Source organism: Crassostrea angulata, chromosome 2, assembly GCF_025612915.1.
Source record: "Crassostrea angulata isolate pt1a10 chromosome 2, ASM2561291v2, whole genome shotgun sequence".
Lineage (NCBI taxonomy): Eukaryota > Metazoa > Mollusca > Bivalvia > Ostreida > Ostreidae > Magallana > Magallana angulata.
In genome coordinates this window covers 20880737-21008447 of record NC_069112.1, presented here as the reverse complement: position 1 = coordinate 21008447, position 127711 = coordinate 20880737, and the positions used below count along the sequence as shown (strand labels likewise).

Here is a 127711-nt window from a genome sequence, read left to right as displayed (position 1 = left end):
TATTCTATTTTGATAGTATTCTACATGTTAATGTATAAACTTGATACACCGTGATAAACAATATTGATATAATTTTTAAAACAACTGGGACAATTGTATGTTCATTTCATTTTTTATCACAGAACTGGTTCTCTTAGAGGAACTTGATAGACCCTTACTTCAAATGAACGCGACAAATTTGGCAAGTTTAGCATATCGTAAATATAGCTTGGTATGCACCTGTTGTCATACATGCATGATGTTTGTTCACAACCTTAACGTACATGTTTCTGGTGGTTCAGTATGAACTACTAGAATATTCTGTGTCAAAAACAAATAAAAGGTAATTCACTCGACACTTTATTCTGTCAGAAACTTTGAAGGATCTCAGATGTGCATAGTCATTGCGGCGCATACTCTATAAAAGTTCAAGGGCTCTTTTGGTTCAGAACAAGTTACCTTTTAATGATTTAAAGTTCTGGTTATTGATAGCGATATTTTCAAAATAAAGGATGTAGATTTACAGATCGAAATAAAAAAAAATATATTAATAAGAAGGTTTTAATGCTGCTGGTTTTTTTTTTAATATTTCTTATCAAGTGAGTATATGTGAAATCTGATTTAAACCATTTAAGTCCATTTATTCGCTGTACTTACTTTTTAAAGACATTATTTTGATCCAACATAAACGTCTTTAGTAAACGAATCGATGAAAAGTAATTTGCATTTCCTTTCAAATGAAGTCACTTAGACGAAGCAAACACACTTATCAGATTATGTCTCAGTGACAACCTCAACTTTCACATAATTCCCTCTGTAATTGAAGTTACGTAATGGTTTCGCTGCAAACACAAACAAAGAAACTGATGTGTATTTTTTTTTTCCTGTCAAAGCCAGAAGGATTCTATATGGTATTAAAACACACACCAGCTGGTCAAAGTAATAAAACCACATGCATATCAACACCGACTGTCTGAGCGATTTATGTTAATAAATCACACTGCTATGCATTACTGGTGATATGCGTTCATTATCATTTCTGAATATTTTATATCGTCCGTTTGTTGAACGCCCTCTCTATTTTAGAACACTTAATTTTTTTTTGTGACTTCGAAAATATGCAGGAAAGAAATAACTCTGTATGCATCACCACTGATTATTAATGAGTTATATTTTTATACAACTTCTTTACAGTTTAATTATGGGCATTTAACTTAACTGATATATCGTTTCGGACAAACATAAGTTAAGGTCTGTTTGAAACGCCAACACACGAATTACTCATAGCGTTTAATTTCAGTGATCGATCTCTTATCTTGTTCGGTTTAATATTAAATATGTTTCAAGAGTGTAAAAAATAAAAAAAAATATTCAAAAGATTTTTTAAGGAAATATCAAACAGCCAACGCGCACTAATTGATCATTCAACTTTTTAAAGATTTTCATCCCGTAAATTAAGGGAAGAAGATTTGTCACTTTTGTAGATGCTTTCACAAAGGTTACTTCAGGTAAAGTTATACAGAGTAAGATTAAACAAGCGATAGCGATACATTCGAATGTTATTGCTTTTGATAATTTCATGCTTGGTCTTCTTCTGTTACTGGTTTCATCAATTTCTTTAATTATTAAAACTAAAACAAAAACAAAGGTGTTCAAGTATTACTATGATGAGAGAGTACCAATTACAACGTAACGGGTTTTAAAAAATGGTTCGTATTGTCTGTTTGCTACTAAAACTAATTTCTAAAAACCTATTTAGTTACTTATAAACTGTCACCTAAGAAAAATTAACAATGACAAAACAGGATACACAATACCGATATATCTTAAAAGATTATTGAACGAATATCAACTTTAAACTTCAATATTAAAAGCTTTGTAAAACATGTTTGTATCTTGGCTAGGTTAGAACAGAAAATATATGAATTATTTTAAATACTATTGTATCCCCATCATGGGAATGATGGGGATACAATTTTATCAGTAAGATTCAATGTGTGCTAAAATATCGCACTTTTAAGCAAAAGCAACTGATTATGAATTAATTCTTCATTGATTGTAGTGGTCAAGCTTAAAAAATGATAACGTTAATATGCATATAGTTGTTTTTTTTTCCTTTTTTTTTTACAGCTTTTATTCTCTTTGGTAATCTTATTATTGCATTCTCTCTTTCTATTCATTAAAATTCCATAAGTTATGACATTGACATTGACCTACTTTAAAATTTTGTTTATGTCTTAGTTTTTGATATTCCTCCCCCACTTGTCATTGATTGATTTGATCCGTGATCGATAATCTGTGTACTTGTACAAGGTAATGTGTATCGATAAAAACATATTTGAAACAATCCGCACCATGTGAATGAACGTTCTTCATTTCCTAAAATACATTTAAATCGTGTACCTTGTTGAGCTATGGGTTTTTTTTTTTTTTACAACGATTTTACTTATTTTTAAAGCAAAACGATGTTTTGATATTTATAAAAAAAAAAAAATAGACAGAAAAATTCAATTAAAATTGGAAAGTTTCAAAACTAATCACCATTATTTTTTTATTTCAGCGTTTAGTTTCCGATTAATAACAATTTTGTAGGTTTTTTCATCATATTTGATATTTATTATCAAAGATATATAAAGAGAATAACACGTGTGGTACATGTCACATTAAAGCTAAAGCAGTGTTAAAGGTTTCTAACATTAACGGCAATACAAAAACCTTCACGTGTCATATCGCAGAGACGTTAGATAATTACCATATATTGTCTTTGAAAAGAACGGCGTTCTTTTATATATACATTGTAAAACCAAGCGGCCATTTGCTACAATAAGTTATTCGTATCGGTAACACTTATAAGCAATGTGATTTAATCAAATTGAAACTACTTACATTATATCTTGGATCTTTAAACCATGGGGTCCTTTACGTTATCTGATTTCTGCATAAAATACCTTTCGACGCTCAGGTTCATATATGAGTAAGATCATTTATCATTTCTGAAAAAAAAGAAGTTTTTTTAATGTGTTTTTCTCAAATAGCCTGTTGTGACAGTTTAAAGGACGATTGTCCAACTTTTTTTGCGTTTCAAACATTCAAAAATTGTTTACCTCTACAAAGCTAAACTTACACAATTTTAATGTATGCACTTTTGAACACACAGTACTGTTATGGTAGCTTTTTTAGAGCGTATATCAAAAAAGATGTTACCAATATTCAGGGTTTTTAACACTTACGAATATGCCAGTTACTTTTCATATGAGGAGTCGATCAACAAACACGCTTAACAAAGCCAGTCTTGTCCCACAGATAATAATGTAAACCCTTAACATATTACTGGATCTGATTGTTTGTTAAACGTTAGTTTTTCTGATTTTCAAGACCGATGCAACATGATCATATATATATCAAACATGTCAAAAGGTACAAAAAAGCATAACATGTTATGAATATACTGTTTTAAAGTTCAAAAAGTTCAAAACACAGATCGTTCTATAAAAATTCCAGTTTTTCAATAAAACTTTAGAAAAAGGATAATTCTATTGAAACAGGATACGGTTATGCAGTTCACTACCACATCATCGCACCATCAAGATTTGCGTCTATAGCGCGATGATGCGATGACGATGAAGCAATGCTATGATGCTGCGGTGACGATGATGCGATGGCATGACGAAATGATAGCGCGATGAAGCGACTTTGCGTTAGCGATAAAGCGATGGCGCAATAGCGATAACGCGATGGTGCGATAGCAAAGACGCAATGCGCTATCGGGCCATCTTTAGGTCTATATCACACTATCGTCATCATTTCATCGAACCAGTGTGCTTTCAATTGTACTGCGCTTGTGGAAGGAAAATGGCAGGTGAGGCAGTGATTGAATGAACATATTACAAATCAGAAATTAGCTTGACTCTCTGATAATAATAAGGTATTGCAAATCAACCATGTCTTTCTTGCCAGACAAATAAATACTTACAAAAGCTGATTATAGTTTAGTATATAAAGGTAACAAAACAATTTTAAAAAATTGCATGATCAGAGCATGATTTTTTAACGGGGAAAATGATAAATAACATTGCCATATACTGACCGAAATAAAATCGTATTAACGTAAATTGGTGAGCTACATTAGATTTAATAAATAATGTGTCTGCAGTAGTTGCAATCCCCTTTTTTAAAGTGCAGAGAGAGAGAGAGAGAGAGAGAGAGAGAGAGAGAGAGAGAGAAGGGTTCACGTATAAGTATTCCAATCTCTCCGTTACAATAGGATTGTGATACAGTGTTTGATTTTTTGTGTAAACAAAAGAGGCCATGGAGATGATATGAGCATATTTACTTAATAAATAAACAATATTTAAAGCCAGTTTTCTTAATGAATTAATTCTATATAGTTAAATGTAAAACAAAGTTGGTTGAAAAACCCTATACATGTCTTAATGCATTCTTTATAAACTGGAAATATATTTTAGAGCATATTACTGAGAAAATTATATCGTTTTAAAATATTTATTTAATTGAACTTTCATATATCAGAATATGCATTACTTACAAGTATTTTATTACAGTTCATACATATACATAAACATATTCTTTTGATTTATTCAATACATTTATTTAGGTATACTATATATCTTACTTTTTACAAAGCATATGTTGCAGTTTTACCACCAAAAACAAAAAACAAAAACCAAAAAACAAGAAACAAAAACAAACAAAACTGGTGATTTACATGAAAGTGCTTTTTATACCTGATGGATAAAAAAACAGCAGATAAAGACAGGAAGAGACAATAAGGAGAAATAACAGATAGTGATTAATGCTCCAAACATTTAAGATACCTTTCTATGAAAAATCAGTGGGATAATAATTGCAAATTCTCAGAAATACATTTTTTCTTTAAACAATGGTTTGGTCCCGTAAATAGAACAAAAAATATATTTTTGCCGAGAAATTGCAATCAATATCCATATGATTTATCATGGTAAGCTACATTTTAATGTTTGAAACATTAATCACAATATGTTGTCACTCTTAATGTCCTTTTTTCATTGTATATATACAATTATTTTCTCAGGAGAACTGGCTTAACAATTGTTTTTGTTTTACCAGGCAGTTAAACATTTGATAATGTAAGTAAATAGTACGTGCTTACCCTCTCCATCGCCTTTTCTTTTATTACACAAACAAATATGTATTTTTACAGCCACATTGTAACAAATTAATTAGAATACTTATACATGTATGTAAGCTCTTACTTTGCTCAAATATGTAAAGACGAAAAATTATTGCTGTTTTTCCGCTTGAAACCCATAGCTTGATCATGCGATTTTTAGTTATTGCTTTGCTATCGTTATTAAACTATAAGTTATCTTTTATAAATATATATAATTTTATCAAAAAGGGCTTTTCAATTTGTAATACCTTTTTATAATTAGAGAGTCAAGTTTCTTAACCGATCAAATATGTGTCTGATATATGATCTCTTCATAAATAGTTGCACGATAAAGTCATAACGATTGCCCGAAAGAGATTTGAATCTGTGTCGTTGCACGATTGCCTCATCGCTATCGCACTATCGCTTTACCCTATTGTACAAAAGCGTCATCGCACTATCGCTTTATCCTGCCATCACACTATTGTCATCGTATTGTCGCGTCATCGCACCATCATCATCGCGCTATTGCATCATCGCTTCATAGTCATCACATTATCGTGCATCGCACTATCGACCCAAACGTCGATGGTGCGATGATGTGATAGTGAACTGCATTCCCGTATCCAGGTTCCATATATTTTCATTAAAGTCATTTTTTTATCTTTCAGTCCTACAATATGAATGTATAATTTTTTTACAAAAAAAGTCAACTATATATGTAAGCTAAATAAAGATTAACACAAACTATTGACATGTATATGTTAAGACAGGCCAAAAATAGATAAACATTGTAGTGGGCTTTCTTTAGTATTAGTCATTGACTTGTCAAATGTATTTTCATTATCGCATAATTTTGAATAAGTCTTGTGGATTTAATTTTATTTTTCTTTAGCTATTTACTCAAAAATATCATTAGTCCAGTATAATTAAAATTTGTGGACCTGAGACTATTGCATTTTTCTTATATGCTTGAGGTCAATGTTTGCCAATACCCGGTATTTGTAGATGTATGCATGCCAACATTGAGTCTATATTTGATTATAAATCATATCAAACTGTTCAAAATCCCTATGCAAATGATATATCTATATTTGTTGTGCGGTTAAAAAAAAGTTTAAGATAGAATTCAAAATAAACATGCAAGCAAACAACCAGAACGATTGCTTCACATATATTAGTATCTATCGAGAATGTTTAATCAGTGTTAGTTTCTACTCAATGTTTTCTAGAATTCAACGGGGCAATTCCACTAGGCAAATAATACAGGTAAACAAATGAGCATACCAATCAAGGGAACATACACCATTGAGGATGCTGGATAATACCTATCATTCATCAGAGCAAATTCCTACCAGAAATGTCATTTAATCTAAAAAAAGAAATTCATTTTGGAAGTCTCTGCATATATAATCGTTATCAAATGTAAATCAAAGTACTGAAGTACTCACGGGAGTTGATTTTATCGATTATCATTTATTCTAAAAATCATTTTATCTTGCGTGGCAATTAGTCTGTATTTAAATTACGCACTTTTTTATAATATCAATTTTAATTAGATTTTTCAGACAAGAATTTAGAGAAACCCCATATGAATCATGTTGTGTAATATTTAAAGATAGATTTTCAACTATGCATTAGTAATCGGAACAATTTAAAAATGTATGGATCCAAGCACTATTGATATTGTACTCCAGTCGCGTTCAACCAGACGCTCAGCTGTCTCCGTTTATCTCCGACAAGCAATAGAGCCTCTCTTTTTGTCGGAGATTTACGGAGACAGCCGAGCTTTTGGTTGGAAGAGACTATATCAAACTCTGGCGTAGGAATACATGAGACTACATAAATATCTTAATTGTTCGTATTATATAAAATCTTACTATTTTCAAAGTGTTTATAGATAAGTTTCCTTGAAAAACAATGCTTCAGCATACATTACGTCGAATTTTTCTATTATATTCAAGAACTAAGACTTGTCAGCGGTGATTATTTGTGCTTAGGTCCAAACACTGTTTCACTTTCGGTTTGCCAGAGTGACTGCATAGGAGAATTGATTAAAATCAACCCCCCCCCCCCAAAAAAAAAAACATACTGTTTGACACATTCTAAGTCCTTTAAATTATTGTATTGTATCTTAATTTTAATATGCATGTCATCATGAATTTTTGTGGTCGTTTTTGTAGAAAATGGTGTTTTGAACCATTCGAACATACACAAAAACTTTACAATGAACTAATCCTTTTCACAATCTGATTTTAGAATAAAACAATTATTTCCTAGTTATCTGATTGGCTGATACCCATCAATCTACAAAAGCTCAAACGTCATGTTCATCCACGGAGGTCAATAAATCATTTGAATTTTCCTACATTGGACAAAAAATAGATCGTCAAATGAAATATTGCATTTCTCAATTTGCTCGGTTATGGCTTCAAACTGGGATTTTCGCTTCGCTTGTTATAACCCAATTTGATATGCCTGTATCAATTATTCGGTGACTCATATAGAAATATTTTTTTTCAATCAGTACGATTTTTCCAGCTTTGAAATACAATATTTACTTCGCCTTCGGCTCGGTAAATATTGTACTTCCCGGGTACCTAATCATCATATTGACCTCACAAATAGCAATAATTGTATATATGTGAATGAGAATGCCACCAAACTCCACTATGATGATATACGACCTGGTAATTAGGCATGCAGAACCAGACAACTTTGTAAATTTTCACAGCGATAGAAGCTTAAGATGAATACTAAGCACCTCTGGGTTGTGAAACAACATTCTTTCTAACCATTGTTTACCATTTAAATTAAGTATTTGGGGGCTTGTTTCTGTAAAAAAAACCTTCGAGTTTACCATTTTGTAACTACAGACGTGCTTTATATAATAAATTGAGTTCATACATTGACATCGACTTAGAAACAAAGATAACTTACACGTAGAACTGCATTTGATTTCCTTTATTTAGTTGTAGTTGTCAGGAGGGTTGAAAATATATTTGTTTATATTTTCTGACATGGCATTTAAATGTTTTTCGCTGAAGGTATTAAATCAGAATATTTGAAATATTCGAATATAATAACTATATAAAGTGTTTGGAGCCAAAATATGGACAGTCAACTTTACAACGGTTAAATGTTTATTATGCTAATTTTGGTTTTGTTGCCATCGATATGTATGTATATGATTTGATCACTCGGATTTTAATAATTAAAAATGTTTGTTGCAGAAATAGAAAACATTCTAGTTAATAGCAGTTCCATGCTTAAGCTCATACTCAAGGAAGCATTATATTTCATTCACAAAAGAAGTAGCATTATAATATTACAAAGTTGTTAGCGTTTAAAAAATCTATGTGCGTTTCGTTTTGCCATCGATATTCTTCATTCAAATTGCCAATTGAAATTTTATAAAGATGTATAATAGTATTGACAAACAGAGGGTGACATGGTAGGACAATTGGAAGATTGGAGGCAAGGCAATCACTTTGAAAATTATAAAAAGTTCTGTATTAGTCAAGATGCAAACTTTCACCTTTTCTTTTTTAACCACAAACCTGAGGATAACCTACAAAAAAAGATAATTCATTAGACAGTTACACGGAACGCTGGTTGAATTTCTTCAGTTGATGCACTAGGTCTGTCAGCTATAGGTTAAAAGAATATTCATTCTACAAATGAGGATTCGATAAATAGATACTTAACAACATCTGTGACAAGATTGCACTTTATTGAACAGGAAATTTCCTTTTCGATTAGGATCAGTCACTATTCGTCCTGTAGGAGTAAAGAATGTGACCACATGCATCATTTTTTTCTACGTTTAGACAATTAGAAATATAACGCCCTAAATTTCTGTTTTTGGTGGTGATTATGATAGCAATATTTGTACACTGATGTATCACACTCTTAAAATCAGCAGGAATGTCACATATGAATAACTCAAATCTGTTTAGGCAGTTGTAAAGTTGCATACCATAAATCATTTAGTAATGCATGTACTTTGTAAAGGAAATGTAATATACAATTTGAATGTAAAAGTTGTCGCTGAGTCTAATTGATGTCGATAATTCATTAGTTTTGCTAAATGTTGTATCGTTTTAGATGAAAAGGCAGCATGTGTAATGGTGACAGTTTCAAGTCGACCTTTTGATTTTGATTTATATACACGTAGTTGTAATGTACACGCATTTAAACAGTTTTGATAATTTTAAACCTGAATATGTTCTTTAATTGCACTGGTTTATTGGCTATTGGTTTATGATCAGGGTTTAAAAGGTGATTGCATAAGCTTCACATTTAGAACAGTATACATTATAGATGTTTTTTCTGCAATATTTTGAATTCATGTCCTTATCTATTTTTTTTTTATGAAAAACGTTTTCAACTCGTTTTAAACGTTTTAAGACATATCTAATCATGAACTTTAAATTACGCAGTGTGCATAACACAAGACATAAAACTACCACACTACATTGTCCGCCTTACTTTAAACTTTAAACCTTGACTAAGAGAAAATAATACTTACATGTTTTAAAGTTTCCCAGGGTTATATAAGTTTCGTTCTAATTTTTTGCAAATTTAGTCATACCAACAACTTCTAAACGTCTATTTCAGATTTTTCACTTTATCAGGGGAAAGGTTTACGAAACAATCCCGTGATAACGTTCTTTCTATATCAGCCAAGTTTGTGGTTTACGATGGCTGGGCCGTGAGACACGTCTCTCCTGATTCATCGGAGCGTAGCGTTATGACAAGCTACGAGTTGAAAATATATAGCTTAATTCAAAATATAAAAGTTGATTTATTTTGTCATTCTAACAAAGAACAATTTCAAATCAGTGTTAAACCGTTCAAAACTAACAAAAAGTATCAATAATTTATCATGGTTTTTACCTAATCAAATTCAAGTTTCGACACTCAAATTATCATTTGTATTATGGCTTGTTTAAGTCAAAGCAAAAGACAAAGAGTTGAATTAAAATTTACCAATTCAAACAATGGACTTTAGTGTTTAATGATTGTGTAAATTATGATGAATATGTAAGCGAAATCTTAAAATAATTTTTGTGACTTAGCTAATATCTTTTAAGTCCATTCAGTGGTCTGTAATGTTTTGTATAGTTGAAGGTATTGGTAATAATATGTTTCATGTTTCTTTCCTGTTGCATGTTTCATGAAAATACTCTTTTTAAACTCAGTCTAGTTTTTGACTTTTAAGATGTTATACAAGGCCGACGGAAAAATGAAATAACCCCCCCCCCTCCAAAAAAAAAAAAAAAAGAATATCTAGTCAGCATTGAATAACAATATCTGTGTATTGTTTTATTTGACCATGGTTTTTCGGGGTTGTTTTTTACTACTTTTTGGAGGAAGGGGGTACGTGTTGTATTTTTTTGTTTTTGATTTTGTCTTTGGTTTTGTGTTTGTTTTTTTTGGCATGGTTTTTGGGAGTTGATCTTAATCAACTCTCCTATGCAGTTACTCTGGCAAACCGAAAGTGAAACCGTGTTTAGACCTAAGCACAAATCATCACCGCTGACAAGACTAAGTTCTTGAAAATAATGGAAAAAATTCGATGTAATGTATGCTGAAGCGTTTTTTTTTTCAAAGAAACTTATCTATAAAGACTTTGAAAATAGTTTAAATTTTACATACTACGAACAATTTAGATGTATTTGTAGTCTCATGTATTCCTACGCCAGAGTTAATATAGTCTCGATAACTAGACGCTCGGCTGTCTCCGTAAAATTTGCGACAAGCAGATAGGGGGCTCTTTTGTTTGTCAGATATTAAGGGAGACAGCCGAGCGTCTAGTTAAACGAGACTAGAGTTCAATATCAATAGTGTTTTGATCCATACAATTTTTAGAATTGTTTCGATAACTAATACATACTAGTAGTTGAAATTTATCTTTAAATATTACAAAACATGTTTCAGATGGGGTTTCTCGAAATTCTTGTCGAAAAAGTCTAAAAATTCATATTATAAAATTTAATTCAAATAAAAACTAGAAACTAATTGCCATCCAAGATAAATTGATTTTAAATTAAATGATAGTCGATAAAATCAACTCCCGTCAGTACTTCAGTACTTTGATTTAAACCTGGTGAAACATTCATTATCATTTCTGAATATTTTTAATCGTTCGTTTGTTGATCGCCATCTCTACTTTAGAACACTCTAATTTTTTGTTACTTCGAAAATTTGCAGGAAAGAAATAACAATGCATGCATCATCACTGAAAACTGAATGACAAGATTTTCCTACAAAAGTAATACTGTTTACAGTTTGATAACGGGATTTTTTGTACGTGATACATCGCTTCGGACTGAAAAAAAGATAAGGTCTAGTAGTTAGTGTGAACGCATACATATGTATTACTCATAGCAGCTGTTGTTAGTGATCTAATTTAAATATGTTCAAGGATAATCGAAATACACAGAAAGTATTTAAAGTAATTTTGAGAAACATGGACACACCAACGCGTACTCATTAATCATTCATAATTTTGAGTTTTCCATCCCACATTAAAATGAAAAACAAGATGTATCACTTTGGCGTTTCTTTTTCACAAATATTATGTCAGATATGATTGTATGGAAGATCATGTGGTGTATGATAGCAATTTATTCTAATGTAAAGTCTTTTTGTAACTTGGTGCTTTAACTTTTTTTTTCTGTTCATAATATTTATACTCAACTATTCAACGTCGCCAAGTCGGTAAAATAAAAATAAATTCTAGCAGGCATTACGGCAGAAAGCGGCAATTATTGATGCACCTCACATTATTGATGATATATTTTGTACAGTATGTATTATAGAAGTTAAAATTAAGAATTACAAAACGAAAGATATTTTCAAATTTAATTGTAAAAGCTCAAAATTTTAAGGATAACATTTTGACCAACACAGTTCGTCAGTATTCAATATCAGAAAAAAATATTGTCCACCCGTTAATTAACAATAAAATTGAGTACAATGCGAGCTATATAAAAAAATATATATATGTTTGAACTGTATTTGTATTATTTGGTATTGGATTTTGCACTCTACCATTCTATTTATAAAACATAAGTATTAATAATTGACGATCTGCCTTGTCATGTAAAACATTTTTATTCTTATAATTCCTCCCCCGCTTGTCATGATCAATTTGATCAGTGATCGATAACCTGTGTACTTGTATAACGGATTTTATTGTTATAACCTGCTCACAGAAGAACATGTGTTTACAAACTAAAATCAAGGTAATGGCGCCGTTCCTTAACATGAAGTGTAATTCATAACAAAATGAAGTGTTGTTTTGCATAGAGTAAAGGTATTACCATCGATTGCCTTTAATATGAAAAACAATTCTTTATGAAAAATGTGTTCATATGCCACCGAAAATATCCATATCTGTACCACATATGCAATGTGATTTAACGCAAATAAAACTACTCACGGTATATCTTGGATCTTCATAAAATTATGTCCCTTTCCATAAATTGTGTCTGTAGAGAGGCCCTCTCTACGCCTTTTTGTTCATATATGAGTATGATCATTCATCATTTCTAAAGGAAAGAAAGGTTTTATAAATGAGTCGGCCTGTTGCAATAGTTTCAATGACGTTGTTTTCAACTTCTTGTGTTTCAAATTTTTAAACTTAATTTATGCAATTCTAGTATATAAATTTGAACACACACTTATGGCGGCCTCCATACGAGCGTACATCACAACATCAGTCAGTGTTGTCTGCCTGATACCATTGTGGAAGCTCGGGGTAAACAAATTAACCATCTGATTCATTTCTTTTTCAATTGATCTGTTCGACTATAAGACAATATTTAGCAAATACATTTTTCATTTATTTTCATGATTTGTTTATCTTCATAAAACGCTTTTTTATCAGGAAATTTATATAGTCTATATAAAAATGTTCACGACCATCTGGTCCTATTATTAGGAGGAAATTATCAACAGACGTGTTTTACAAAGCAAGTCATGTCTTACAAAAATAGCACAAAACATTAAAGTAAATATGACCCCGTCGTCACCAAAACTGTCCAATCATTCAACTCATTCCAACTAGTCAACAAATACAATATGACAGGTTATGTCTCAATGCAATGTCCTACGGTGTTAAAAACCCTATTCTTATGACGCAAAACATTTTGTCGCAATACATCATCACAAAAAGGATAAATGAGAATACCTTCCGTTTAAATCATTCTTTAGAGTTCAGTTTTACAAGATATGTAAATATCACTTCTGCAAAAAAAACTTAGTATGAAAGGAAGATAAAGTGTGAAACAAATTATTTAAAAGTTAGTGTTTGCAGGATTTGCACCTGGTAATCAAACAATTTGACATTCGATTATTCTGATCTGGAAAACGAATAAGAATATAACACTGTATATAGATCAAAGTCCATGGCTGCCAGGGATTTCTTTGAAGATAAAAATAGAAATTAATATAGAAGTATCTTCATAAGATATTATTATTATGCAAGAAAATATTCTTACTGTTTGGCATGCCATTATGTTTTAATCTTCTCTAATTATGTTTTTTTTTTTATTTTAGTATGCACGTTATCATATATTCACTTGTCATTTATGTAGAAAACGATGCATTGAATTATCGAATTGCTTAAAGAACCATACAATGTATTTAACTAAAATTTTCCAAAATCGGATGATCGTGTATTTGAATGCCAAACGCCACGTTTACCATATACGACCCGGTTATCAGCTAAAAAAAATCCAAGTCTATTTACCACTAAAACTACGCATTTATGGTTGTGAAATACCATTCATTTTTCTTCATTCTCAACATTGTTTAAAATTTACCGAAATAAATTTTTTGAAAGAAGTAACAAGGTCACATATTTTAAAACCACAAATCTACTCAAAAGAATAAATTAGAATTAAGAAGAAAACAGCGACTCATAAACAAAGAAAGCTGACAAGAAGGACAGTATCTGATTTTATTTTTTTAGCTCACCTGAGCTGAAATCTCAAGTGAGTTATTCTGATCACATTTTGTCCGTCGTTCGTTTGTCCGTCTGTAAACTTTTTACATTTTGAACTTTTTCTCTAAAACCGCTTATCCAATTTCAACCAAATTTGGCACAAAGCATCCTTATGGTAAGGCCAATATTAATTGCAGAAATGAAAGACTTATCTTTATTCAAAGCTGAGAAAACCTCGAAACTGTAGAAAAAAGGGGTGCATTTTTAAAAATCTTCTTCTCAAGAACTACTGACTCAAATTCAACGTAGTTTAGCATAAATTATCCTTATTGGAGGGAAAATATAAATTGCAAAAATTGAGGCCTAATTTTGTTTCAAATCTGAGTTATTACGATAATAATAATAATAAAGGAAAGGCGTGTTTCAATCAGTTTAATAGCTTCAGGTTCGACATCCGGTAAAATGGGTAGGCAAGACTTGGCCTGGGCAAAACAAAAGATTGGCAGTTATTAATCTGCCAATCTCATTAAAATTTCAGGATATTTGATGGACCAGTATATTTGTATTCGCTGTAAATATTGCTGCATAATAATGCGTATTTGGAATTGCCGATTGCCGATCTGCCCCGACTTTTATTTTGCCACGGCCCGGGTAAGCATACCCATTTTACAAAAAAAAGTATTCCATACTTTTAAAACTAGGTTCTTTGTTTAAAGCAGCCATGACATTATACGAAAAAGGGCCGATCTGACTATGATGAATTTGCTTTTTGTGCAACAGTTTGCGTATGAAAGGAAATTTTTGAAACATGCAAAATATATTGGTGCCGATTTTGTGAAGTAAATTGAGGCTAAATATTTCAATGCGTTGACAGTTTTCACACATGACGTTGGTGTTAGCCTGTTCTGATTTTCGTTTCGTTTTCATTATTTATGCTTTGTAACCTGGGAACTATCGTCTGTATTTCTTGAGTTTTACGTATCAAATCAAACAGAGACTTCGGTAAATCAAACAGTTAACTGTTTACCTGCGCAAATTAAGCAAAATCTACTTTTAAACAGTACTGAAATACAATTCATTCTATCGGTAATTCGGCATTATCTTTAGCGTAATGGTAGATTAATGCAATATGTTTTGTTGAGATGCACGGCATTTTCTCGAGTTTATTTAGTTTAAATAGAGTTTGATATTGCTGACGGAAATATGTAGGTATATAAATGTATATATATGATACATTTCGAAAAAATAAATTGTGTTCTTTATTTGTTATAGTGCATGTTTCTTGTGTTTAATTGTTTACAATTTCTATTCACTTACTATATTTGAGTGTTAAGCTTCGAAATATAAGCAAGATACAGAGATTTGCTCACAATTCTATGTTTGTACACAGATCTTAAAAACTAGAGATTAAAAAAGTAAAAAAATTGTCATCATTTATTAAGAAAATTTTCAAAGTCTGTTCTTCCAGAAACCAACTTTAACAACTTATTGTATTGTAAACTTAACCTTTTATCGTCATTATTACTCCTACTGTACATGTGATCCTTGACTGTGTTTGTGTACATTTGTATAAACTGATTTTGCACCTCAAATACCAGTGAACTGGTCTCGAGTGAATAAAAGAATTGAAAATCTTAGGCCATTCTTTTTTTCCATTTTAAATGCTGAATAGGAAATACCAAGTTAAAAATCTTAAGCTGAATGTAATGAACTCACATGAACAAAATATGACTCAAACCTAGGCGAACTGTGAGCTCTGTATCTTGCAAATAATTCTACGATTGACGCTGAAATTCTATATGAATTAGAGTATGTTAAATACTGGTACAAACAAAATAAAAGAATAATATTCTGTATATACCTACTCTCTGGGACCCCCTCTTTATACAATAAATAATGTGAAATCAACATCAATTTTGATAGTTTTTCAGACACAAGTAAATAAAAACGACATCTTTAAAACACTTACCATAGTTCTGACACATTTCTGTTGCTGGGATAAAGTTATTATCGCTATTCCCAATAAAATATCACAGCGGAAATTTATCCTGGTTTGTACGCGAAGTAAATAACAGTCAGTTAATTATAATGGAGAAGACAAATAAAATTTTTGAATGTTTTTAATTTGAGAAATTGAGCACATTGAGGTACAATTTTCTTCTTCACATCTATACATGTAGGATTTTTTAAATAAAAACAATAACCATTTAATTTTTTTTTAAAAACAACAACCAGTAAGTAGCTGATAAAAAAATGTACCTTTATGCACTCATATATTTTGATCGCTTTACAAAGTGGAAGGGGGGGGGGGCAGAACGAAAATATAGGGAATTAAAAGTTAACAAATTATCAGTAAGCCCCTACCAAATGTTTAGTTTTATATCTTGCGTAGGATTTTCTAATTCTGGTAAAAAGTAGTATTTCATGGAGGTACAATTACGTGTATGCAAAAATAAGTGTAAAATTCGAAAACTTCTCAATATTTATTTTTTGTTATTCTACCTAGGGACCATATGGCACAATATCTTTTGAACGCCCATTGTTTCTCAGGTGAGCGATGTGGCCCTATGGGCTCTTGTGTACTTCTAGTTGTCAGCATATCTGAAAATTTAATTTTGGCGCGTCATTAATATGTTGCTTTTGTTAATTACGTAAATCAGAATTTGATATTCCTGTTATAATAACCACACAAAATTTTTGCACTATTTTTTACATGTACGTGTACAACATGCCTGTCTTGTTAATTCTGTTATTAGTCAATCAAAATTGATGCGATACATGTATATTCGCAGATTTATCACTTTAGGTGCCTCTGGATATAATGGGATTGAAAAAAAATTCATATTTGTTGTAGCAGAAAAAAATTCTACATTACAACAATCCCACACCAAAGCATACAGTATGTTTCATTTCAAAAAAAGAAATTTAAAAAAAAAAACATGTTTATTTGTTTGGCGTTTGTTTTATTATTAATATATACATTTCATTTTTCAGTTGAGTGCCAAGATGCAATTACCTCATGTTATTGTGAATTTTAGTTGAAATAACCGTTATTGCTCTTCTTTTAAACAAGTACAAATGTAAAACATATCACTTCAAATTTGGATTTTAACATTGTGCCATCATCGATTATCCAGAAAGGCAAAATAAAACCATTTTTGGGAAAATTAAATAAACATATGTAATTTAAACTTATTTTTTAACTTCAAACTACAAAAATAACCTGCAATAATGTTTTTTTGTAATGAAACTGTTACTTCGAATGCTGGTTGATTCGGTAACAGTCCTTCTCCGTTGATGAATTATTTTTGTCATTTAACTTATAGATTGTATGAAAGTTCATATGCAGATTCGATGAAAAGATACTTGACAACATCTGTGACAAGAACAGACTTAAATAAAACAGGGAATTTCCTTCTCAATTATGACCAGTCCCAGTTATTTTGTGAAAGGAACGAATGTTTGAACAATTGGAAAGGTAACGCCCTCACATGTATTCAGTGGTGGTGATACTTGTGATAATCATTGTATAATTATGAACATTCTCAAATAATCAGCAAGAACGTAGATGTATGAAGCATACTTCTATCTCCTACCTATTATAAATTTTCACACTATAAATACTTTTGTAATATATTGTGTATGAAGCAATAGTTCAGTTCATTATGCAATGTGTAACTATATATTAGGAAAGTATACTGGCGTGCGACCAGTTCTCGCCTTTTTTCGCCAGTACATTGTTACGTCATTTTATCAACACATAAAATTATAGACGAAAACTGATGAGGATGATCATGATGTCAAGGGTGATGATCATTGATGTCATTGTCGATAATGAATCATTATTGTAAAATGTTATTACTAATGGTTTATATATTCAGGGGGTATCTGTTGTACTGGTGGGAGTATCAAGTCTTTGGTTTTTTTTAAATTAATCATGTTAAATGTAAATGCATTTTAAACAATGTTAATCAATTTACTACATATTTTCTTTGTTTGTAGTGTCTAATTGCATATCAAGTTCCGCATTTAGAACAGTCAACCTCACTTTAGCGTATAAGATTTAAAACTTCCCAATTTAACCTAAAGTGCTTAATACTTACTTTATTTAAGGTTTGTTGACTTTATCTTTCTAACGTCCGGTGAAAAAAGTTTAAGATAGAATTCAAAATATACATGAAAGCAAACAACCAGAACGATTGCTTCACATATATTGGTATCCATCGAGAATGTTTAATCAGTGTTAGTTTCCACTCAATGTTTTCTAGAATTCAAATGGGCAATTCCATAAGGCAAATAAAAGCGAGTGCCGCTCGCCGGCCCGCAGCTCTCCGGCCCGCAGCGCCGGCGGGAAGCGAGCTCTACCGACAAGGCGTGTTTGAATAGAAAATTCGGACTAGTTTCAAATTCATTCAACAGATTAACAAGCCGATCACAAAAAAAAATCATACTGTTTGACATACTCAAATTCTTTAAAATTGTTAGTTTATATTTCAATTTTAATATACATGTCATCATGATTTTTTGTCTTAGAAAATGGTGTATTGAGTTATCGAACATGCACAAAAAGCCATACAATAAACTAATACTTTCCACAGTCTAATTTTATTAAAACAATTATTTCCTTGTTTCCGGATTGGCTGATATCCATCAATCTACAAAAGCTAAAACGTCATGTTCATCTGCACGTGACCACGGAGGTCAATAAAATACTTGAATTTTTCTACATTGAAAAAAAAGAGATCGTCAAATGAAATATCGCATTTCTCAATTTGCTCGGTTATGGCTTCAAACTAGGATTTTCGCTTGGTATAACTCAAATTAATTTGCCTGTATCAACTCGTCGCTGCCTCATATAAAAAACAATTATTGCTCTTTTATTCGATCAATACGATTTACCTAGTTTCAAAATACAATGTTTACCTCGTCTTCGGCTCGGTCAATGGTGTACTTCTCGGGTAGCAAAATCATCATATTGACCTCAAAAATAGCAATTATTGTATAATTTTGAATGGGAATGCCGCAAAACTCCATTATGATGAGAAAAAAACCTTTGAGGTCACAATTTTGTAACCACAGACGTGCTTTATAGAATAAATTGAGTTCATACATGGACAGCGACTTATAAACAAAGATAAATAACATGTACAACTGTATTTATTTGTGGTTGTCAGGATGGTTGAAATATATTTGTTTATCTTTTTTTGACATGGCATTTAAATGTTTTTCGCTGAAGTATTAAATCAGATTGCTTGAAATAATCAGATATAATAACCATAAAAAGTGTTTGGAGCCAAAACATGGACAGTCAACTTTACAACGGTTAAATGTTTATTATGCTAATACTGCTTTTGTTGAAAACAATATCCATGTATATGATGTGATTACTCGGATTTTGATAATCAAAAACGTTTGTTGCAGAAATAGAAAACCTTCTAAATAATAACAGTTCCATGCGTTGGCTGATCCTCAAGGAAACATTCAATTTCATAAACCAAAGAAGTAATATTATAATTTACAAAATTGTTAGCGTTTACAAAAATTGCGTTTCGTTTTGCCATCGATATTCTTCATTCAAATTGCCCATTGAAATTTGATAAACATTCAACATAGTATTGACAAACAAAGGGTGGCACGTAGAACATTTGACATATTGGAGGCAAGGCAATCACTTTGAAAACTATAATATTGTGTATTTAGTCAAGATGCAAACTTCCGTCTTCATTTATTTTTTAACCACACACCTGAAGATAACCTTCAAAAAATATAATCTATTAGACAGTTACACGGACCGCTAGTTGAATTCCTTCAGTTGATGCATTAGGTCTGTCAGCTATAGGTTATAGAGTATTTATTCTACATATAGGAATTCGATAAATAGATACTTGACAACATCTGTCACAAGGATGTACTTTATTGAACAGGAAATTTCCTTTTCATTGATGACCGGTCACAAATTGCCTTATGGGAGTGAGGAATGCCACCACATGCATTATTTGGTCTACGTTTGGACAATTGGAAATATAACGCCCTAAATTTCTGATTTTGATGGTGACTATGAAAACAATATGAATACACTGTACATACTGTTATAATCAGCAAGAATGTCAACCTATGAATAATTCAACTCTGTTCAGGTGGTTGTAAAGTTGCAGATCATAACTTATTTAGTCATATATATACTTTAAAAAGGAGGCAATAGAAGTACATTATCCATAATGTAACTATGCGAATTAAAAACGTTTTGTGACAAATGGGCTAATGTTATCCCTGTGTCTTTTAGATGTTGTTGTCCATAGTAATCCATTAGTGTTAAATGGCGTATATTTTATACGATGAGGCAGCATTTTTTCTGATGACAGTATCATGACAACCTTTTGATTTCGATTTATATTCATGTAGTTGTAAAAGCATTTTAAATAATTTTAAACCTGAATATGTTCTTTCATTGTACCGGTTTATTAGATATTGATTATGAACATAGTTTAATCGATGATTACATAGGATTCACTTCAAGAACTGTATACATTGTAAATGTGTTTATCATTTTTTTTCATTGTTTCGTACCCATGTCCTTATCTATTGCTGAAGGAAAACGTTAAAACGCCAAGATCTATCCAGTGATTAACTTTATATTACATAGTGTGCATAACACAAGGCATAAAACTACTGCAATACATTGTCAGCCTTACTTTAAACTTAAAAACTTGACTAAGAGAAAATAATACTTACATGTTTTGAAATCACCCACCGTTACATCAGTTTCGTCTTATTTGGGGATGTTTAGTCATACCGATTAATTTCTGAATGTGTATTTCAGATTTTTCACTTTACTGGGGGAAAGGTTTACAAACAAATCTTGGATAACGTTTATTCTATATCAGCCAAGTTTGTGGTTTACAATGGCTGGGCCCTGAGACACGTCTCTCTTGATTCATCGGAGCGTAGCGTTATGACAAGCTACGAATTGATAATATATAGCTTAATTAAAAATATCAATGTTGATTTACGTTGTCCTTCTAACAAAGAACAATTTTAAATCAGTGTTGAACCTTTAAAACCTAACAAAAGAATCTATAATTCATTCGAGTTTTACCTTATTAGATTTACGTTTCGACACCCAAATTATCATTATTTTTTATATGGCTTGTTTAAGTTTAAGTAAAAGACAAAAAGCTAAATCAAGTTTTACAAATTTAAATAATGGGACTTTATTGTTTAATGATTTTGTAAACTATATTTAATGTAAGCAAAACCTTAAAATAATTTTTGTGACTTATCTATATAATTTTTTGTATAGTTTAAGGTATTAATAATAATGTGTTTCATGTTTCTTTCCTGTAGGATGTTTCAGGAAAATAGTCTTTTTTAACTAAGTCTAGTTTTTGACGATTAAGATGTTTTACAAGGCCAACGGAAATATCTTTTATTTGACCATGGGCTATCGGGGTGTTTTCTACTACTTTTGGGGGGAAGGGGTAGGTGTTGTATTTCTTTGTTTTAAATATTGTCTTTGGTTCTGTGTTTGGTTTTATTTTGTTTGTGGTTTTTTTTTTTTAAATCTTTTAGACATTACTGGTGAAACATTCACTATCATTTCTGAATATTTTCAATCGTTCGTTTGTTGATCGCCATCTCAACTTTAGAAAACTTTCAAGTTTTGTAACTTCGAAAATATGCATGAAAGAAATAACAATGCATGCATCACCACTGAAAACTGAATGATAAGATTTTGCTACAAAAGTAATTCTGTTTACAGATTAAAAACGGGATTTTTCGTACGTGATACATCCCTTCGGACTGAAAAAAAAGATAAGGTCTAGCAGTTACTGTGAGCGCATACATATGTATTACTCATAGCAGCTGTTGTTAGTGATCGAATTTAAATATGTTGACGGATAATCGAAATACACAGAAAGTATTTAAAGTGATTTTGAGAAATATGGACACACCAACGCGTACTCATTAATCATTCATAATTTGGAGTTTTCCATCCCACATTAAAATGCAAAACAAGACTCATCACTTTGGCGTTTCTTTTTCACAAATGCTATGTCAGATATGATTATATGGAACATCATGTGGTGTATGATAGCGATATATTCTAATGTAAAGTCTTTTGGTAACTTGGTGCTTTAACTATTTATTTCTCTTCATAATATTTATACTCAACTTTTCAACGTCGCCAAGTCGGTAAAATAAAAATAAATACTAGCAGGCATTACGGAAGAAAGAGGCAATTATTGATACACCTCACATTATTAATTTATATATATTGTACCGTATGTATTAAACAAAGTTAAAATTAAGGATTACAAAACGAAAGATATTTTCAAATTTAATTGTAAAAGCTAAAAATTTTAAGCATAACATTTTGACCAAGACAGTGCATCGGTATTCAATATTAGAAAGGAAAAAAACATTGTCTACCCATTAATTTACAATAAAATTGAGTCTGCAATGCAATGCATATAAAAAATATATATATTTGAGCTGTATTTTGTATCATTTGGTATTGGATTTTGCACTCTACCATTCTATTTATAAAACTTAAGTATTAATATTTGACGACCTGCCTTGTCATGTAAAACTTTTTTATTTTCATAATTCCTCCCCCGCTTGTCATGATCACTTTGATCAGTGATCGATAGCCTGTGTACTTGTATAACGGATCTTTTTGTTATAACCTGCTCAGAGAAAAACATGTGTTTTCAAAGTAAACTCAAGGTAAGGCGCCGTTCGTTAAAATGTAGTGTAATACATAACAAAATGATGTGTTGTTTTACAGAGAGTACAGGTATTACCATCAATTGTCTTTAATATGAAAAACATTCTTTATGAAAAGTGTGTTCATATGCCACCGAAAATATCCATATCTGTATCACATATGCAATGTGATTTAACGCAAATAAAACTACTCACGGTATATCTCGGATCTTCATAAAATTGTGTCCTTTTCATAAATTGATTCTGTAGAGAGCCCCTCTCTACGCCTTTTTATTCATATATGAAGGTAATCATTTATCATTTCTGAAGAAAAGAAAGGTTTTTATAAATGAGTCGGCCTGTTGCAACAGTTTAAATGACTTTCTTTTCAAATTTTTTGCGTTTCAAAATTTTAAACCAAATTGATGCAATTCTCGTATATACATATTTGAACACACACTTGTGGCAGCCTCCATACGAGCGAGCACCACAACATGAGTCAGTGTTGTCTGCCTGATACCTTTCAGGAGGGTCAACAAATTGACCATTTGAATCACTTTTTTTCCAGTTGATTTGTTTGATTATAAAACAATATTTAGTTGTAAAAACATTTTTCATTTATTTTCATGCTTTGTTTATCTTCATATGGCGCTCTTTTTTATGAAGTGATTTATATAGTCTATATTAAAATGTTCACGACCATCTGGTCCCGTTAATAGGAGGAAATTATCGACACAAGTGTTTTACAAGGCTAGTCATATCTTACAAAAATAGCACAGAACATTAAAGTATCGTTTACTTAAGATGACCCTGTCATCACCCAAACTGTCCAATCATTCAACTCAATCCAACTAGTCAACAAATACAATATGACAGTTTATGTCTCAATGCAGTGTCCTACTGTGTTAAAAACCCTTCTTTTAAAGCAAAACATGTTGTCGCAATACATCATCACAAAAAGGATAAATGAAAATACCTACCGTTTAAATCATTCTTTAGAGTTCAGTTTTACAAGATATTTAAATAACACTTTGCGAAAAAAAACAAAAAAAACTTAGTATGAAAGGCAGATAAAGTGTGAAACAAATAATTTTGAAAGTTAGTGTTTGCAGGATTTGCACCGGGCAATCAACGCATTTGAAATTCGATCATACTAATCAGGAGAACAAATAAGAATGTTCACATTAAAGCAGGAATAACACTGTACATAGATCAAAGTCCATGGCTGCCAGGGACGTCTTTGAATTTAAAAATAGAAATTCAATATAGACGTATCTGCATAAGATATAATTATTATGCAAGAAAATATTCTTTCTGTTTGGCATGCCAATATGTTTTCAACTTCTCTAATTTTATTTTTTTTTTTATTTTAGTATGCATGTTGTCATATATTCACTTGTCATTAAGGTAGAAAACGGTGCATTGAATTATCGAATTGCTTAAAGAACCATACAATGTATTTAATAAATTTTCCAAAATTGGATGATGGTGTATTTTAATGCCAAACACCACTATTACTATATATGACCCGGTTATTAGCTATAAAACCTTGTAATATGTCGCATACTGCGGAATCATTAGATTTCGTGGTGGCTTAATTTTCGTGGAATTTGTGGGTACCTCTCATCCATGAAATAACACTATCCACGAATTAATAAATTGAGGTTATAGAGTCATATTTCCTTTTGAATGTATATATAACACACACAATCACTTGCCCACAAAACAGTTAAATTTAAGCAATCCACAAAAATTGGCTCCAACGAATTTTAATGATTCCATAATAATTAACAAAGATAAAACAAACAAACACGCAATCATATTCAAGTATGGTGTTCGCCAAAAATACGCACTTATGGTTGTCTCATACCATTCATGTTTCTTTCTTTTTAACATGGTTTAAGATTTACTGAAATACATTTTTTGAAAGAAGTAACAAGGTCACATATTTTTAAAACCACAAATCTACTCAAAAGAATAAATTAGAATTTAGAAAAGAACAGCGACTCATAAACAAAGAAAGCTGACAAGAAGAAGAGTATCTGAATTTTTTTTTTTTTTTTGTATTTGTGGTTATCAGCATATTTGAAAATACATTTTTGGCGTGTCATAGAGATGTTGCTTTTGTTAAATATATTAAATCAGAATTTTTGATATATTCCTGCTATATTAATCATACAAAATGTCTGCAGCAAAAACAGGGGCACGTTCAAATGCACATGTATAGCATGCTGGTGTTGTTACTGTTAATATTGATTAATCAGAATGTGCGATTTTATCCCGTCAGTTGCCTGTGGATACAGTTGGATTAAAAAAAAATCATAGTTATTGCAGCAAAAAAGAAGAATATTCTACATTACAGCGTTTCATACTTAAGGATGCCTTATGCTTAATTTGAAAAGAAAAAAACAAATTGAAAAAGAATGTTAAATTTGGTGCTTTGTTTTTAAATTACATTATATTTTCAGTTGAGGTCCAAATATGAAATACCCTGACTCAAAACGGAATTTTTGTTAAAATGAATGTTATTGCTCTTCCTTTAAACAAGTGAAAAGAAAAAAAAATCACTTTAAATTTGGATTTTAACATTTTGCGATCATCGATGATCCAGTAAGACAAGATGGAGTCGATTTGTTGTTGTTGTTTTTTTTTAAATTAAATAAACATATGCAATTTAAACCAATCTCTTTTTTTAACCTCAATCTACAATGATAACCTAAAAAGCGCTGATTTATCAAATTGTTACTTTGAATACTGGTTGATTCGGTAACAGTTGTTCTCCGGTGATGAATTATTTTTGTCAGTTATAGATTGTATGAAGGCTGATTATACAGCGTTAGCTATGCAGACTCAATAATAAGATACTTGACAACATATATGATAAGAATGTACTTAAGTAAACAGGGAATTTCCTTCTCATATGACTATTCCCAATTAATCTTGTGGGAGAAAAGAATGTTTGGACAATTGGAAAGGTAACACCCTCACATTCAGTCAGTGGTGGGCGGTATTTGCAACAATTATTGTATAATTATGAACACATTCAAATAATCAGCAAGAATGTCAAATTATGAAACAAACTTCTATGTTCAAGCTATTTAAAAATTGTATAGGCCTACCATAAATACTTTATATAGTAATATATTGTGTATGAAGCAATAATAGCGTGTTACTTTAGATCATAGGAACATTTTGTGTCAAGGGTGTTCATGTATTATTGATGTCATTGTCGATAGTAAAACATAATTGTTAAAAATATCTATTTAATATGGTTTTTTATATTCAGGCGACATATGTTTGTACTGGTGATAGTAACAAATCGACTTTTTTTTTTAAAATTTATAAAGTTCAATGTAAATGCATTTTAAACAATGTCAATCATTTACTTCATTATTTCTTAATTTAGTGGCTAATTAAATATCAAAAGGTAATGCTGTGGTCTATGTTTCAATAAGAGAATGCATATGTTCCGCATTTAGAACAGTCAACCTAACTTCAAAGTTTAAGATTTAAAACTTACCAATTTAACTTATAGTGCATAATACTTATATAATCTAAGGTTTGCTGACTTTATCCTATTAACATCCCACTCTTGGCATAGATAATCAATTTGTGAATGTTTTTTTTTCTTCAGAATTCTTACTTTTCCTTAAGGGAATGGATTGCAATCAATCCCAATATAATGTCCGTAATGTGTGTGGTTTACAATGACTTGGCTTGGAGACACGTATCTTTTTATTCGTTGAAGCGTAGCGTTATAACAGGCTGCTAATTGATAAGGTATAGCTTAAATAAAAACATATATGTTGATCTTTTTTATCCCTAAAAAAGAACATGTTTTAATCATTTTTCAACGTTTACAGATAACAAAAATTATTTATAATTTATCCGGGTTTTAACATATCAAAATACAAGTTTTGACACTAAAGTTAGTATTTTTTATACCTTGTTTAAATCATCGCAGAAGACGAATCATTGAAGCTTAATTCACAAATGCTTAAAGCAATTGAGCTTTGTTGTTTAAAGCTTTTATAAATTATGATGGAAATAAAAAAAACTAAGGACTTAAGCAATATCTTTTTTAGTCCTTTAATCTAAATTAATATATTTATAGTTTTGTTTATCATATTCAGAATAAATATTTTCTAGTTTCTTTCATGCAACATATTTAAGAGATAATACTCATTTTGTTTTGTTTAGTTTTGCTTTTTTGGTTTTTTGTTTTGTTATTGTATTGGTGTTTTTTTTTTTTTTTGGGGGGGGGGGGGGGTAGGGACTGTTACACTTGCCCCGCCTTCAAAACAGCGTTTTTAATATCTTTGAGAGAATTTCATCTTCAAAAATCTGTGAAGGATATTTATGCCTGTTAGAATTATCTCTCTTTAATTTCATCTGATATTTGATTTTTAATTGTTATCATCTGTTCTAAATTTACAGTTTGTTCTTTTTTGTTTTCTTATACACGTTGTACCCCCACCCATTTATTAAGAGTGTGATTGCCTATTTCCATTTAAAGGTTTGACCATATGAATATGTAAAATTGTTAACTGTTTTTTTTTTGTTAATTGTTTTTATGTAATATTGTTGATCTGGCTAGGATTGATAGAAAAATATAAAACATGGTTGTGTGCATATACTGCCATTTATTTTTGCTAATACGAAAAATTAGGCAATAAGGGAAGGTCTTCAAACAGTCATAATATCAATAACCAGACATTGAATGTAAGTTATAAAAGGTGAGCAAATGACCTCCCCAATATTAAACAAAGATCGATGTATACAATATCAACATGTAACAAATATACATACAACAAAAATATTGTTGAACAAAACAGCATTTCACACATCAACAGCAACATACATGTGTAAAAATTGCAAAATAAATCCCCAGCTAAAAGGTGGTGAAGGGGAAGGAGGGTGGGTTGATTGCGTATCTACAAACTTGTTGACAGCTGACAGTTAAAATGACGTAGTCAAAACATCGCGCGACTAAACGCCGCACTCTGATTGGCTAATGTAAACAAAAAAGAAGATCAGCTAAATACTCAAAAATACTCAAAAATTATGATTACAATTATATAATGACTAGACTATTATTTTTGGTACTGGCATGAAAATAACATATCACAATTTACATAAATGCTATTATTTACAATAATGCTGTATTATGTAATATTGTTGATCTGGCTAGGATTGATAGAAAAATATAAAACATGGTTGTGTGTATATACTGCCATTTATTTTTGCTAATAAGAAAAATTAGGCAATAAGGGGAGGTCTCAAACAGTCATAATATCAATAACCAGACATTGAATGTAAGTTATAAAAGGTGAGCAAATGACCTCCCCAATATTAAACAAAGATCGATGTATACAATATCAACATGTACCAAATATACATATAACAAAAATATTGTTGAACAAAACAGCCACCAAAAGCAAACAGCAGGTTTGCACAAAAAGACCCCACACAAGGTGGACTAGCCAGTAGTTAACAATATACAAGATGGCAGTATATACAACACATATGGCAATGATTAACCCCTGCCTTATATGGAGATATACATATTAACATAACATGAAGGCACAGATTATCTAAATAACCAAACCAGTTAAAAATTTGAATACCACTAGGAACATCTTATTTTTAACCTTGCAAGCATAAACACATCACTTGACTTCTGCCCTGTGTTAATATAACACTATAATATACATGTTAAAAGCTTTTATACTATCAAACATGTTTTAAAGACAGATATACATCTAATCAAACATTTTCAGATGAACCAGTAGGCACATGTTACTCAAATGATAAAATCAAACAGCAGAAACAATGGTTAAAAAACTATACAGCACATAAACACATCGGTTTACTTCTGACCTGTGTTATGTTATATGTGTAACCACATCATGCACATAGTATAGATAAATGTTATACATGAATCACACTTTGAATAATGTTCAATTTAAGACAAATGATAGGGAATTATGATGAAAATTGAATTTTGACATACAACTAATCCATACATTGAATTAAAAACACAAACAATGCATATCAGATACAATTATAATACACAGCAGTTAACTTCTGAACTGTGAAAACCTTCCAAGAAAAATATATATACATAGCATTTGCTATACGTACTTAAAATGTAAAGCTTGACAAACGTATGTATCTGTGAATAGCATCAGATTTCCATCTTCCCATTTTTAATGCAGTTTTCAGAATAACCCTTGTATAGAGCAGGGTTCAAACCAACAAAATCAATAATACTAGTAAGATTTTAACTACAAATGTTGGACATGGCAATACATTTACCTCTTAATTCTTCAATAGGTTTTTGCCAATCTACAGCCAAAGACTCCCTAAGCTTTCTGAAAGATTCGTCATATGTTCTCCAAGCAACATCCCCATGCAGTCTTTGCATTTCTCTAATAAAGCTCATGTATTTTAATAAATGGGGAGTTTCTGATGGGTGTTTCTGAATTCTGATTTAATAAAGATAAGAAAGGTATCAGTCCACTGACTGATGAACATGGGGGTTTTTGATTTTAAACTATGCTGCACATTAATGACCCCCGGTGTAATGCACAGCGTAAGAGGTTCTTGATCTTGGTGCGACAATGATACTCTTAAATCAAAAAATTCAATTGACCAAATTTTCGCCTTTATCTTTTGTGGTATTGTTGCACCAAGAGGAATACCTTCTGTCACAGAGATAAGATTATCAGAATTGAAGAAACCTTTGTTTGTGCCTACTGGCTCACCTGTGTTTTCTAAAGTTGAGATACTACTGACAATATAGGGTTATCTTGCGTGGAGGATGAAGCAATCGTTGGTGCAGGTTACTCATTGACGGTGTTTGCATATGTAGCAGATGCAGCATTTTCTAGGGGTACCACCGTACTACTTGATGCATCAGAGTTGGGTTTTTGCAATTTAACAATTTCTTGCGCAAGTCTTTGGTAATCGATTGGTTCAGCCTGAGGTTTATGTTTTTCTCTAGTACTTTCACTTGTCTCCACAGGATGTTTGCGTTTTGGCATGGTAACGCCTACAGGATATTTTAAAACTGTTCAAATAAAGTTTCTAAATGTACCCAATATACAATTAATGCAACTCTTGAGTGTACAAATTTACACTCAAATCATGCAGATGGGTGCACATGAGCTAATTATTATTTGATTAATTGCAATTTTGACACACTAATATTAAATAGAAAAATGCAATTATCAAGACTTGTGCCTAAACAGTGTATATCTTTAGATTCACATGTAAACTTACATACATGTAACAATACACATTAAGCATGTACGTGTGCATGAATCTGCATGAGCATATAAAAATGGAATCTCTGCATGTGCTTTAGTAATAGTCCACATGACCATGAGTGAGAAACAGAAAAAATAGTCCACTTGACTCTGCATGCTGACCAGAAAAATAGTGCACATGACTCTGCATGTGAACTAGAAAAAATATTGCAGACGACTGGGCACGTGAATCAAAATTAGTACACACAACTCTGCATGTGAATCAAAATTAGTACACATGACTCTGCATGTGAATCAAAATGAGTACACACGACTCTGCATGTGAATCAAAATGAGTACACACGCCTCTGCGTGTGAATCAAAATTAGTACACACGACTCTGCATGTGAACCAGATATATACTATAGTACGCATGACTCTGCATGTGAACCAGACAAATAGTACACACGACTCTGCATGTGAACCAGAAAAATAAACCACACGACTCTGTTGCGGTATTTACAAACTTGTTGACAGCTGACAGTTAAAATGACGTAGTCAAAACATCGCGCGACTAAACGCCGCGCTCTGATTGGCTAATGCAGACAAAAAAGAAGATCAGCTAAATACTCAAAAAATACTCAAAAATTATGATTATAATTATATTATGACTAGACAATTATTTTTGGTACTGGCATAAAAATAACATATCACAATTTACATACTATAAATGCTATTATTTACAATAATGCTGTATGTGGCTGTAATTCTTATAACATTCGATTGATATGTCAGTAAAACAAGGAATTGGCTGGTTTATCATACCTTATTTAAGCCATAAAAGCACTGAAAAAACCCAGCCAATGTATCGCAATTCACACTGAAATAGCAGTAAATTATCACACAACAGAAAACGCAGTGTAGATGATTGGTCAACCTCTACATTTATCGCGGGAAATTTAGCGCGAGTTCACGTTGTCGCCTTATATAAACTTTCCTTTGCTTTGTTTACGTATGTCTTCAAATAAACTATTACTAAAAACTCACTTAATCTTTTCACTGAATACTATTTCCTGTTTGACCTTCATTTGTGGTGATGCATTCTGGGTTCCAGTTCCTCTCTGTTTTTCCTCTGTCCACAATTGAATTTCAAACAGTTGTCCAAACGTCATCCAAACTTTTATTTCATTTTTCTACTGCTCACACTTCACGTGTTTGATGCCATCTTTCGGATCTCGTAGATCAGCTATTTCCAATTTGGTTTTTAAAAAGTCCTTATAAAGGAATTAAACCCCTTGATCATAGGTTAAACTTAAATACTTCATCCAAATGTTCATTTAATTAATCGTTTCTTTTCATTCATTGCAATCTTGTTTAATGTCAGTTATCTTCAATCTGAGTTTAAAATTTTCTCTTTATTAGAAATTAAATTTGAAACGAAATTAAAAATCAAAGATGTACAAAACTGAGTTGAATTGATTTATATTCATTTTGAAAATAAACAAAGGACAATTTTTACTTCTACTTTTTCTTGGTCTATCTTGAGTGTTTTTTCTTCTTTTTTATGTAAGGTTGTGTACTAAGACTTACCAGCTTACTAATTTGTTAATCTTCTCTTTAATTTAAGGATAATCTCTCCTTTACCTTCGGTGAATGCACTTTAAAAGCACTGCCACCATTTTGGTCGGAGATCCTTGCGTGGTATAGCGCAGCCTCAACATTTAGCATGGAATCTTAATCATTGGCAACGCTATTTCAGTTGTTAATGAGGCAGGATTGTAAAAGCCTACGAATGTGTAAGAAGTTATATACAGTTTGAGCGAATTAAAGAGGGGATTTGAGGGCAGCTCTATAGTTATGAAAGCCAAAAATAAATCTTAAAGTAAAGCGGCATTGAGCTGATCCTACCTCTATTTTTGTAAAGACCCATGCTTTTTATTTGATCCTGTCTAGTATTTTTTCTTTAGATTTTTGATTTTGAATACTTTTCGTTTTCAATACATTTTATCTTTATTCAATCGGGGGTTGGGACGGCAGCAGCCGATAACGTCATATTGGCCATGACTATATATAAATTTTGAAAGGGTTTTAGCATACCTTCAATTAAATAGTCAAATCTTATCGTTCATATAACGAGTCCGTAGACAATGGGATCGGTTGGTTTGGTGAAACTCCGTTGTAGAGGTTCATCTTTTACAAAGGGTATCATATTTTCAGTTATTGACATAAATTTCTTTATTACATCACAAGCGGATTCTATTGTATTTTTGCATGCATCAGTTTCTTTGTTTTGATATTGCTTTAATGATTTAATTGAAAAGAAGTGTAGATCTTTCAATTTTTTACGGTCAACAACAGTGTGGTCATTTTTTATGCGCAATTTTCTACATATATGTCGATTGAACGATCGTAGATACAACAGTAAGTTTTATAAACTGTCTCAAAAGTACATGTAGGCTCGCTGACATCCATGATCCTTTTCTAATTGACACTTTTTTCTTATATCTCTTGGTACATAGCCGCACTACACCGTCTTTACTTAATGATTAATCCTCTACTAATTGTAACAATCTCTCTGAACAATGATTACGTCAACAATCTTCCAAAAAAATGTTTGCAGCCAAGTAATAAGAAAGCGGATATTTTTAAATTCCTGAATTAAATATTTTTGATTTGATCAATAAATCAGTGGAAAGTGTTTTCTTTTCACAAAGTTTTTATTTATAGAGTATTTATATTTTTGATAGTCCTCTTTTTGAGACATGCGTATTTTTCAGAACATCAAATTTTTGATAACTTTATCTACCCATAGTTTTATGTCTTTTTTTTCAATATCCTTGAAACACCTCATACATTCGTATGTGGCTTTGACTTTTTTTCGTAACATTGTCATTTTATTCTTGCTGCTCATTTATATATTCATAATAAATTTGCTGAACTTCTTTCCTAGTTTGGGTTGTTCTCTCATACCACATCACATCCTGAACTGGGTTAGTGGGACGATTAAGGCTAGTGTACATGATAACCACTATACAAGGCCAAATCTTTACATCGTGCTATAGCTCGAGAAATCGTCCTTACTACCTTAGTTAATAATTATTAAAAACGTTAGTGAATCAACAAAAACCACATGGGGTTTAAAAACGGGTTGTTTTATGCATTTAAATCCGGTTTAGCGGAACCAACTATGAAAGCATAGGTATGAGGGTAGATTTGCTTTTTTTAAAAACAAGCCTATTAGATACAATTAGTGTAATTAATTAATTCGATATTATTTTTAATGAGACTAGACTTTGACCCGGCCGTGCGTGCACGGGTGACATTGCATATGATATCGGACATTTACGAAATAGATACATCGACACACATATTGTTGACATTTTCATAACCAAGCTTCAAGCCTACAATACTGCGATTAATTTTACCACAGTTTGAAAAATCTAACTGAAAAATCTTGGGACAGGCCTTCATCACAGTTAAATGCCTCCGATTTGTGTATCTGTAATGTAGCAAAATATTGAAGAATCGCTCCGAAACGATTTTGGGAAAAATTATGAAGCTGCATTGAAAATAACAGTCAAATTATTCACAACAAACAATTTTAAGGCGGTAAATACCTTTCATCCAAAAATTTATTTCATACATGTACTAATGAAGAATTCAAAAACTGTTCACCAACTTTTTTCCTTGCTTCGAATTTGCACACTATGTTGACAATCGAAACTCTTGGGATTTTTCATATTAAATGCACTTAGTTAGAGTTATTTCCCGTATTGTCTTTGATGAATTAATATGACAAATTTTCAACGAATAGTTTACACCTATTTTTGATATCGTTTCTGAGTATGAAATGTGATGTTTTGGAAACATAAACTAAAGAGCCTCCCATGATTAAGTGTGAATGTAATGCGCATGCGCAAGATTGTAAAATCCAAAAATTTCAGATGATTTCCGGGGTTTTTTAAAGGAATTTTTGTTGAATATTGATTAGTGAAGCTCTATTGAGAAAAAAATAAAAACAAATTGGTAATCTTCAAGTAGAAATGATGTTTAAAATACATAAAACAAAAGACAGAACTCATTTGATTTCTCGGTATTAAAGCCCCAAAAATCGAGTCTATTATTTTAATTAATAGTATATATGTCATAAATTGCAAGTATGTATTTATCTCCAAATAACTCCAAAATGAAAGAAAAATATAACTATTTATTAATTTTATAACTGTGATAAGAACGATATAGATTGAGACTTGTCAAAAACAGTGTAAATTCTGTATCAAAAACAAAATGTCGCATAATATAAAGCGTATTCATTACAAATATATAAAATTGTAATACATTCATAATAATGGGTTACATTTTTTTGGATTGTGGGATTTTTTAGCAGAGCACATATATAAATACTGGTCTCATCAATAATTTGTTGACACAGTTCTGCATTACATTTAAATGAAGGCAACAAATTTGTTCCCTCTTCAGATTATTTCCCTTTTCTGTAAGCTGTTTATTTCTTTTATTTTTAATGTAAGATTTGACAATTTTTATACTTATGCATTCTGGGTTCCAGTTCCTCTCTGTTTTTCCTCTGTCCACAATTGAATTTCAAACAGTTGTCCAAACGTCATCCAAACTTTTATTTCATTTTTCTACTGCTCACACTTCACGTGTTTGATGCCATCTTTCGGATCTCGTAGATCAGCTATTTCCAATTTGGTTTTTAAAAAGTCCTTATAAAGGAATTAAACCCCTTGATCATAGGTTAAACTTAAATACTTCATCCAAATGTTCATTTAATTAATCGTTTCTTTTCATTCATTGCAATCTTGTTTAATGTCAGTTATCTTCAATCTGAGTTTAAAATTTTCTCTTTATTAGAAATTAAATTTGAAACGAAATTAAAAATCAAAGATGTACAAAACTGAGTTGAATTGATTTATATTCATTTTGAAAATAAACAAAGGACAATTTTTACTTCTACTTTTTCTTGGTCTATCTTGAGTGTTTTTTCTTCTTTTTTATGTAAGGTTGTGTACTAAGACTTACCAGCTTACTAATTTGTTAATCTTCTCTTTAATTTAAGGATAATCTCTCCTTTACCTTCGGTGAATGCACTTTAAAAGCACTGCCACCATTTTGGTCGGAGATCCTTGCGTGGTATAGCGCAGCCTCAACATTTAGCATGGAATCTTAATCATTGGCAACGCTATTTCAGTTGTTAATGAGGCAGGATTGTAAAAGCCTACGAATGTGTAAGAAGTTATATACAGTTTGAGCGAATTAAAGAGGGGATTTGAGGGCAGCTCTATAGTTATGAAAGCCAAAAATAAATCTTAAAGTAAAGCGGCATTGAGCTGATCCTACCTCTATTTTTGTAAAGACCCATGCTTTTTATTTGATCCTGTCTAGTATTTTTTCTTTAGATTTTTAATTTTGAATACTTTTCGTTTTCAATACATTTTATCTTTATTCAATCGGGGGTTGGGACGGCAGCAGCCGATAACGTCATATTGGCCATGACTATATATAAATTTTGAAAGGGTTTTAGCATACCTTCAATTAAATAGTCAAATCTTATCGTTCATATAACGAGTCCGTAGACAATGGGATCGGTTGGTTTGGTGAAACTCCGTTGTAGAGGTTCATCTTTTACAAAGGGTATCATATTTTCAGTTATTGACATAAATTTCTTTATTACATCACAAGCGGATTCTATTGTATTTTTGCATGCATCAGTTTCTTTGTTTTGATATTGCTTTAATGATTTAATTGAAAAGAAGTGTAGATCTTTCAATTTTTTACGGTCAACAACAGTGTGGTCATTTTTTATGCGCAATTTTCTACATATATGTCGATTGAACGATCGTAGATACAACAGTAAGTTTTATAAACTGTCTCAAAAGTACATGTAGGCTCGCTGACATCCATGATCCTTTTCTAATTGACACTTTTTTCTTATATCTCTTGGTACATAGCCGCACTACACCGTCTTTACTTAATGATTAATCCTCTACTAATTGTAACAATCTCTCTGAACAATGATTACGTCAACAATCTTCCAAAAAAATGTTTGCAGCCAAGTAATAAGAAAGCGGATATTTTTAAATTCCTGAATTAAATATTTTTGATTTGATCAATAAATCAGTGGAAAGTGTTTTCTTTTCACAAAGTTTTTATTTATAGAGTATTTATATTTTTGATAGTCCTCTTTTTGAGACATGCGTATTTTTCAGAACATCAAATTTTTGATAACTTTATCTACCCATAGTTTTATGTCTTTTTTTTCAATATCCTTGAAACACCTCATACATTCGTATGTGGCTTTGACTTTTTTTCGTAACATTGTCATTTTATTCTTGCTGCTCATTTATATATTCATAATAAATTTGCTGAACTTCTTTCCTAGTTTGGGTTGTTCTCTCATACCACATCACATCCTGAACTGGGTTAGTGGGACGATTAAGGCTAGTGTACATGATAACCACTATACAAGGCCAAATCTTTACATCGTGCTATAGCTCGAGAAATCGTCCTTACTACCTTAGTTAATAATTATTAAAAACGTTAGTGAATCAACAAAAACCACATGGGGTTTAAAAACGGGTTGTTTTATGCATTTAAATCCGGTTTAGCGGAACCAACTATGAAAGCATAGGTATGAGGGTAGATTTGCTTTTTTTAAAAACAAGCCTATTAGATACAATTAGTGTAATTAATTAATTCGATATTATTTTTAATGAGACTAGACTTTGACCCGGCCGTGCGTGCACGGGTGACATTGCATATGATATCGGACATTTACGAAATAGATACATCGACACACATATTGTTGACATTTTCATAACCAAGCTTCAAGCCTACAATACTGCGATTAATTTTACCACAGTTTGAAAAATCTAACTGAAAAATCTTGGGACAGGCCTTCATCACAGTTAAATGCCTCCGATTTGTGTATCTGTAATGTAGCAAAATATTGAAGAATCGCTCCGAAACGATTTTGGGAAAAATTATGAAGCTGCATTGAAAATAACAGTCAAATTATTCACAACAAACAATTTTAAGGCGGTAAATACCTTTCATCCAAAAATTTATTTCATACATGTACTAATGAAGAATTCAAAAACTGTTCACCAACTTTTTTCCTTGCTTCGAATTTGCACACTATGTTGACAATCGAAACTCTTGGGATTTTTCATATTAAATGCACTTAGTTAGAGTTATTTCCCGTATTGTCTTTGATGAATTAATATGACAAATTTTCAACGAATAGTTTACACCTATTTTTGATATCGTTTCTGAGTATGAAATGTGATGTTTTGGAAACATAAACTAAAGAGCCTCCCATGATTAAGTGTGAATGTAATGCGCATGCGCAAGATTGTAAAATCCAAAAATTTCAGATGATTTCCGGGGTTTTTTAAAGGAATTTTTGTTGAATATTGATTAGTGAAGCTCTATTGAGAAAAAAATAAAAACAAATTGGTAATCTTCAAGTAGAAATGATGTTTAAAATACATAAAACAAAAGACAGAACTCATTTGATTTCTCGGTATTAAAGCCCCAAAAATCGAGTCTATTATTTTAATTAATAGTATATATGTCATAAATTGCAAGTATGTATTTATCTCCAAATAACTCCAAAATGAAAGAAAAATATAACTATTTATTAATTTTATAACTGTGATAAGAACGATATAGATTGAGACTTGTCAAAAACAGTGTAAATTCTGTATCAAAAACAAAATGTCGCATAATATAAAGCGTATTCATTACAAATATATAAAATTGTAATACATTCATAATAATGGGTTACATTTTTTTGGATTGTGGGATTTTTTAGCAGAGCACATATATAAATACTGGTCTCATCAATAATTTGTTGACACAGTTCTGCATTACATTTAAATGAAGGCAACAAATTTGTTCCCTCTTCAGATTATTTCCCTTTTCTGTAAGCTGTTTATTTCTTTTATTTTTAATGTAAGATTTGACAATTTTTATACTTTAGTTATTTTCTGCAGCAAAAATATCATTTTTTCCGTCTGAAAAAAAATCTTTTATCCTTGCAAAGAATACATGATAAATGCATTTGTTCTTATTATTTATATTTTTTGGCATAGCAACAAACAAAATAAAGCACTTTACGTAAATAAACCAAAGGTCTCAAATGTTGGCGCGGTTTGTGTAAAAACGATAGTACTTGTTTTTATGTACCATAGAAAAAAACAAAGAAAAATGAGACAAGGGAATATCAAGTAGGATTTATTTCGAATTCAGGTTAAGAATACGAGTTCAGGAATAAAGAAGCCATCCTGAGAAAGATGATCTCAACCTATGATTGCTCAAGAGATAACCTGATATACTTTCGTGCGTGCGGAGGAAAACAAGGTCTCCGGTATTCACGCGCGTAGCAACTAACCCACTTCCTGTTCCATAGTCGTTTATTCTAAGAGTGTCCGACGCTGCGCACCCAATGGGTGATCCATTTACAACTATCTCAATACTTTCCCAAGAATGCACTTCTGTTTGGATTGTCCAATGAAACACGTAGACTCCAGTTCGAGGAGCTATGAACACCCCGTCATGCTTACTGTAACCGTGACCGTCGTTGAGCTGAACTGTGTCGAATATAAGCGTGGTGTGGATTGGAAGACCTGGGGTATGGTATGAATCCATATAGGCGTAGAAAGCTACTGGTTGCTCTGTGACGTCAGGTGCTGGCGGAACTATAACAATAAAAATAATCCAAATAGATTCATCAAAAACAATTACAGCCGATGGACCGATTACTGCTTTACGTAACTATAAGTCGTAAAATAGGCAGATTATAAGGATTGACAATTTTATCAGAAGTGAGCTATTAATGGGTTTTTTTTGGTGTTTTTTTTTTTTGGTTAAAATTCTAAAGTACAACACAACGGGAACTTCACCATCTCAATTTTTCAAAAACATTGATCGTTTTAAATAACATCTATATGATATTAAAGTCGGCTTTTGGAAAATTGGTATAAGTTAGTGCGAAAACTCAAAAGAACAAGTAATTACAAATGTAGAAAATATTAATTAGTTATTTATTCACATTTTGCTTTCGTTGAGATCTTTGAAATTTGAAAACTGTTCTTTTAGAAAAAAAAAATAATGTCAAACAAAAATTTACCTATTCTTTGGACTGATCGAACACTATTTGCTTTCCGATTTTCTGCCACGTGTTGGTAACTTAGAGGCGTTCGATGTTCAGGCATTATTCCGCTTTGAATTTCAGGCTTTGACTTATTCAAATGGATATACACAGATATCAGTATATCATCTAACTCATTCCATTTCTTTTTCATCTCACAGTTCTCGCGTACGACATTATCCATCTGGTCCCGTAGTTCAGCCATTTCCAATTTGATTTTTATGTTCTCCTTTTGCAAATCGGAGTTCGACTCGTTCATCTTATTGTTACCTTGGCTATGTCGAGATTTCATCCAAACTTTCATCTCATTTACAATATCTTTCAGCTCACCTTTAATGTCAATCATTTCTAATTTCAGGTTTGAATTCTCTTTTTTCAAATCAAAATTTAACTTCTCAACCATTTCCAGGCGTTGCAAAATTTCATTGGCGATATTTCTGCTTGCAGTGCCTGAAAAAAAGGTAAGCAAGACTATGCAAATAAGACTTGCATGTAGGACAATTCCTAAACTCGCCATTTTGTAAAACTGTTCTCTGAAAGGTTCAAAGTGATATTTAGTGCACTGTCCTAAATTCATAAGCTAAATATGTACAGATAGGTGTTGTTTAAGTTTTGCAGTGTGTTTTTTTTTTGTCTACAAAACATTCATATTCTGTTGTTGCCGACTTAATTATATTTATTTTTTTCTTGCTTTGCGTCTATAATATGATTTATTATATATAATTTTACCGATATTTTGATCGAATGAACAAGGGACCTAGGTAAAATCGCTCGCCTGAGCAACAGTTATGGTATCAATTTGTTTTGATTTTTTTTAAAATGTTACATTCTAAAAATATTATAAAACTCTCATTAATTTTAAGGTCACGGTTAAGTAATCTACACTGTTTAAGGCTGCTTCCCTAGAAATATCACAGACAGTAGCGTTGATATTCTAGAAAAGAAAACTGTTAAACATTATTCCATTTAAATTTCAATGTTTAACAGTCCGGGGTTACATTTTTTAATAATTTAAAATCCTCTTTATACATACAGGCGTTAGAATTAGAAGTCATTTTGCAGTTTTTCTAAAGAAAGTTCTTTTAAAATGCATACCCTTTTTCACTGATTTATTCCCTCCACTCTTTTTCATCGGCTTCATTCTTTTTTCTTCAACAAATAAAAATCCTCCTTCCATAAGGGTGATATGTACTAAATTTGGTTACATTTGGTCGAGTGGTCATAGAGAAGTAAAAAATGTAAAAGGTTGTTGACAAACAAAAGGATCAGAAAAGCTTTCTTAAAACTCAGGGGAGCTAAAACATATATAAAATTGAGTTGGTGTGATATTTTTTTTAATTACACCAAACAATATTACCTCTGGTATTTCACAATAAACATAAAATTATTGGATGTAGGCAAGCATTCTAGATAAATGTTAAGTAAATTCGATAACATGTCTTGGTAATATGAATTTCAAACATGTTAACTTAGTGTTAATATATAAAAAACGCAAAATGTGTCAATTGAAAACTTTAACTGCATATCATTTTTTTAGCTCTCTTTAGGATATAAATTGTAGCATATCTTGCACTTAGTCAATTCAGTATTAAAGATAAAGATAAACTTGACAAATAACATGATCACTCTTTTCTGCTGCATGCGTTATAATATACCTACCAGAGGTGTGGTATTCTTCTCAAAACAAAAATTGCATGTATTATAATTTTCTTTTCCTTTCAATAGTTGTTAGCAAAACAATACATGATCATCGGTGTTCAAACATGTGACGACAAGCTTACTTACAGCCACCCGTCTCAATCTTAGCGCAATTAATTGTTTACAATTATCTCAACACTTGACATAGAGTAGCCGTCTATTTTGATCGATCAATTAAATGAGTATACTCTAGTTTTGGAGATCATAATACTTCGTCAAGCCTAACGTATGAAAAAGAAATGTAGAGATAACGAGCATTTTTGTTTTTAATCAAAAGTCCAAAGGAAAAATACAAAATAGGAGCAGAGCAAGCAAGGACCTCTTAAAAATGTTGAGGTATGATCAGGTGCCATGGAGGAGTGGAAATCTTCTGCTGACCGGTCACACCCGCCGTTTGTTCTTTGTCGTAATCGAAAAAACGAAACAAATCCGTATACAATTGGGATTAAAAATGGCCAAAAAATTAATATGAAAAACGTCAGTCAGCATACGGCCAAGCGGAAGATCGATTTGCTGAGAAGGTCGTTGTATCAATCATAAAATTTACAAAATGATGAATTCAATCGAAACTGTTGATAGTTCTGTTTGTCAGTAACTTGTCTCGTTTTGGAAATTGTCCATACGTAGAGCAGGCCTTGCGTATCGAATCAAAGATTGGGAGTAAAAAACTCAATATGCAGGTGGTGAAGGTATATTGCTACATAAGTAAGGAAAGTTGGCAATAAAAAATTGAAGTCATCACGTTTAGTATAAAGTTTTGTTAATATGTTTTACGGTGCGACCGTTAGGGCGAGCACAGCATGTGACCAAACAATCAATTATAATAAATCAATAAAAATAAAATTAACAACGTAAATTTTGAATGCAAAAAAATAAAACATACCTATTTTTCAGTAAATTTTCATTATTCATAGTTTATAAGAATTGTTATAATTTTTTTGTTTATAAGTAGAACAGTAGTTTAATCTCAGATACAATGCTGTTGAATAATAAAGATTTTAATATACTTATAAAGTGATTGTAACGTGAGTTCATCCCCCCTTTGTTATTTTTGCAGTAGACATTTTTTCCTAAACGTACATATAAAACTGGACTCATCATAGAGCCCCCCCCCCCCCCCCATGTTAAAAAAATAATCCTTCATTTTTTTTTCAATTTACACAAAGAAAATCGACTGATCATGTATTTGGCCCCTCCACTTTTTTTAAAAAGAATTAATGTTTTATTTTTTTTTAATTTACGCTTTAAAATATTTGCTTATCATATTAAAAGAACATGGTGTCCCCCCCCCCCCCCTCCCGGCATGTAATAAATGGAAGTCAAAAAAAGAAACCATTGAACTGCTAAAGAGCTGTCAGAAGGATTAGAATTTTCATGATTGTTTTTTTCTTTTTGCTTGCAAAGATTTTTTGGATGAGGCTGCCATCCACCCACCCACCCCCTTTTTAAAAAGGGCGATGCCTCATTGTACGTGTACGTTCCAGGAAATTACCGTAATTAACTAATTTTAGTGAATAAAATAAATGTGAGCATTCATCCAAATGGGTGCAATTTACAACTGTTTCCTGTATCTGAAGAAATGTCTCTTATCTTCATATGTTCTTTAGCTTAGCCTTTGCAAGATTTTTAGAGGATTTTGGTCATTTCAGCAGATTCACAATAACTTCAATATTAGAGTAATTTCCCCTCACAGTGCTTATTGTGACGTCAAAGCTGACGTTGGTTAAGTGTCGCCTGACTCTTCAAAACTCCCGTGAGAAATAAAAGTACGCGAAGTATACTGTTTTATTTACTAAAAAAGCATGATGTTCTTGAAATTATATATCACAGCTGCGCTCGCTATAAGGTTACCATTAATGTCTTTTTCTAGTAAAATAGCTTAATATGAGACAGATATCTCAGAAATATCCCAGTGGTATCGTTCATTGGGATATTTTATCGAGTCGACGTAACAATGGAACAAACAATTGTTCATTGATAATACGTCGTCAATATACCAGAATGCTGAGTTGAAGGCCACAGCGAGTGGGTTTTTTTTCACGTACAAGAGTTTTACTAAAGTCTGCTTTCTATGAAGATAGATATTGGTCTGCTAACAATGGCGAGCAATTGGTACCCATGGGAATTCCAACTTCTTGTTTGAAGACCTGGTTTCTAAAAATTACACAGTTGTTGTCAATCTGCTTCCCTCGTTGAGCTGTGCAGTACTAAGCATCTCAAGGCACGATATAAACCCATGAGGACGTTTATTCACCTCTTTCAGCTCATGTCCAACACGACTGATGCCATCCATCTGTCCACGTAGATCAGTTATTTCCAATCTGCGAATGAATTTCTCCTCTCTCAGTTCGAAATTTGACTTCTCAATCTTTCTGAGAAGAAAAAAAGCTGGACGTGTTAGGAGTTTATCCAAACTTCCATTTCATTAACCGTTTCTTTTTTCTCACAATTTTTGCGTTTAATGTCAATTAAGTACAATTTAAGTTTAGAATTATCTCTTTTTAAAATCTTAAATCTGAAGTTAACACCTCAACCTTTTCCGTACGTTGCAAAACTTCATTGGCGATATTTGCAAGTAGCAATACAAAAATAGCTAAACTCGTCATTTTGTGAACCTTTTATCTTACTAACATGCATATTACTGTCCTAAATTCATAGGCTAAACAGATGTACATGTACGTGTTGTTTCAGTTTTGCAGGTTGACTTTCTATTTTAATTGACAAAATACTTACGAGAATTGTTTAATTCATTACGCTAATTCTTTGATAATGTTATATTTCAATAAATGACATTTCACTTGTATACCAAATCGAATTTTTGAGGTAGGTTCATGAACTGAAAATATACTTTACTCAATTGTTGGTGATTTCCTTAGTTAAAAAAGTACCCTTTTATGTTTGGTGGTTAAAGTATATGAGTGATGGTATATTGTAGCTGTTTGTCATTTCTTAACAAGCATATTAGATAATAGTAAAATTGATTTGATGTTATTTTCAATAAAATTAAAAGACATTTCAAATATGGTTGATATTGATATTGAGTAAATAAAATGACATTTTTCCCCGTATAGGATTGTCCCACACACTAGCTCGTCTTTGGCCCAATATCACATTATGGTTGTGTTATCACTTCCGGGTTACCTTTTTGGGGCCAACGATGATCCAACTGATAGTTGGTGATGTATTATGGGGTCAATGTTTGGCTAACTGTGGGCATCATATCATAACAATGTTGTAATTAGAGAGAATATGTGTTGGAGGATTTGTCCAATGTCATGGGTAAACAGCATCCGGGCCACTTTTTATAATATCGTATCCGCACTAAATTCCATTTGACAAAAGTTTGATTAGATTGATATATTGCACATCTGCTTTCTAATTTCCTTCTTTTATTTCAATCAAAAGGCTCATTCCATGCAAAATCAATATTGATTTGTAATTCCTATTTCAGTTTGTAAATATTTATATTTTTATTCTACTGTGTTTTTCCATTAAATTCTCTGATCTTTAAAGACTCAATAAAGGCAACAACTAATCACCTCGTATGAATTTACATTTAATTTACATATGTAGTTCCCAAACATTGATTTCTATTATATGTTATCGGTTAACAATATATTTCAGACATGTTGCAAAAAACACCAGGTTAAACAAATATTCAAAAGGTTGATTTTATTGTTAAAAGCAAAATTCAAGAGTAGTTTTTCATGGATTATAATAATTTTCATGCTCATCGATATCAACTCAACAGTCTATGTGATAGCCAGTTTAAACCAGTTTTATAAAACAGCTGTTCTTGGTGTTACTGATTTACACCCTTCGTGATCTGCAATTTGTATCGATTTATCTAAGTACATAACTGTACCGTCAGATGAGCAGATACATTATCATAACGCGCAAACGCGCGTAATTCAATCTGTCTGTTCACCTGACGGCAATTATTTATATGACGACGTCAAAAATATATCATTCAATGCTATAATGTATGTTTTTTGACAAAGCCTAATTAATGTTAAGGTTAGACAATGTCGTGTACAAATCTCTGTAAAACAGACATTGAGAAGTGCAGAAGCCGTACAGATTAAGTTATGTTGAGCCCATATGGTAAAAGTCACTGTGACATAATGATATCTACTTAAGATTTTAATTGCCCAAATTATGACAACACACAATGGCGGAAAACTTATTGCACATAATGGAATTAGTGGTTGGGAAAAGATATTAAAAATGTTCAATGTTTAAAGACCATCTGCTATTTTTGTATGATAACCCATTTTATTGACACTATTGTACTTCAATGCTGAAGATAAAACAAAACCCATGCTGCCACTATACCTTAAGTTATTCAAATCTATTAAATAATCCTTTTCACAAATTTAAATTGTGATGTATTATATATTTCTAATATAATTACAAACTGTCCAATTAACAAAGAATACTGTAAAGAAATACAATGGAAAATGCTGCAACTCGACTACATATCCGGGTTACTTTTTTGTCGTCGCTTGCATACATATTCCATTCTTACAATGGCCAAACTGTTCAAAAATGACATTTGTCCAATATAAAAAAAACACTGGCCCAACAATGGCACAATTTTGTCTGTAAAATTGACCCAACAATAATCTAACAAGTTTGTACGGTTAGGGGCCGATACACAATATGCCGTTGACCCAATTTTATATGCATACGGTGGCCCAAGATAAGGAAAATTGTTGACCCAACAAAGGTCCAATTACGCCATGTTATCTGATGTTATGGCTGTCGAAATAATATGGATTGTTAAAACTCGTAAACTGTGTCAATAATTTGAAAAAAAACCAGCCACTTGACAAACCACGTGATCAAAACCCAAATGTACAAAATAACACTATATGTTTAATGAAAATTGAGCTTCGAGGCTTAAATCAGTGCCATAATTTCTCTTGTTTTTACCAAGGAACAATTATTTATCTGTCTGAACATGCTGTGGTTGTTTGGGTTTTTTTTCTCCCAACATAATTTTTTTTTATTTTGTATCTTTTGAAATCTTTTAATATTTTTAAAATAAGATAGATTAAGCATGGTTAAGTTTGTCACTTTTTTCTCGATTCCTTTTAAAAATTCATGTGGTTTTAAACACCCGAAATATGAAAGGTTAAAATAAAGATATCATAATTATCGTTCTTGGACGGTAAAATGTAGACTTTGGATGTATAAGTTTAATGTTTTTGGAGAAGTCAAGAAAACTTGCATCTTACAATTAATGCATAATGCAAATTGCAGAATTGTTTTATCAATGACCATTTTCACCAATGGTTAAGTTTTTGAAAACAACAATTTACATTATACTTATACTTTCGAAATGGCCTTTAGTTCAATGTATAAACATATTTATTCTATTAGATTTTTGAATGGCAACAAATAAAGATTTAGCGCTAGATAACAGTAACTAAGACTAAAATTATTGACATTAAATGTTATTATAAAGATTGCACCTCAGTGTGCAACAGTAATGGGCGATGGATACAGGTTTTAGCTGCTTCTCCTGGCATTTTCTGTATATGTAGAAGAACGTTAGAAAAAATGTAATTTCATTTTTTAATAATGTACAATAATAACGGAAAATTATTGTGAATATTTTTGTAATTTTTTTTAATATTGTTAATGTGTACTAGACTACTAGTACAGGTGTGTCTGTTTAAAAATAACTAACAAAAGAAAATGAGAAAGTAGAAAGGGAAATGCACAGCCTAATTTATTTAAAATTCAAGTATATCGTACAAATTTCAGGAATACAGAAGCCATCCTGAGAAAGATGTCCTCGCCCTGTGATTGCTTAAGAGAACACCCGTAGCATTTTCCTGCGTGCGAAGGAATACGTGGTCTCCAGTATTCACGCGCGTTGCTACTAGTCCACTTCCTGTGCCCCAGTCGCCCAATCTCAGTGTGTCCGAAGCTGCACACCCAATTGGTGTTCCGTTGACAACTATCTCAATACTAGCCCAGGCATGAATGTCGACTTGGATTGTCCAATGAAACACGTAGACTCCAGCTCTTGGGGCTATGAACACCCCGTCGTGCTTACTGTATCCGTGACCGTCGTTGAGCTGAACTGTGTCGAATATAAGTGTTGTGTGAATTGGAAGGCTTGAGGTACTGTATGATTCCATGTAGGCGTAGAAAGCTATTGGTTGTTCAGCGACGTCAGGTGCTAGCGGATCTATGATATAATCAAAGTACTGAATTACTGACGGGAGTTGATTTTATCGATTATCATTTATTTTATAATCAATCTATCTTGCATGGCAATTACTGTGGTTTCATCAATATTCGTTGAATACCAATTTTCGTGGATTTCGTTGTTAAGTTGATTACGAAATTAAATGTTCATTGAAGTTCAATTTCAACTAATATTTTGTATTAGTATGATCACTGGACACGAATTTACGTATTCTTGAAACTGTGGTTTTCAGAAAATCCACGAAAATTGGTTACCACGAAAATTAATGAAACCACAGTAGCTTCTAGTTTGTATTTGAATTACGCACTTTTTTATGATATGAATTTTAAGACTTTTCCGACAAGAATTGCGAGAAACCCCAGATGAATCATGCTGTTTTATATTTAAAGATAGATTTCAACTACTAGTATGTATTAGTAATCAAAACAATTCTAATCAAAGAAATGAAGTACTGAAAACCGGGATCTTTTGATGTGTCTTTATGCATATTGTGCAGTAAAGACTGGAAATCTCTATGATATAAAAAAAAGTGCATATAGATTCATTCAAAACATTCATACTCAATAAATTGATCGTTCCATACGGTATATCAAAAGTATCGATGTACGCTTCGTGCGTAAAGGACTTGCATTTTTCACGTAGGCTAATAGCAAATAGCCTTTTAAATGGCGTGATAATTCATGATAAGTATGACATCTTTCAATGTTTTCTGTTAGCAGTGCCAAAATGAGGCTAGAAAAAACAAAATTAGCTGCCTTAAATGGAATTGTGATACAACATGGTAAATTATTTTTTTCGACTTTGTGTAGTACCTTTTTTTTTTTATAAAAGGTGAAAATGAATCATGATAGCAAAAAACTTGAGGTTGGATGCAAAATAATGAAGATGTGGTATTTTAGCATATAATTAAAATTATGCTTTTAAATATTGTTTCAGGAAAAATGAAAACCATTCATCTCTAAACAAATAATGTGAATCAAAAACTCACTTATTCTCTGGGATGATCGAATGTGATGCTCATTTTGACGTTTATTTGCTACTTGGATCGACATTCTGGGGGCAGGACCTCTTTCAGTCTTGATCCTAGCATCTGAATCATTGTTTTTGGAGAATTGCCCAGACCTCATCCAAACTTTCATCTCATTCACCGTATTTTTCAGCTCACTGTTTTCGTGTCTCACGCCATCCATTTCCTTACGTAAATCGGCCATTTCCAATCTGAGTTTGAAATTTTCTGTTTTGAAATCAGAATTAAGCTCATCAATCTTATTGTTCTCTTTAAAATTTTCAGATTTCATCTTATTTATCGTCTCGGCCAGCTCACCATTTTCGCGTTTAATTTTAATTATTTCCGATTTGAGATTAGAATTCTCCATCTTCAGATTTGAGTTGAACTCCTCAATCTTTTCAAGACGTTGCAGAATTTCGTTTTCAATATTCTTTCCAAGGGTGAATGAAACCAGGGTAAATACAATTATGCAAGAACGACCTGCAGGTAGAAAGGCTCCTAAGCTCGCCATTTTGTTACTTGGGAACCGTTATCTTAAAAGGTCAAAGCGATATATAGTGATTTTGCCTAATTTCATGAAACCAATCAATATAAAATTATATTTTTTAGATGATATGTCTACTTTTTTGTAGTCTGTTATCGTATTTTTTGTCACCAAACGTAATGAGTGCTATTGACTTCATTAACTTGGTTTTTAGTGGGTTATTTTTCATTTTTATGTAAAACGAAATGTCCCAAATCCAAATTATATAAAATTATTTGATCACCAAAAAGCATAAAATATATAAGACAAAAATGTTACATGTTAATGAATGAATTATAATTTAAAAGAGTTCAGTGGATGGTGGCCATTTTTAGACTGTATTGATCTCATAAGAAGAGATCTGTATAATATACATGTATAGGAATATAACCAAATTTAAAAGCAAACATTTATGAATTTGTTTTTATTAAATAATAATTTATAGCTTGACAATTCATATCTAAAAGTTTAAGGTAGATCTGATGGTTAATTTCTTTATCATATTAATGCATGTTATGCAAATGCAAGAAGGATACTGTTAAGATGCATTATGTGCACTCGGCGGCAGTCACATTGATGAGTTATCCTTATAAACAATACACACAACACTGACTTCAAACATTTTTCGTATTTGAACTACTTGAAACTATCAGTGGCATGCGGTTTTGTTTTAGTTATATCTGACACCATTACATTTGAATGATTAACAGTACTGTTCAGGTGTCAACGGAAGGTCATCTGTCTAATTCTGTCTACGCGTAACGATCAACAGATAAAACAAAATTGTTACCTCGAAAAAGGTCGGTCAAAATTAAACAGAATAATATAGTTTATAGATATCTTATTCATTTTATAACTGCGTGTATCATTGTTACAATTTTTGGTTGTATATTTTTCGATATCAACAAGCTTTTCATGCAATGATTTAAAACACAAAAAACTCATATGCTCTCTATACACATACATCATTGAGCTTGCTTATGGATGATGGTTTAGTGTTGGAGGAAAATGCGTGACGCCACGTAGTAATTATGTCATTAGAAACATTATTGGTCGCAATAAAAAAAATAGATGACAGCATTTGAGACGATTGCGTCTTTGGAAAACTAAGAACTAACTGACTTGAAACCATACATGTTAGGCCTCCCCCCCCCCCCCCAAAAAAAAAAAACCAAAAAACTGCGTATAAATAATATTAAAACTTGAAATTAATGAAATGTTAGCAATTAAATCTGGTAGTTTATACAAATACCTCATATGATACCTCGATTATTGATCTCTTTTCAGTTGGTTTACTTTTCCTGTCTCGCTTCGTTGTCAATGAAATTATATTTTGACAGCATGTGATTAGAATTGGCCATGCTTGATTGTAAACAAATTTCGTATCTTATATATCTCGCAGAGCAAATCATCGCATATTCTCGCGCGCAAAAATAAAATAAAATAAATAAAAATAAAAATAAAATAAAATAAAAAAGAAAATAAAAAATAAACAAATGAAAAAATGAAGACAATATAACATTGCTGTATCTTAACCAAGGTTTGGCGCAACAAATTATCAGTTTGCATTTAGAGTTTGACCAAAATGTTGAGCTTTTTATAATTTTGCAGTGTTAACCAAGAACCCCTTTTGTTTGCTTATACGCTTTAAATTCAGACCCGTTCGCTTGCCAACAAAATGCACTTCACTACAAAGTCTTCACTAAAGTCTTTACTAGTTTTTTTTGCGTCTCAATACTGTAGGTTAGTATGTTTTTTTCTAAACTTTTTTTTAACTAAATACCTAAAGCGTCATGACGAGAAAATTACATGTAATTGGTTTTATCGTTTGACAGTCCTCTGCTAGACGAGCCTGCTGGTTTAGAGTACATATATAACTGTTGATATGATCATACAGCTGCGCCTTCATGATAAATATGTACAATATGTAGGTATGTAAAGCTAAAAGTTTACCTATATTGTATATTGTATCCATATATGCATATATGCATGCTTTTAATAAATGCAGATACAAAAAAAATGTCCCTCCCTACCCCCCCCCCCCCCCCCAAAAAAAAAAACAACACACGAACAAAAAAGAAAACAAAGACTAGAAATTAAACAAAAACAAACAAACAAAACAACGAAAAAAAAGAAAGAAAGAAAGAAAAAAAAAAGAACCCCATCAACTATAAACTACTCCTGATATGAACTTAAACACATTTAAATCTAGAAATCCACCACCTATTGATATTGTTGCAGAAGTGAGACCCACTGTACTAATCCTGTACTAATCCTGTGAATTATGAATGCACATACATGTAAATCTATATATTGTATATAGTCCCTGATTAGGTATAAAACGTTAAACATGTTCGTAGATCTTTTAGGGAATACAAATTATGCGCTTTTTGGTGTATTTAATTAGTTTAACGAAACCACTAACCACTTTGAAAACGACTAGTAATTATAAATCAATTATTTGTATTTTGAAATTCAGCGCTCTAGTGTTGATTCAAAAAGAATTAGCCGAAGTCCCTAAATGGTATTGATTAATCTAAATGTAACTTTATATTGCTGTTGTATGTACTTACAAGTAATAAAAAGCAAGTTAAAACAAATTACCTGGATCATAATAATACCCCCCCCCCCCAAAAAAAAAAAATGGTGGACACATGTACTCTCTCTCTCTCTCTCTCTCTCTCTCTCTCTCTCTCTCTCTCTCTCTCTCTCCGAAATAATTTCGTTTAAAACAAGATTTTCTTGATTTGGTATTATGTTCAATTTTTTAATTGCTTTATATAGAAAAAAAAATATGCATTCATAATGTATATCTATATATCTTTTTTCTTCTATTCCCATTATAAATCCATTTGTTAACAAGAAAAAGAGAATATTTCATTGTATCGTTCTTTGAAAGTAACATTGCAATCAAGATTATATGTTGCGTGTCTATTTTTTCTATTCCCATTATTATTCAGTGACGTGTTGTTTTCTTTAAACATTCCATTCACGCTTTCTGTTTTTCTCTCATTATTTTTTTCCGGAAAAAGCAAATCCGCATTGTTGCAGTTTTATTTTTAGGTATGTCAAGGGAGGGAACTGAAATGTTTTTATTGTTCGATGCTGTTTGGCCGTCTGAAAAAAAATATGATGCAAATTCGGTGATCTTCTTACGGTAAGTACAATGTACATCTCCTTTTAAATATCATCTATTGATGCCGCCAACGTTACGACTGCCATTGTGTGAAGTATTATTAGTGGGTGTAACGTTGCTGAGGCCCGCGTTTCCTCTGAATTTTTGATTTTAAAGAAAACGCATCTTTTACCTCAAATGCGTTATATTTGCATCGTTTAACTGTTCCTGTATATTAAAAACATGTATGAGTTTTGGTCTGAAAGTCTTGAATCTATTAGAAGTCAGTGTACGTAATTGGAGATTAATCGTACAAAATTTACTTTTGTAATGGACAGTTCATCTCTTCTTCTTCTTCTTAAGCGCTGACTCCAGTAAAATATTTTCTTGCTTCTGTTCATATACATACGTCCCTGCAGTTTATACATGTTTGGCTCGTTCTTTCGAGATATTTCATTTGTCATTTGTATTGTTGATTTGTGCATATGTTGTGGGATTAAATGAATGTGAAAGTTTTGACAATTTCATTGATTAATAAAATAGAAATACTGAACATGTCGAAAGAAAAAAACTAAAATGAGAGATAAAAATATCAGAACTATTAATTTTAACCATAATATTAGCAGTAATATATCAGGCAATCAGATTAAAATAAGATATCTTTGATCCACTCCGACAAATTTGATGTGTAGCGAAAATAAATTTGTTGGAGCGGATCAAAGATCTTATTTTAATCAGATTGTGTATCAGGAAAAGTCATACCATGGAGGCCGAGTACCTGGAGATTTCGTACTCTTTTAAAACATGTAAGAGAGAACAGGTTCTCTCTGACAACTGTCCCCTAGAGAATTTATATTTTCTTGTCATACTTCCGGCAGATACATACTGGTACCATATTCAGTTTACACATACATTTTATAGTTATTATATTTCTAACTTTGCTTTGTATGTCAAATTTTTCTCATATCTTTCGTTAATTAATATGAAGCAAAGTGTTGAAATTCCTGCAATACCTGTCCATATTAGACCTTATTTCATTAATTTATATGGTCTAATATAAATATATTTACACACGATCAACTGTCATCTTAACAAAACATATTTGAACATATTCTTTAAAAATTAAGAGACAGCAGGAAATGGTAAACTGTCAACAAGGTATTATTTTCTTACATGTCTCCAGCTTACAAGTTTTCCAACTCTATCTTAAAGATTCATTATTAGCTACTGGTACTTTTGGTTGGCATAAAAACAGTGTTTTAAACTCGTCAGAAAACTAGCTAGACACCTAGTTGTCAGCCCTGTAAAAATTCAGCCAGCCCACAGAAAACAGTTGGCATTTGTTAATTTATATTTGCATGCATAACATACCGGAATTATTTTTGCATGTAAAACATTCAAAAATCTGTCTTTCGTTTTCATAAACTTTTTTTTTTTTCTTTAGTTATGTTGTTATCGTCAACCCTTCTTTTTTAAGGGCTGATAGTCCTTTATTCGGTAGCATGTCTGGGGACTCTTTCAAAGCATAGTCTACGTAAATTAAACGCTTTTGTTATCCCTTGGACTGAAATGTAACACTTTCATTTGTTTAGACATAGCACATGATTGCCTCATATATTTCTATATTTGTTCGGTGCCTAATATTAGGCAATATGGCTGTCATTAACCGACGCTTCGCTTACTCATTTCGACATTTCATAGTATTTAATACATAAACCGCGTGTCGAAAGTACTTAAAGTATTTGGAGTAGTTGTCCTTTGAAATTCTGTAAAATTAGAGTAGTTGCCCTTAAAATATTGACGTCACATTGTTTTGTCTGGAGCAGAACAAAATGGCAGCATCTAAAATTGCTCAGATCTCTGCAGAGGAAAGGGAGAAAACATTTAAAATTGAATAGCAACAAACATTGTAAGTAAACATTGGTGAATCAAAAACATTTTAAAAGTATTTGAAAGGTGAGATTGAAATTTTGAAGAGTTTAAATGAGTTACATTGGATGAGATGTTAAGCATCTTGTACATGGCTTTGCGTAGATCATCACTATTTGTGAATAAATATGTCGCTCGATAGTCCTCATGAAAACAAAACACTTATTATGTTAGTTACGGACTCACTACGGAAATATATTGGGTTGATCAATCTCATAGACGGCTTCGCCTCGCCATCTATGAGATTGATCAACCCAATATATTTCCGTTGTGAGTCAGTAACTAACCTAATAAGTAATAATATTGACTGTACAGTTGTTAAATGACCATACAAGAAAAGCGATAGTGTGATTAATATTAAAAAATCTTAAAGAACCCCAATCCTGATATTATGTACACTTCGCTCAAAAAATCACCACGTCCAGTCGGGCGCTCATACAAACAAATTTGTTGTCCTTGCCAAAAGTTATGCATCTTGGGCGGTCGGGCTCACGGTTTTTTCAAACACTGATAAAAATTATTTTTTTGATTTTATTTTACAGAATTTTAAAGACCTTTTACCATGAGGAAACAACGCCTCTATCTTCTCATTATGAGTCAGATGAGTGAAACTTATTACCAACATGGAATTCTCTTTTTGACATCCTTTATAACAGTGTGAATATGGCAGAATCTTCAGACAGTGGTACACAAGATGAACCAATCATGTACAGTCAGAAGTCGTATCCTGTGAATTCATTGGATAATGCCTCCTGGGATGTAAACAGTGAAATCCAAAACCAGGGTTATTTTGAGTTTTCATCAAAACATAGGTTAAAACACAGCCTTGATTTACCACCAGGGAGGGGTCATTTAATGAATGGACTAAAAAAACAGATTCCAGATACTATTCAGTCCAGCTGTGATAAAAGTTACCATAAAGTGGATTCTATTTCTGTGCCAATTTATAATAATGATAGTGCTCACAGTTTGATAAACAGAACATCAGAAAGTTTGGATCAAGAAACCAGTAGAAACCTTTCTAGAGGAAGAAACCGAAGGAAACCTAAGCATAGTCTCTCCAAGACAGAGCTTTATGAGGAAAATGTGGATGATAATTTTTCAAACAACACAAAACCTTCTTATGAAATGGGCGACCAAGGGCAAAGCAGCTTATCAGACGAGAATGACTCAAATTTTCACATCAGGAGAAGCATGCAGAGGATAAGGCCTGAATACGTACAAGTTCCTGCTGATCCTAGTTACATAAAACCTGAATTTGCACAAAGTTTTCCAGATTCCAGTTCAATAAGCAGGGTATATGACCAAGTTCCTCAACAATCAAATTTTACAGAACCTACTTGCGAACAAGTTCCACGTGATGCAAGTTCTCTTCTCGGAAATGAAATTGAAGCTGAAAGTCAGAAAAATCAGTTTGAATGTAAGGAATGCCGTATTACATTGTCAGATTTTGACTTGTACACAGATCATTTGATGTCCCACCACACTAGTCATGAAGACAGTGGAATAAATGCACAAAACATGGGGATTTATAACGAGGATATGCTGAACAGCATAGCAGAAATGATAAAAGCAAGGACAGGGGGGAATGAAGTGAATCAGGGACAGTCAGACTCTTGTAGCATGTCTGGTGTGTCTGAAGGAGGTCTGGAAATAGATCTATCCCCAAACTTGGAAGATAGACAGATGGGAGAAGGAATGAAGACAGATGTCAACAAAGAAGGAGGAATGGAAATAAAGAATTTTGAAGGAAAAGTGAAAGGCAAGAGAGGAAGAAAGAAAAAGACTGAACAGTCCTCACCAGATACAAATTCCATCAAATGTCCTGTGTGCTCAAAGGGGTTCAAAACTCGAAACAATTTAAAAACACATTTATGCAAGTTTCATAGTGAAAAGACAGATGTTCTGCAGAGCTTTTTTGCTTCAGGAGAAAAACTGAGAGAAAAGTCGGTGTGTGATTTGTGTGGAAAATGTTTTATTTCCAAGACTGCTTTACAAAGACATGTTGAATCACGCCATCCTGCAGAAACAGTTGCAAAGTGTAATGAATGTCCAGAGGTGTTTGCGAACAACGAAACTCTCTATGAGCACATGAGTAAGCACCATGGAAATGGGAGTATTCACAACCATAAACCTGATACCTCAGAAGAATTAAGCCATGTAATAGGAACCAAAGAGATTCTGGATAAAAATGAAAACCATCAAACCTCATTGAAAGCAAATGTCTTAAACCAAGCAGCAACCAATAGAAATCTGCTTCTCTGCGATGAAGCGACTCTCGTCCAAGAAATCCAAAAAGCAATTGCAGACCCAAGGACCAGAAATACTCATCAAAACCATGAGATAGATGCTAACCATTCTAGTGATGTCAGTTCTGAGCAGGAAGAAATGGAGTTAGTTGGAACAGAACCACAGACATCCCACTACTTCCAGAGAGAAATAGACCTACCTACTGAAGAATCTGAGAAAACCAAGGACATTTACTGCAGTGTGTGTCTCTTGTTCTTCGAATCAGTGGAGAAGTTGATGCTCCACTATGTGACTTCTGGTGAGTGCCTGAACACCAAAGAGTGCCCTGTGTGTGGGAAAGTCATCAACTCCAGCCTGAAAGAACACCTCAAGTCTCACTCAGGTATGTGATTAATGAAATGCAATATGGTACATCAGTTTTCATTATTATTAGCATATCAGATTTAATGTCAGTAATGAGGAAAAGTCAAAGATGCAGTACCAACGAGACCCAACCTAACACTAGACAAACCTCAAAAGCTGACCCTATGTTTGCTTTGCATCTAATCGGGGTCTGCATTTTAAAATTTGCATCTGCTCTGGGTATGCCCGTGTTTTTCTTATGGGTTTTAGCCTCCACTTTTACACATTTAAGTGTGAAGCAGACCAGTCTTTTATCTTACTGCTTGTAGAATACAACATGTGTAAACATTTTATCATTTTTATCATTTTTCAGTAGCAATCGTACAATAAGGACATGCATTTATTTAATGACAAATTTTTCGATACCTATGACCAAGGTAAAAGATTGAAATTTTATACGTAGATAAATATATACCGGTAATTTTATTTTACTACTGTATAGGCTCATGTTTAGGGGACCTTTTTTTCAGCCAAAATTAAAATATGTGTAGTGTATCGATATATACATGTATGTACAATGTATGTAAGTATTTTAATTTCTACATGTTAAGTGTACAATATCAATCATTATTGACAATTTTCCTGCACAAGGATTAGATTAAAAATGAATGTTAAAAATAGATATTTTTTTGGTCGTCACTTTCATTGGTCAAAGCATCCACTAGAGTTTTGATAATGTGGCACTGATTGGTTAACACGATATCCTGTTAGACCAGAGAGCAAGTCTGCTTTCAGGGTCTGCTTGTTAGACATGAACAGATTTTTAATAAAATGCAAAATTATAATGTATACGTAAACATTTAAATTTGTGTCTTTAATCTTTGTTTTTACAGATGACCGACCATATCAGTGTGAAATCTGCAAAGCTAGCTTCAAGAGGAACCACCAGATGAAACTTCACAAACAGACGGTGCACTCAGACCTCAGATTGTACCACTGCGAGTTGTGTGAAAAGTCGTTCAAGCGTAGAGACAAGTTAACCTGTCACTACCGGACACACTCCGATGAACACCCATTCATGTGCACGGAATGCGGCAGCGTCTTCAAGTGGAAGCACCACCTTAAACGTCACAGAGATAACGTCCATGCAGACAAGGCGTCGCAGATCAAGGCTCGAAGGTTTCCCTGCAGTGTGTGCGGAAACTGCTTTAAATGGCGGCATCATCTGAAGCGACACCTGCGAAATGTGCATCGCTTGTTCGATGGATTATGGGATGGGGAAGATACTAAAATGTCACTGGACTCTGAAAATTCATTGGCTGTTCCAAAAAGAAGTTTGCCTGTAGTTGGGTCAGAAGAATTGAGTAAAGTTGATGGAAATTCATGAAGGGAAATTTATGGTATTTTCAGTATTTTCAGTATTGCAGAAAAGTTGTATGGGTAGATATTGATATGGATATGGAAACGCTTTGTTGATGCAGCACATACTGTCAAATTAATGCCATGTATTTAAATGATTTGAAATAAGATGAAACTTCAGGTAGCTAAGTATCAGTTAGGTTTAAAAGAAAGAAAATACTTATAATTTTTAAAAAAGTAGTATGTTTGGTCATCTTCACTGTCATAATATTTCATATGCCCCATAGTTGTTTTGAAACGCATTTAGAGGTTTTCGAATGTTCATGGTAAAATAAACTACATCATGAGACATCTGTGAAAAAAGGTTGAAATTACATCTCCATACAATTAGAAGGTTTTTAAATTTAAACTTTTTGTTCCATTTAGCAGAGATCTTTATCGTTACAGCAAAACTCGGTTATAACGAAGTCAATGGGACTTAAGAAATTACTTTGTTATATCCTTAATTCGTTATAACCGTATAAGAAATTCATTCAATTTACATAGCTGGGGATCCAAGATGACTTCGCTATATCCGTAAATTCTCATTATCCGTGTTCGTACTAAACGAGTTTTACTACTATTATTAAAGAGAGAACACAACACTTAAAGACTTTTAATGAAAATGTTGCTCAATCAACAAAGGATAAATAAATTATGCCTTATCCATGTATTTAGATACTACCGTACTTGGCAAAGGACAAATTTTGAAAGTACAGTACATGTAGCTAGTTCCACGTGTCTCAGTTTGATTCACTGTTTGTACCTGGTACAGATATTCATGGCTCATTTGATGACCCTTAGTTAGTGCTATTGATAGTCACTAAAAAAATACATTTATTTAGTTGTAAACACCAGTCCCCAATTTTTTAATGCATGTTTATGTATGTTTTTTTTTTCTTTGCTGAAATGCGATTCATTGTTTTTAGGAAAGATATTAAAGATTTGTTATTTTTGAGATTTATATTGATAAACATGAAAAGTGCTACTAGTTAAGTACATGTAGGTGTACACCTATATTTATATGTATTTAAATTTTTAACCAGGTATATGTTTTGTAGAAGTTTATATTCCATTCCCAAACACTGAGAGTATACTCAAACCAAGCTTTTTAAAATTAATAATTGTTCAGGACAGGTTGTTTTACATTTATAAACCCACAGCTTTTCATCGTAAAGCTTTAGTTATATAAATACATGTACAGAGTAGATTACTTAAGACAAATGCAAACCGGGGATCTATTTGAAATGGAAATAAAATTTTGATAATTTGAGTTGTTTCTACATGTACAATGTAATTTAATGTAAACACCTATTAAAACAATGATTTTAAAAGAGTTGTTAGATAAGTGTTTATACCAACTTTTGTTTTGTTGTTTTTTTTTATTCAGTATTTTTTTCACTGTATTAAGTTGCATTTTTTGTAAGTCAATAAGTGCTATATTGTTGTCTTCACTGGTTGACATTTGATCATCAAATTATATGCACATATTAGTAATATGTAATTTTATTATAGTTTATTTTAAGCGACCTGTGACATGATTTTTTCGAAGATTTGGACGGACGATGAATATATATGTGGTGTTGCATAACAGGTCACTAAAGCTGTATTTTTAAAATTTTCAATGTGAAAATTTTGACTCTCTTAATTTATCAAATTAATATCTCCAACAGATTGTTCAAAAAACTAAAAAATGTTATTAGGTTGTGTGTATTGTAAAATTGACCAATCACACACATATTTCATTGTTGTCATCAATTTATTACTAAGATATGCATGACTTTAAAAGTGACTTGCAAAAACGAAAAATCAGTGTATCAAGTCTACACTTTATGATTATTATGTAAGCTATCTGAAATTTTAAAAATATATTATATTATACATGTAGAAATATTACATTATACCTTTAAGTAAATTTCATAATTTCAGTTTAATTTTTTCCATATGAAATTGTCTGCATATTCAATATAGATAAAAATGTTGAAAACATTGTGATACGATGTACCATTTTTTTTTTATTTTTGATTGAATGGAATTTTATGACAAAAATAATATTCCATCAGTTCAGTAAGAAGCAATTGTTTATATATTAACACTGAAGGAGGTTGGATTGTCAACAAATTACACATCAGTTCACATGTAAATATAAAAATGTTTGGCCATTATTTAGCAAATTTAATATTTTGGATACAAACACTAAATTAGCCAAAAAATATTGTCATTTACCTTTGAAGAAGAAGCACGTTGATAAATATTGTTCTAAAAAATAGTCTCGGCCATCTATCCCTCTTAAATGTGCAGTGTATAAAATTATTAATATCATATTTTTAATATTACATGTATTTTGACCAAAAAATAAACTCATTTGTCTCACTCATTTTCAATACAGAAAAATATATGTTTGTTGAACATGTTGTATATATGCAGCATGTGATCTTTTTAGAGATTGTTTTCAATTGATAACTGGTTTTATGTAAGATGTACATGTATAGAACCATAGAGAAATATGTGCGAATGAGAGAGATAGAGAGAGAGAGAGAGATTTTATACTTTGTGATAAATCGAATGTTTAGGCAACAATCTATACACTGTTCACAAGTTTTTTATCTATGTATATTTGAATACAATGTGTAAATGTAAATGTCTTATGAATATTTTTTACATTCTTAAAAAGATTAAACTTAAATACGTAGGTAACAAAGAATCCTGTTTTATCTTTTCTTTTATCCTTTAAAAAAATATTAAATATACACAACTGTCAAAGGTATATTTACATCCAATGAGTATGATTCCCTCCATTTTTTACCGAAATTATTTTAAGGTGGTATGGGACATCTGTCGATATTAATTTCACCGGTTTAGAATTTTCAAGTTTTACAATATTTAACCCAAAAAATAGCTTTTAAAAATATTTTGTAAAGGTAAAAATTGTTAACCCCCCAGCGGGATTCGAACTCATGACTTACAGGTTCGTAGCCACTGCGCTACGGAGTTAGGTGACCAGTTTTGGAAAGAAACTACTTATATAATTACACTTTATTTTATTGTTTATTTCGATAAACAATACGTCACAACATGGAAGTGTCCCATACCACCTTAAACGATCGGTCGAAATCATCAGCAAAACGGACTGCACGAAATTATCTTTATGATGTAAGGCTTAAATTCCCATGTAAGACGACCCGTCTTTTCTTTTCTTTGATCAAACGTACTGATGTACATTAGCAATTTTTTAGTTTAATTTTACTTCTCTCCTTCTCTTTCCGATCAATTCTTCATTTTGGTAAAGGAGCAATGTGACTTAGATTAATAAAATGCTTATGCAGGTTTTGAAGATGGCGATCTTTGTAGAACAATAATTACATAAATAGTTATCGCAGAGCTCTGAGACATATAATTTGTTTACAGTGTACCCCCTTAATGTTGATATCTAGAAAATGATTTTAGAGTGTCTTTTTGTTTCAATTTCCGTTATGAAGTTATAATTGATTTGATATGTCGTTCCCCCGTACTTAATGCCTCTTAAGAAAAATATGGAGAAAATGTAAAACATTTTCGAGTAAATAACAGTCGTGTCACGCTGTGAATATACTAAAAATCAAAAGAAAGTGCCAAGTAGGTTTACTGCTGTTCTGTATATTTACAGTACAGCGTACATTTGCATCATTATTTTTTTTTTAAGTCACATGTACACGTTTCTATTATGAAAACGTTTTGGAGTACCGGGGCATGCGCAGATCTAGAGGGGAAAAGGGGGATGTCAAGACAAGCCTCCTTTCGGAAATTAAAATTTACTAAATTCACACAGTAAATTAACCGAAAATAGGCCTAGGACTACCCCCCTTCCCGAAATAACTTGGTTACCCCCCACCCCTTCCAGAAAAGTTTTCTCGACTTGTAGGGTCTTATATTGAGTGATTACAAAATTATTTAGATATAATATTGAATGGGTATACTGTGTAAAGAGTGACGTTCTTGCGGTGGTGACATATTTAGTTCAATTGTTCTTTTAAAAGCTTATGCTGATGGTGACCCAGAAAACAACTTCCTCCTCGTAGTATTTGTAGTTATTTCAAAGTCAGTTCATGGATCAACATGGCTGCACTCCTCACTTTTTGTTGCATTTCAATATTCTTTGTCGAAGTTCAAACGTATGGTAAGTATGCATTTCTTTTATTAAGAAACTCTAAAAGCATATTGTCTTGAAGCTATATGAAGTATACAAATGACAAATATTTAAGATTGTTATTTAACCCCTTTCTTATTATTTTTTCTCAAGTTTCCATTGTTTATTGTTTCAATGACGCATTCATTTAGTTTTTTATAGAATGATGTAAATACATGTAATTGATCTGTTGTCAAAAGCAGTACACTGATTAAAAAAATTTAGACATGTGTTATCTTTAAATTCATCAGTTCTTAAAACAATGAAAACAAATAATTCCTTATAAGATAAAAAAAAGTGTGTCTATTGACTCTTTTTTAATATCGATAAAAACATTTTTCTTTCATAATAATAAAAATAATAATAAAGTTTCTAAATTTTTTGAGTAGCTTTTGTATAACTTTTAAATGATGTACGTGTAATACCTTTAATATCTCTAGATAACTAAAAGACGTCCAATGCTCAGGAATACCACTTCACTCTTATCTGAGAAATGAATAACTCGCTCTGTTTATTTTTTTCTTTTAACTCTGTGTATTGTTTTTCACATGTTAAAATGTAACTGGCAATGCAATTGAATTTCTTTGCGTAGTTTTAACAAGATCTTGTATTTTCCATAGAAGTTTACTTTTAAGTTTGCTCATCAAAACAAACTGTCAGCTATTGAATACCTTCTTTCTTTTAATTCGCCGAAAAAGCTCACTCAATACATAGTCGGTCAAAATCTAAAACGCCTGCCCTATTACTTGGTATTAATGCTGTTTCTACTAAAAATCCACGCCCCTGGAGTGTCATTGTGTTCAATATATATATATATATATATATATATATATATATATATATATATATATATATATATATATATATATATATATATATATATATATATATATTATGAGTACAATCATCGAATTAGAGTTTCATACGCACTACTTGAAGACAAAGCTCTCGTTAAATCGGCTCTGATTAAAATATTATACTTTAGAATTATCTATGCCATCAAACTGAAAGCAATTGTAAAAGATGTCGGCATTAGCGAACACAGATAATAATACTACGGCTATATAATGGACGCCTTCATAACTTCCCTTCGATATCCACACATAAGTTGTAATACAAAAGAACGCTTATACTTGTTACAGGGGACTGATGTAATAAATAGATGTGTCAATGTTAAAAAAAAAAGATAGTAGGTTTTGCTGCCAGTAAAATATGATATATTTTGCTGTTTTCTATATTAAGAATATAACTGAATCACATGGAAACATCCAAATGTGCCGTGAAAACATAACATTCAACTAATTGAATTAAAAATTTCAAACTTTATTTATTCAAATCAAATGGTACTCAGTTCTTCTAAAGCAGGCACAGTCTAGGTATTTTTTTAACTAAAAGAATTAAAGTGTAAAGGAAGAATCTGATGCTGCATACAATTGATTTAATGTGAGAAATCATTGCCAAGTCAGAATAATCTAAAAGCTAAAAGGCACAGGCTTTGATAACTTTCCACAGCGAATAGGTTTTTCTTGTATATACATGTACTAGGGTGACTATATTTTTGTTAATACATTTACATTTTCAATTTTTGTTTGTTTGGTGTTTGTGATAACACCACGGATCAAGTTAATACAGTATAATTCAGTACACTTTATCCAAGTTGCAAGGACCTTGCGTAGGGAGGGGGGGGGGAGCGGAGTCTGCCTATATATATATATATATATATATATATATATATATATATATATATATATATATATATATATATATATATATATATATATATATTATATTTGACTAAAATATTGTCAATAATTCACAATTGTAAAATTGCAAAAATGTATAAATAAAGAACCAAGGAATCACAAAGTTTAATATAACGTAAAAACAATTATCCCCAAGGCGTGGTCAAATCTATAATTGATTCCTTTGGGCTTCAAAATTGTTTATAACGGCCTGGTTCAAAATTACTGCGTTATAATTATACCGAAAGAATGATTTCTGAAATAATTTTAATGAATTGTAATGATTGTTACAGACCAACTTGTCGGAAGCTTTACCACAGTCAAAGGTAGCTCAACTCACGGAGCACACTGGGCATCGTACGCTGTGGACGGCGATTTCAATCAGGGTGTTGACCGCTGTTTTCATAGTGGTGTGAACGAGACGATTAAGGAGGCGTGGCTACAAATAGACCTAGGAAGAGTGTTTAGTGTCAGCTCAGTCAAACTCTGGTTCAGGAGTGATGAAGACTGTAAGTATGATGACATTGTACATTCAACTAGTTTATTTGAAATTGTTAGCAAGAAATTGATCTAAATCCTGTATTTATAGTTGGATCATCTTGGATCAAGAAATCACGACTCCCGGGGTTTTCGATCCGTGTGTCGAACGATACCACTGTACCAACATCACTTACACCATGTCACATGTCTTTACAATCCGACGACATGCCGACCGTTATAGTGAGAGAATGCGAGGGAACAGCCAGATATGTCTGGATTTATCAGGATCATATCTCTCCAGGAGACGAATGCCCAATCCTAGAAGTCTGTGAAGTCCAAGTTTTTGGTACGTTAAAATTTTTACATATGAAAGAAGCAATGCTAAAGGTTTTATTTCTATACTATTTCTTTCCACTTGATGACATTAAAATCATTTTGAGTAGATCTTTTTTTAATTTATTTACTCTAGATGTAATGCTATGCGAAATATTAAATGCATTTCATAAATACGGTATGTCAACAAATAAATCGTTAAGATCCTCAGGCCTAGCAGCTCTTGAAAGAAATTTGGTAATTAGGTGGTTATTGTAATGACTTTAAAACATCTTAGCACTGTTCAGCCTTTTATAGCTCAAATCTAAATGATGCTTATATCACTGACGAGTACCGTCACGGTAATAATTATCATTATTATACTTTCATGTTTAATACAGAAATCTGGTTAGTTTAGACGCAGTCTTTAATTTGTTATATTAACCTCAGCTTTAGCAACACGCTTAGCAACGGGTAACACAACGAATTGTTACAAGCGCGTAAATTATGCGCGTACAGTTCGTTATAGAATTCACTTCATTTCTAAATAAGTAAGATAGGTTTTTTTTTTAGAATAAAGCCATTCGGTATCATAAAAGAGATACCTGTTTGTTAGTGTAACATAAAATTACAGTCCTTGAAAACCATTGTCAACACTTGCTTCACGTCGGATGACATTGGTTTTCTCAGGGATGTTAATTTCAAATGTTAACCTCCCAAACATGCGCAATTTGTAATTTATTCTACTAACGTTAAGTTTATTTATTAAGGATGTGAAACCGGATACTATGGTGATCACTGTCGTCACAAATGTGACCACTGCATGAATAAAGCAAACTGTGGGATTAAGGACGGCAGGTGTGATGAATCGGGATGTGCCACGTCTGGATACCAACCTCCACTATGTACAGGTAAAACGTATCTAAAGCAAACTTAAAAAAACATTTGGTGCCATTGCCTAGTAAAATTGTCATTTCTATTATTTTACCTGTTCTTCCATTAAATGTGTTTGTGTTTTGAGCTGTTACGAAAGAATATTTCTTGCTTAGACTGACAGACTTATTTAGTAATAAATAAAGAAATCAACGATGAATAAATATTGTTTGCGTTACTTATCATTTTGGAAATCTATGCAAGAATGCTGTATATGATCTTGTTTTTTAGAATAATAGATAAACAATCGTGAAAATGATACGATTTTTATTCATAAATCTCTACGCATTACATGAACACTAAATTAGATCAAAATACAGTTATTTTATGCTTATGACCATTCGGGTTCTCTTTTTTATTTTCCCTTTCTCTTCTTCATATAATTTGTATGATAGATAAAAACTTGTTTGTTGTTTTAATTTAGCTTGTTTTAACGATACATATGGAAATGACTGCGAATACACATGCGGCCACTGTTACAACCATGCCGTTTGTGACAGAAATAACATAACGTGTTCAAATGGGTGTGGAAAGGATTATAGCGGAAGTGATTGTAAACAGCGTAAGTGTTTCAAACCCTTTTACAGATTTATTAAGGACGACGGACCCAATTCAAGATTCCGCACCTCTGCGCAGAAATCTGCGCATATTTTTTGAATATGACTGTCGTAATATCGTACATCAGAAAACGAGAAAATAATAATTTTTCATTCTATTACCGTATACAACGAAATAAAGCTACCCTTTACACACAACGTCCAATTTTTTTATACATGGTATTGTATTTGGACGTTACATATTTACATACAGTTTGACAATCTGAATTTTGAAATTAAGACACATGTTGAAAGTGTAACAAAATCTTTCATATTATTAAGGTTTTTCATTTCCAAATGAAAACACCTATTTTTTTTGTGATAAGCGAAAAACCTTAAATGGATTTAAATATATTTTCAAAAAATGTTTTCCCTATTATTAAGGTCATCCGTTTCAAATTGAAAGCATATTGTTTTTGTTAGGTCTCTTTTTTTTCTTTTTTTTCTTCTCTTTTTTTTATCCCGACTTTTTTTCAAATGCTATGCCTCGGAAACGCTTTGATAGATCTATCATTTTAGATTTACAAATATAAAAAGAATAAGTAGCAATAAATATATAGGTAGTGAAAAAATAATATACTAATGTTTGGATTAATGACATCGCTTACTGTCGTCGATTTTTTTTCTCTAAATCTTGATTTTTAAAGTGTCATTTTGTCCGTCGAAAATCTCTAAAACAGTTTGAGATGAAACTTGAAATTTTCAGTGATGGTGGATGGTAGATCGTATTTGTACAATTTACAGGTGGTACATGTAAAAGGATGTTGTCTGTCACTGCTGGTCGTCCCCGGACGCGAAATTTTAAAAAAAAAAGTCAATTTTTCAAATTTAATTATTATTTTTTAAAAAAACTTTATCTATGTCAATCAAGCAATCCCCAGGAATGAACTTTTTTCCTCTTCCGTTTTGAGATGTACTTTATTTGATTTTGTCCGAGTGAGATCTTCAAAAGACGGTAAGTGTTGAAAAACCAAACTCTGCTATGTGATAAACCTTCATATGTTTATGTGCAGAAAAGGGAAAAATGATTTGTTCGTCACTTTCGGTCGTGTTATTGCGATCAATATATTGATATTAGGCTTGGACCGAGCAGCATTGTTAAGTAATGCATTATATTGCCATTAGTTCATGAATTTAGGCATTATATTTTCACAAAAACTGCTTAAGCTTATCGAACTAATGCATAGCAATATCATTACAAGAAAAAAGTAATGCATTGCCATTACTTTGTAAAAAGTAATAACTTTTATAAAAGTTAAGCCAACACCTTCTCTGACACTGTAAATCAAAGCTTGTTGTTCTTTTTGTAGTTTCCTTAGTATTGTTAGTTTTAGTGATAAATTTTTATTTTTGTTTTTACCCAAGTAATTTATTTACACATAATATGTATATCAGCTAAGGACTAGTGTAAGCCTTCAAACTTTGTTTTCGTCTGGCGATGATACTCAACTCGAAGTCCAGTACTTCTTTGACCAATAGTTTATTAACAATCGTGATCGTATAGTTAAGATCACAACAATCTAAAGCAGCCCAAATCAAGAGTCTGCTCAATCTCATTTCACATGGGTATATATAAGGTTTTACTTATGATGGACAGTTTTGACTAGTTCGGCCCATATACGACGATCATGAGTGAACAATTAGTGTTCAAAATTAAGATTAATATTTTAATCAAAGAGTCTGGATGCAGGATGTGAGTCTCCGAGTCCTGGGTCTCGGAGTCCCCCACCTAGTATGAGGCATCACATACTCATAATACGTTCATTCATACACGGCATAAAAGGTTACAAACTTAAGGTTAATATATAGAATACACAATACATGAGTCAATATAGAGTACTAGAGCTATCGTTGCAGACACAGAATCGCCAAATATGACACTTGTTTTTAAACTCTCAATTTGGATATTAATATGCCCGTATTATTCGCCTGGTTTTATAACATCATTTAGGAATACTACGCAGTGCTACAAGATTCACAGAGTTCATTCTATTAATTATCCTTAGCACCATGCAGTGCGCAGCACCTAGGTACACTCAAATATCATAGTGACCATTATTTAATACTAGCAATTTAAGGTCCTAGCATGGCTATCTGTTTACACTAGACAGTTAATCATAAGTAATAGATTTTGCCTCAAATTGATGTTTTACACGCACTGCATAAAGTCAGGGTTACATACATATAACATCAAACTTAAAAGAATTGAAAAAAGGGGACATGTCGGCAAAGAAGATGACAGATAACAACTTTATAGTAGCGCCTTCATGACTTCCCTCCGATATTTCATAATAATGTGTATTACATAAGAACGCTTATACATGTAACAAGGACTGATGTACTTAATAAATGTGTCGATGTTCACAGAGATTGAACACTGTGATTCGATATATTTCGCATAAACATAAAAACATAATAATGAAAAACCATAAAAATTGGCCTTAAAAACAAAACATAACAAAAATTGAATTTTCATTTGAATATCAAAGTTTACTTATCAAAATTGTTTGTTTTGCAATTTAAAACTTTTAATACTAAACCATAATTGAACTTTCAAAGCAGCACAAGTCAGATTTTTCATTGAAATATATCGTGTCTACATATGTGTTGATATGTTGACATGTTTATTTTCGATATGGTTTGCTGTGTGTGATAACTCTACGAATCCAATGCGTACCGTATAGTTTGATACTTTCATCAAAGTTGCAAAAAGCTCCGCGCTGGGGAACAAGCCGGATTTGCATATATAATACGTCATGTAAAATACTTGTAATCGTCAATTAATCAATATGTAGTTAAACAATATTACAATTGCTAAAAGTTGCATGAATATGATTAACTAAGAATTGTTCTTAACATTATTAGATGATAGGTATCACCGAGGCGATATCCAATAATTTACCGAGTGTTTTGGGCTTCTTTAAAATGGATAAGCCCCCATCCGATGTTATCACCCCATAATAATACCCAAGCAATGCTTTCTTTAATGATAAATGATATTTTTAATAAATTTCATTGATTGTTATAGATCAATTTGTCAGAAGTTATTCCCAAGTCAAAGCTAGCTCAATTGACGGAGCCCGATGGACATCGTACGCTGTTGACGGCAACTTTAATCAGAATATAAGCCACTGCTTTCATAGTGACGTGAACGATACTATAAAAGATGCATGGCTTCGAGTAGACCTAGGGAGAATATTTAGTGTCAGCTCAGTCAAACTCTGGTACAGGAGTGATGGAGAATGTATGTATGATGATATTTTACACTCAACTAGTTCATTTAAAATTTGTTAGCAGGAAATTTACCAAAGTTTTCTATTTATAGTTGGATCATCTTGGATCAAGAAATCACGACTCCCGGGGTTTTCGATCCGTGTGTCGAACGATACCACTGTACCAACATCAATCTCATCTTGTTACACATCTCTACCATCTGATAACATGTCGACTGTTATAGAGAGAGACTGTGAAAAAACAGCCAAATATGTTTGGATTTATCAGGATCATATCTCTCCAGGAGACGTATGCCCGATCCTAGAAATCTGCGAAGTTCAAGTTTTTGGTACGTTAAAATATGTGCATATGAATGAAGCAATGAAAAGAACTTTTTCTAAACGCAAGAAATAGCTATAGACTTCTAAATGTTTTCATTTAGCTATTACCTTTAGATCTATTGTTTCGTGAAATATTATATGCATATTATACAAACGGTCTGCCTTCAACTTGTATTATTTTGAAATACGCGCTGACATAAGAGTATAAACAAAACAAAAATTCAAATTCCATTGAATTTTAGTGGCTTGTTCGTTTCAAAAAAATCTGATGAAAAAGTGAAAAAAAAAAAAATACAACTGTCGTTTTGTAATTTATTTATATAACCTGATGGGAGTAAAGCATACAAAACTCACAGTATATCTCTTTTTAATTCAAAATATTTAATATACGTATAATAATACTAATGATGACAATCTCCAACCGGTAAACAGAAGAATCGGGCGAAACTATGGTAACCGGTTACAACATTGAAATTTGTCAATCATATTTGATGGTACGAAACTATAGCTTAATTAAGTTAAATTGGACACCGTTGAGATCCTATGATTTAGCTCTTGAGAGAAAAAGATAACATTGGGTGTTTATCATAGAGAATTTTAAAACAACTTGGTACTGCTTTTTTGTTCAGCCTTTTTATCTAATTGATAAATGATGCTTATATCACTGATGAATATCGTAACGATTATCATTATTGTACTAACATTTAGTTTGTTTTGTTTTTTCTTAGGATGTGAAACTGGTTACTATGGTGATCACTGTCGTCACAAATGTGATCACTGTATGAATAAAGCAAACTGTGGGGTTAAGGACGGCAGGTGTGATGAATTGGGATGTGCCACGTCTGGATATCAACCACCACTATGTAGAGGTGGTAAAAAATCTAGAACAAACACTATTTGAAATTAAAATGATTTATATTCATTAATCTCTACCCATTACCCGAGTTCTGAATTTGATCGAAGCACAGGTTTTTTTTAATGCTAATGACCATTCGAGTTCTCTTTTTATCTTTCGTTTCTCCTTTGTTTTAATTTGTATTAGATATACACAATTGTTTTGATTTTTTTTAAATTTAGCTTGTTTAAATGATGCTTATGGAAATGAGTGCGAATACAAATGTGGTCACTGTTTCAACAATGCCTCTTGTGACACAAGGGATGGAACGTGTTTGAATGGGTGTGAAAAGGGCTATAGAGGAAGTGATTGTAAACAACGTAAGTGTTTCAAAACCTTTTACCGATGTATAAAAAACATCAAAATTCCCATATACATGTACTTTAATCGATCGTTGGTACATGTAGGCGTTGAACTTTGATGTGGTAAACTACAAAATAAAGACTTCATTTATAGAAATCATTTAATCTGTATATAACGTAATATGTTTGGACGTTGCCCATGTACGTGTTGTTTGTCAATCTGAATTATGAAACAAGCAGTTATGTTCAAAGGAAGACCTTATTGTGTTCTTACTGTTTATTTTAAGGACTACTGTTGTCAACAGAAAAAACTCAAAAGTGATTTTAATGTGTTTTTTCTTCTATCATTAATGTTATCCGTTTCAAAGTGAAAACCTAATATATGTAAGCTTTTGGGTTTTTTTCCTGTATAAATATTTTTGATTTTTTTTCTTTTAAATGCGCCCATTGATTTCTTGGAACTATACAGATGAAAGAAATTAGAGAAAACTAAATAGAATCATCTTTGATCTAATGGCGTCGTGTCAAGTCGTCGATTTTGTCAATTTTGTCAACTTTCAGTATTTACAATTGTTATCATGTCCGGAAACGCCTTCCCCCAAACAAAACAAAAATAAACGTTTAAAACGGTTTGAAAAGAAACTTGAGAGTTCAAGAGATGGAAGATATTGTATTTGTAAAAATCACAAGAGGTATAGATTGCCGTTTGTCACTTTCGGTCGTTAGCGGTAGCAAAAACAGAAAAAACAACCAAACAGACAAACAAGCGTTTTAAGAATTTTATATTTTTCAATTTCTTATTGAAAGCACTGAAGTGATTCTTACAAATGAAAATGTTACATCTTATGAAATATCTATGATAATATTGAGATGCTTCTTTTTCTGAATTTGATCGCGCGAAAGCTGCAAAAAAACAATCATGTTGAGCAATTAAACTTTACCGTATGATAAACTTTAATAAATAGATGTGCATAAAAGGTGTCAATGATTTGTCCTTCGCTCCCGGTCCTCACCGGAAACAAACACATTTTAAAATTTTACTTCGTAATTTTCAACAGCATTTTTAAAACCAGCATTAACTAAGATATGTATTTGAGAAGTTCTTTTCTTTCCTTAACTGCTCTTTTCCGCGCGAGATATAAACAAATATCGTTCAGTGATTGAGAAATCAAACTTTGTTATAATATAGAACTTTAGATACTTTTTTAATAACATAATATCCGTTTCTGTTAACCAATGGCTGGGCGGTTAACCATGGGTATAGCTTTTGACTCCAGCTATTTGGAGACACGTCCTGACAAAAGTCAAAACTCTTAAGACGGCTCTAATTAATGTCTTAGATGTTAATGTTATAGACACTGTATAGCATCAAATTGAAAACAATTGAAAAAGGGTACATTGGGACATTAGCAAACACAGATGATAATACCACGACTATATGGTGAACGGATTAAGTTCCTTACGATTTCCCAAATATGATTTGTATTAGAAAAAAGGCTTCTAACACTGACAGATATGATACTTATATGTGTCTATGTTAAGAAAGGTTTGATATGATTTGCAGTTTTCTATAACAAAAAAAAGGTAACCATGAACCACCATCAAAATTGCATAAAAAACAAAACATAAAAAAAGTTTTCATACAAAACACAAAGGTATTAATCAAAAGAATTAATAACTAGCATTCTTTATTTTTAATGCTCACCTTATCAAATTTTAAAACAACACTAGTCTGGAGTTTTCGCTGCAAAAACTTATAATTAATGTAACAAACCTTATATTGCATGAAATGATTTATTGCGAGTAAACATGGCTGAATCGGTATTATTTTCTGAACTCAAAAGACTTTGATAACTTGCACAACAATTAAGGCCCTGCTTTTATATCTGCGTGTCTATAAATTTGTAGCTTTATTTGCTTATTCATTTGCAAGTTATTAGGTTTTTGTGTGTTTGCGTGATGACTCTACGAATCAATTATGTATCGTCTTATTTGATGCATTTCATCAAAGTCGCGATGATTTTCATATATTATACGTCATGAAAAAAACGAATTGATGTCAATAATTCAGTATCTGGTCTTACAATAGCTAAAAATGTTATGAATATGATTAAAAAGGAATCATGTTTTGATCATTTTGATATGATTGTCATCGTCAAGGCGAGAAAAAAATCTTTCACTGAGTCTTTTGGGATTCTTTGAATTTTATAAGGACCCCGTCCAAGAATATCCTCCCATTATACATTCACAGAATCATTTCTGAAATATTTCTATATATATTTCATTGATGTTATAGACCAAGCTGTCAAAAGCTTTTCCCAAGTCAAGGCTAGCTCAGTTGACGGAGCCCGATGGGCGTCATATGCTGTGGACGGCGATTTCAATCAGAGTATAAGCCACTGTTTCCATAGTGGTGTCAACGAAACAATAGAAAAGGCGTGGCTTCGAATTGACCTAGGAAGAGTATTTAGTGTCAGCTCAGTCAAACTCTGGTACAGAAGTGATGGAGATTGTACGTATGATTAAATTCTACACTCGACTAGTTGATTTTGAAATCTTATGCATTGAATTCATCCAAGTTGTCTAATTATAGTTGGGTCATCTTTGAGCAAGAAATCTCGGCTCCCGGGGTTTTCGATTCGTGTGTCGAACGATACCACTGTACCAACATCAATCTCATCTTGTTACACATCTTTACCATCCGACGACATGCGGACCATTATTGAGAGAGACTGCGAGAGAACAACCAGATATGTCTGGATTTATCAGGATCATATTTCTCCAGGAGACATATGCCCGATCCTAGAAATCTGCGAAGTTCAAGTTTTTGGTAAGTTTCAATTTAAAATACGATTGATGGAATGCAATTAACTCTTATAAACGTACACAGCAATGTCATACGGGTTTTATTGATGGCAAATTACCCATTATAAGATGAATTTTTGGTAAATATTTTGACTCTGTATGTAATAATACAAAAAATTTTAAAGACAAATAGAAGCGTTAACAAGTATTTCATATATAAGTACAATAACTATTTCAAAGTAGGGACTATATGTTGGAACTCCTTGAAAAGCCCCAAAACATTCCTAAAATGTATTTCTATTCCACCTTAATAAAAGAGATATCAACAATCAATGATATTTGGATTTTTGTATGACCTTGACTTTTAACCATTTTGTCATTTTGATTGGCCATAGTAGACGCTTCCATTGTTTGTGGTCCGATGTCTCTATGATGAATGGTTTAAAGGTTGTCCGTTTTTTTTTTATCGAAGTTGAAGAAGTTTCAGGGGCAATAACTGTTAGAAAGGGACAACAGATCCTTTCTGTATGAACCATTGAAGAAGCCTTTAAGTTAACTAAAAACGTTTCAAGCCTTCATCTCTAATAGTTTCAGAGAATAGCGATAACAAGTATTTCATACGCAATGGGCAATAACATTTGTAAGTTCTGAGGGTTATCACGCAAAGATGTCACAACTGACCTGTTGTGATGGGTTCTTTTAACATTTTTCCCGTATGAAATCATATGGATGACTCTTGTTTTCCAATAAACAACAACAATATGAAAAAATAAACAATAAATTTATCTACATATGTACAAAGAAATTATTAATCATAGTTCTCAACGGGCCTCCATAATCTTGTGCATAGTCCACATCTTTCTACCACGCTCCACCACTTTCCACCATGTTCCACCACGATCCACCACGCTTCACCACGATCCACCAAAATCCACCCCGTCCCCTCAGGTTAACAATAACTTTAGAATTATAAAATTGGTCACCTACAATTAACACACAGTTTTCTAATAAATCATTACAAACATAAGTTTTATGCAAACCCACTAATGGCTACTATAGCTTTAAAAACAAGTAAATTAACGACATTATAGTACACACAGTAATACGTTCTTGTTCTTGTAGGTGAATATGATCAAACACGTACCAGACAAATTATGTAATAAATAGCAATACAATTTATCCGCCGACAAAAAATATCGTAAAGTTACACTTACTGAGTTGTGGCAATAAAAATACAGAAAATGTAGGCAATCAGGTCTCGCAACGCCAGCGCCAACAAAATCCACACAGGCTACATGTTCCCTAGATCACACAGCAGGGGAGACACAAGAGACACACCCAAGTTCACACAGCAAGGGCTTAACATACACGAAAATACTCCTCGGCGTCCAGACCTCTTCTCACAAAAGTCAGCCCACACCCCATATATATAATTATCAAACTAACCAAACAAGTTTTACTACTCTAGATAATAAATATAGCGACATCAGGCAACACCCCTCATAAGCTTCTATGTAAACCTGCCAAACAGGTTCGAAGAGAATCCCAATCTAAACATAGTAACATCGAGAACGGAACAACCCAGTGACCAATAAAGCGTAAATAAATGAACGATAACTTAGATCTATAAACGATAATTCTTACACTAAATATAGTAGACATAGAACCAATTATAATTCAAAAAATCATTGGCATAATGTCTATTGTGACAAAAGGGTCATTTGGTAGCATAAACTTTAAATGTCAATTTCAGAAAGAAAAAGTATTTTAAAATACAACTAATGATAAAAAAGGAATAAAAAAATAATAGAAAGAGGAATACAGATGGCCTTTCACCTGAAAGGTGGAAAGACCTTATGAAACAAAGAATACAAAATGTCTTTCACCGGAAAGGACGAAATACATACTAATACCAAACACCTCATGTGCAATATACTTTTCCACAGGATGTGAAATTGGATATTATGGTGATCACTGTCGTCACAAATGTGATCACTGTATGAATAAAGCACACTGTGGGATTAAGGACGGTAGGTGTGATGGATTGGGATGCTCCACGTATAAATACGAACCGCCACTATGTACAGGTAAAATGCATCAAAAACAAACCTGTTTTATTATCTGGATTTATTCCCTGGTTAACGTTTATTTCGGAGCATATAAAAGGAAACTGTTTTCAAGGGAGCAGATTTGTGTATTAATGGCGCTAAAAATAATATAAAAATATATATAAGAATACAACCAGTTTATTCAATTAAATGGTCAGTCTTGTTATTTCATAAAAGTTTTTTTCTGAGCTGTTGCAATAAAAATAAATATTGTACAGACATACAGATAATTTAATATTTAATAAAGAATCAAAAGTTCAACGTATAATGAACATTGTTTGAGTCACCAATTGAGATCAAAATACATGAAAGAATAAATTGTTTATGTGACTGTGTATATTTTGTTTGTTCGGAGAAATAGCAAAACAAATTGTGATTGAAGGAACGTTTCGTTCTTTTTCCCCAAAATTTTGTAAATAATATTATGATAATGATTTTTATTCATTAATCTCTACCCAATCCAAGAGCACTGAAATGAATAAAAACCCAGTTATTTCATATTAGTGACCACTTAGGCTTTCTTTCTTTCTTTTTCTCACTTTGTATGATATAGACACTTTCATTAATTTCAATTTAGCTTGTTCAAATGATAAATATGGAGGCGACTGCGAATACTCATGCGGTAACTGTTACAACAATGCCTACTGTGACAAAGACGAAAGAACGTGTTCAAATGGGTGTAGAAGAGATCAAAGAGGAAGTGACTGTAAACAACGTAAGTGTTTCAAAGCCTTTTTCACGAATCAAGTGATATTGTAAAGTTAAAAGAAATCTTTAACCACTAGTTTTTCTTCATAAAATTATTTGTAGAAATACTTTTATTGATTTGTGGTAAATATTAAACTCTAGAAAGGTATATAACGAAACAAAGGCTTCCTGAACAATGATCTTTTATTTTTTACACGTGGTGTTATTTTTTGGCGGTGCATAGGTACAAACAATTTGCCGTACTCTTTTTCAGAATGTGTTGATTTTCAGACCAGTTCAACATTGTCTAAAGATTTTTTTTATCAAAGTGCGTGTATATTGTCAATATTAACGCCCTTTAAAAAAATTGTTCAGGTTTTGGTAGAAATAATTGATACTTTTATATGCAATAATCTTATGACCTTGTTAAGCTCAATTAAAAAAAATAAACCAATGAATTTTAGCTTTTTGATAAACAGTTTCCTGATTAATTTTTTTCCTTTTTCATTAACTTTACAATAATATGTAGTTTGACAATTTCATACGAAAATAATAACTCAGGAGATTTGAATAACATATCTACATGTTCTTGTTCGCTGTCTGTGCTATATCATGAACACAACCAAGAGAAGGAATTGGGATGTTGAGCACATCACAAAACAAAATATTGTTTTGATACCTAGATTATCTTAGGGCATTGCATGCTGTTAATACATTTTTCACACAAAAAAAAATTAAATGCACAATTAAATGGACCGATTGAAAATGATTTTAAACTCCACATCAGGAAACTTATAAAAAAAATATTCAATTGTTATATTATGGCTAGTACAATTGATCCTCTAAAAAAGGAAAGTTATTTTTTTTTCAATTCTTCTGTCTAATAAGATTATATTTTAGTAAAAATATGTATCTTTAAACTGATTTTTTCTTTAAAATCATTTGTAATTGAGTACAAGTTTAGTTGTTTATTCTTTTACAATTTTAAACTAAAAATTTGAATTATTAAGCATGTATATAATAGCCAATGACTGGATGGTTTACCATGAGTATAGATATAGCCTTTATCAAATCGAAGTTTGACACGCGCACCTATTAAAACGGCTTTAATTCAGAGCAATTTTCTGTAAGCACTTAAACTCGACACGTATAGAAATCGATTTTGCTATAAAAAAATAATAAGAAATCTACACGTTTATAAACTGTTTTAAAATATCACATCAAATTCTCTATCCACTGACCATTTTGCATGGAAGCTCGAACAACACTTCAATTTTTACAAAAGATACCATTTTTTTTTGCTACAGTGTTGTACACAAATGCGTTACGTTTAATGTTTCACAAGCATATAATATAATCTTTAAATCTTTGGCTGTCTAAAATTATTAAAAAATGAAAGGGAAGCTTTATCATTGTGAACTAATTTGTTAAAAATGGTAAATTTTTAGAAAATAATATATCTCCCTTTGCAGTTTTGACATCTTCTGTTCCGAAAGTTAAAAAAAAAGTGTTGAAAAGTCATAGTTCAGATCATAGCCTTATTACTACTTGAAAAGGTTTCTTAAAAATTAGTTTCCTTTCCAGAGAAAAAAAACAAACAATTTCTGGGTAACATCCCTGTGATGTTTTGATTGTTTTGAAACCAGAAGACCCAGTCATTCCAGGATTGGTGTTGGCCTTCATCAACCTGTCCGCAAACTATCATAACAAATGCCTAATTTTTAGGTTTTTCACAAAGTCAGCTTATACGTTTAGGTCCTTAGTACATTAGAGAAGAAAACATATTTTTATTTGCTGGATTATTATTCAATAACTAAGATGTGATACTTTGATACTTTAATGACGATATATCACAAAAAATTAATAAGTAGAGTAAACATTCAAACAGAAAGGATGTGTTTTTCATTAAAATAAAATCAAGACCATTTTGTCCCAATAATGGTAGAAACGTGTATCGATAGCAAGTTGCTTAGCAACCAACTTATGGTGTTATATGATAGAAATATGAAAATTTGACTAAGAATGACTTCTTTAAATATTAGATGTTAAGGTTATAAACATAACATCAAACCGAAAACAAGTGACAAAGGGAATATGCGAACACAGATAACATATATAGTAAACGCTTTAATAACTTCCCTCCGATATCCCCAAATAATCTTTATTAGACAAGAACGCTTATACAGATAGCAAGTAATGTTGTATTTAAAGAAAAATGTCTATGTTTAGAAAGATATTACAATATGATTTGATATATTTTGCAGTTTTATGTAAAAACATAACTATGAAACGCAATAATAATACGCCCTTAAACAAAAAGTAACAAGCAATTAATATTTTTTTGTTTCCAAATCAACTTGAGGTATCAAACGTCATTATGTTTTGCAAATGTTCCACAATGATAAAACTTCTAAAGCAGTATCAGTTTAGTGAACATGTCAATGAACGGGTCAATACAATCTATCAAACTCAAAGATTAAGGGTTTAGTAGCTTGCTTAACAATTTTGGTTATCATTGTATACTATCATGTGTACAATTTTGAATATATTTACATGGACATTTTCACGATTTTTTGGTGTGTGAGATAACCCTAAAAATCAAATACGCATCGTCTAATTTGACTTTATCAAAGTCTCAAATACTTCGCATGGGGAGCAAGCAAGATCTGTATGCAAAAAGAACCCCATCGAAATAACGTATTAATGTCAATAATTCAATATCTAGTGAAAAAATTTGTACAATTGCTAAAAAATGTATAAATATGATTTAAAACAAGTAATTGTTTTTTAAAAGATTTTAAGCTACTATCACCAAAAATGCCCCTGTATACTATTGTTACCCCATAATCATTCTCTAACTTTGATTTGTTTTGGTTTTATGATAATTTTTTTATTGATGGCATTGATTGTTATAGATCAAGTTATCAGAAGCTTTACACAGATTAAAGCTAGCTCAACTCACGGAGCCCGATGGGCATCATACGCTGTGGACGGCGATTTAAATCAGAGTATAAGCCACTGCTTTCATAGTGGTGTGAACGAAACAATAAAAGAGGCGTGGCTTCGAATAGATCTAGGAAGAGTATTAAGTGTCAGTTCAGTCAAACTCTGGTACAGGAGTGATAAAACATGTACGTATGATAACATTGTACATCAAACTAATTCATGTATAATTGTAAGCATGAAACTGATTAATTCTGTATTATTAGTTGGATCATCTTGGATCAAGAAATCACGACTCCCGGGGTTTTCGATTCGCGTGTCGAACGATACCACTGTACCAACATCAATCTCATCTTGTTACACATCTTTACCATCCGATGACATGCCGACTGTTATAGAGAGAGACTGTAAGAAAACAGCTAGATACGTCTGGATTTATCAGGATCATATCTCTTTAGGAGACGAGCATCCGATTTTAGAAATCTGCGAAGTTCAAGTTTTTGGTACGTTGCAATTCATGCATATGAATGAGGCAATGCAAAGAAATTTACTTTTACGTCATTTTGTTTTTCTAAACGCACAAAATAGTGCCAGATTTCATTTTTTTTAAATATTTGCTTTATATGTAGTGTTACGTAATATATTGTAAGCGTATTACACATAAGATCCCCAAATTATGTATTGGATTGAAATAAGCGCTAAAATCGGAGTATACACTAAGTAAAGTTTCTATTGAATTATAGCGCCTATTTGGTATAGACAAAACAGGATCTGATGAAGTTGTAAAAAGGAATGCATACAAGTGTCGCTTTGTTATGTGACCTGGTGGGAGTAAATTATTCCAAACTTACATGGCTGTTGTGAATAAATTTATATACTTATAAATGGTCATAAGATGGCAACAAACTCTAAAGGTTCTTACGTTTACAGTGCTATATTTGTTCTTCCATTTCGTATTTCAGCGGTCAAAACAAAAATGTTTGAAGGGCTACTGATTCTTTACATGTAGCGACTTATAAGATAAACCAAAATTGCATATAAACTGATATTTCCTCCATAAATATATAAAGAAACGGTCTCGCGTCGACCACACTTGAAGTCATTAAAACAAAAAAATGCTTTATTTGGTAGTTAATGGAATATGAAGGTTTTGAAATTGTAGAAAAAATACATTACAACATTCTTTAACAAATTAATATATTAATTGTTTATTTAGGATGTGACACTGGTTACTATGGTGATCACTGTCGTCACAAATGTGATCACTGTATGAATAAAGCAAACTGTGGGATTAAGGATGGCAGGTGTGATAAGTTGGGATGTGCCACGTCTGGATACCAACCCCCGCTATGTACAGGTAAAACTAATATTTATATTTATATTTGTCTCATTACATTGTTCACCTACTATTCTAAAGAATATATAAAAGAAAATATCAAATGTATATATAATATGTTAATTGAAAAAATATAAATATAGTATAAGAATATAAATAAAAATTATATTAAAGAATATGTGAAAGGAAAACTGTTTTCAAGTAAGCAATTTAGGTACATGCATTGATGCCATGACAGAAATAACCAGTTTCTTTGCTGAAACGGTCCTATTTATCATTTGTTTTTGTTTTTGAGCTGTTGAGAAAGAATTTATCTGGTAAAGACTTGCAGATTATATTCTAATTAAAAGAAATCAAAGTACAGCGAATGTTGGAAATACATGCAAGAATAAAATATATCACCTTGTATGTTCTGAAAAATTATATCTTAGCATTCATATCTGCCAATACTTTAAATTGATTTTTTTTAGTAATCACTACCCATTACATGAGTACTATTTTTTTTTCTTTTTTCGTTTTCTCAACTGGTATGATGTACACATTTTTTTGAAAATTTAGCTTGTTTAAATGATGCATATGGAGATGACTGCGAATACACATGCGGTCACTGTTTCAACAATGCCTCTTGTGACAGAAATGAAGGGACGTGTTCAAATGGATGTGAAAAAAGTTATAACGGAAGTGATTGTAGACAACGTAAGTGTTTAAAATCATTTTACATATATATAAAAAACTCTTTAACATCGAATTTCTTTTCATAAAATTCACTTTAGAAATATATTTTTTATTGACTGGTGGTAGGTATTCAACCTTGGTGCGGTAAAATACCAAATAAAGGCTTCTTCTACAGAAATCAACTAATTTTATGCATTATATATTATTTGGACTTTGTATATATACATACAGTTTATCAATCTGAATTTCTAAATTTACAGTTGTTTCCAAGGTACAACAACAGGATATTTATTTAAACCGTCTTCTGTTTCCATTGAAATACTTTGTTTCCGTACTGTTTATTGTTAAGACACTCTGTCTTCAACGGTATACCTTACATTGTGATAATATTTTTTTTTATGAGATCAGTATTTTTAACTAATTTCATTGATTGTTATAGACCATATTGTCAGAAGCTTTTCCCAAGTCAAAGCTAGCTCAATTGACGGAGCCCGATGGGCGTCGTACGCTGTGGACGGCGATTTCAGTCAGAGAATAAGCCACTGCTTTCATAGTGGTGTGAACGAAACAATAACAGAGGCATGGCTTCGAATTGACCTAGGAAAAGTATTTAGTGTTAGCTCAGTCAAACTCTGGTACAGGAATGATACAGGATGTGCGTATGATTCTAATATAAATTACTGAAGTTGATTTAAAAAGAGATGGAGAGTGTATGTATGGTAATATTGTACACCAAACTTATTTTTTCAAATTTGTAAATCTGACATTGACACAAATCCTGTATTAATAGTTGGATCATCATGGATCAAGAAATCACGACTCCCGGGGTTTTCGATCCGTGTGTCGAACGATACCACTGTACCAACATCAAGACCCTCCTGTTACATATCTTTACCATCCGACGACTTACCGACAGTTGTAGAGAGAGACTGCGAGAGAACAGCCAGATATGTCTGGATTTATCAGAATCATACCGCTGCAGGAGACGCATGCCCGATCCTAGAAATCTGCGAAGTTCAAGTTTTTGGTACGGTACAAATTGTATATATGAATGAGATAATGCAAAGAACTTTACCTCTACATGTATATTAATTATGTATTTCTTAACGCACAAATTAGTGTCATAGGGTTCTTGCTCGATTGCAACAAACCCATTTTGAGAAGATGTTTTTTTTTAAATGTCTTGACTCTGTATGAGGTCTTACATATACATCAAATATCTCATGCATTTGATACGTATCGCATGTTAAGAACATGTATTTGTTAAAAATACGTGATGTGTGAGTAAACACGAAAACATGTTTTTATTGAAATTAAGTGTTTCCGTCCGTCAAATATTTAGATCTAATAAGTATGATTCCCTATACTTCTTACAAAAATTGATTGTAATTCACAATAGAATAAAATCTGACCTGACTGAAATTACACACTTCATTTCTAAACAGTTGAACCCTCAACATCCATCCCTGCAAAAAAAAAGACAAAAAGGAACAATAAAAAAGCACACACACACACACTGCACAAAAAATCATACTAATCTCAGACTAAATTATTTACGATCAATACTTTATTATATTTTCAAGAATTGTTCGAATTTTTTTTAAAGAGGAAAAATCTCCTTCTTTCAGTGGTGATTCACATAATGTCATGAACCGTAGTCTTTACAGAATATTTACAAATATTTAACAAGTGAATACCAAATAACACAGGTTGTGAAACTGGATACTATGGTGATCACTGTCGTCACAAATGTGACCACTGTATGAATAAAGCAAACTGTGGGATTAAGGACGGCAGTTGTGATGAATCGGGGTGTGCCACGTCTGGATACCAACCCCCGTTATGTATAGGTAAAACACATCTAAAACAAACTTTTTTTCAATGTTTAGTGAAATTGTATTTTAGCATTTATTGAAGAGTATATAAACGGAAACTACCGTAAAGCTAAAAATATATGTATTGATGACATTTTTAAAAAAAGTTTATTCAGGAAAATTGTCATTTTTTATTACTGTTTTCACTGGCTATTACATTATATTATTTTTGTATTTGAGCTGGTACGAACAAGTAAATACATACAGACATACAGCCAGTATAATTTGTAAAAAAGAAATATAGAAACAAGTACATGTACACAGTTTTGGTTTACTTTTTGTGATTGAAATGCATGTAAAAAATGTTATTTTTATCCGACTCTGTGTTTTTTTCCATAAATTATTACCCTGTATATAAGAACTGAAGTACATCTGATTCAAAACACAGATCTCTCATGTTGATGAACACTTGAGTTTTTATTTGTGTTTTTCCTCTTTTTTTTATCCCAATTTGTATGAGATTTACACATTCGTTATTTTTTTTTTAATTTAGCTTGTTTAAAAGATAAATATGGAAATGACTGCGAATACACATGCGGCCATTGTTACAACAATGCCTCTTGTGACAGAAATGATGGAACATGTTCGAATGGGTGTGAAAAAGGCTATAGAGGAAGTGATTGTAAACAGCGTGAGTATTTCAATAAATTTCACACAATTCCCCATCGAATTATTCTTGATAAAATTTACTTAAGTAATATTTTTATTGACTGGTGATAGGTATTCAACTATGGTAAATAAACAAACCAAGGCTTTTTTTTTACAGAAATTATCTAAACTTTTAACTTCGTATTATATTTGGACGCTGCACATATAGAAAGAGTTTAACAATCTAAATTTTGAGATTTATTTTTTTTAAGTACAACGACAGGATTGCAGTCTTCAGTTTTCATCGGCATATACTTTATTGTTTTCATACATTTTATTATTAAGGTCTTCCATTGGATTGAAGGATTTTTTTTGTTATTTTTATGACCTCACCTTTTTTTGTCGGCTTATTTTAGAGAACACTGAGTAGATTTTTTGAAATCTTAAAGAATAATAGGGATAGTAAATGCCTTAAGGCAGTTTTTTGTTTATTTTATTTCCTAACATCCATTTTCTGGTCCGAAACAAAGCAAAAAGAAAAAAGAAAAAAAACCAAACAAACAAACAAAAAACCATTATATATATAAACAAAATAACTCTTAGCTATGTTAAGGGCGTCCATAAAAAATAGCGATAATTATCACATAATCTTGATATTCAGTTCCAAAAAATTGTTTCACATAGTGATATTTTATTGATATACAAATTAGATTATTCGTTATCGAAGGGCAAATTTTGAGTTTCTTGGGAATGCAACGTCACGTGATACTGCTAAAAATAGATGAATCAGGAATAATACAAAAACTGCAAAATGCAAGGGCTGAACATAAACAAATATAATTATTTCTGTTTCTAAATTGTAACGCCGACTTGTTTTTAATTTTCATTTATCAAACTGCAAATTTTATTAAAATAATGCCAGAATGTTGTTTCTGTTCACACCAGTCATTTTGTACCAAATTGTTGAAAGTGATTTTTTTTTTATTTTGCCTTCCCTTCATACGGGCGGGGGGGGGGGGGTCAACATGGTTAAGTTTTTGTAATTTACACATTTATGTTTCATAATGGTTTATGTAACTTTGTTGGTAAACAAATAATTTAATATATGAACACGTTTACTTGGAAATATAATTAATATTTTTGTTATAGATAATAAAGGCAAGAAAAATCAATATTTATCAAGAATTTATCATGATGCAGAATATATGGAAATTGATGATTCTTCTTGTACACTACATGATCTTTTCTTCTGTCTGTTTTATATTAAGGGGCAGTGCAGTTGATAAGAAAACCAATGCCTAAAATAAAGAATATTTATCAATTTCAAATTTAATTTCAATAGATCTCAATGAAAAATATTATGATAGGTTACATTTATTAGTAATATGGTTATCAAAAACAACGAAATATACATGAAGTTAGTGAGTAAAAGAAATATTTATAGAGAACCTACTTTTTTTCAACACCCCCCAAAAGTGTCTTCAGTGGACCATTTACTGCTTGAATAACCCGGAAAACGAACATTATGTTATAATTAGCCAACTATTGTGCTAAACATAACATGAAAATGAAAGTTATTGTGCATACTAAAGGCAGTTTTAATTTCATTAATATTACAAACGGCATAATTAAATGCTTATTCTTTAAAATGGGTGGACATTCTGTTTGTACAACACTTTAATTTTGTCTATTCATAAATGTATCCTTCATAAAATAAGGCTAAATGAAATAACACATTTTGATTTTCATAAACAACAATACAGTCTTGTCTATATTTAATCCAGATCCTCACAGTTATCTTTGTTGTATTTGCACACACACATTGTTGGACTTTCCTTTCATAATTGTTTACATTTTCTTTGAACATATAGGAAATGCGAGATAATATTATTGTTATATGAGACCAAATAGATACAATGAGCCTCAATACTCTTTACGATCAAAATAAGCTAAAAGCAGAACATCTACTTTGTCTGATCGAGTCACCAAACTGATGTTTAAAAAAATAGTACATGAAAAACAAATGTAAACTAGTAAACAAAATCGAAGCCGAGGAATTTCGCTTCGTTACTGCTTCATTCAATAGTAATATATATTATAAAACAATATCTAGGGAAAGAACATATAAATCCCAACTTATTCAGTTGAATCCTATGCCGATTTTTATCCACGCTGGTTGTAAATGAGTTAAATTCCCAGATATATTACAATATTTAGGGTCTGAAGGGTTTTCGCATACAGTATTCTATTATAGGCAACAATTTTTATGGATATAAGAACTAAAGGAATACTGTGGAATCATTTAATTTTGTGGGAGCCACTTTTCGTAGATTGTTTTTATTTGTTTGCATATTGGTTGGGATATAATTTCGTGGATGCGTCAGCTTTTAGTTTCAAATGGTAAACTAAATCTTTAATAATAAGTTTTCGTTGAGGATGTTAATTCGTGGATGAGAGCTACCAACGAATACCACGAACATTGCGCCACCATGAATTCTAATGATTCCACAGTACTAGTATTTTCGAGATATCTTGTGTGATATAAAGAAAAAGGGATTATTCCTTTATCTAAGGGCCAAGAGACACGTAGCTTTTTATAATAAATGACTTTAAAATCATAAGGTTTTGCAATACATTATAGAAGCAAAATTGTTGATTGAAACAATACTTATCCGTAAAACCATTAAAGTGTACCATGCCAATTCTTTGCGTAATTAAGATATGTTTACAAGACTAAAATCTTATATATTTGAGACGCTGTTTGTAAAATTTAAAAAAAAAAACAACATTTTAGCACTGTACAAATTTTGGTGATCATATACAGTATATGTAAAAATAGGGGATCTTAATTTTGATCGAATTTTTAGCATCGTGTCATTTCAAAAAATAAGACCTACTTGTAACTTGTAAATGTAACGATCTTTTTTGTAATTCTTATTTAATTATAATTGTATAACTAGGAGATCTTGGTAATTCCCTTATGACGATAAACTCCACAACTGAACGCTTAAAGAATACTTCACAGCTGGTAAGATTCAACTTCCTATTTTGATTTCTTTTTTCTTTTAGGGTTTCACACTGTTATCAATTCGTTATATTTATATTTCATTCTTTCTTTGAAAATATATGAACGCTTGTTGGCTCCATGTAAGCCATATTTAGCTATATTTCATTCTTTCTTTGAAAATATATGAACGCTTGTTGGCACCATGTAAGCTATATTTAATTCTGCCTATCTAGTTGATCAGTTTAATAGAAGGTGGAACACAAGATACGAAAGAGATCCAGGACACAGTGAATGCAACTCTGTACATGATGGAGAACACAATATCACCATCCAAAGAAATCAGTACCGAGGAACTTAACTCAACATTAGACATCTTGGACAAGATTGTAAACATCACTGGACCAGCAATAGAGAATAAGGTAATGCAGCTAGAAAAGAAACGGGACACTTGTCGATACTAATAAAAGTTCAATATGATCAGTATACTTAAAGTGTTTTAGAATTTTTAAATTCTGCAACATTTGACAAAAATATCTTCTTACATATTTGGAAATGTAATCAAATCCTCAGCGCAGTTAAAGACTCATAACTGACATATGTGTAGTAACCTTAGCTCACTGCGCTTTTTTTTAATGCCGTGCTGATCAATGTAAGGCATGGACTTTAACGTTAATCGAGGGTCGATTAAAGTTATTTTATATTGGGGCAGCGAATTTTATAGATAAAGAGGAAGAGTATAAACGGGATTTGACTTCCAATAAAAATGTTCTCTTATGTGTCAAATCATTCTTTGATCCAACAATGAAGTTGTAACTATTTGATAACAGTATAGGAAACAAACTACTATTGTATTTGATATTTGTTTTACGACATAAAATGCAAAACAAACTTACGCAACTCACATTCAATCAAAGAAGTTTATGTTTGTGTATTATAAACAATTTTAATTCAGTCTCTGTTGCACACAAAAAAACGTCTAATAATATATATATTATCCACATATCATCAAACCATGATTGTGCAGGATCAGATGATTTTTTAATCCTGTATATGTCATGGTTAAACGTGAATTTTTGTAATTCGATTTAATATTACAGTAAAAAAAAGTTATGAATTCGTCTTTTCAAGTACTTGCCTATATAAACCGTTTCCCTTGCGTCTGAACTCAATACGTATGTGCAATAATCTTATGATTTGTACAAAGATAATGTTGATATAAGAATTTGAGTACTTTTAGGTTTTCTATACTGTGATTGACAATATTTTATCAACGAACAACTCGAAATCTTGGACAACCCTGATAAAAGAGGTAAATATTACAATTAAGGGTACTTTTAATTGAATTAGGTTTTCTCTTACGGTGTAAGATTATAAATATTTATTGTTGTCATACATAACCCTAATGGTTGACCATTAATACAAATCATATTATATTTCAGGAGGGGAAAGGCGCTAGCTTTGTATTAAAGAGTATGGATAAACTTAATGAGATTTTGATGGACACAACCAATGCTACAACTACAAAGTTCAATGGCTCGAATCTTGGTAATTGTCCTGGGTTAAGTTTCTCTACAAAATCATTCTAAATCGTTTTACAAATATATAAAATGCTGTATTTTTTTTTTCAGAACTGTCGTTAGACCATGCAAATCTAGACAAAAATGGTATACGTTTTCCGGAAGCGTCGTCAAGCAATACTTCAGATAACGCCAACGAAATGTCGACTTTCCTAGAATTACCAAAGCAAAACAAAAACTCTTCAAAAGGTAAATCTTTCATCTTGTCCAAACTGCAATGGCTTTTTTCGATTCTAGTTGGTTAATCTCAATAAAATCGTTTATACAAAATGTAAATTTTTTTTAAACATTTAAACCATTTCTAGGTTGATTATTTCATTGTCTTTTAAAAATGCAAAATGACAATACACTCTTAATCGTATGATTGTTCTAAAGATTTGCTCTTATTTAATGTTATTTCAGAGATGCAATATGTGGCTATAATATACAAAATTCTACCAGAACTGCTGTCACAAGATCATCCAAGGTTTTTTGTATTTGATTGTTACTTGAAATATAATTGTCATTTAAGCAAACGAGAATGGTTAAAAGAAATTTTGCTATAAACATTCATAGTTTAAACGATTATTTGTAAAGGAGAACTTTAAACAATATAACTAACATAATCATATTTTTGATATTTTTTAGAATTGAAGTCTTTTTAGATTTTTGTAGGACTTTGAAATTGAAAGAGTATATCGGATCAATTATTAAAAAGACGATGATTATTTTTAACTCCCACTTTCAATTTTCAGGACTGAAAAGCAAGATAATACGACAGGGGAATCCAAAGCGAAAACAATTGTCAATTCTGCTGTACTGTCGCTAACTACAAAGAATGATGTCGGAATATTGGATCCACCCCTAGCATTGACGTTTAGGCATATCGTTAATGTAAGATAGTATATTTTACTTACATATTTTCAAACATGTGTTTTAACATACTACATATTGGTATATTTTTATTTGATAAATGTAAAAGTTGACTGATTTTTTAATTGTATACATTTATATAAAAACATGACAAATTAATTAATTTAAGGATATTATATTTTAACTTGAAACTATTTTAGAATGAACTTAAAGAATCGCATCAAGCGTGCGTTTCGTGGGATTTTAAAGAAAGGTAATTTGTTCGAAGGAAATTTAAATCTTTCATATTTTTTAAAATCAATTCATACATCATATTTCTGACTTTGTTAAAAAGGGTATTGTTGATTCTATTTAATAAATATGCATAAAAATAATCATGTTCAGTAAGATAACACTTAAACATTTGCGGGTCCTATAAGCGGTCCGAATAATATTTGATTTTCGTGGGGCTATTGGGGGAAGGGCCAAGTCTTATTTTCGGTATGATAAACAGCGATTACATAATAGTATTGCTTAATCGCTTTATCATTGTAATGAAGTCATACATCTTGCATTTACTAGCGGTTGCTCCACAAGTAGAACTATTGGTAGCTACAAGGTCCTTTTTCATCATAGTTTAAATGGAATTTTTCTCTTTTATTCAATCTAAAGTCACCCCAGTCTGAATGACTCATGTCTTTTTACATCCATCCGTTGTTCATTGATCTTAACACTTATTTTATAATAATGTTTATATATAAGTATGCCTTATCAAAAAAGGTTAGTTTGTGGAAAAAGTAACATAACAGTGATCAATTGTTGAGCCTATTTCAAACTTGTTTCAATTAGTGAAAAAGTTTCCATTCAAATTACACATTATATAAACTGAACTTGGTGTTTGAAACACATGAGACACAGATGAATGATATGTAGCTTAATATATATGCTAAAATAAGGTTAGGTGTGGGGTAACAGGGAGGCAATTCACTCAATTTCATTGTGAAGTAACACCAACTACCCTTTATTTCAGCTATGAAGTCAAAATTTAAAGGACGACATAATTGATTTCAGTTCTGTTTTATTTTGCGGGGTTTTGTAGCTTCAATGAAAATATAACAGGACCAAACTTATCAATGTCCACATTACATGGTTTTGAATAGGTTTTTTTTTAAAATCAGATTACAAATATTCTAAAATATATTTTTTCTAAAAATCGGTAGACATGAAAAGGTTTCAAATAAGATGTTTTCATTTACATAATAGTAGTCCAAAATTAAAGTTTTTGTTGCCTTTTAATCTATTTTTCGATAATTTATTAATAAAAATGAATCATGATATAAATAGTGACATTATTCTCAAACATTTTAAACATAAATAACCCACATGATAGTCAGATATAATTGAATTAATTTGCACGAAATTATTTACATTTTATTAACATGAAATCATGAGCTTTGACATTTTTTAGTTATAAAACGGGACGGGCAAAATTATTTCAATGTTATGAGAAAAAAACCTTTAGTATTGTGAACAAAATGGTATGTAACTTTGGCAAAACTCCTAAACATGCAAGCCGCAAACCTTACCTTAATTTGGACAATCTGAAAATTCAACTATAATTATGTTGCAGATATTTTTGTTTGAACATTTGTTACATATACAAGTTATGAAAACAGTATATTAAACATAAGTTGACATATAATATCTGTAAATCAAGAAATAAAGAGAAAAAACATTAGCAAAGTACTATTGTTTTGGGTTTTTTCTTCATTAAGTTCAATATAGGTGTTTTGCTATAGCGCAATGCACAGTTATTTGAAAGTATTTTTTAATTCCTTTCCTTTTTTACCAAGCAAATGGACAGAGAGAGGGTGTAAAGTGAAACTGAGTGATCCGCAAAAAACAGTTTGTCTGTGTAACCATCTCACAAACTTTGCCATTTTGATGAGACCTTATTCTACGGTGAGAACTGTTATATTATGTATTTTTGCATCAAAAAGGCATAGAAAAAGGCATGATCGCACCCCCCCCCCCCCCCCAAATTTGACTTTGTATATATTAATGTTTAAAAAGTTCAACTACCATATTTCAAATTATTAAACAAAGTTTACTGTCAATTGACATTTTTTTTTGTTATCTGAACAAACCTTATTTTATGTAATATCTTACTCATGCATTGTAATATTAAAACTCTGAGTTTTGTTTTATCAGTCAAAAGAAGAAAGCAATGTCCTGAAAACGATGTCTTTTGTTGGTGTGGTTCTCTCGATAGCGTTTGCTTTCATAACGTTTGTAATCTACATCATGACTTGGAGGTACACATATTGTATAGATTGTGTATATTATGCATAGTTTAAAATTAAAATATATATATATATAAATACGATCACAGCAATACATGCAAGTGTAAACATGTATTCACATCTCATTTTTTTATACAGATATATCAAAAGTGAACAAAATATCATGATGCTGAATATGTGTGGAGCCTTGATTATGTCCCTTGTTATGTTCATCACACTTGTGGAGAAAACAAATGACAGGGTAATTTGTATAATCATAGATTTAATTTTATTATTTTGAATAAAAACATGAATCAAGGGGTTAAACCCTAAACTTTGCAAGAAGAATATGAGAATATTTACTGTAAATAAACAGAGAAATATATCTAATAAGCTGTAAAGTATATGTTAAAATCGATAATGTTTTTGGTAGAATGCTGCAATAATGTTTTTAGTAGAATGCTGCACATTTTGAGAGAGAGAGAGAGAGAGAGAGAGAAAGAGAGAGAATGATGATGACTATGATGATGATGGTGATGAAGGTGATAATGGATGTAGCACAATGTTTTTCTAGTAACTGTCTTCAATAATAGTGTTTGAAAAACATTTCTAATGATTTGTTTACATAAAAAGTATGTACTTTTAAAAATAATTCCGTCTTAAATTTCAGAACGCTTGTATTGCGATAACGGCTATAATCCATTACCTCTTCTTAGTAACCTTCTTCAGTATGCTTGGCATAGGTGTCTATTACTTCATGAGTATAACAGTTACATACTACGCTATGTACGTGGCAAACAACTTCAAGTCGAAGCCTAGAATTCATTGGTTTTTGATTGGAGCATGGGGTAGGTCATTCAATATAATGTAAGATTATAAGAATAGGAACACTCAATAATAGGCTAATTCAAATCTGCGCTTAATTTGTTAAAATATCATTGCTTGCCAAATATGATGCACATATACATTGCTATCATCTTAAAGCTATGTCTCTCTTATGTAGAAAGAAATAAGTTAAGTATTGGTATACGGAAGCATATTAATTATTTTCAACTCATCAATTGATTTTTCCATCAAATTTTAATTACATTAGTTTGATTATACAGTAGTTATACCAATGTTATAAAGATAAAGTTTATTTTTTTACACATTTGGTATCAGGTTTGTCCGCCATTATTACAGCGATTAACCTTGGAGTATTCTGGGGGAAAGGATATCATCTGAAAAACTAGTATGACGTCATTTAATTGACAACACTTTCTTATGCATATAAACGTGAAGTTTTCCGCGTTGATATACATTGCAATAATTCTAAATGTTATTTATCTGTTTCTAATTTTTATCAGTTAGTAGTTGTACAGAATATGAAGAATGTTAAAACAATTACACTCTTTCACTGCTTAGCTGTTGGTTGTCCGTGGAGAGTGGATCTCATTACCTGTTCATCGTTCCAGTCTGTTTGATAAACCTGGTTAGTATACGACCACCCGACGTATAAATTGACTTTCTTTGTTTCAAGTTAATCTACATAATATTGGTTTTCGTTAACATTTCTATTAATGACAACAAGCTTACATTTAATGAAAACAAACCAAAAACAAAAACAAGAAGAAAAGTGAACAAAAATGTATTTGACAATCTTTATAAGTGGTCTTATTTTAAGTTATTGCTTTATTAGATAAAAAAAAAATATTTTTTTTTTTCAGCTAAACATCATAATAATTGTTTCGTTGCTGCGGGTGTTATATGCTTCAAGAACAATGGCAAAATCTTCACTTCAGAAGAAAGCTTCGTAAGTAAAACAGAAAATATTTATTGATGCTTGTTTTTTTTTCACTTATAAGATTTATTTCGCAAACTTACTATCCTTTTCATTCGTATTATAAGTTTAAACATTAAAATATGATAACATGAACAAAGACAAAAGAAAACACACATTGTTGACAATCGTTTATCCTGAATTAAGCAAGCTGTTCTAATGTGCCTCTTTGGCTCTCGAGAGCTACTGCATATTAGAAAAACTTATTTTAATCAGATTAAGATATTTCAGAACCAAAATCGAATTATCATGATACATGGATTTTTTTTATCCTTTTTAATGTGTATATACTTTAAAAATAAAACAACATTCTAATCGTTGCTTTGATGTAAAATCTAAAATCGTGTCATCATATGTATTATGCATGCAGTTGCGATATTTGACTTTTATTAACTTTATTCCTTTTGTATTACATTTTTGGAAGATCCGCTTTGAGATCTCTCGGAACACTCGTACCAGTGCTTGGTGTGACCTGGATATTCGGTATATTCGCAGTGGACCATAAAACGGACATCTTCCAATACATATTTGTTATTGCAAATTCACTACAGGTCAGAAAATGAAAAATCACTTTAAAGACATTAAGATAAAGTTGTACTTTTAACCTTAATAGCATTTTTAATCTTTAAGGAGAAAGAACCAAATTACGATTTACATTATAACTATTTCATTTTTGTTTTTTTGTTGTTTTTTTTTTGTTGTTGTTTTTTTTATTATTGGCACAGCTACTTCTTACCTTCACGACCAGCCTTTAAAAAATGATAAAAGTGTGCCATAATATGTTTCGTTCATCTTGGCTGAAATTATAACAAACACATAAGATTCGTTTTCTATATTTTCCAGGGGCTTTTTATTTTTGTTACGCACGTCTTGCTCAACAACAAGGTTTGTTGAAATATATCTTTTTATTATATCATACATTACTACTGTGGTTTCATTAATTTTCGTGGGTATCAATTTTCGTGGATTTTCGGAAAACCACAGTTTCAAGGATACGTAATTGCGTGGCCAATGATCCTATCAATTAAAAATGTTAGTTGAAATTGAACTTCGATGAACATTTAATTTCGTGGATCAACATAACAACGAAATTCACGAAAATTGGTATTCAACGAATATTGATGAAACCACAGTATCTTTCACGTTTGACAAATGCAGGTGATTTCAAACATATTTATTAATATTAATCAGCAACAACAAAGGTATTGAAATATTTGAATTTGTGGCACTGTATTATATCTTGAAGGTAAGACAAGGATTGTGCAACGTGTTCCAAAAACTAAAAACTGTGGCAACATCTAGTGGACAAATCAACACGAAAACATCTGCTATCGGAAGTCAATCATTGTCTACAATGAATCCGCCTTTGTTGAAAAACAAGGTAAATATTAATTTATTATTTAGTATGTATTTCACGTAATTTTTCTCTTTGCTTAACATGTATGTCAAATCATCTTTATCTGATATTCAGGAAAATGTTATGGATGAAACAGTATGCAGTGAAAATGCAGAGAAATCAGATTTGAAGTTGGTAGTAGAAGAAAAGGTATCGCAGCGTTTGGAATGTGTTTTTGCTGAAGAAGTACAGATAAAAAACTCATATATAAATTAAAAGTTCTATTGATATAGAGAAAACCACATGTAAATGAAATACCTATGCACTATCTATTTTTAATACTAGGTCGAGGAAACACCAGGTATTTTGCCGGCCGCCGAGTGGGGAGAGGAAACAGGTCACAAACCGAGTTTTCTTTTTACATATACCGGTCCTAAATAAATAACATTATTTTTACATTCATTGTAAAACAAAAATGTTTTGAGTGTTTATATCTACCTGGAAGTCAATGATGTAAAAAACCATATATCTGCAGGTCAAAGAATCAAAATGCACATATATTTTTATTCTACAGCATGGTGATTTAATTTAACGTAAACGTTCAATGTAATGCTCATTAAAAAATGCCTTGTTCCTGTGTCGTTGTCCATAATAGTACTACGATTTGATTTTTTTGCTGTATTGTAATTTCACCAATGACAATTTTAATATGTTTTCTTATAATTGTTAAAAATGAAAAAAAGTAATGCAGGTTTCATTTTTTTAATGTTGTAAAGTTATCAATTTGGTCATGGTATTTTAAGGCTTTTGTTGTTATTATTCCATGGTGTGTTTTTTTTTTTTTAGATTTGTAATATAAACATGATACCACGAAGTGGTGAAAAGAATAAACCAATTTTTATAATATATATTATAATAAATAATTTCTAAATTTCATATGTTGTTAATACAAATTCGTGATTTTCATTACCTGAAGTTATCGTTCGTAACACGAGCTATTTAATCATTACAGGAGATATAGCGGTATGTAACCTGTATAAACAAATGGTAGAAATAACAGTTTTATGTCATGTTTAATCGGTCATTGACTTTTCATTGTAAAAAGAAGATATTGCTATTAAAGGATGCTGTAATACTATTAAAAAAAAACAGTAGGAAGATTTGACGAGCGCGTTTGATTGTACCAAAGGCACACACCCCGGTTTCTTAAAGTGGATTGGTGGGGTGGGGGGGGGGGGGGGTAGTGTTCTGTACTGCATACCATAAGTCATAACATTATTATTATTATTATTATTATTATAACATTTATTTAGCGCTAAATATAATAGAATTACTCTAAAGCGCTTTACATAATAAGTTAAAACTACACAATGAGCATACATAAATAAAATTGATTGAGTTATTATAGGCATATAAATCTATAAAAAGAGGTTTACATATAAAAAAAAATAGGCTAAACATTTTTAAAACATCATCAATTAATATCAAAATAGCATAAATTTCACTATTCATTTCCTTCTTTTCACAGATTTACATTACATTTTTACTGGCTTCCAAAAAGTGGTAGTGGTAGTGGTGGTGGTGGTGGTAGTGGTGGTGGTTGTGGTTGTGGTGGGGAGCAACTTCTTGTTTATTCACTTTTATGTACAGTAACTGGCGCGGTGACGTGCATTGTGTCAGGAGAGCGCAGCTCATGCATGTACATTGTATTATTAGGATAAGTGGATATGCAAAACAGTCATAAAGACATGGATGGGTTTGTCTGTCAATATCTCTAAAGAGAATATTTCATGCTATCAGTAGGTCGAGGAACAACAATATACCGATGTATTTGCACATTGGCGGACGTTATTATATACTTCATCTTTGTGGATTTCATTTTGATTAATTAATGACAAATTTTATTTTAATCATCATTTGAGAGGTATGGATGAAAACATTTCCATCCTAGCTTTTGCGTATTTTTTCGCATGTGACTTGCAATTATGTATTCATTTAAAGTTGTGTTACAATTTTTATCCACAAATCAAATACGGGAGCATGAAGGACCTTATTTTAATTAGATTGCAACATTCACGTTTATACTAATAAAGTTCATTCCATTCTTTAGCTTTTATTCCCTAACATGATAGCTTGTTCTAGATGACACGTAAATGAAGTACAATTCCATTATATAAAGGGCGTTAGGATAAATAATAAAAGTAATAAAAGTACTAAAATGAAACGAACAAACAGACAGACTAAAAAAAGTGTTTTTAAAAGCAGTCTTCCAGAATAATACAATAAACGAGGTATCCTCTAAATAACTTAATATCTGCTAATAAAAAATCAAAGAAATTATACGAAGTCATTTAATATCAGCGTGTGAGATCGCCACGCTTGATCATACTTTCACCTCGAGACGCTAAATGGAAGTGACATTGGGGAAGCCCAATTTTCAAGGTGCTAATGAGAGATACTAAAAGCAAATAAACTTTAATTCATCCATATTTAGGTAGAACTCATTTGTTAACTCATAGTGTTTTCTCTGGTATTGTGAGAGTCCACGGCGTCAAGTATTACATAAACAAACGCGTCTATATGGCATTTAAAAGGGACTGAGGTCAATTTTGTTTTGCAATTTTAAGAAATTAAAATACATATGGAAAATCGTTGGCGCATAATCGATTTAGCGCTCAGAGACAATTGAGCCAAAGGCGCTAAAATTTGTTGTGCAAAAACTTTTCTCGTTTTTCATTATATATTTCAGAAAAATAAATACATAGTTATAATATCTATAAAGCTTTCTAATTAAATTATAAAATTCATTATACATGGGACATGGTTCAGGCCCTTGGGTGAGACCAATAAAGCCACACAGTAAAATCGTTTAACTCTTAGAGAATTGTCTTCTTTGTTCTCATACATATTTGTAAAAAAAAGTAATGAGTTCTTCTACCCAAATTGTGAATTATTTTGCTCATGGGTCAAATGCTTACATTTCTTTTTCAATATATATTTTTGGCAGGTACGTATACTTTTCCGTGACATATCGAAAACTGGAGAGCAGATGAAAGTCATAAGTTTATTTAAACTGAAATTTTAAATCCATCTAACAAAAAAACCAGAATTGATATACGGCAAAATACAAAAAATTAACTTTGTTTTAAGGTGGCCTAAATACATGTAACTTTCACAGATCCATGTTTGTTCATGTTTACAAATAAATGTAATTTCAATCAAAATTGATGAGGTGTCTCATTCTTATCTATTACGCACATATTAATCTATCTAATCCCACCAGAAGCTGATGCAGTGTCTGTTAAGGAAACCTCGTGCCCATACACTGTGGCATCCTAATACATAAAGATGACGTTGATGAAATCATTACGTAACGTGGCAAGGTGAACAATGTCATAGGTAAAAAATAGTCTACAACTTTGATTGCCAAATGAATATATTGATAGTTATTGGATCTTCATGAAACATATTAACTTTAAAATCTGCCAAATATATGTATAAATCCATAAAAATCTGGAATCTTGAAAAAAATGCCATAAGGGCCCTCATGGGCGCAATCAATCAAACTGTTCTCGTCTAAAAACACTACACTGAAAGTATTATTTCGAGCTACTTCTAAAACGATTTTTCTTGCCAACTACTGCTTTCGCTAAATCATGTGCATTTTTAAATGCCACGCGTAAATATACACTGTCTTAATTTGGTGTGTAGACTCAGTTTTTATCGTGTCTGCGAATAAGTGGTGATTATCTGCGCATGTGATGGACACTGCATATTTTGCTCTGAATTTACGACGAGAATAAATGATAATCTCATTTTTCCTCTGGGTAAGTATATTGTTTTATAAGTAATTAGGGGTATAATTGAACTAAAAGTCAAAAACTTTGATCTTATGTATCTCAAAAAGAAGAAATATTTTGAAATGCAATATAGAAGAAAAGATGCATGCTCATAATGATGTGTACCGATTACGGAATAAGGCTTGGCCCAAATAACGTTCTTTTACATATATCTCCAGAACAATAACATAATCTAAAAACTTGACGAGCAAAATGTGTTTAAATTCAAAATACTGTATATTTGATGTCAAGAAAAAGATACGGAAATTATTGTAATCCGTGGTTCTATTAAAACTGACAGAACTGAAATCTAAACCATCCAGTTCTAACCAGTCTATAGATTTGTCAAAACCTTTAACAAGCTAAGAAAATCCACAGATTGTACGAAAATATCATGCTGATTATTATATAGAAATATAGAAAATGAAAATATTTCTTTACATTCCAATGAAAAATTCGATAAGAATAAATCCGATACCTGTGTTCACTTATAGTGTTAATATTCTTGTTTTAAATTCTATGTCGCGTTATAAATATCAACAAATTAAATAAAATGAGTCAATGCATTCCACTGTGATAAACGATAACAGTACATGTACATCATTATTTATAAAGCTTCAAGTATAGTTAACAATGACGTTTTGGAGTAATAGGGCATGCCTGTATCTAGAGGAAAAAGGGCGTTCGGACCTCCCTTCCCATCGGAAAAGCTCAAATTTATAAAATTTACGTGCTAAGTTGTACCGAAAATAGGCCTCGCAACCCCCTCCGCATTTGAAAAAAAACCCAGGAAACTTTGCATATGGGGTTTTTCTATAGAGCAATATAATGAATCAATTTAAAGACATTCAGACATGATTAACGTGAGAAAAGAAAATGAATTCATTATGTGAATAATGAGTAACGATCTGGGGGTTGTTCCATATTTAGTTTAGTTTTTCTTTTAAAGGAACGCGCTGATGGTGACCCAGGAAACAACTTCCTACTTGTAGTATTTATAGGGCATCTCATTTTATGATTATTTGAAAGACTGTTAAGTGATCAACATGTCTACACTCCTTTGTGTTTGTCTTATTTCGTTATTCTTCTCCCAAGTTCAAACGAATAGTAAGTATATTTTTTTTATTCAAGACAATTTGAAAGCACGTTGTCTTGTTGTTAATGTGAAAAGCATATTTTTTTTTGTTTCATTTTAAAGTCACGTCCACCTGACATATTTGTTTTTCTGAAAACAATCTGCATGTAAGACGTCAAGTTTCAAACAGCAAACACAGAAACCACAGGTGTTTATTTTTTATAAATAAAAAACATATAAAAATATCATGAAATCTTTTTAAAAGTTTACATCTACATTTTTTTCTTTTTGACTTTGCAATGACGCGTTTATTTAGACCTTTATACATCTTAAAAGTTGAATTGATGTCAATCAAAGCATTCTTTTATTTTTATGAAAAGTGAATGTCGGTTTGATTGTTTTTTATTTCGAATTGCCATGAACAAGATTCGACATGTGTGACCTTTACACATATATTGTTTTTTACAAGTAAACAGATATTCTGTTTTTTAATAAACTTTTTATTATTATTTTTTTGGTGTAAATAAATCCGTTTTCAAAACTGCATGATAACAATTTCTTTTCTCTACTGAAAAAAAAATAAAGTTTATAAGTCTTTTAATACAAATGACTTTTGTATCACTTCTGTGTATACGATTTTTTTTTTGTTCCTTGTTATTGCATATTCAAAAACTATATTTAACTTTTTTTAAAAGTCACAGTAAACAATATATATCTAATTCTTTTACTCTCTATTGGTTAATTCAAGACTCATGATCGATGTTCAGAATAACCACTGGACCAAAATGTGAATAATAAAGAATTCACTTACAACATGTTACAATGCAGTTTATTGATTTGTTTATCTTATATGTAACCAGAAGTGGGGTTGACTTTAGTTACCCATAACAAATATATTTTTAACAATTTCCTTCTTGAATTCCTATATAAAGAGCCGTTTAAACAAGATCTTGGACTTTCCATGGGTTGCTCCTATCTAATTTGCTCATCAAAGCAAGCTGTCATCTACTGAATACCTTCTTTCTTCTACTTCGATGAAAAAGCTCATGGATATAGATAGACTGTTAAAATCTGAAAAAAATCTCCTCTGTTACGTTAAACTGGTGTTGTTTTTACTAAAATATACATCCCTGGATGTGGCCAGACAAGTAACACTGTGTTCACAATATTCATAGACATTCGCCAATAACTGGATAATTTACCATGAGTATAATTACTATGAGAATTTGACACGAACTGCCCAAAGTCAAAAGTCTTGTTGAAACGGTTCTAATTAATATATTAGATCCATGGGTTTGACATGACATCAAAATGAAAACAATTTAAACGGAATACACGTGGGCATTAGCAACCACGTATAACACTTCATCGACTATATAATGATCGCCTTTATAACTTCCATCCATAACTCCTTCATTATTTGTATTTCAAAAGATCGGAAACAATAGGGGCTGACGTAATGTGTTTATGTTAAGATAAATGAAAGATCTTATTGCAAAAACATTTTTATTGGATAATTTTTGCGGTTTTCTAGAAGAATTTAACTGTGAATCACCTGGTATCATAAAAAAATGTCGTAAATACAAAACATAAGAAATAATTGAAGTTTAGATTTTGAAATCTTGATTCAAAATCAAACTTTATTATTCAAAATGATTTAGATATTGCAGTCTTTAACGTTTACTTCTCAACTACAAAAATACTTCTAAAGCAGCGCCAATCTAGATTTTTAGCTAATTTTTTTTTAATTTATATAATCAACCTGATGCTGCATAAAAATGTGATAAATAATTGCCTAGTCGGTGAAACCTTTTTAACTCAATGGTCCGGGCTTTAATAAATTTGCAAAACAAGTAAGGCTAGCCCTGTATGATAGCGTGTATATAAATTTGTTCTTATATATAAATACGTTTTTAATTTTTTTTTACCTTTGAAAACAAGTGGGATTTGCACAGTTATACGGAATGAATATGATAAATTAATGTTAAATATTAATATATCTTTTAGACATGCTCAAACTTTTTTGGAATAAAAGCCACAAGGAATCATTTTTTTTTTCAATATGATAAGGTGATAACTATCCTTAAGACGTATTAAAATCTATCATGGAATCTTTTGGGCTCGAAGAATTTTGATAAGGGCCTTGTTAAAAAACATCACTTCAGAGACTCATAGTCATGCTTAAAAATGATTCCAAAAATATTTGTTAATCAATTACTTTGATTGTTATAGACCAACTTGTCAGTAAAAGTACTGAAGTCAAAGGTAGCTCAAATTTCCAAATCGGACGGTTCTTAGCATCGTTCGCTGTGGACGGCAATTTCAATCAGGGGATGGACTACTGCTTTCATAGTGATGTGAGAAACAACATAACAGTGGCGTGGCTTCGAATAGACCTAGGAAGAGTGTTTAGTGTCAACTCAGTCAAGTTCTGGTACAGAAGTGATGAAATATGTACGTATGATGATAGTGTACATTCAACTAGTTTGTCTAAATTGTAAGCATGGGATTGATCCCAATTTTCTATTTATAGATGGATCAACTGAAAACAAGAAATCACGACTCCCGGGGTTTTCGATCCGTGTGTCGAACGATACTACCGTACCAACATCAAGTTCGTCATGTTACACGTCTTTACAATCCGACGACATACCGACCGTTATAGAGAAAGCCTGTGAGAGAACAACCAGATACGTCTGGATTTATCAGAATCATACCGCGGCAGGAGACGTATGCCCGATCCTAGAAATCTGCGAAGTTCAAGTTTTTGGTAGGTTACAATTTGTATATATGAATGAGGCAAAGATCTTCACTTTTATATGTTTTTTTCCAACGCACAAAATAGTGACATTGATTTTCTACTCGAAGGCGAGAAACTTGTAATGTCTATATTATTCTTTTTTCTTTATTGCCTCTCTGTGTAGAGCTACATGGAATATTATATGCAATTGATGCATAGAGTCTGCCAACAACATGTATTAGTTTAAAATATGACACTGAAGTATTGGTCAGTAAGTCTTAAAAACTCGTATAATGACTTTAAAACAACTTAGCACGGCCTATCAATATTCATTAATTAATGATGCTAATATCACTGTTGAGCATTGTTATGAATAGAATTTGTATAAATGTATAACGACGTGGTATACATTACTGTTTTTTTTATAAAAAAAAAAATAATTGTATAACTAGGAGATCCAATCGAAGTAACAGATTCACGTATGGCTATACAATCAACAACTGAACGCTTGATGAATGCTTCACAGCTGGTAAGATGCATTTTTTTCTTTTATGGGGGAGGGGGGTGCACAATGTTCCTAATTTTTTGATAAATATGAATGTTTGATGACAACATGAAAGCTTTTTTTACTTTGATATATTCAGTTGAAAAGCATTATAATAGAAGATGGAAAAAAAGATGCGAAGTTCATCCAGGAAACAGTAAGTGGGATTCTTCACATGATGAAAAACACAACATTACCAAACAAGGAAATGAGTGCTGGGGACCTTAACGCAACATTAGATATTTTAGACATGATTATTAACATCACAGGACCAGCTATAGAGAATGAGGTAACACAGCTTTCAGTGACACAGGACACTAGCCGATGCTGACACAAAGAAATGTCAATATAGTCAATATACCGTACTTAAATGAACCCTTACCCAGACGTATTTATTAACTGCATTTGTATCTAAGGTAGTCTTATGATCTGTGCATAGATAATTATTATTAATGAATTCGAGTTAATTTAGGTTTTCTATAATGTGACCGACAGCATAGTATCAACGAACAACTCGAAATCTTGGACTACTCTCATTGAAAAGGTAAATAGTACGTCGTCTATGGATATATTCTATTGAATTACTCTTTCTATTTCATCGTAAATAAACGTTACATCTGAAAATATTTTCATTAAATTGTGTTTTCTTTTTTCGCTGTACATTGATAAATACATCTTTTTTTTTATTTTTAACTTTAATGCTAAACCATTTACACATCATTTAATGAGCTATTATCTTTCAGGAAGGGAAACATGCTAGCATTATATTAAAGAATATGGATCATGTCAACGAGATTTTGATTCAAAAAGCCAATGTTACAACGACAAGGTTTTGTGGCACCAATATTGGTAATCATCTTAGTTTTGATTTCTCTATTATTATGCTTAATCTTTCAAAGAATATTTAGAAAAATAAAATGGTGATTTTTTTTATCCAGAACTGACGATTAATCAGACAAAACTAGATGAAAACGATATACGTTTTCCGGAAGTGTCGTCCAGCAATACTTCAGATAACTCCAACGAAATGTCGACTTTCCTAGAATTACCAAAGCAAAATATAAACGCTTCAAAAGGTAACTATTTTATCTCGTCAGACAATGGCATTTTAAAAATTCTTTTTGAAATCAATAAAACTGATCAATGACAAAAATAATGTAAACTCTTTTGAACATAATACTATTTCTAGATTGATTATTTGTATGGTGTTAAAATAACATAATGCAAAAGGATTTTTTGCTCTTCATCTGATGCGTAAAATTACCGTTAAATGAAAAGATATGTTGTTTTTAATGTAATTTCAGACATGCAATATGTGGCTATAATATACAAGACTTTACCAGAGTTGCTGTCATTGGACCATCACAGGTTTTTTTTTAGTATTTGATTTTTACTTGAAATCTAATTATTATCAAATCAAATGAGAATGGTAAAAATAAATTTAGCTATAAAAAATATTGATGCTCATATTCTAAGAAGAGACCACAAAAGAATATAACCCCAGGCCTGGGGGCCATAAAAGTTAGACGAGCTCACTTTTGATCTAAGTCTCACTTTTATCAAGATATAGTGGAAAAGTGAGACTGAATTCGAAAGTGAGCTCGTCTAACTGTTATGGCTCCCAGGCCTGATCCAGTGTTATTCTCAGTTATCGTTTTAGAATTGTCATTCACTGTATATCTTGGTGTGACTCTAATGATGGAGGTGCATTTTCATTCGATTATTTTAATTAACAATAGTATTCAAGTGTTTCCGTTTACCCAAACTCTTAAATTTGTAGGAATGAAAAGAAGAAGAACCAGACTGGGAAATCCAAAACAAAAACATTTGTCAATTCTGCCATTCTCTCCCTTACCACACAGAATGATATCGGAATATTGGATCCACCCCTTGCATTAACGTTTAGGCATATCGTTAATGTAAGATAGTATCTTTTACTTGCATGTATCTTATTTGATTTTAGCATTTAATTAGTATTTTGATTTATTGTAGATGATTTTTTATTATATTGAAATTATCTTTAAATTCTTAGGTTTTTTCCTCACTTTTTATGAAATTATAAAGAGAGATGCAAACTAAGTTATATGCCATAACTTAAATTGAGTTGATACTATTATAGAATGAATCTAATGAATTGCATCCAGTTTGCGTTTCCTGGGAGTTTAAAACAAGGTAATTTGTAAGAATGAATTTTATAACTTCTTTTTACAATATGTTGATCAAATCATACATTTTTTTTTCGAAGATAAACTGGTTCGCGGCGATGAATTATCGCAATCAGTCACTTCCTTTACTTGTGTCATTATTATAGCAACACAGCAAAGAGTAAATTTTGGCGAGATATGATCGTGACGACGAGGCTATCGAAAACTACGCACAAAAAATTCTCGTAGTCGAATAAAAATTTAGTTCACGGTATATTCGCTGCTATTGCGCAATCCGCTGTTATTAGAAAGTGTTTTCTTACTTTCTTTTATTTTTTTTAGGAAATGGACAGAGAGAGGGTGCAAAGTGAAACAGAGTGATTACCAAAAAACAGTGTGCCTGTGCAATCATCTCACAAACTTTGCGATTTTAATGAGACCTTATTCTCCGGTGAGAACTGTTATACTATGTACTGGCATTATCAAATAGGGATGACCGCTATTTTTTTACTTCCGAAATATTCTTTCCTTTGTTTTTTCCAATGTTTAACTAAGGATTTCTTAATTGTTAACTAGAGTATTACTGTCAATTGTCAAGTTAGAAGCGAGGTAATGAGCTCACATTTCTTTGTTTTGTAAACAAAGCTCATGCCTTCCTTAAGCATTGTAGATATAAACACTCAAATAGTAAAAAAAAATGTCGTCATTGTGCCCCTTTATGAGAAATAATATGAATTCCTTCTTGCCAGGTAAAAGAAGAAACCCATATCTTGGATATGATGTCCCTTGTTGGTGTAACTCTCTCAGTTGCGTTTGTTTTCATTACGTGTTTAACCTACATCATGACTTGGAGGTACTATATTACATATATTGTGTATATCATGCTTAGTTTAAGACACAAACATGTAAATAAAATATTACAGCAATACGTGTAAATTAGATGATCATTTGAAAGAAAGTATTTTATACAGATATATCAAAAGTGAACAAAATATCATGATGCTGAATATGTGTGGAGCCTTGACTATATCCCTTGTTATGTTCATTACAACTGTGGAGAACACACATGACGGGGTAATTTGTATATCATAGATTAAATTTTATCATTTTGAATTAAAACGTTAATCTAGAGATCGAACTCTTGATAAATTTTACATGATAAATATAATAATATTTGTGTGAAGATCGACGTTACGCTACGGATTTTCCATTAAGTGCTTTTAATATTAGTTCCTGAAAAACAATTTTAATGACAAGTTATAATATTAATTCCGTCTTAAATTTCAGAACTTATGTGTCGCGATAACGGCCATAATCCATTACCTCCTTCTAGTGACCTTCTTTAGTATGCTTGGAATTGGTGTCTATTACTTTATGAGTATAACAGTTACATACTACGCAATGTATATGGCGAAAAACTTCAAGTCAAAGCCTAGAATTCATTGGTTTTTGATTGGAGCATGGGGTAGGTTATCTTATATATTGTTAAACGTTATACACTTGGTTCTGCTTTTTTTAAGCACGTGTTGCAGTAAGGCGCTTTCGCTCAATTAAGTACAGTGCTGAAGGCATTTTCATATATTCCAGTAAATTAGCATCAGCGGAATTGTTGCTGTGCCCTTTGTCGCCAATTGCTGTAACGTCTGTTGCCGGCAAGCGGATGCGAGAACGCTTTCTTCTATTGCCGATTAAAATACAATATGGTGTCGAGGATATCATATTCTACAAAACGAGGATTTCTATATCTACGATTTGTCATAGTACATTGAAATGCATTACAACTGAAAAAAGACTATTCAGTTTTAAGCTTCAATCGGTTTTTTCGGAGCATTTTGATAAAGAAAACGTTCTATTAACGTCAAAGTTTTCAAGTGACGGCGAGGCAATGCAACGTTAATGGAAAGCGCCTTCAGAAAATGCACACTTAAAAAAACGATAATTCAAATCCGCACTTACTTGTTGAAATAGTAACAAGCAACAAATATCAAACACATAATATTTTGCTTTCATTTCAAAGGTTTTTTTGTTCTCAAACGAATGAATTAAATGAATGAATTATATTGAGCCCTAGCCTTCGAAAGTTCATTGATAATATTCTATCCGTAAAATCATAATCAAATTAGTTCTGTTAAATGTATCCTATAATACAAAAAATATTACATTTTGCTTTTTACGGGTTTTTTTTGTCAGGATTGCCCATCATCATTACAGGAACAAACCTTAGAGTATTCTGGGAAAACGGATATCACCTGAAAAACTAGTATGGCGTCATTTAAGTTATTTAAGTGATAACACTTTGTGATACATTTTTGAAATGTGAATATTTCTCCTTTGATAATTAAAAATTAAATAATCATCAAGTAAATTCCGACCATTTGAATGTATACGATTACTTTCATTTGCCATCAGATATTTGTTGTATAAAATATAAGGAATGGTATAATAGAAAGGTTAATCAATACACGTACAGTTTATTCAACATAATCCAAATTCTGTACCTGTACCTGTACGTGAAAATATACTTTAGGCTCCACGCGTACCTTTAGACTTACACGTTGCAATGCTTAATACCAGTAATAATTACAACATCTCACTATATTTAGTTGTTGGTTATCTATGAAAAGTGGATCTCTATACCTGTTCATCATCCCAGTATGTTTGATAAATATGGTAAGCATTCGCTCACTGGACTTTAAAATTGATTTTTTTGTTTTAAATCTACATATTATTTCTTTGGTAATTACTTTCCAGTTCAACATTTCTCCTGTTTATATTTTATAATTACAACCAGCTTACATTTTATAAAAAAACATCAAAACCCAACAACAACAAAGTGAAAGGAAAGAAGCAAACAAACAAAAATAATTTTAAAAAATTGATGTTTTTGATCATCAGGACATCTATTCTTGTTTAGAGTTATTGGCTTATTTAAAAAAAGCTATATTAGCTGTCTTTTTTCAGCTTAACATCCTAATAATTGTTTCGTTGCTGCGAGTGGTATATGCTTCAAACAGAATGTCAAATTCTTCACTTTGGAAAAAAGCTTCGTAAGTAAAATTGAAAATGTCTGTGGATCCTTGTTTTCTTCTTTTAAAGCATTTATATCACAAAATTGGCATCCTTTTCAGTTTTTTTATACAAAATGTACACTATCACGGAAAAATACACCCCCCCCTCCGAAGATTGTTTTCAATGTGTTTAAATTGGCTGTTTTAATAAGCTTCGGTCTCATTAGGGGTGCCATATCAGAACAACTAATATAAATCATAAATATTTTAAAATGCAAATTAAAAAAAAGATGTTTTAAGATTTTTTTTTATGAATTGTTACTATTTTTTACTTGGTAAAAAATAAAACCGTGTCATCAAATGTATCATGCATGCAGTTGTGCTACCTAATTTTTTTTAAGTTATTAAGTTTTTTTTATTACATTGTTTTTGACAGATCTGGTTTGCGAACCCTCGGTACACTCGTGCCAGTGCTTGGTGTGACCTGGATATTCGGTATTTTTGCAATGGACCAAAGCACGGACATCTTTCAGTACATATTTGTCATTGCTAATTCTCTACAGGTCAGCCTTCAAGTTTGATTTTTATGACTACAGTTCTTTTTTTCTTTTTTTTCTTTTTTAATATTTTAAAATCTTATTCACTTGAGTCTTTTGATCATCCCTCTCTGTCCTGCATATGATATCAGTTGATGACCTTGTTTGTCATATTGCAAAGCCTGAAACAAATTTTTAAATTGAAAAAGGATCGCATTTTTGCAGTACATGAGCAATCTTTTAACAGACATGAAGATAAAGCTATATACTTCAACCTTTAGTTCATTTTTTAAATGATTAAAAGGAAACATTATACTATTTACATTATCACTACACTTTTTGTTACTTGCACAGCTACTTCTTTCATAAAATCTTGTGGCGGCCGATAAAAAAATATACAGGTTTAATATAATAATCCGTTTATTTTGTTTGAAATTCTTAATTTTTTTTATAGGATTCTTTAAAATGTTGTCTTCTATTTTTCCAGGGGTTTTTCATTTTTGTTACGCAGGTCTTGCTCAACAAAAAGGTTAGTTAATGGTCACACCAATTTGATTTCTTGGTCTTCGGATTCTAGGCCAAAAAAAATTCTGAAATAAAAAAAAATTGAAAAAAAAAATTGGAGTGCTAAAAATTTAAAATAGACGCAAACGATTACATTGTTTTTTACAATGTCGTTTTTTCCCCTTTGAAATGCATGTAAAAAGCAGTACAAAGTTGGTGACTTTATTCACTATTGTATCAGACCCCTACTTATTTCTATTTTTATTCACAGATACAAGCATTATTAACTTTTACTTGTAAATCTTGCTGACAATCTAACGGAAAATGTTTTGTATAATCAATGCAAAAATAAGCACAAAATTGACTTATAAAACAATAAAAGTACCAAAAATGAAACGGGAAACGGTACAAAAATTTCCGGATGCGGGATTTTTTTTTAATCTTTTTTTGGAAAGTCCTTAGGCATGTGCACGCGGATCCGGCATCCAAGAAACCAAATTAGTGTAACCTAAAGATATATGATTATATTACATAACATTAACTTATATATTTGATAAATGGCATATGCATTCAACCAATCTAATATACGTTAATAAACAACAACAAAAGCATCAATACATTTGAAATGGCGACACTGTCCTATATCTTCAAGGTAAGGCAGGGATTGCGCAACTCGTTTCAAAAACGAAAAACTGTAACAACTTCTACTGGCCGGAACAATACGAGAACATCTACTACACGAAGTCTGTTTTTGTCTACAACAAATGCGTCTATGTTGAAAAACAAGGTAAATAATGAATTTATTATTTACCTTTGTTAAAGACGAATATTTTCTAAATTAAACTTTTCGTAAACTATGTATGTCAAATCATTTTTTCTGGTATTCAGGAAAGTGCTTTGAGTGAAAATACGAAAAAATCGAATTGGATGTTGGCTGTAAAAGAAGAGGTAACGCAATGTCTTGAATGACCCCCCCCCCCCCAAAAAAAAAAAAGTACAAATAAGACTCATAGAACCATTAATTCTTACGAGTGTGGGATAGTGAAATTTCACCAAAAGCCTCGTCTTAGACAGTGAATATTGACCCTGGAGTGGAATTTCACTATCCCACATGAGTATATAATAAAAGGTTATTTTCTGTATATTATTTTACATAAATGCGATTTCTGACAATTTTTTTATGACATTCAAAAGTTAACTTTTGGTCTCTCCTTCTTCGTGCTACAAATTGTGTTAGTTGAGAAGAAAGAGTACGGCAATTTGTCAATAAAAATATGATGAATTGTTGTCAAAAAAGCAAAAGAATAGCTCATAGATTAGCCCATTCGATTATTCGTGATTTTCATTCAGCAAACGATGTTTGTTTACATTAAACAACGGCGTAGTAATACACAATGTAAGACAAAAAAAAATTCACACCGCTGTCTAACAGTGGATAAACCGATCTCACGCCCTTGGTAATGCGCAAAATTTATTTCTAAATTAAAAGTTCTTTTGATATCATTAAAAAAACATATTTCAATGAAATACCGATGCGCTGTTGATTTTTTGTTCTGAATTTTAGGTCAAGGAAACACCGGACATTCTACAGGCTACCGAGTGGGGGAAGGAAGCGATTCGTAACCCTAGTTTTCTATATACATATGATTTGTCCCGTGGTTCTAAATTAAATTCCTTATTTGATCATCATTTGTAAAGAGCAAAGATTTGAGTTTAATATCTAAATGGAAATCAATGATGTCGAAACTCATTTATTTGCAGGTAAATGTATCAAAATGATTTTTCTACAGCAGGGTGCTTGAATTTAGCTTAAACTCGATTTTAATTTGATGTTCATTGTTTCGATTATGATAACTTTACGATTTGATTGTGCAATGTGTTGTCATTTTACTATTGACTATTTGAATTTTTAATTTGCTCAAAGTTTTATGAATGTAATAAAAAATCATTCTTTAAATATCATGAGGTTGTCAAAACTTTTAAAATATTAGTCAGAAAACGAGAAAACTTAAAACTAGTACATTTTATTGTACTGTTTACATATTATTCATTGTAATTTAAAGCTTTTGTTGATATATATTCAATTTTTTGCGTGTGTTTTTTTTTTTTTTTTTTTTTTGTTTTGTTTATTTGTTTGTTTGTTTGGTTTTTTTGGTTTTTGCTTTTTTTTTGCAAATTGTATGACATTGTGCATTTGTAAACCATGGGAGTCTTGGTTTCTTCTCTAAATATATATTATGATAAACAATTTGTGCTTAATGTTAATATGAATACAGTTGCAAATTGATAATCATTTCATGCAGTTTGCAACATGTCTGCTTGTGTTCTGTAAAATAAAGTTCAAATTGTTCATTTGTTCATTTAGTACGTCTTGAGTTTTATTTTTAATTTTTTGTACTCTGCATTTTTAGGATTCACGCAGGCGACCTATTGCAATTGGTCTGCGTTCGTCGTCACGCGTATTGCAACGTGATAATTTTACATTTTTAAGGTTTCCGATCCATAATAGCCCCGGATTCAATGAATCTGGATGCATAACATATATGTATGGGCTTAATACTCAGTATAATTGGACATAATTTTCATGTTTAAGGAGGCCGATTTGGGTTTTTTTACGGAAAAACTACAATAGCAAAACTCTTTATTTTTTAACCATATGTTATTTAAACCAACTTTAGTTTATTTGCGAAGGTTCATGAAAATCGACCGTCTGGTTCTTTTTAGGGACCATCTCAAAATAGAGGTACATTTACTATAGGAATATATAGGACACTGTCATTTTCCGCACATCAAAGCAGTTTAAAAAAATACTACAATAGCTTTTTTTCTCAAATTGTTATATATGATTAGTAATATCATTTCCTACCTTATATGTAAAAAACACAAAATTCTACCGTCTGGTTTTTAGTGGGGGCCATCTCAAAATATTAAAATGCACCAAATTTTGCGATATATTTGGATCATCACGAATGATGATTGGTATAATGGATTCATTCCAAAAATGAGGAAAATGTCCTCGTGGATAGCATCATTCTGTATATAAAATTTCAACAGCGTACAATTTTTACTTTTTCTTTTATGTTATTTCTTATAACGTACTCCTACAAAGCTTCATTTTATCATAACGTCATAAAAGCGCAATGGCAATGCTCCCCTACCGCACAACGTAAAAATCGTGTTAAAAATAAAAATTTCCTTTAAAAATCTTAATATTTTTATCTGTATTTTGTTAATTGTGTTCGATTTTATAAATGATATCGAAAAAAATTCATAAGAAGTATAAATCAACAGTATTTTATTAGAATGCGCAAAAACATGCGCAATGCAAACTAAAGTCGGCCTCCTTAAGTATCAGTATGTAGGAGTGGAATGTGTCCTAATTAAAGACAGTTTCCTGTTCTTGAAGAGTTGCCCCTTTGATTTTAATCTCTAAAAATAATTTTTTTAAAATTATATACGGTATAAAATTTATTTTAAATAGTTTTTGTTCTCCTAAGGATTAAATTATTTTTTCACCAAAGCAATTATTGATATTCTTAGTATTTACTGTTTTATTTAAAAAATGTGCTTGTCCCAAATAGACCTTAAAGCAATCTTCTTAATTAATTTCTGCTTAGAGAATAATTTTTTTTAAAATTTCTCTCGGTAAATCTTTTTCTACTCCAAAAAGATTTGAATTAATATCAAAGTATTTAATATATGATGGATATTCAGGGTTAGAAAAATTAGCGTCTTCTATGGTTAGGATACCTTAACTTCCTATTGAAAACTACAAGGCTAATCCTTACCAATTTTGGACCATTTCTATGGAAAGATGAATCTAAATTAAGAAACGCATGGCTTTACCAACCCCAGGCCCTCTCAATTTGGGTCAAATATGCCAAAACAAATCACAAATTCTCAAAAATTATTTCTACCCCCACCAATTTGGGGCCCGAAAAAGTGCAGAATTTCCTATGTTGTTCTAATAAACTTACACATTTACTGACAATGTACTGATAAACTTAGACAAATGTTGACGTATTTACTGACTGTACTGATAGACTTAGAAAAGTAGTGAAATACGTAGACGCTACTGATAAACTAGGGCATACAATGACACATTTTATTGACGTTACTGAGAAACTTAGAGAAGTACTGACAAGTACTGAACAGTACTGGCGCTGTTAATTTTTACTATAACTGATTCATTGAAGGTGTAAAAACAATTTTATTTTGACTTTTTGATGTTTAATAATAGTTGTTTGCTAGATTTTAAGGGCACATATATAATTCCGTTCAATTATCCGAACATTACATACTTGATATTTATTGATGGTACATAAAGGTGGGTTTTAATTTCAATTCCAGTCATTCCTGATATATCTTTAGGGTGAGGTGGTCAGAGAAATAACTTGTCGGAAAGGGGAAAGAGGTTCCGAGACCAGTTTTATGAAACTTAGATATGTGAATTAATCAAAATCTTCCATACCCCCACCCCTAGATCCACACTTGCTGCATTAAAACATTGTACCGTTATGAATTCATATAGGCCTATTGCTTTAAATAATAATACACCATATGTTGTCTACAAGGGAATGATTTATACGATCTTTTAAAGCTGTTGAATTCTTAAGCTCAAACACGCGCAGGACATGCAGCAAATTTTACTCATAATCAACACTGACCGATGGCTTTCAATAAAAAATGCTCTTTTCGTCATTGTGAACACAGCAGATCCAAAATGTCGAAAAATGAAAAATCTATTTTTAATCCTATCCTAAATCTTATAAACTTTATTGTGGTTACACCCCCTTCCACACACGCACAAGCACCACTGTCCCAGTTTGTCTCAAGACTTATTACACTGTAAAACGAGAAAATTTGGCGCATCCGCATTTAACAGCAAATCAAAAACTTATTCATTGGCCCGAGTTAGTTTTAGCACACCCATTTCAAAAGATAGAAAAGTTTGAGCAAGTCTGAGTTATTGCGACTGTAATAAAACCAGAGGGGTTCCTTGGAGCTCAGATGAGAGATAAATCGAATGTCACCAATAAACACATGTACAAGTTTCAATCATCATGAGCAAATAGCATATAAAGATTGTCTACAAAGAACACCAGGTTGTTCGTTTAAATATTCCATAAAAACACACAGACATATTGTTTTTTTTTATATAAACAAATCAAAGCAAGAAATTACTGATCAAGTATTACAATGAAGCGCCTTGAAATGGTAAAAATGTTCGTTTGAATGGAATATTCTAAACTTTGTATTGAAAATCAATTGTTACATAAGACACACCCATTTCTTTTGAAACGAGGAAAACAGTATTCGTCACAATGCTTTCGGAACCGCCCAACTTCTAAACAACACAAGCAGGAATTTCACACACGCATATTATACACAAAAACAAACACTTTCTTTCTTTTCTTTTTTTCTTTCTTTCCAACTTTGTTCAGAAACAATGATATTGTTCAAAATAAGAATATTTTTAGTAACTTTGTGATTTTAACTTCCTGTTTCATGTACTGTATTGCAAATGAAGACTTTTTTTACAACATATATGCACATGTTTCAGTTTTCCGTTTTAGAGGGGTAAGCTACGTTCTTCGTCTTCTTCGATCTTCTGCTTTGTTGCTGTGTTCGCAGCTTGTTGAGGGGACTGGGATATGCGCGGGGCATGGAAAACATATACGGAGAAAATATCGGGATTCAGCTTGTGTCCACAGCCCTGCTTGTGTTGTTTAGAAGATGAGCGGTTCAGAAAGCATTGTGACGAATACTGTTTTCCTCGTTATAAAATAAGTGGGCGTGTCCTACGTAACAATTGACGTTCGATACAAAGTTTAGAATATTCCATTCAAACGAAATTTTTTACCACTTCAATGCGCTTCATAGTATCAGTAGTGACGATTGCAAGTTTCAGGCTCTAAAAAGAAGTGTGAAAGGGAAAATCCAGTTTTGGAGGGTGCTTATGATATGTACTTAGCAATAGAATTGAATTACTCAATCCAATAACATTAAATTGAAATAAGTTACACAATTATTCATCCAGCTAATTTGAACGATGGTAAAAACAGGCAGAATCGGTCGTCCAAATTACAGAAAAGCTCATACCCAGTAGTAAGAGTACCTCAGACATTTATGACATGAATATATATGGTAAACCATTTGCGCGATTTACATTTTAGCGATGAGGGGCGATTCTGTCCACGGAGCTAAACTTTTTAGTGTGTCATATTTCCTCGTTTAACGGTACATTACATGTGTCTAAGATACAGGTTAGGTTAAATATTAATTTATTGGTACCTATATATTTAATTCTTTTTTTCCCAAAATATACCGTAACTTATTAAAGAAAACATTATAAATTACGAAACCAAAATACAAAATTATTGGATTTTAAATAGATAGAACAGATATGTAATTGTTATTAAACAGTTTTACATATTGTGTGCACTTATCGATTGATTTGTGAATATATACATCTGAATTGTATAAAGTCAATCAATATCAATATTAGGGTACTAGAAAATCAAGTTGTGTGTACATAAATCAGGACTGTTTGTCAACTAAATAATCTTGTGGACAGTTAGATTCTAATATTGTTAGTTTGCCGTATATTTCCAGCAAATTTGCAAGAGAGCAATAGCCCCTAATAAGCCCATCCGTTTAAATGTTACCAACTAACATGTACATTTAGAACAGCTACATTGCTCAAAGTACACAGCACAGTTAGCGAATGTTTAATCGCGCAAGATCTTTTTGACGTATAAAATATTTCCCTTAGTATGTTTCTGTGCACGTGTTAACTAATTCAATATTTTTTAAAAAATGTATGAACTGCTAACAAAGATTAAATGAAGGAGAATGTTGGTATTTGATATTTTCCTGTCTATACTGCTCTTTGACAAATGTAATATAAAAAAAACAAAAAAAAACAAAAAACAAAAAACAAATCAAAAACAAAAAACGAACGAACAAATTTCAGCTTATTATCACCATTGTTTTTCAAGTGTACTTAGCCTATTGTAGTTGGGATATTGTTAAAATGCAGTCCAGAGTTATGATATTTCTGTTAAAATCATTAAAACTTAGAGAATTTAAAGTTTTTAGACAGAATTTAAGCACGGGAATAATTCTCTCTCTCTCTCTCTCTCTCTCTCTCTCTCTCTCTCTCTCTCTCTCAGATTTTTCATATCTTTGGAGGTTTGTTACGAGTCACAAATTTAGAAATTGGTAAAGGTAAATCGCGCCAACACCCCCATTGATAAACATGTTAACTCTAAACGGAATCATCCAATTTTGTGAATGTGTTCTTACATCTCAAGGCTATTGATAATAACCGTAGCACGTCATGCATATCAAAATCTTCTTCGAATTCGACAGATTTGAATTTTAATTATTATATGATCTTGTAATCTAATTAACTTTATATTAGGAAAAATTTAGACTACTGACATATTGGATTGTTTCTGTAAAATTGTACAGTAGGAATCTACAGCATAACGCGAATTGTTCTATAAAAAACAAAAATATAAAATGCACTGTCGATTACAGCAAGCTAAAGGTAAAAAGCAACCTGTCACAAATTCTTAATATTCTTTTAGATTAATCCGGTATACAGTTTGTCAAAATAAAAGACAAAGGTTCTCAACTGGTTGGTATTAGCTCAGGCCCCGCCGCCACCAAACATAGTTGAGTACAAAACTCAGCCTCAACTCTGAGAAAATACTCAACTCCCTATTCTCAGCCTCAAATCACCGCCACCAAATATTTGAGTACGTACTCAAATAAAAATTTTGAGTACGTACCAAAAATATTTGAGATAGCTAGATACCTATCTCAAGTAAATACTCAAGCAATAAAAATGGCTGTCCACAGACGACATATGCGACGCCGACGTCGGCAAATGTTAGACGAGGTTAAAATTTCAAGAAGAGTCATCCGAGACAGGTTAAATCCGCTAGAAGAGTATTCAGATGATGAAATTTTTGACAGATATAGGTTCCGTCCCGCAACCATTCAGTACATTTTGGACTCTATTGCCCCATCAATTGTACACAACACTGCCAAGAACTGTGCCTTACCACCCACTCTACAGCTACTTACCTGCCTTAGGTTTCTGGCAACGGGGGCATACCACAGACTGGTAGGGGACAGCATTGGAGTATCAGAGACAACAACCGGAAGATGTTGCCGTTCTGTTACAGATTCCATAATTACTAATCTGTTGAAAAACTCCATCACTTTTCCAACGGGTAATTGCGCCAGGGAAATTAAACAACAATTTCTGGCAGTAGCAGGTATAAAATGCATCCTTTCACAGATATAAACAGTTATAGTTCGTCCCCAATGCTCGTCTTAAGTGTACTTTCTCTTTTGATAATAAAGAAAGACAACTGGCAATGAACAGATAACTCTTCAATGAAAATCAAAGTACTGCTATCAATGATAGATTTCCTACAGCTATCAAGATTTGATCAAACACATACATGTACATGTCACGAAATTACAAGCACTAATAATAATGTTCTTCTTTATAAACTAGTGATTTTATTCCCATACATACTCACTCCCCTCTTTCATATTAAAAAAAAACAAGCAACTATTTTATAACGGCAGTCAAGTTAGCATAAGTACAATGCATGTAAAAATTAATATTATAAGGTATAAAAAATCATAAGCTCAAGATGTCAATTTTAAATCAATGTAGGCCTAAATGTGTTTGTTGTTTAATATTTATTTCCTTTAAGTTAACTTATAAAATAATTGATAAGAAAAAAATAAACAATGGTTCACAGATGCCTTAGAAATCAATATATTTTCCATCTTTTGGATTTCTAATCACGTGTATCGGTCCTTAATCATACACCTGTCTTACTTTATTTAATTTTTCTTATGTAGGATTCCCCAATGTTCTGGGGTGCGTTGACGGAACTTTTATAAGAATCATTGCTCCTAGCGAGAATGAGCCAGATTACGTCAACCGTAAAGGATTCCATTCATTGAATGTACAGGTAACCCCCCCCCCCCTCCAGTGAAAAATATTTTACATATACGAGCTTTTCCCCTTGTTACATGTATTGTACATGCAATTATATTTACAATGACAATGAGTTTTTATTTTCATATAAATTAAGCGTAGAGTCAATTTATAAAAAATTACTAGTACACTATGAAGAAGGAATAACAGTGAAATACATGTTGTTTTGAACAATGTTAGTTTTTGTTTGCAGGCCGTGTGCGATGCCAAATATAAGATTACAAGTATTTGCGCAAAATGGCCCGGTAGCGTGCACGATAGTCGGATATGGCGGGAGTCGGCTTTGTGTCAGCAGTTTGAGAATGGTATTAGGCTAAGAAAATATATAATTCAGATACATGCAAATACAGAATAGTTAATTCAAAAGCTATACGAATGAGTTAATAATTTTATATGTCATTCGAACAGGCGTTCATAGTGGATTTCTTTTGGGAGATTCTGGTTATCCTTGTAAAAGGTACCTAATGACACCTTTTCTAAACCCGTCCACTGCCCCCCAGCAAAGGTTTAATACATCCCTCTGTAAAACTAGGGTAATGGTGGAACAGACATTTGGAATTCTGAAACGCAGATTTTCTTGTCTTCAAGGAGTGCTTAGGTATACGAAAGTCTGTAATTAGATATCCAAATACAGGCATCTTTGTTTCATATAAATAATTCATATTGTTAAATATATATTTCATGAATTGATATTAATCATGTTTTGCAATTAATGCATATTTTCAACAAAATACGGCATATACCCGGAATTATAAATATTGTGGTCAATAATTTTAAACAGGACAGATCCAAATCAAGCAACAAAATATGTCATTGCCTGTGCAATCTTGCACAATATTGGTATAGACAGGGGTGACGTTGTAGATTCTACGCAAGATCTAGATCAAGTACAACTTCGCGGTGGAAACGGGAACATCATCGTAGCTGGTGATGGTGTCAACATTAGAAACCACATCGTGGATACGTATTTTACGTAAACAGTCCTGCTCCAGATGTTTGAACAAGTATAGTTAGATATAGTTACCCTAGCATATTTAGAAAAGTAAAATAATAGCTCTCTCTCTCTCTCTCTCTCTAGCTCTCTCTCTCTCTCTCTCTCTAGCTCTCTCTCTCTCATTGTTCCCTAAACCCCCTCTCTCTCTGTTTAGACTCAACTCGCACACTACATACAGGTCAAGAGTTTATTCTCTTTTGAGAAGTGGACAGGCAAATGTAGGTTATGCCTGTTCACTTCTTAAAAGATAATAATCAAAAGTTGAGACTGTATCATTATTGAAGAAGTCATTTACAGATTCTGTGGTTTCTTACATTTATACAGCGTTGTATTTAATTTAGCAAAACAAAGCACAAGATTAGTTCACAAACATAATAAATGAAACAGTGTTTGAAATTGTTCGTAAACCGGCGAAAATTAAAATGTCAAGACAATACAGCAATATGCTTATAATTGCTTCTTATTAATCTTACAATTCCTCGCTATTTCAGATAAACAGTATCCATTTGTTTGGCAAGTATACTGAATAAAGTAATTAAAGACATATAATGCAAATTCAAATACTAGTATCTGTGCTTTAATTTGTCTTAATTAAAACAGCAAAAGTATGGTACTGTAATTCGATAAAATAAAGTATCTCGGATAAAAAGTCAATATGGAAATCCACAACTAATCTAATTATTGGAAAAATTGTTTCCTTTGCCGTAATCAGTTGTTGTCATTACATACTATATCTTAATAACACCTTTGCTAGCCAAGGGTACACGTGATCTGTTTTTTTTTCTGTTGGTATGTCATATACATTTATAGTTCATTACTTACGCATGTATTACTTGTATTGGTATATACAATGGAATGAGGATATCGCTCCTCAAACTGACGAACCATAAATGCTTTCTTTATTTCAATAAGCTCTTTCTCTGCTTCTAGTTTTTGTTTTTCAATTATCAATTTCGACCTTAATTCTCTTGTTATCCAATCTTAAATTTTCTAACTCTTCTTCTTCCAACACATCCTTCATTTGTTTTCTTTTTGACTTTTTTGAAGCAGTTGGTCGCTCCGATAAAGAGGACGACGTGGAGGCCGATGGTTTAGACGTTGACGAAGTGGACGATGTTGTTCCGGGAGCCAATGTGATAGATTCCACATCCTTTGATGTTTCTGTTGTTTCTAGATTTACATTTTCATAATTAGTTTTTCAGTTACCTGTGTGAGTTGTACATGTATATTCATCATAAAAAGAAATTCAATCGATGCCTATATATATTCGTTTGAATATAAGTACCTGTGATTTATAAAAAAAATGAATGTGAGTAAATGTGAAGTAATGACATGATTTTAAAATTGGAAGTTTGTTGTTCATATTACCGTCATTGGCGTCAGTGTCGATACCGTCCGCCAGACCGCATATCTGTGGCCGTCCGTCAAATGCTTGCATCAGTGCGTCCTCCGATGCTGTTAAAGAAGGAGGGGCTGGACCTCCTCCTGTCTTAGGCCTTCTAAGCATACTGATTTTTTCTTTACTTGCGTAAGTTTATATTTCTTAAAACCCTTATCAATTAAGAACAGTAAGATCGCATCATGTCAATTTTCTATATGCCTGTATCAATTCGTTTTTAACAATAATATTTAATTCGTTATTTTATTTTTGTTTTGAACTCTACACAATTACATCTTCTTAAAATAAACTTTAGCATTTAACTTTATTATTTGTATGTATAAAGAAATTAAATATATTTTGTTAGTGATGTAATTAAGTCAGTTTTACTGGTACAAGTTCACTTTACCCCTTGTATTTTTTTTCACATTTTTAAATAATAGTTTTACAAACGAATCAATTTTTCTCTCTAAATATAATGTTCATCTTCACAAGCCAAGGGTTTTCGGTCCACTCCGTTCCCCATAAACCAAAGTAGACCGAAAACCCTTTGCTAGCGAAGATGTATATTGTTATGAATGCATAATAAAATAGATTAAATAGTTCTTACGGAAGATAATTTTAACAGCAAATGGTTAATTTTTAATATTGGTTGTTTGTTTCATTACACAAAAAAATTAAATTTAAATATAGTACATGTAAAATAGAAATCGTATCAACGGTGACAAAATTACAATAAGCAGAATAAACTGAAACATGCAAGAACAACAAAAGAACAACTTTTGATCAACAAATTTTATACCTCGCTGTTTGATGTTGTTGAACTTCTTTTTAATTGTTTCATTGTCCCTGTCGTTCTTGTAATTTCTAATTTAAAAAGTCAATTTTGCATAAAAAAATTTTAACGCCGAGATTAGTTATACCATTCAGTAAGTTCCGTATATATGGGCCACAGGCACTGGAAGTTGTTGTAATTATATTGTATTTAGCATGTACATGTATGACTTTTTAACAAACATGCACATATTTATTTAAATGAACTTCCAGTGCTCGAGTTACGATTACAGAAGACAGTATATCATTAAAACGTTTTCCAAAGCATGTATATTTTCCATACTATAATCATAAACGTACACAAAATAGACTTATACAGTAAATATATAGTTCGAAAAGTCCGATTTCAGAAGGTCATGAGTCGAAATGACACGTCACCTTTGCTTAAATCAGGGGAGATTACTTTAATTTAGACACCGAAACAACAAGTACACGGAACGGTAAGGTTGAATTTAGATATTGTTTCTTTTAAAATTGAGAAAACTAAATACTGTTACTGGTATATCATACAGTAGTCTGAGTTGAAGCTCTTACAAATTCAGAGTTTCGGCGATTGATCTCCAGGTCGACTCTTTCACTTGACCATGCTTCCCTTTACTCCCCGAACCCTTCATTTTGCCGAAAAGAGTTTCCTCATACTTTAATACTTCTTCAATTAGAAGTATCTCCTCTTCTGGGGTCCAATTGGTGCCCCTTTTCTTATTAAAACTCGTTTCTTTTGCCGTTTGAATTTCCACAAGCTCCATCATTTTAGAAGTAAACAAAGCAGACGATAATATTCATTTAATACGTAACAATTACAATACGCTGTATATTTTGTTTCCATTTGCATTTCACAAAACCGCTTAAATCAATGAAAAAAAATCAGCTGAGTATGTACTCAGTAGAGTTGAGAACTTAAAAAATCCTACTCTACTGAGTACATACTCAATGTAGTTGGTGGCGGCGATTTGAGAAATTTCTCAGTTGAGGACGTCCTCAGCACTTGAGTTGAGAATTGAGGCTGAGTACGATAATTTTTTGGTGGCGGCGGGGCCAGATAAATACAGGTGATTATTAAAGCTGAATTGATTAAGGTGTGATTTTGAAAATTAACAACTAGCCCATTCACCACATACCGATTTCTTTGTTTAAAATAATACGTAATCAACAATTTCATTGCCTTGCTTCAGATGACTGTTTATAATTAAAATAATTTCCTTCTTATCATAGATAGAATAACAAAATGTTATATTTTCTCTCTCATTTCAAAAAATAGAATAAAAAGAAGTTGATAAAACTAGTAATATAAAATTTTAAATTAATATCAAAAATATTATTTTTTTAACTATTTCAATAACTCGTTTAAAACAATTTGGGATATGTAGTCAGATGTTTAAGGTAAACTAAGCTCATGCACATTTTCCAAACTCAAATAAGATCAGTATTTACCAGCACTTTTCATTATTTCAGTACTTGTCTTATTTTCTCTGTACCGTCAGTAAAATGTATCAGTAAATGTCTAGGTATATAATACTGCCTTTTTTCTACATTGATGAGTACCGTCAGTAAAAACAGCAATTTTTGTTGAAGTTCATCGGTATTGTCAGTTAGTCAGTAAATGTCTCAGTTCATCAATACAAAATGGGTATGTCAGCACTTCTCTGGAGCATAAGTGAACACATTCAGAGATAAAACTAAATGCATGGTAATGATGTTCATGGAATCCTCTATCAATTGTGCAATTCATGCCCCCGGCTAAGGGGTTCAGATCCTATGATGGAGCCAAAACGGCCAAATTATAGAAATATATTAAATCTTAGAAAAATTGTTTACTCTACTCCGATATATGTTTTAGAAAAAGTAAATGCATGGTCATAATTTCAAGCCTGTAGATCAAAGAATGCTACTGTAATATTTTTGTTTAGTACATGCACACAATTATATCTTAATATTTATGTATCTATATAAAGTTGTAAACAGATAGCCATGCTATGACCTTGAATTACTTGTATTACATAATGGTTACTATGATATTTATGTGTACCTAGGTACTGCGCACTAAATGGTGTTAATGATAATTAACAGAATGAACTCTGTGAATCTTGTAGAACTGCGTAGTATTCCTAAATGATGTTATAAAACCCGGTGAATGATACGGGCATAATGATATCCAAATTGAGAGTTTAAAAACAAGTGTCATATTTGGCGATTTAGTGACTGCAACGATAGCTCTGGTACTCTATATTGAGTCATGTATTGTGTATTATATATATTAACCTTTGTAACCTTTTATGCCATGTATGAATGAACGTATTATGAGTAAGTGATGCCTCATACCTAGGTGGGGGACTCTGAGACTCAGTACTCGGAGACTCAAACTGCATCCGTACTCTTTGATTGGCAGTTTTGACGGTTTTGTTACTTTATTTAGAAATAAAATATTAATCTTAATTTTGAACACTAAATGTTCACTCATGATCGTCGTAAATGGGACGAACTAGTCAGAACTGTCCATAATAAGTTAAATCTTATATATACCCATGTGAAATGAGGTTGAACAGATTCTTAGACTCTTTGATCACTAAGTTTGAGCTGACCCTCAATTGGATCCGTAAGACAGAAAGCTTACAAAGTTTTTTGTTTGCCTCGGACTAGAATGTCTCGACGTCATTGGATGAATCACGTCACGTGGTTGCCTCATAAATTTCTTTACAGGGCAAGCGTCAAAATTCAAACGGCAACATGGCGGACGTAACGTTATTTGAGCTGTTTTTTTACACAAACGTTCAACCATACCTTTAATTTTTAAGCCCCAAAATATTTAGAGTGACCCCCCTTTGCCCATGACGTAATATTATGATCCTACAATAGCATCAGGTTTGCACAAACAACTGACGATGAAGGTAAAAAATTAGAGAATTAAGCTATGAATTTAATCGTTATATATTATCTTTTGTTTGTTTACACTAGACTTTAACCCGTGCGTGCACGGGTTGACATTACATATCGGACATTAACGAAATAGGTACATCGACACACCTTATTATTGACATTTACATAACAAAGCTACAATAAAAAAGCCTACAATAATGCTATTAATTTCACTACACTTTTCTTAGTTTGAATAATCTGTGTCTCGCGGGAAAGGCCCTCAGCACAGTTAGAATGCCTCCCTTATACATGTACCTGTAATGTAGCAGAAAATTGCAGAATCGCCCCTGAACGATTTTGGAGAAAGTTAATGAAGTTGCCTTGAAAATAATTACAGTCTAATTCATCACAACAAACCTTTTTGAGACTGCAAATACCTTTCAACTAAAAATTTTAATCCATAGAATGAAAGAATTCAACACCTTTTCACCAACGTACACGTATTTTCTTTGTAAAACTGGGTCCGTTAGACATTATTCATTTTTAATACGATAAAACATATTCTATCTTAACTCTCCTAACATATATAATGCAGCATTTTTGCATGTAATCAAATATTTTTTGTCATCACGAAGACAAAAGTAAGTACTTAGTTGAGCTGTATATTTGTTATGTTATACTTTCTTTCATAAGAGATCATTAATATATATATGAACAGAGTATATAGCAAGTCCAATGAAAATTTACTCGTATCTGAGTTTATTCATGCAGATGTGATATTGTGGAAACATAATCTAAAGATCCCGTTAGCGTGAATGTATTGCGCAAGCGCAGGATTGTAAAATCCAAAAAATCCAGGTGATTTCCGGGATTTTTTTAGGAATTGTCGTTGCTTATTAATTAGCGAAGCTTACATGAGAAAAAAGAAAAACAAATTGGTAATCTTCAAATGCCAATGACGTTAAGAATATAAAGAACAAAAGACAGTATTCTTCCGATTTCTCTGTAAAGAATATATAGAACAAAAGACAGTATTCTTCCGATTTCTCTGTATTAAAGACCAAAAATTCGAGTCTATTATTTTAATATAGTAGTATAGATATCAAACTGTAGGTCCTTGACAAAACAAAACACTTATTAGGTTCGTTACTGACTGTTTACAGAAAGTTGTGGGGTCGGTAAAGTCCATAGAAGGCGAGGCGGAGCCGAGCCTTCTATGGACTTTACCGACCCCACAAATTTCTGTAAACAGTCAATAACGAACCTAATAATTAATAGTATTAATGCATCATGCGCTGATCTAAACGAGGAATGTAGGGGGGGGGGGGGGGGTCCGGACTCAAATTTGCTAAAATTACATCACATGGTAAATTTAACGAAAAAGAGCCTCAACCACCCCCCCCCCCCCCCACATAACACACACACACACATAAAACATGGTCATTTCTAGAAGCAACATACAAAGTCAATATAAATCATCTAGATTTTAAGTTCAATAAGACATGATTGATTTTAGAGAAAAACTAGTATGATATGTAAATAGTTGAGATATGGAGTTGTAATACATCCACAGGGCGAAAAACCATCTTTAAGCAAGTCCTTAAAGGTGGCTTAAAGGTGACTTAAAGGAGCTTAAAGGCTATACAACCTTTAAGCCGCCTTTAAGTCACCTTTAAGCAAGTGCTTATAGGTCCTTAATGTCCAAACTTCTTTAAGCTACCTTTAAGCCACCTTTAAGCCACCTTTAAGCATCTTTAAGTGGCATTTACGCTCTCTTTACGCTGCCTTTACACTGTCTTTAAGTGGCCTTTAAGTCAATATTGATCAAGCTGAACAATAAAAACATATATTAAATGCAAAAGCTCTTTTATAGAGATGGGAGGGGGTCATCCGAGTGATAATATAATTTCCAAGGAAGGGGGGGTGTTCCAGGCGGTTTTAATCGTCGCTCCATTAAACACAGATCGCTATCATCAGCACCGCTCTGATGGACACAGATTGCCGTTATAAAATTCTTTATAATTTTTGGGGGGTTTCAAAATTATTGTAGGTATGAGCGCAGTCTCTGTATCTTAATATGTGCATAAAACTAATTAAAGTATGTTTGTTTCCTATTATAAATTAATCGGTGAAAAAAATCTCTCTCTCTCTCTCTCTCTCTCTCTCTCTCTCTCTCTCAGTTCATCCGGTTATTAAACAAAATAAAGATAATGAACCAAAAATGCATGATTTAATTTGTTAATCGGTTTAAGGTTTGTATTTTATTTTTCAATTTTCATTTTTTCTAACTCTAGATCTGCTAGATACATGTTAAAGATGAAAAGACTCTCAACTGCCTTTGTTATATCGGGCAGGATATTATTGCTTTGTTTGTCTAGACATATTTTTGTTCGTTTGTGTATATCTAATTAGAGTCTATTGTTTGTCCAACTTAAGAAAACCCCTGGAACTAACACAGAATATACAAGATATACACAGCAGTTGTGCCGTGTGCCCAGGTGCATGTTTGTGTATATCTTATTAAAGTCTATTGTTTGTCCAACTTAAGAAAACCCCTGGAACTAACACAGAATATACAAGATATACACAACAGGTGTGTCGTGTGCCCAGGTGCACGTCAGGGTTTCTAAAGGCGTTGAATCTTAGTATGTACGAGTATACGATAAGTCTAGTGAATAAAAGTTAATTTACATTTGTAATTCATTTTCAAAGTATTATATCCTAGCTCTGGGTTTCAAAGATGTTACGTCTACAAATTAACGATACATGTATGTAAGAATAAAATCTTGAGGCTAATTAATTAATGTACCGGTGATCATAAATAGGGGTTGATTATTTAAATATATGTATAAGGGTAAATATGTCAAATATACCCGGCCTGGCACATCATACAATTGTATGTACAAGTCATTTGCAATTACCACATGCAGTAAATACGTCACCGGTAATTGGTAATTTTGTTTGTTATAGAATTGATAGTTTAAAAATCATGTACATGTACATACAAACATACAATTACATGTAAATATTTAAACATATTGGAACGGCGCCGCGATCATGAAAACCGGGAAATTGCGGGAAATTGAACAAATACCCTAATAGTATCAATGCATTTAATAAAAGAAATGATTTCATTTTCTTTCTTACATTTTTATAGCTATAAATTAGATGAACGTATATCTACTCGGTTTAAATTTATTAACTAAGAAAGCCTACTATAGTGAACCTAACAGTTTCCATTTAGGTATAATATATTTTTGTTCACTGAAGACCAAGTTCCGTATTTCATTCTAAATACATGCATGCATATAATTTATAAATTAGATATAATTGATTGTTACAAACTGAATGGTTTGTCAAAATCTTTTCAAGTAAACACATTCAATACAGTGATTCAATATCCACTGATATATAGGATATAAAAACGCACATATATATGTAAGTTGTCGTGGCGCAGAGGATGTGTGGTGATGCTAGTAAACTAAGGGTCCCGGGTTCAATTCTCGCCGTGGACGGTTTTTTTGTGGGTTTTTTTTTTCATTTTTCTTTCTAGAACAAAAACCGTTTTAATACCTTTTCTTTCATAAAGCTAATACATTTTGTTGGAAATTAAGCACAATATTGAATTAAATTTTCTTTAATGGCTTAAAGGTGGCTTAAAGGTAGCTTAAAGGTGGCTTAA

General features: G+C 31.8%; 8 protein-coding genes and 2 pseudogenes across 10 annotated transcripts in view; 5 read left to right on the top strand and 5 right to left on the bottom strand.

Moving 5' to 3' along the window:
* Positions 1-9801, bottom strand: part of LOC128171276 (uncharacterized) — a 13281-nt gene extending 3480 nt beyond the window's left edge. The window contains exons 1-2 of the mRNA XM_052837045.1: positions 9660-9801; positions 2866-2972 (exon numbers count right to left, since the gene is read on the bottom strand). The gene's annotated coding sequence lies outside the window, so the exon portion shown is untranslated. The remainder of the gene's footprint in view (positions 1-2865; positions 2973-9659) is intronic.
* A 19272-nt stretch (positions 9802-29073) lies between these two features.
* Positions 29074-30333, bottom strand: LOC128174010 (uncharacterized; annotated as a pseudogene).
* Positions 30334-38288: 7955 nt separating this feature from the next.
* LOC128171278 (uncharacterized) lies at positions 38289-39732 on the bottom strand. Its single transcript, XM_052837047.1, has 2 exons — positions 39195-39732; positions 38289-38763 (listed from the first exon to the last, which is right to left on the bottom strand). Exons 1-2 carry the CDS (start codon positions 39730-39732, stop codon positions 38330-38332), a joined length of 972 nt encoding a protein of 323 aa, XP_052693007.1. The 3' UTR covers positions 38289-38329.
* Positions 39733-46611: 6879 nt separating this feature from the next.
* LOC128171277 (uncharacterized) lies at positions 46612-48687 on the bottom strand. Its single transcript, XM_052837046.1, has 2 exons — positions 48125-48687; positions 46612-47115 (listed from the first exon to the last, which is right to left on the bottom strand). The coding sequence occupies exons 1-2, from the start codon at positions 48654-48656 to the stop codon at positions 46682-46684; spliced, it is 966 nt and encodes a 321-aa protein (XP_052693006.1). The 5' UTR covers positions 48657-48687; the 3' UTR covers positions 46612-46681.
* Positions 48688-51740: 3053 nt separating this feature from the next.
* On the top strand, positions 51741-57712 carry LOC128171271 (putative zinc finger protein 727). The gene is made up of 3 exons (XM_052837039.1): positions 51741-51825; positions 54255-56344; positions 57198-57712. The coding sequence occupies exons 2-3, from the start codon at positions 54376-54378 to the stop codon at positions 57689-57691; spliced, it is 2463 nt and encodes an 820-aa protein (XP_052692999.1). The 5' UTR covers positions 51741-51825; positions 54255-54375; the 3' UTR covers positions 57692-57712.
* A 3637-nt stretch (positions 57713-61349) lies between these two features.
* LOC128174009 (uncharacterized) lies at positions 61350-64183 on the top strand. Its single transcript, XM_052839658.1, has 2 exons — positions 61350-61858; positions 63903-64183. The coding sequence occupies exons 1-2, from the start codon at positions 61798-61800 to the stop codon at positions 64181-64183; spliced, it is 342 nt and encodes a 113-aa protein (XP_052695618.1). The 5' UTR covers positions 61350-61797.
* A 21-nt stretch (positions 64184-64204) lies between these two features.
* Positions 64205-95166, top strand: LOC128171288 (uncharacterized). The gene is made up of 39 exons (XM_052837059.1): positions 64205-64435; positions 65172-65312; positions 65759-65896; positions 68959-69174; positions 69256-69492; positions 70213-70353; positions 70562-70699; positions 72978-73193; positions 73275-73511; positions 75433-75573; positions 76172-76309; positions 79197-79412; positions 79491-79727; positions 80441-80581; positions 81119-81256; positions 81675-81890; positions 82026-82262; positions 82945-83085; positions 83603-83740; positions 86658-86725; positions 86938-87123; positions 87942-88013; positions 88144-88249; positions 88333-88470; positions 88684-88747; positions 89016-89154; positions 89334-89386; positions 90966-91074; positions 91324-91427; positions 91554-91656; positions 92065-92242; positions 92556-92625; positions 92799-92865; positions 93101-93186; positions 93638-93764; positions 94057-94098; positions 94460-94594; positions 94685-94759; positions 94895-95166. Exons 1-39 carry the CDS (start codon positions 64294-64296, stop codon positions 94988-94990), a joined length of 5367 nt encoding a protein of 1788 aa, XP_052693019.1. The 5' UTR covers positions 64205-64293; the 3' UTR covers positions 94991-95166.
* A 4268-nt stretch (positions 95167-99434) lies between these two features.
* LOC128171272 (adhesion G protein-coupled receptor L3-like) lies at positions 99435-110888 on the top strand. The gene is made up of 23 exons (XM_052837040.1): positions 99435-99495; positions 101696-101917; positions 101997-102233; positions 102656-102732; positions 102848-103036; positions 103220-103291; positions 103491-103596; positions 103686-103823; positions 104052-104115; positions 104528-104666; positions 104867-104919; positions 105234-105342; positions 105641-105744; positions 105863-105965; positions 106179-106356; positions 107082-107151; positions 107495-107561; positions 107853-107938; positions 108336-108462; positions 108923-108964; positions 109592-109726; positions 109828-109887; positions 110504-110888. Exons 1-23 carry the CDS (start codon positions 99435-99437, stop codon positions 110633-110635), a joined length of 2571 nt encoding a protein of 856 aa, XP_052693000.1. The 3' UTR covers positions 110636-110888.
* A 5741-nt stretch (positions 110889-116629) lies between these two features.
* LOC128170832 (putative nuclease HARBI1) lies at positions 116630-120140 on the top strand. Of its 3 annotated transcripts, none has more exons than XM_052836586.1 (6): positions 116630-117230; positions 117832-117944; positions 118164-118275; positions 118379-118568; positions 118752-118974; positions 120015-120140. In XM_052836586.1, exons 1-5 carry the CDS (start codon positions 116795-116797, stop codon positions 118945-118947), a joined length of 1047 nt encoding a protein of 348 aa, XP_052692546.1. In that variant the 5' UTR covers positions 116630-116794; the 3' UTR covers positions 118948-118974; positions 120015-120140. The 3 variants fall into 3 exon arrangements, with proteins under 3 accessions (XP_052692546.1, XP_052692547.1, XP_052692545.1); XM_052836587.1 differs by lacking the exon at positions 120015-120140 and adding an exon at positions 119456-119477; XM_052836585.1 differs by having other exon boundaries at positions 116633-117230; positions 120012-120137.
* Positions 119109-122192, bottom strand: LOC128170834 (uncharacterized; annotated as a pseudogene).
* Between the last annotated feature and the right edge of the window lie 5519 nt (positions 122193-127711).

What these genes read in the sequence shown, in the direction of transcription:
- LOC128171288 (XM_052837059.1), top strand. Translation starts at nt 64,294, where the DNA reads ATGTCTTTACAATCCGACGACATGCCGACCGTTATAGTGAGAGAATGC. An exon ending in CTGTGAAGTCCAAGTTTTTG is followed by an intron (nt 64,436 to 65,171) that starts GTACGTTAAAAT and finishes TTATTTATTAAG; the next exon opens with GATGTGAAACCGGATACTAT. An exon ending in TTATTGCAAATTCACTACAG is followed by an intron (nt 93,765 to 94,056) that starts GTCAGAAAATGA and finishes TATATTTTCCAG; the next exon opens with GGGCTTTTTATTTTTGTTAC.
- LOC128171271 (XM_052837039.1), top strand. Translation starts at nt 54,376, where the DNA reads ATGGCAGAATCTTCAGACAGTGGTACACAAGATGAACCAATCATGTAC. An exon ending in ACACCTCAAGTCTCACTCAG is followed by an intron (nt 56,345 to 57,197) that starts GTATGTGATTAA and finishes TTGTTTTTACAG; the next exon opens with ATGACCGACCATATCAGTGT.
- LOC128174009 (XM_052839658.1), top strand. Translation starts at nt 61,798, where the DNA reads ATGGCTGCACTCCTCACTTTTTGTTGCATTTCAATATTCTTTGTCGAA. An exon ending in TGTCGAAGTTCAAACGTATG is followed by an intron (nt 61,859 to 63,902) that starts GTAAGTATGCAT and finishes TGATTGTTACAG; the next exon opens with ACCAACTTGTCGGAAGCTTT.
- LOC128170832 (XM_052836586.1), top strand. Translation starts at nt 116,795, where the DNA reads ATGGCTGTCCACAGACGACATATGCGACGCCGACGTCGGCAAATGTTA. An exon ending in ACAATTTCTGGCAGTAGCAG is followed by an intron (nt 117,231 to 117,831) that starts GTATAAAATGCA and finishes TTTCTTATGTAG; the next exon opens with GATTCCCCAATGTTCTGGGG. An exon ending in TCCATTCATTGAATGTACAG is followed by an intron (nt 117,945 to 118,163) that starts GTAACCCCCCCC and finishes TTTTGTTTGCAG; the next exon opens with GCCGTGTGCGATGCCAAATA.
- LOC128171277 (XM_052837046.1), bottom strand. Translation starts at nt 48,656, where the DNA reads ATGGCGAGCTTAGGAGCCTTTCTACCTGCAGGTCGTTCTTGCATAATT. An exon ending in TCGATCATCCCAGAGAATAA is followed by an intron (nt 47,116 to 48,124) that starts GTGAGTTTTTGA and finishes ATTATATCATAG; the next exon opens with ATCCGCTAGCACCTGACGTC.
- LOC128171278 (XM_052837047.1), bottom strand. Translation starts at nt 39,732, where the DNA reads ATGGCGAGTTTAGGAATTGTCCTACATGCAAGTCTTATTTGCATAGTC. An exon ending in TCGATCAGTCCAAAGAATAG is followed by an intron (nt 38,764 to 39,194) that starts GTAAATTTTTGT and finishes TTATTGTTATAG; the next exon opens with TTCCGCCAGCACCTGACGTC.
- LOC128171272 (XM_052837040.1), top strand. Translation starts at nt 99,435, where the DNA reads ATGTCTACACTCCTTTGTGTTTGTCTTATTTCGTTATTCTTCTCCCAA. An exon ending in CTCCCAAGTTCAAACGAATA is followed by an intron (nt 99,496 to 101,695) that starts GTAAGTATATTT and finishes TGATTGTTATAG; the next exon opens with ACCAACTTGTCAGTAAAAGT. An exon ending in TGATGAATGCTTCACAGCTG is followed by an intron (nt 102,733 to 102,847) that starts GTAAGATGCATT and finishes TGATATATTCAG; the next exon opens with TTGAAAAGCATTATAATAGA.